This window comes from Bactrocera latifrons, unplaced genomic scaffold (assembly GCF_001853355.1).
Source record: "Bactrocera latifrons isolate USDA-ARS-PBARC rearing strain unplaced genomic scaffold, ASM185335v1 scaffold_93, whole genome shotgun sequence".
Lineage (NCBI taxonomy): Eukaryota > Metazoa > Arthropoda > Insecta > Diptera > Tephritidae > Bactrocera > Bactrocera latifrons.
Window position 1 is genome coordinate 746,888 of NW_017537634.1, and position 144,179 is coordinate 891,066.

General features: G+C 35.9%; 7 protein-coding genes across 23 annotated transcripts; 2 read left to right on the plus strand and 5 right to left on the minus strand.

The window, feature by feature from the left end:
- Positions 1 to 5,711: 5,711 nt before the first annotated feature.
- Positions 5,712 to 23,364, minus strand: LOC108977634 (transcription factor SPT20 homolog). 4 transcript variants are annotated; one of them, XM_018947406.1, is made up of 7 exons: positions 23,147 to 23,364; positions 22,797 to 22,942; positions 22,531 to 22,713; positions 12,374 to 12,542; positions 10,283 to 10,452; positions 7,521 to 8,517; positions 5,712 to 6,833 (listed from the first exon to the last, which is right to left on the minus strand). In XM_018947406.1, the coding sequence occupies exons 4-7, from the start codon at positions 12,513 to 12,515 to the stop codon at positions 5,950 to 5,952; spliced, it is 2,193 nt and encodes a 730-aa protein (XP_018802951.1). In that variant the 5' UTR covers positions 12,516 to 12,542; positions 22,531 to 22,713; positions 22,797 to 22,942; positions 23,147 to 23,364; the 3' UTR covers positions 5,712 to 5,949. The 4 variants fall into 4 exon arrangements, with proteins under 4 accessions (XP_018802951.1, XP_018802950.1, XP_018802948.1 ...); XM_018947405.1 differs by lacking the exons at positions 22,531 to 22,713; positions 22,797 to 22,942; positions 23,147 to 23,364 and adding exons at positions 14,922 to 15,250; positions 16,736 to 16,858; XM_018947403.1 differs by lacking the exons at positions 22,531 to 22,713; positions 22,797 to 22,942; positions 23,147 to 23,364 and adding exons at positions 14,922 to 15,250; positions 16,702 to 16,858.
- A 4,583-nt stretch (positions 23,365 to 27,947) lies between these two features.
- On the minus strand, positions 27,948 to 28,393 carry LOC108977643. The gene has a single exon (XM_018947416.1). It carries the CDS (start codon positions 28,312 to 28,314, stop codon positions 28,033 to 28,035), a length of 282 nt encoding a protein of 93 aa, XP_018802961.1. The 5' UTR covers positions 28,315 to 28,393; the 3' UTR covers positions 27,948 to 28,032.
- Positions 28,394 to 35,967: 7,574 nt separating this feature from the next.
- LOC108977628 (odorant receptor 2a-like) lies at positions 35,968 to 40,126 on the plus strand. Its single transcript, XM_018947395.1, has 3 exons — positions 35,968 to 36,737; positions 36,836 to 37,196; positions 40,076 to 40,126. Exons 1-3 carry the CDS (start codon positions 35,968 to 35,970, stop codon positions 40,124 to 40,126), a joined length of 1,182 nt encoding a protein of 393 aa, XP_018802940.1.
- Positions 40,127 to 41,131: 1,005 nt separating this feature from the next.
- LOC108977650 (DNA-binding protein Ewg) lies at positions 41,132 to 58,170 on the minus strand. 12 transcript variants are annotated; one of them, XM_018947448.1, is made up of 8 exons: positions 57,933 to 58,170; positions 46,514 to 47,517; positions 46,237 to 46,443; positions 45,683 to 45,970; positions 45,239 to 45,370; positions 45,030 to 45,174; positions 44,780 to 44,907; positions 41,132 to 41,680 (listed from the first exon to the last, which is right to left on the minus strand). In XM_018947448.1, exons 2-8 carry the CDS (start codon positions 47,288 to 47,290, stop codon positions 41,483 to 41,485), a joined length of 1,875 nt encoding a protein of 624 aa, XP_018802993.1. In that variant the 5' UTR covers positions 47,291 to 47,517; positions 57,933 to 58,170; the 3' UTR covers positions 41,132 to 41,482. The 12 variants fall into 12 exon arrangements, with proteins under 12 accessions (XP_018802993.1, XP_018802990.1, XP_018802992.1 ...); XM_018947445.1 differs by having other exon boundaries at positions 46,508 to 47,517; XM_018947447.1 differs by lacking the exon at positions 45,683 to 45,970 and having other exon boundaries at positions 41,483 to 41,680.
- Positions 58,171 to 76,587: 18,417 nt separating this feature from the next.
- On the minus strand, positions 76,588 to 79,406 carry LOC108977636 (cell cycle control protein 50A). The gene is made up of 7 exons (XM_018947408.1): positions 79,191 to 79,406; positions 78,733 to 79,001; positions 77,543 to 77,744; positions 77,276 to 77,475; positions 77,083 to 77,218; positions 76,834 to 76,999; positions 76,588 to 76,675 (listed from the first exon to the last, which is right to left on the minus strand). Exons 1-7 carry the CDS (start codon positions 79,243 to 79,245, stop codon positions 76,630 to 76,632), a joined length of 1,074 nt encoding a protein of 357 aa, XP_018802953.1. The 5' UTR covers positions 79,246 to 79,406; the 3' UTR covers positions 76,588 to 76,629.
- Positions 79,407 to 81,380: 1,974 nt separating this feature from the next.
- LOC108977654 (REST corepressor) lies at positions 81,381 to 87,852 on the plus strand. Of its 3 annotated transcripts, XM_018947463.1 has the most exons (11): positions 81,381 to 81,635; positions 81,990 to 82,270; positions 82,345 to 82,392; positions 82,457 to 82,591; positions 82,921 to 83,135; positions 83,216 to 83,383; positions 85,123 to 85,532; positions 85,669 to 85,870; positions 86,522 to 86,686; positions 86,754 to 87,128; positions 87,196 to 87,852. In XM_018947463.1, exons 2-11 carry the CDS (start codon positions 82,087 to 82,089, stop codon positions 87,292 to 87,294), a joined length of 2,001 nt encoding a protein of 666 aa, XP_018803008.1. In that variant the 5' UTR covers positions 81,381 to 81,635; positions 81,990 to 82,086; the 3' UTR covers positions 87,295 to 87,852. The 3 variants fall into 3 exon arrangements, with proteins under 3 accessions (XP_018803008.1, XP_018803009.1, XP_018803010.1); XM_018947464.1 differs by lacking the exons at positions 85,123 to 85,532; positions 85,669 to 85,870; XM_018947465.1 differs by lacking the exons at positions 85,123 to 85,532; positions 85,669 to 85,870; positions 86,522 to 86,686; positions 86,754 to 87,128; positions 87,196 to 87,852 and adding an exon at positions 83,649 to 84,157 and having other exon boundaries at positions 81,382 to 81,635.
- An 11,877-nt stretch (positions 87,853 to 99,729) lies between these two features.
- LOC108977644 (homeobox protein orthopedia) lies at positions 99,730 to 126,062 on the minus strand. Its single transcript, XM_018947417.1, has 6 exons — positions 125,681 to 126,062; positions 118,002 to 118,180; positions 113,179 to 113,286; positions 103,602 to 103,778; positions 103,431 to 103,536; positions 99,730 to 99,974 (listed from the first exon to the last, which is right to left on the minus strand). Exons 1-6 carry the CDS (start codon positions 126,060 to 126,062, stop codon positions 99,868 to 99,870), a joined length of 1,059 nt encoding a protein of 352 aa, XP_018802962.1. The 3' UTR covers positions 99,730 to 99,867.
- Between the last annotated feature and the right edge of the window lie 18,117 nt (positions 126,063 to 144,179).

Here is a 144,179-nt window from a genome sequence, read left to right on the forward strand (position 1 = left end):
GATTTCTGAGTAAATGGATTCCTGTGTTTACGAATCTTGTAATAACAGTATTTATGACCAGTCTTTATTTGAGATTACCTTCATATTTACCATAGGGACAACATGTATTTTTTAAATAATTCTCTAATGCAAAAATTTTTTTACAACTTTACTCAATAAAGCAAAGTTTACATCAACAACGACAGCAACAAATTCTGCAAAGAGAATTAAGTGCTGGAAAAAAGTGAGAGTGAAGCAAAAGTTTTTGCAGTTTGTTCGTTGCCACAGTGAATAAATTTTTGGTGTATTTATTTTGTTTTTCATTCACTGTGTGTAAATACATGAACAATACACGGTGAATAAATATGACCTATGAAAGACAGTATTATTTGATTGAATTTACAAAATGTAGAATAAGGAATCATTATGAACGCACAACTGCTACCGAACACTTTCATACATTCAAATTGGTTCGTGACTTCGTGAGTGATGGCATCGATATCATTGGCCATCACAACCGCGCCGTTAGTTCTGCTTTCTCCAGGTTGGACAAAGAAGCGAAGTAAATGAATGATGGCAAGGCGAAATATCTCCTGTCATAAAACAAACAGTCGTCGCACTCGCGGTTTGGCTCCCACAACACTGTTGACAGTCATAACTTCGAAGTTGTAGATTATTTCGTCTATCGTGGCACCAGCAGCACCAGTTGTCAGCCTCGCCAGTTGTCAGCCTCGGAATTCAATGAAAAATAACTCTTGCTAACAGGTACTACTTCGGACTGAGTAGGCAATTGAGAAGTGAAGTCCTCTCTCGATGAACAAAGACCCAACTATAAAATTAACTCATTATTCTCATACTGTTATATGGTGCAGAGACATAGACGATGACAACATCTGATGAGTCGCTTTGCGCATCGGCAACGGTGAATATCACATTCAATGAAACGATAAGCTTTACGAGTTATATGACGACATAGACATAGTTCGGCGAGTTGAGAGACAGCGACTATAATGGCTAGGTCATTTTGTCCGTATGGATAAGAAAACTGCAGCTTGACGTATGGTCGATAGAGTACGCCCTTGGGGAAAGCGTTGGAAAGACCAGGTGGAGAAAGTCCTGGCTACGCTTGGAATCTCCTATGGAGCCAAACAGCGAAAAGGAAAACGACGGACACGTCGTTGTCAACTCGGCTATAACCTCGTAAGCGGTGTCTATGCCAATGTCAAGAAAGCACGAAGTAATGTTGTCAGAGAATCAATGAATGATAATTACCATCGAATATAGCCTAAAGTTTTTTCGTACTGAATTGAGGAATGGAAGGTATTTAAACCACATATTTGTAAAGTTACGATCTTTCAGATTTACTTCCTCTATTGTTTAGTAGACATTTTATTTTTAAAATTTAAATTAGGCCTGAAGTAGTAAATAAAGCCAATAATGAAAGATACAGAATTGATACGAAAACGAATCTGCCAAACTTGCTTAGTAATTGTAGTCAAGTCTTTTCCCTTCTTTCGCTCACGAAGTCTTCTGATGTACTTATTTACAATACTGTAATGATGCCCTGCCTGAAGATTAGACAAAAAAAACGGAATAAATGTTGTTTTCGGCAAAATCAATTTATTTTTTGCATGGTTTAAAAGCATGTCGAACGAGTGTTTTAGCTCTTTGGCCGGTAAGGCCGCCAGTATGCCAGTGCAAGCCTTTTGAATAGCCTCTACGTCTGCATAACGCTGCATTTTTCGGAAAAGAAAGAAGTCGCACGGTGCGTTTCAGGTGAATACGTGGAGTGGTTAAGGGTTAAACGATGATCACCGTCATTTATGTCCTCACGACCACTTTAAAAACGTTGAAACCACTCGTGCACTCTGCTACGACATAGACAATCATCGCCATAACTTTGTTTCATCAATTGAAACGTTTCGGTAAAAGTTTCACCACTTTTAAAACAAAACTTAATGTTGGCTCTTTGTTCGAAACTCATTTTCGCACCGATAACACAAACATACTGACTCTTAAAACGCAATAACTTCACTTTCAATCTATTAAATTTCATGAAATTGGATTACTTTGGAGCACACCTTGTATTAAGTTTGAGAAAGGTTTTGACGATTGAATGTAGCGCTGGAATAAATGCTTAATATCAAATTGGGACTGTTTTGAAATCGACAATATTATTGCAGGCGAATGAATAAATATTTTTTTTCACACAACCAAAATTTTCGTTATTTTTTAAACACACCTCGTACGCCAAGAAGCATTCCAATGTTTTTTTCAGTTCTCTGCACGAATTATCGCCCCAAAATTAGATTAGAGATATGTCAGAGTGTAGCACACAGCGTTAGTATCAAAAAATTCGGAGAAGGTATTTCCATTTCTTGCTAAGCTAGATGTGTTGCTTAGTGTAAAATTAAAAGCCATAAAAGCTTTGCTCTGCTTTATGTTTTGTTGGGATGTGAAGTTCCCTCCGATATTTTCTTCCATTTTTATCAAAATGGATACAGCCTGATGACCATTTTTAAGCTCATACCTAAGTCAGAAAGTATTGCATTTATTGCTGTCACACTGTTTGTGATTCGCATGCATTAATTTTTCACGGTTTACCGACATTCATAAAATCATCAGAGAGAATGTTGAGCAACTCCAGCCGCTGTCACCTTTCCTTCAATAAACGGCTTTTCATAAACTTGGGAACATCGCCAGGTAACTCGGCTGCTGATGCACACCTACATAAAGCACATTTACATATCGTCACCTGAAATGCAAAATAACGTAACAACATTTTCGGAAATTTTCGGTGGCATGAAACACCAAATAAAATGGAACATGAGTGAAAAAAATTTTAATATTGGTTAAAGCTGGTTTATATCTGAGGGAACCTGAAAATGTTGGACATATGTAATATTATGTATGTAATTTGAAGTAGTGCATCATAATCAATAAGACACACAATTTCGAATTTTTTGGTGATACGTTTTTTTGCATTTCAGTTGACAATATGTAATTATATGTACGTATACATACATATGTACTCATATATATAGTAGACGCATTAAAAAGTTTTAGCAATGGTTAACTTTCGCAAAAAAATATAATAAATATAATTTCTATAAATGTATGTACTTTGTATGTGGTGTGTGGATGGAATTTTCTAAATGCGGTAATTGAAAAAGTTTTTGCAACCTCAAAGGTCGCTCTTAAAGTTGTTGAGTCTATGGATATTAATTGTTGTTTACACTCGCTAAACGCGTTTCATTAGACATGCATGGTGAGTTGTGGGCATCTCGCACAAAGAGGACACATGAAAACATATCGCACCGGAATATTTACATAAATTTATGTCCCCTTAATTTTTAATTCATGTACTGCAATGACGCAAATACTATCCTCACTAAAAAGTGGGAGGGAGAACATTTTTGCCATACACATAATCTGAACTTGTAATTATCGAGATTTATTTATTTTTTATATGGATGTCAAAAAGTTTAACATTGCATAATCTCTCGGTGTAAAAGTCAAAGTCATTTTATAAACTTCGCTAGCTTGCCTATCCATACTCCAAGATAACAATATTTTCATCGTCGAAAAGATGAAATTTTATACACCCTCCAACTATTTGGCCGATTTAAATGAATCGAAATAAAAATCAAAATGTTCAGCCGAATTTATTTCTAGATGTCTATCTTTCGGTTCGTGCAAACGAAAGCTGATGTTCATTGATACTCAGAGGAACCATTAACCGAATATGTTTATAGTTTATGACCAACTAGACAAGCTGCAAAAATTTTGTTGCGATGATCACACTCCTTACTGTGGTTAATAAAATTTTTGTAAAGCGAATAAGAGCGCGTAGGCTCAACTATCAAAGCTAAAAATTCATGGCGCAGTCGGAAAATAGACAAAATCGAATAACAAACAAGTTTTTAAGTGAAATTCTGTAACTCAGCAACGACTTGACCAATTCAGTCAAATTTCATATACCGTCAGATTGTTTCACAGTACAATAGATCAATCAAACTTATTTACAGATTTCGGAATTAAACTTCGCATTGAGACATTCCGCTGTAAAAATTATGGATATCAGTTCGCTTTCCGCACTAGTAGGATCAATATAGTGGCAAATATATTATATATGTAAGAAAATATGTGACCTTGAGGGTAAATAGATCAATAAGTCAAATAATGCGTATTCGATTCCTTTGCAGCATTTTTATACTCCTGCAACAATGTAGTATAGAGTATAACAATTTTGTTCACTACGGTTGTCTGTATCCCCGAAAAATAATCGAGTAGATATAGGGTTACATATGCATATATAAATGTTCGCGATGATGAGACGAGTTGAAGTTCGTGCCTGTCTGTCACTCCGTCTGTCTGTCTGCAACCGATAAGTTGAGTAAAACTAGTATATCTTTATAGAACTTGATACTCCTGTGCCTTGGCAAAAAAGTAGGAACGAGTTCGCATTTGGGCGTAATCGATATACCGCGACGCCCACAAACCAATCAATCGAAGACTTTTATAACTGAACACTAAATGGGGATACAAAACTGCAAATTGATAAAGTGAATTGCAGAAGCAACCGACACCTTGCCCGAAAATAAGTGTGTTCACGCCCGTTAGGCGTAACATTTCTCCTAACTCTTTAAAGCTGTAATATGCAAAATCTTATCTCTGTCGCTTGTCAAGCTCTTCATACTCACATATTTCGGCCTCCCTCTTTTTTCGTCTGCAAATGCATCTCTCCTCCCTCTTCAACTCTCGGTATCTATCCCATCTCGCACGTGTTCTGGTCAATTTTAACGTTGCGAGGTAGGCAGTATGATTTCTCTCACTTCGATACGTCACTCCTCATCGTGACAGCAGTTCTTTTGCCTTTTCCGAAAGTCAAAGGTTTCGCCTGCCGCCGTACTTAAGGAGCTTGAAATGCTGCCCCTCAATTTACTTATACCTAACTTTTACTTATTTCTGATGAGTGCTCTCAGAGAGCAGGAGTGCAAGACGAGTAGAAAATCGTTCGGCTGCCTTTTATGATTGCAGCTTTTCAACGTCGAACATAATTTGTGTTTGTTGACGAGCGTTTTTTTTGTTTGGTGCACAGAGGTGGGTGCTTATCTCAGCTACAACAAGATAGTGGCCCGAATCAATGTTTGGATATCGAAGCATACATACTCTAATACACTGGAGATGTGACTTATGTCTATCACAACACGATCGATCTGTTAGGTGGCTTTTCAATCCGGTGGCAGCCAGGTAGCTTGATTCTATACTAGAATCTAGTACTACCATCCTTTATCGCTCAGCCTCAACCCAGAACAAGAACGATTTGAGCGCAAATCAGCGACCCAGTTGACCAATTTCAACCAAATTTTGTACATAACACTATACAGATGATCTTATAATATGTTATGAAAATGGGTCAATTGGACTTAACCAAGACTTGCTTCCCATAATTTTAAGTTCCATATGATTTCTTCATTGTGGCTCCATATACCCCTAAAATTCCTTTAATTTTATTTGCACTCTTTATTTACATATTAAGTGATATTTTATTGTAGAGGTTGAAAAAAATCCAAAAGTTGTAAGAATCATCCCATAGTTTCGAAAAAGCTTTCAAAAAAAAACTATTTTCAGTGGCGCAAATAAGGTGTATATAATATAAACAATTCATTTTTTTTTTCAGATGAAAATAATTACATATTTACTTTATTTTCGAAATAATATTACTTGTACGACCTCTAAAACACTAAGTCATTTATATATAGTTTATAGAGTTGTGTGAGCAAATAAATAACGGTATGAATGTTATATTGAAAGGATGAGAGGTGAGTGGAAGAAACAAAATTTGAATAGTCCCGTTACGATCGAATTGCGATGGAATAGAAGGCAGCGTCACCGTGGCAACGTAACAAAATTTCTCTGTTCTCGCCCCATTTTTCATGGTCTCAACACCCTAACCTCACTACTGCCTTAAGGGTACTTAACAATGGCATTATTGTCGTCATTACCGCCACTTGTCGCTGTTGAACCTAATTGTTGTTGCTGTTGCTTCCGATCCGGTTCCGGTCGCAAATGTTGTTGCTGTTGTTGCTGTTGATTATCGACATCAGCATTTGCTACATTTTCCAGCAGCTTTTGTGTTACCAAGGGTGAGCCGGGGTTATATAGGTGCGTTCCATAGTGCACACCCGCCGGATGTATAAAGTAGGGTAATCCCCCTCCTGACCAAGGCGCCCCGCCGATGCTCTCGACGGCATCCTGCGGTGCCACATAGACTGCAGGCCGGCCACTGAATGCCGACAATGCTGGTGGTGGATGTTGAAGCGAAGACTGCTGCAACTGAAGAGGTGCTTTTGCAACTAAGAGGCTTTGTGGGTTTAATGCTGCTGCAAACGGGGACGGTCCACTGGGTGGGGGCTGAATGTGGTAGTAGGAAGGTGGAAGAGCAGTCTGTGGCGCGAGCACTGCACTCGGTGATGACAATTTGACTAATGTTGCTGCATGTTGCGCTGGTCCGAGTTGTCCTTGAAAGTAACTGGCATAGGGAGATGATGGTAGTAAATGCTGCTCGGGCTGCTGTGGTTGCACAAAGGTGGGGCCATAGAACAATACCGGTGGTGCTAGGGGCAATGGCGATTGTATCGGCAATGCAGTTGTAAGTTGCGGTGGGGCAGGAGGTGGTGAAGCCGGAGAATTTACTGCGGGAGGTGGAGGTGAGGGCACCTGACTCACTTTTGATTTCGGACCGCCACGAGGCGTCCCTGGATGTGGATGTTGTTGTGGTTGCGAAGGTTTTGATAGCTGCGTGTTGCGCTCCTCGATGGCATGCGGCTGCTGTTGATCCGATGCATGACCTGCAATTTGATAATTAAACAGTTTAAATTTCAGTTCTTTGACTTAAGAAATATATATGTTCATACAAATATAGTCTATGCTGACCATAATACATAGTACACATCTACATACAGAGGTAGTTCTTAATGAAGCATCTTAGTAAAATGAAAGATTTGCTTTGAAGAAACTTTCTTCGGAACATGGAACCCCTCTTCAATATTAATATTACAATTTAGAATTTAGAATTTATGCAACTGTACACAGGTCCGACGTCCGGCGTGAGTAGTAATTTAGATGCGTGCTGATGACGCAGGACATTATAACGTCGGAAATACTTCTGCCAGCTGAAAACGTATCTTTGTTAGAAAACGTTCTTTTCATTAATTTTCAGTTTTTAGTGCTCAAGTCAAAAGCACTTGATAAAAATACCAAACTAAGTCCTCAATCTTATTATGCTACGTAAAATATTGCTATAAAGGAGACAAAGTAAAAACATTTGACTTGATATTTCCGGATTATCTAAGATCAAATCTGGTTAGGTATTTGTGGCCAATGCCAATGCGTAAAAGATTCCCCTTATAATTATGTGCATATGAATGTATAATTAAGTTTACTATCGCGGAATGTCAATGCCGCGCTTCCATCTCTTTCGGATATTATGATAATGACGGAAGGCGAATATTTGAGCGGCAATGCATTTTAATTACCGTAATGTGGCAAGTGATGAGGTTGTTTGACCTGAAGTTGCAGCTGCTGCTGCTGCTGCTGTGGTGCATGGCGAATAAGTTGCGGCTGTACGTACAACAACTGCGAAGCCGGGTACACTGCCGGTCGAGGTCGCGCCAATGCTGAAAGGAGCAAATTCATCGGATAAGGCAATTGTTGTGGCGTCAACGCCGGCGGCGTTTGTACATGTGGACCGGCTGCAGGGTTAGTCGGCGCCGGCGCATGTGACACATAATGAATGGGCTGTTGTGTGCGATAGAGTTCGCGACTTAATGAACTGCCACTACCGCTGCCTCCGCCTCCAACTGGCTGCAAAACAATGAGTGGTGGTAGGGGAGCGCGTGGTGCCGCTAAGGGCACTGGCGCTGACGGCGGTGCTTGTTGTTGGTGCTGGGTCAGGGGCGTTGCTCCATGCTGTGCTGCTAATTGATATTGCAGCTGTCGCACATACGATAACGGAATGGCAATGATGTAATGGATCTGTTGGCGTGAAGGTTGTTGATATTGTTGTTGTTGTTGCTGCTGAGACTGTTGCTGCTGCGGTTGTTTTTCTATAGCAACATATGGCTGTTGTTGTTGTGAATGTTTTTGATTCACTGGTTGTTGTTGTTGAATTTGTTGACTGTGGTGTTCATTTGGTTGTTGATGTTGTGTGTGCGTGTGTTGTTGCCTGTAAGGTTGTGGTGGCTGCTCCTGCTGCAATTGCCGATCCGACGGTATAAAACCTCCTTCGGCATAACTCAGATTCGGCGGTAGTTTGGCCGCCTGGTGGTTATACTGGTGTTTAAGCTGATATTGTTGTTGTTGCTGTTGATGCAGTGACTGCGGTTGTGGTTGCGCTAGGTGTTGCTGATAAGGCCCTCGAAAGGAATGTATAGGTGTGCCATAATGAATGTTGTCATCAACATAATTAGAAAATTTTAGACCATTTGAGGGTCCAGAGACTGGGCGACTGTTTAGAGGCCTGTCATAATATACCTGAAATAAAATTAATTTCAATACAGTAGTACAATAACAAAAAGTAGAAGATTTTACTTTTTTATTGCTCAAGATATCTGAGCAAATATATAGGCTTTTCATGTACAGATTACGAATTTATCAATGACAATATTGGATGCGATCTTGTTTTGAAGATTTTTGATAAATAGCGCTTCTTGGTAATAAAAATTTAGGTTTCCACTCATAATTATGAAAGTTTTAAGATTGAACTAAATTTAAAATATGGAGATTTCTAGAATGACAGACTCACTATAAAATTTACCGTTCTATCCGAAAAAAATACCCAGACATCGGTACACCTCACCAATGTATGCGAATAGAGTTTGAAACATTTATACCAAAGTTATTTTCTTAAAATTCACTCATTGGTTTAATTCGAATTGTTATCGTTGGACGTGGAAAAATATTTTTAGGTGATATTTCTAGAAAATGTCTGAACTTCTAAACTGTTGTGACCTTTGGTAGCCAATTATTCCTACATGGAAGCGTTGCCAAAATTTGACGTTTGGTCTGGCACCTCCCAAATTTAGGTAAACCAAGATCGGTCAATATGTGAGTTGTACTAGTAGTATATTTAAAAAAATCTTGAAAATACCAAGTATACCTGGGTTAAAACACCCCCTTAACCGTTCAAGTTAGTCCAAATTTGAAGTTTAGTAAAACTAAATGGACAAGATATCTTAAAAATTATGTGACTAAGAATGAAATTAGTTTATATCTTGATGAAAACCCCATATCCTTAATATAAAGAATTTCGATACTCTGGTTCACGTTTAACACATTAACTCAATATATTAAATTAGGCCTCTTCGATCGAATTAATATCACATACATATCACTCACTTGAAGATGTCTTTACTATAATTTTATCTGACGCAGGCTAAATTATACAAAATAATAATAAGTATAATGCTTTCGCACCATAATGTAATATAAACGAACTGAAGAAATTCTTGCAAGTTTCGAGAATATAATGTGTGTGGTTACACCCGATCTTAGCTCTTCCTTACTTGTTAAGCATTAGATTAAATTAAGGCTCTTCAAATGCAAAGTTTTACTCCCGATATATTGGTGTTTAATTTCTATACTGAAAGTGAAAGAAAATCAGATGGAATTTAAAGTTGGGCTATTTGGGAAACGGTTGTGATTGTTTTCTGATTTTTTCCAGCGCATTATAGTAATATCTGAATGCCACATTCCAAATATGCTTGAAATTAGTCGCGTTGTTACTGAGATTAAGGATTTAAAGGTTGGACGTTGCCACGCCCAGATATAAACCAGTTTTAAACAATATTAAAATTTTTCTTCACTCATGTTCCATTTTATTTCGTGTTTCATTCATGCCTCTGAAAATTTCCGAAAATGTTGTTACGTTATTTTGCATTTCAGGTGACGATTTGTAGTTACGTCGCTATTCCCGATTTCTTCTGTATTGTATAAATAATGGAATAGTTGTGATTATCACAGTTTTATTCGATATGATAACTCGATGTTGTTCTAAATATTTCTTAATTTCTTTGTTAAACTATAAAATCAATTATATTTAAGTAAAACACTTTTAAAGAGATATTATATATTATGGCCGACGATTTTTCTGCGAAATTTAAAATAAAAATTTCAGGAACAGGTTTTCACTTCTCCTGAACATTTGTCATTTTCTGAGTTGTAACGCTTTTGTAAATAGTGTGCGATATCCATTTTATATATCGTATTAACGAAAAAATATTTCGTGCTATCGACTTACTTGTGGAGCTGCCTCTTCGCCTATATAACGTACGGTTGTTGGTTGAAAACTAATTGGAGAAGGAGCAGGGGATGATTGGAATGGCTGCGGCTGAGAAGGCAATTGTTGATAAGTTCCACTAGTTACGGGTCTGAAAGGAGCAGCTTCTTTGTTTGTGAATGCTGTTGGCCCTGCAAATATTACAAAATTAAAGTATGTATGTGTATTGCTTTTGTACTCTGGAAAGGTGTATTCTTAGGTTAACAACTAAGCTTAATTCAGGATTAACCGAACATTTCATACTCTTGCAAGTTGCCAGTATCAAAGCCAGGGAAATATGTTAAGAAGCATAAGCTTTCTAAGTTATACGGTTACCATTTTAGATACAAAGTTACACTGTTATCAGTAAAACACGTTCTCTCATTTCCTTGGAGATAACTCACATCTCGACCGATATATGCGGAATAATAGGAATAATAATAATTCGTTGTATTGAGTATATGGAAGCAAAAGGAAGGACTGACCAGATTAAACCCATTTCTGACGCAGGGAAGGATTATCTCTAAATTTCAATTATATATCTAACACATTGAGGATATTTGAGGTAAAAAGTCGAGGACTCCAAATATTCGGTACCTAGTGGCTTGAACACGTTTGTTGGGTTTGTGATATATGAAAAGATGGCATGGTTGCAGTCTGAATGTCATGTACCAAATGTGGTTGAAATCAGTATCCTTTTCTGCTAGGGAATATCTGCGTCAAGTTTCTTCAAGACATCTCAGTTTTTGCTTAAGTTACAGCTTACACGGACGGACGAACAGGCAGGTAGTCACTCGGATTTCCCTTCGCCTCATCATCCTGACCATATACTATATAGGGCTAAAAAGATTTGTATATAGTCACATATTGACATACATACACTCAATAATAAATAAATAAACATTATTCCCTTCAAACCTGAACTCTTTCTTAAAATAAAAGAAACTTGGTTACACATTTTTGCTGATCAAGCAAATAGCGATTTGGAATGCATGCAAATATGAGGTACATATGGAGTGCCAGCGAGCACACTACAGTAAATGTAAGAAGCAGTAGAAATACAGAGCCAAGCAAAGAAGCTTGCGTTTTTATTGCACCAAAACTGGCGACGAAGATTCACAAGTCAAGAATTCACAAATGAGTAAACCAAGTTATTAACCAACAAAGCGATCCTTTGTGCCAAATTTCACTTTAATATCTTTATTTATGGCTTAGTTATGACACTTTATAGGTTTTCGGTTTTCGCCATTTTGTGGGCGTGGCAGTGGGCCGATTTTGCCCATCTTCGAACTTAACCTTCTTATGGAGCCAAGAAATACGTGTACCAARTTTCATCATGATATCTCAATTTTTACTCAAGTTACAGCTTGCACGGACAGACGGACAGACGGACGGACGGACAGACAGACATCCCGATTTCAACTCTACTCGTCACCCTGATCACTTTGGTGTATATAACCCTATATCTGACGCTTTAATTTTAGGGCTTACAAACAACCGTTATGTGAACAAACCTATAATACTCTCTTTAGCAACTTTGTTGCGGGAGTATAAAAACAATTCCATAACTGGACCACGTTCAAAACATGAACAAAATAAAATACGAGCAACAATGTAACTGTATTTTATAATCATTACTAGTAAAATAAGAAACTTTGCAGCCTTCAATGTTAGATATTCAATGGAGTAAATTGAATCTAGGGGTGGAGGAGCCACATATTGACATACATACACTCAAGAATAAATAAATAAACATTATTCACTTCAAGAAAGACTTCAATCCTGCACTTGAAACTTCTTGAAATAAAAGAAGCTTGGTTACACATAAAGTAAAGGTCAAGCAGTTGAAATAAAGAGCCAAGCAAAGAAGCTTGAGTTTTTATTGCACCAAAACTATATTCAACCTATTAGAGCGCGATACCACACCCATTTTTACATTATTTATGACTATCTGTCTCGATAACTTTTGGGTTATGCAAACAACCGTTAGGTGAATAAAACTTTTACACCACAAGCAACATGTTGCAAGAGTATAACAACAAGTCAGCCAACTAAAGCTACCACCACACTCACCAACTTGATCTGAAGAGTCGCGTTTTTCTGTTTTGCTCTTTGTTGCAGGTGCTATGCTTGCTGTTACTTTTACTGTGTCGACTGCTGTTTCCACCGCTAGGCTATCACTTATGTTCGCAACATTTTCGGCGAAAACGCTCATAGAGCAAACAAGGAGCAGCAAAGATATCTGCGAAAGAGAAAAGGAAGGGGAATTTACAATTGAGTTATTACATTTAACAACACATGACAATCAATATAGTGTAATATGTGAAATCGGATCATCATTAATCAAATTAGTTGTATATGTGTTCATCCTACTATGGAGCAACAATTCAAGTTGAAACTTTGAGTATCGCAAAGAAAATTTATTCATTGCATTGAAATCTGAAGGACATATCCTCTTCAATCCACTAGTTGATGCAACTGTACTTAAGCCATCTAATGGGAGGCTCAGCAAACAAAGAGGTCAGATAATAAGAATAGATGTGTTAGAAAAGTATTCCTAAATGAGCATACTAGAGAGTGGTCAGTATCATGCAGAGACTCGACCTAATCTCGTTCTAATCCAGTGAGTCATCATAAGTCCTACTAGTGACAGTAATGACGCCGATAGTTTCGATTTCTACTGGACCTTGATCACCCACGTCAACCCAAACGACTAAGTATTCAAGTGCTTCATCGACTTGCATCCAGCGTTATTTAGATTTCTAGTCATTTTGGTTGGCTTAAGCGACATTATCAAACATTTCTTCTCGGCCAAGACTACTTTTTCTTTTCTACCACCAACAAATACCGTGTAGAAAGTTCTCAGAGCAATCGCATGTGGTTGCACTCAAAATAGATGTTTTTTTTTTAATAAACATTGATTCACTTAATGACTGTTGTTGTTATAAAAATTATATGGCTCGTCGGTTCTTCTTATCGGCCTTAAAGATCCATATATTTCGCAAAAAAAGCACACCACAATTTCGTGGCTAATATTTAAAGTTGACATTGATTTTGAAAAATAAAGTTAAAGGTTATGGCTGTCAACTATACAGTGTGACATCCAATACTTGTCTTATACTCGTGTCTGTCTCTTTGACATCGTCTCTTTAGATTTGGTCAGTTCCGATTACATACACTCAACTGTCCCTGCGATGCCAACCTTTGAATGGCCGTTTGCGAAAGTCACTTTCGAAAGCGTGTTTTTCCCAAGGATTATAGTGGATAACACTGCTCTTCTCAGAATTTCTCTTTTTAGTCTTCTAAATCTATCTTAAGGATGGCGAATTTATTATGTTAGATTCAAGACTGAGTACAGCTTTTGTATTGTTACCGTATTTTCAGTCGCTCTCTTTCAGCCTACGCTGCAAAGAAGCTAGTTCTTCAAGTTCTTTAATTAATTTATCTAGAGTTCACATTCATCCCTGCAAAATTATACGGCTGTGTAAGCTGACATTGAGCAGCACCAAAAGCTCTATCAGAATCGGGTAGGATCTCTCCGAGCCGTTCGGTACCAAACGAGGTTTCAGACAAGGCGATTCCTTATCGTGCCACTTTTTCAACCGGCTTCTGGAGTAAATAGTTCGAGCTGCAGAACTAAATAGAGAAGGTACCATCTTCTATAAGAGTGTACAGCTTCCCGCGCCGTTAGTTCTGCTTTCTCCAGAAGCAACACAAACGGGTCTGCAAGACGAAATATCTCCTGTCATCAAACAAATAGTCGTCGCACTCGCGACTTGGCACTCACGTCACTGTTAACAGTCATAACTTTGAAGTTGTAGATAATTTCGTCTATCTTGGAACCAGCGCTAACACCACCAACAATGTCAGCCTAGAAATCCAACGCAGGATAACTCTTGCCAACAGGTGCTACTTCGGACTGAGTAGGCAAGTGAGAAGCAAAGTCCTCTCTCGACAAACAAAAACCGAACTCTATAAGTCACTCATAATTCCTGTCCTGCTATATGGCGCAGAGGCTTGGACGATGTCAACAACGAATGAGTCGACGTTGCGAGTTTTCGACAGAAAAGTTCTGCGAAAGATTTATGGTCCCTTGTGCGTTGGCCACGACGAATATCGCATTCGATGGAACGATGAGCTGTACGAGATCTACGACGACATTGACATAGTTCAGCGAATTAAAAGAGGATGGAAGAGGAAGACCTCCACTCCGTTGGAAGGACCAAGTGGAGAAGGACCTGGCTTCACTTGGAATATCTCATTGGCGCCACGTAGCGAAAAGAAGAAACAACTGGCGCGCGGTTGTTAACTCGGCTATAATCGCGTAAGCGGCGACCAATCAAGAAGAAGAAGAAGAAGAGTTCATATTCATTATGAATTGGTAGTTCTCTCTAAATTTGTTTTTATTGAATTCAACTTTTGCATTTTTTAATTACATAATAACAAGCTTAGACATGGCAGTGCAAGCCGCCATTGCTTTGAAAAAAACACATTGTTTGAGGAAAAGGTGAAAAAATTAAAAGGTCACGCCCATTATTATTTTACATTGATACAGTGACAAATGAGTACAATCTCCAATTATGTTTGATTTTAGTATCAAAAGCAGTTAATAAATATTTACCTGTAAATAATATGTTTTTCCCATGTTTGTTCGTTACACGAAAATGTGTTCTTGTATTTGTATTCTTGTCGCGTTTATTGTTGATTTGGACCGTTATCTCGATATCTCGATTGTTGCAATACGAATATTAAATATTTTGCAGGCTTCACCGTACCTAAAACATTTTTACTCCATCCGCTAATTTGCATTTACACGTGTATTTTGTTGGTTATTCAGTTGTTGTTGTTATTATTGTTTCATTTATTGTAATGTTGTCGAATTCAATTAACTGTACAAAATTAAATTATCGCACGCCCGTTGAAACTTGTTAATTGAACACATGTACATGTCTACACAAAAAGGACGAGGACAAAATACAAAACAGAAAACGAGTGGGAATAACACATGCTAATAAGCAGAAAAAAACCATCGATTATTCGAGTCGAACATTTATTATGTTCGAAGCGTGGGAGTCGCAACAAATCAACTCTAAATATTGCTAGGCCAGTGACAGAGTAAGCTCACAGGATTGTGGCATATATGGTATGTGTATTTATATGTGTGTATGCTTCCAACAATATATACAACTAAATTATTTTGCGATGTGTATATTTGAAAAACTGATTACATATATGTATATGTATGTATCTAGTTATTTATTTGCGTATTTATACATATACAGTAATTGCTTTAAAAACTCTAGAAGCATATCACAACTCTCATATTTTTGCCCTAAGTGATAACATTAACGGTATATAGTTGAACTATTAACCGATTAGCTAATAAATACAATATTTCAAATCTTCTTAAGGACACAAAATAAATTGAGAGATATGATAGAAGAAGCAATTCGAAAAGCTGAAAGAAGGCAATTAAATTAATTACGGCCTCAACTCCCTTTTCGCTTTGCATTAGCCTTTTCCTTTAAAAATACGACGAAGATCAAAGCAGTTTCTTATCTATACAAAAACATAGTTCATATCAATTTTATATCCTAGCTACATGTTGCACAGAATATACTCGTCTTTAAGAGGATATTTTCATTTAGAGTTGCAAAAAGTATTTGAATGAAGCCAAAAGGTACAATAGAGAACTTAGAAGTACCCCGCATAACAAAATTCAGGCGAAGGAAACCCGATATAATAGAAACCACTCATTTTGAAACAAAAGTTGAGTTTTGGTTATAAAATCGTTATATATTGGTTAAAACAAATACTGTCATTGAAAATTGTTTAGTCCGAGCTCTAACTTTTCCAAATAAAAAAAAGCAAACCAGACAAATAATGTTTGCCTCACGCAAGCGTAACAGATTCGAGTTTCTAACCGGCGCTACCCAACATCTTTATCAATGTAAATTGAAAATAGATAAAGGCAAAGAACGTCACCTCGCGAAGGCTGGTAAAGTGAGCGAAAGATGAAGTTGTGAAAGCTTTGAGTGACTTGACGTGACTTGACATTTCAATTGTCGTCAACACCATAAAATAATTTGAACCAAAAAATGTAGTATCCATAATTCCAGGTTATTAGAACACTACAGAAACTATTTTTAACACTGCAATAACCACTATTATTATTTTACTATTCTAACACCTTAATTTGCTTCCTGCCTATGGTTGAAGCATGTAATATATTTGCACAAGTTCAATGTCACTGGCACACAACGGGAAGCAAAAATCGCGATCGCTGCCTTTCAACACGCCACACTGCACAATTCGGCTCATTCATAGCCGGTGGCTGGTACTCATGCCCATATGTATACACCTGCTTGTCGCCCTCTTACAAATATATTTCATGAACTGACTTTGGCAGCTTTTCCGCGTTTACACACGCGATACCTTTTAAACGCCCGCTAATCGTTTTACTTGGCGTTGCGCGTTGCGCGCTGAGGCGTGCGGATTACTAAGCCGTTTTCTGAACAAACTTCAGAGCCACTTATATAGTTGCCGCGTTCGCGTGCCGAGTACTTCGATGAAAGTGAAACTGAGGCCGCCTCTGGTATGGATTTTATACTCACTGCCAAGTGGTTTTGCTGCAGCGCCGGTATGGTCCGCCAGGCAAACTCGTACATACCTAATGGGTGCATGGTGTGCGCTAAATACGACATGCGGCACACGAGCGCTTGGTTCAATCAACTACAACACAGTTTGAGTCGTTTTTTCTTGGGCTTACTTGCACAAATAATGCAGCGATTTGCCGCCTTGTCGCTTCCAAGAAGGAAGTGTGCGAATGACGAATTTTTTAATATATTTGTTTAGTTTTAATTGCACATTTTACTTTACGAACTATGTAAACAAGTAAATATCCCTTATAAACTTCTTAAAAATAGTTTCCAGCGTCTTTATTTTTAATAGACCGAACCACCTAGCGTTCTGGGGCTCCTTGGAGTTCTAACCACAGACAAATTTTTTTCCGACAATTTCTGGGAAGCATACATATAGACCGTTAATAAATCTGTAAGCTTATTAATAAAATCATTGTCAAAATAGCATTTAATAAAAAAATTGGTAACTCAATTATGTACATACATAAATATGTTCTAAATTCATTGATTTAATTTAAATTCTTTGATTCTAACAGTAAAAACGTAAAAATATTGGAAAAGAAATGAATATACAAGTTCTTCATATGAACAGATAAAAAATTAACTTTTGGCTTGACACTCCCACTTTTTGGTGTTATTTCACATCCTTACAATAATAAACAAAGCCAGCCTTCCATCTTCTCTTTCTTAATATTTCAGAAATTTAGAAGTATACTTGCTGTTGTTTACTGCAAGGTTAGTAAAAAACATAAAAAAATGGACTCATTTTCCGCCCTGTAAAAACTGTAAAAACCTTAACGGGTGATAAATTTACAACCAGCATATGGATATAAACTTTTCCTGATAATAGTGCACACTTGTGACAAAAATGCGAAAAATCGGGATTATATACATATATATCTGACGACAATATGTCTTTGAATACAATTGAGTGAATTTCTACTTCTCCTAACCCCTATAAACCTAATATGGTATAAAGATTTCCTTAGCATATTTTTCTGGTACTTAGGAAGATGTAAGTGGTATCTTCTAAATATTTCAAACTTCTGGTGCATATTTAAAATATCTTAGCAAACCAAAGAGAACGTATTGTAGCAATTTATATATGGTACTATAATTTAATGCCGAATATTTACAAAAGGCATGTTGAACGAGTGTTGCCGGTGCAAGCCTTTTGAATGACCTCTACGTCTGCATAACGCTTTCCCTTCATGGGAAATGAATTTTTCCGAAAAGGAAGAAGTCGCATGGTGCCATATCAGGTGAATACGGGGAGTGGTTAAAATGTGAAGGGGGCCGTCGCCCCGGGCGCAACGTCTTGAAGGCGGCGAAACGATCTTCGCTGTTTTTTAATATTCAGAAAAATATTTCAACAAATTTTTTTACAAAATTTATTATAAAAGATAAAGAGTTGTAATAATCTGAATAACAATGAAAAATATTAACTTGAAATGAAGAAATTGAAGCATTTTAATGCGTTACTATTTCGAATCGGAGTATGCTCACCAAATTCAAAAAATCATCAGACTCGCCAAAGGCCGTTTCTTTAAATATCGTAGCTTAAAAGAAAGCCATTCCCTTTTATGCATAAATACCTATTTTCCTAACGAATTATATACATGCACTTTCATAAATAAAGCAAAATGAATATGCCAATTTTTCTATTCTACTATTGACCTTGGCATCGAAGAGTTCTTCGTCCCTACGGTAAGCGAAAGAGCTGATCTGTTACTTTTCGTTGGACATCGCCGTGTCAATTTTCATCGGTCGGAGTAAGCGATACAATCATGCTACATCGTTTACCTTGCTCGCTTACCAATGTCTACCGTATCCCGCTGGAAAAAAATACTTTTATTTCTCCAAATTTTCCAAAATAGTATTTAAAAACTTCAAATTCTTGCAAATAGTGTGAAAAGTGTTCAAAATATAGGGCGAAAATGGGTTCTTTCTATGGCTTTTAATAAGATGTCTTGTAAATATACTTTAAAATTCACTTTTGTTCGAACCACCTCATGAAACTTTTAGGTAGGTAGATAAATGGGGCCGGCAGAACATCCTTAGCTCCGGGCGCCCGAAGTTGTAGCTACGCCACTGAGCGTCGGAGACCCTATAAAGTAAATGATCAATATGTTGAGCAGAGTCGAAATCAAATGCTTGTATGAAATCATATGCCTTGTTCATACAAATAATTTAATGTCGGAAGAAATTGTTCAGATCGGCTTACTATAGCATATAGCTTCCACACAAACCGAACGATCAAGGGCTTGTATTGGAAGCGTTTTCATTTGAAGTGGTATCTTCAGGAAATTTGACATGGATTACTGCTTAAGGTGATAATATAATCTATGAAAAAAATTACTCAGATCGGATTACTTCAGAGTATAGCTTCCATACAAACTGAACACATAGTTAATAAAAAAAACTGCACCTGTGAAGAGTATATTAGCCTCGGTGCAGCCGAAGTTAAGGTTTTTTCTTGTTCTCAATATTATAACAGTTTATTGGATCTGCTTTTTTTAAGCCTAACAATAAGTTATAAAATCTTAAATCTATTTAAGAACTAGACAGGCTCAAGCCAGTGATTGAGCTGTTTTGGTGATACGCTGCTCTTTAATACGCAGGCATATCTCTTCTTTTAAGGCGTCTTTGATCGCAGGAATGTACCAAAGCATTAGTCAAAGGGTTTGGGTGATCTCGGAATTTAGATATGTATTTAATTCTGCTATCTTCTGCTTTTTTCTTTACCATAGGAATACCAAGGTCTTTTGGATATTTTCGTTACGGGGCGTACCCCTCAGTTGAATGTCATGCATCCAAATCGGCACTTACGAGGTGTGTTAAAAAAGTATCGAATTTTGTGTTTTTTCAAAAATTATTTATTTATTCATTAACATCTATTTTGTCCCCTTCAAAGTAATCGCCATGAGATATTATACACTTGTGCCAACGGTTTTTGCAATCTTCGAAGCACTTTAAAAATTCATTTCTTTATCTTCTTCAGCTCCTCGGCAGACGGCATCGAAGTCTTTATTTCGTCAAGAGAAGCGTAACGTCGTCCTTTCATGGGCCTCTTCAGTTTAGGGAACAAGAAAAAGTCACAGGGGGCCACATCTAGGGAATATGGTGGGAGCGGCATCATTAGTGTATTATTTTTGGCCAAAAAGTCGCGCACAAGCAACGATATGTGAGCAGAGGCGTTATCGTGGTGCAAAAGCCAATTTTTGTCACATCTCCGCTTTCTGATAACATTTTGTACCACCGATAAACATTGCTTCGGCCCAAGGTAGCTTCTCCGTATGCCACAGTCAACATTCGGAATGCATCCACGCACTTCATTTTGTTTTTCACACAAAATTTGATACAGGTTCTTTGATCCATTTTTTTGAATAGGTAAAAATCGAAGACGTGAGTACCAACATAACGCCACAAAAAATTCGAAATTCGATCATACGTAACCCGCGAAAATTCAAAATTCGCAATACTTTTTGAACACACCTCGTAAATGTCTAGGCTAAGTTTAGAATTTTTATTTAAAAGCCAAATTAAATTTGCAGCTCTAATCTTCATGCATGTTATTTTACTAGAGATGTGTTTTCTCCACGTGAGCCCTCTATCTAGGTGAATACCAATATATGTTACTTCATTCGCTTAGGGTTCTAAAATATTGTTAATTTTTACTGCCAGGCACATTTTTGGTCTAAACGAAAATGTAACATGATTACACTTCTGTTCATTCAAATTTATAAACATACTGACACTTAAAACGCAATAACTTCACTTCCAATGGATGAAATGTCATGAAATTCTCCCTGGACAATCGACAAAAATATCAGATGGCGTTACCAGGGTGCGCTAAATTCATTAAGTCCTGTTTACTTTGGAACGCACCTTGTATGTCAGTCTTTCTAACGGAACCATGTTGTTGAGCATATCCTAGTAACGGCAATATGCATGATGTAGTGTTTTTCAACCACTTTAAATTTTCATCTGTGTGCGATATTCATTTATGTGCGATATTTTAATGAAATTAAAATCTAATTATGGATATCTTAACCGTAATGTGGTTTATCGCTGATTACGAATGAAATTGGTCTAGACCTCGGCTTAAATCTAAACTCCATAATAAATGATTTTGGTTTCTGGTATACATTTTGCCCATACTGTAAGCCCAATATATTAAATTTGAATAATTTGGTTGAGTTTAAATCACAGATTTGTATGTACAAATCATTTATGTCAATTATATTGATTTTAATATGAGGGTTACCTTTTATATTAAATTTCGACACTAGAAAACAAACGCAAATATTACTCATCAAAAATCACGTTATTTTACTTTTAAATATTCTCGATTAAAACCTATACACTCTTGCATGCGTTCGAACCAATTTTCGACACTTTTGCTGCACTTAATGAGGTATCTCCAAAACATGCGTTCTGAAGGCATCAACCACCGCTGAAGAAGTCGACCTATTAGTTTATCTTTTACGGTATGAAAGGAAGTCATTTGGTGCCAAATGAGGACTATACGGTGGATGATTCATCAAATTGATGTGCTGAGCGCTCAAAAGTGTGGTTGCTTCAGCCGACGAGTGAGAGCTCGCCTCCCTACAGTCGGCTTATACGTATAAGTCTACTATTTATCACATGACACGATGTCATAGACGTGTTTCGAAAAACCGCTGTAGTATTTTTCCAACATTTCTCTCGAAAGCATCAATAGCTTCCGGAACAACAAATGATTTAGTAAAGACCTTCACAAAATCCGTCTTGGAGTGATCTAGGACATCGATCGAATTCACCATACCATCGCTAAATACTGGCCTTTGATGAAACTTTGTACCCAAAAATTTAATTAATTTCTTCGATACGCGTGGCAGCGTAATTCCCTTTTTTGGCCGAGATGAATATTTTAAGATACTGTAAATAACGCAAAGAGTGCTCGTATGTCAAAACATACTGAGTATGTATGTAAATAAATGTCAAAGTTTTAAATAACATTATAAGTTGTCAGATTGCCTAATCACTAAATATAAAAGGCAACCTACATAATTTCGAGATATATGGACACCCAGGAAAATTTCGACTATCAGCACCAAATTTCCAAACTATACTTGGTTGATTTTGGATTCTTAAATAAACCTTCCTCACAATTTTTCGCATACTGGTATTTGCCGTAAGAAGCCTGAGGCTACGTAATCCGCAAAAATTCAAAATTCGCGATACTTTTTCAACACACCTCGTATCTTCCCAACACTATTTTTACTAGTTTTGCCACATTCTATCCTCTTGACACACGCGAATTCCTCACATTTTTTATCAATCAATCGCTTAAATTAAGTTAAGTTATTGTCGGTAGCGATTTCAATTAAAGGTTTCAATCCATTTAGAAGCTCCTACCAAAAACAGATGCATAACGGATATACAATTTTACCGTTGATGGCACCCGATTTCTTTTCTTTTGAATGTATCCGACTACTTTTAAACGTTTTAAAATGGTTTGATGAGAGACTAACACTGATTTTCCGATCCCTTCTTGTCTTCGGCAACTATCTATTGGTGTTTCTAAATCCTTATATACAAACTTACTTGGTCCAAGATGTTATTCGTCTTCTAAGCCAAAATCACTATTCTTAAATCGTGCCAACCACTTTTGGCATGTCGCTAAGTATTTTCCCCACAAACTTCTAGCAAATACCAAGTCGAAAGATTTCCAACGCATATCCGGAATTTTGGAACAATGAAATAATCGCCAACTTCCTTACATCATCTCTTGGAAAGCCGCATAAATTGACCCAATGAAAATTAAAAATAATAATTAACAAATAATGTCACAGCAATACTATATTACCTACCAAATTTGGTTGAAATCGGTGGAGTAAGATCCGAAATAAGGATTACCCCTAAATTGGGGTGGCCGATTTTCCAAAAGAGCTCGCCAAAACACGAAAAGTCCTCCGATAGCACCGAAACTTCATGTATAGTAGTTTTTTTGTTACTACTTTCAAATGTGATACAATTTGTTCGAAATTCAAAATGACGGAAGTGTACTTTTCAAAATTGAGCGACGTGTTTCAATTGGGGCCAAACGTCACGTACCGTAAGATTATTTGAATAAAATATTTTTTTCGGAAATGGAGAAAAAAATCATGTGATTCATGTAAATATTTTTATTTTACAAAATAATATGCAAGTTGTAAGTTACCGTTTTTACAATTTATCAAGTAATATTTAATACCCCAATAGCATGTTAAAAAAGCTTAATCATAATCACTACCAGATGCAGAATCGTCACCAGCAACCAATGAATAAGATCTGTCGTGCTATTTTCTCTGGAAAATTCTCTCGATACCTCTTATGTATGTTCTCTCGATCTCTTATGTACTTATTGCGCGATTCCTGAGCTTGCTCAGAGAATAAAAATCCTCACTTTCAATATTTACACAAATGTAATTTAGAATGAAGAAGAATATAATCAAATTTGAGCGCCTATTATGAGAATCAGATGTAACATTAAAGTTTTCATTGGTTGTTTTAAAGGCACTCTATAATTTTATTTTGCCCCGGATACAGAAAAATCACTCTACGTGCTTAGCGTGATCTGACAACAAGTGTGTTTACAGCAGCTGTTTATGTCGGCTCTCGTGTCGAATATGTTTTGTTGTCTTCAATTAACTCAAAACGGTTTCTCCGGAGCGGTTATTTATGTTACAAGAATAGCCAGAAGTCACATGGAACTAAATCAAGTGAATACGGAATGATATTTGTTGAGTGTTTCACCAAAATATAATAAAAAATTTTATAAAATTTGACAAACACTACTGGCATCAACTGACATAAACAGATGCTGTAAACACACTGGTTGACAGATCGCGCTAATTTTTAGCATCATGATTAAGAACAATTGTACCAACCTAGAAAAAAAAATATCTGTATTCCATATAAGCGGGAGAAGAGAGGGGGAAATGAAGAATTCCCGATACTTTCTTGACTGGGTGTATTATATAGTTATTTAATATACTATGCAAAGTCATTTCCTTTAGAAACTTCCTATATATTTGTTAGAAAGTCCTCAAGATACTCGATGCGACTGATGCTTGCTTTCAGCACGAGCTGTAAGGTCTCCAACGCAACGAAAACTGAAATGCAGTGGTGCCTCGTGGCACGAGATTTAGCGAAATATCAATAAATGATACCCATTTCCATTAATCCCATAACCTTTAACATCGGCAACGGTGAAATACCAACGGAAAAATTTGGCTATACATGCTTTTGTATGACGTATGATAGATTGATATGATGACAAATGATACACATAATATGTTATACATACATTCAATAACACCTTTCATTCGACTGGATATAGAAAAATCTTTTCTTAATCACTGGACAGACAATTTTTTAACTACGCGAAATTGGAGACTCGAGACAATTGACGCGACTATTCGACCGACTCTAACCCTGAATATATATATGAAGACTCATTCAGCTTTCTTGACAGTATACAGCAGTGCCCCCTTGAAGATTTTCAAGCTTTAACTTGATATTTTCAAAAAAAAAATCGGATTTTGGCCAGCTTTTCAGAAAATCGGCTACAATACGGTGCCACATCCATTGTCCAAATTTGACAATAGCTCCCGTAAAGCTCTCTAGAACAACACGGGTATAAAAACCCGCATTTATTTATAGATTTATCGCACTTTTTATAGTTTTTAACAGGGGCAGGGTTATAATCCGAAATAACTCATTTTCACAGGGTTTGATTATTTTAACTGTGAGTGGTTTAGAAAATAGGTGCATTAAAGTTATTAGAGGGCAGGACACAGCTAATTTCACAAAACGTTTTTTGACCCTATATGCCACTTGCTAATCTAATTCGTTCTAGGAAATAACAATATTGTATCATTATTGTGGAGCTTAGTTATAGCACTGTATATGTTTTCGATTAATTGCGTTTTGTAGGCGTGGTAATAGTCAGGTTTCGGCCATGCAATAACAACCGTAATTGGTGATAAGGAACATCTTTTGTAAAGATATCTTAAATTCTACACAAGTTATCACTTCTCCAGAGCTTCAGACAGAGAGGCAGTCCCTCGGAATTTAACTCGTTACTTACTACTAAAATCAAATTGAAAGGTGAGTTTTATACATTTCATCTCCTTCAAAGAAATCATACCACTTGGAAAAATCCTTCTCATCGTCCTCCTCAGAGCCTTCTTCGATTCAGCTTTTATGTCCTCAATTGAGTCAGAAAGGTGTCCATAGTCATGTGAATTTGCTGAATAGCCAGAAGCTGCACGAAAGTAAACCAGGCGAATGCGGTGGTTGCGGCACGACATTAATTGAAGATGTGGCGAAATGATCACGAATAACCAATGCAGTGTGCGATGGTGCACTATCGTACTTCTTTGTTCAATAAATTCAGACATACTAATTTTAGAGCCTCACAGAACGACGCGTATCCATAAATTTTTGACGTGAAATTTAGCATAGATGTCACTAGCAGTACCACCAACTTAAAGAAAAAAAGTAACGATTCGAAAAATACGCGAAGTATAAATTAAAAATTGGCCTTTCAATTTGATCACAGTAGTATGTAGTATGTATAAAAACCTACAAGTATTGTACTCTCTAGCAACATATTGCAAGAGCGTAAAAAGTAAATGTTTTGGAGGTAACCCGATCACACGACCTCTTTGTTCAACATTCAGCGGCGTAATTGTAATTGTCCAACTAGTTGCCGCATATTTGAGAGAAAATATTTACTCTACTGAAAATTTATTAAATCAATATTTCTCTTTTCGTTATACTTTCCGTTTTAGTGTATCTTAATGCCCGTTGTTCTTAGCATATATTACTTTAGGTACAAAGTAGAGCTGGCAGACGACATAACTATTCATGATTCGGAACAACAACTTTCATGTGTAAGTTCTTTTATTTGTCGCATAAATCTTACTTTGAAAGTCGCTGGACACCCCCAAAACGCGCGCACTTCCGTTCAAACCGGCTCCAATCGCTGCTCTACTTTGTAAAGCAAATGTAATTTTTATTGCTTGTTACACAAGTTGCGCAATAGGTTCAATGACGAAGTCAGATAGATGGCCAGTTTCCACACAAAGACCCACTCGTGCATATAACTGTACACGAATATATTATGAGCCGCCAACATGTACGAACCTGCCAGCGACATACTCTATTTTCTTGTTTTTGCCAACTATTTACATGAAATGCGGAATCGGTGTTAGGCAACAAAAACTAAACCATTCCCAGCCACAGACGACTATCGGCGAATCCAATGAAATATTTACTCGAAACTCAAACAAGTCCGACTGAACTCAGATGAACTGAGCTGATTGTCCGTCCCGAGCGATAGTGTAAAGCAACAACAAATACACCAAATTAGTGCGTACGCTGCGCGCCAAGCATACTTACATGCCTCGGTATAGAAGTGGGTCCAGTTCAATTTGGTGCGGGCAATAAAATCAGCATTAATGCCATCGACGCAGTGTGCGACCGGTTTCAAGAGCAAGACACGCGAAATACTCCGGCCTCCTCTCATCTTCTGCCGTTGCTGTTTATCCCTGTAAATAGCGCAATGAGTGGCGCAAAAAATGCAAGCAACAACAACAAAGTAGTTTTGGGGATGAGGAAACTAATTCATTTAAATAGAGCCAAGCAACTTTTTAACGAACTTGCCGCTTCCTCATCTTCCGCACTTGGCTACGTTGACTTCGCCGCCAAAGTTGCAAGTAACTTCAAGCGAGTTTTCGTATACCAATTGACGACTGTGGCCTGTTCGCAGTTCGCTGTTGGCTGCGCGCGAATAGCAACTTGTAAGTAAGTGGCGTGAAAGTGGAAAAGTTTTGGTTACCACTGCAAGCGATTGACTTTGGCTACTACAATTACCTTGCCTCCCGCCAATGTTGCCGACTTGTTGTTGTTTTCTTCCGTACACGAACGCAGCACTATGCGCAAGATATTATAGTTTTGTTCACCAATTGCTTCTTGGACCATCATAAGGGTGTGGACGTAAAGATTCAGTCTGAATTCAGAAATATTGCGGAATACGTGCTTCATACCCGGTTAGGAAGGATGCATTTATTCACATTTCAATTATATATGAGGAACAGGAACAGGAAAATAGAGAACAGTACTCTTTACAACTATAAAAGCTGTGACTATTGTGTCAATTGATATTTTTTGCTTTCGCTTGAAAATCACCGTAAATTTGTGTACCTTGAAGCATCACTATGTTAGACGGTAAAAAACGTCGGCATCGTCTTCATTAAATTTTGATTGATAGTATGATTCCGATAAACATTAGAAATATGACTCCACTGCGTTCTGGATATAATATATGAAACTTAAATTTTAGTGCCACCCGAACTCTAAGCCGCCTTACTTATTTTAATTTGTTTTGGTGACGACGGTTCCTAACTCTGCAGGGGAAGTGGCATTTGGCTGGGAAAAGAGGGGGCTAATTTGAAATAAAGTTCCCAAAAGTGCCCGGAACGATTCGGAAGTGCAAATGCGATTTCCATGTTGAGCCGCGAAACAGCCGAAAGGAACGAGCGCTCAGTTAACACCACGCGCAGTCAATACCAGACAAGCGAACTGAAATATGCATTGCATATGCTGGTGTTTGTATGTGTGTGTTTATGGCGACCTCCTTCTCTCTTAGACTGCAGCTACGAGGATATTCGATAATAACTTCGACTTCGCTTTGTTGCACGCCAAGCGCCATCGATAGTGGTAATTGTAATTGCACTTGTTTAAATAGTTTAATGACACCTAATTTCAGGCGTCTCGAAGGCGCATAAGACGGCGCGCCGTAGACGAATGTACGGACCTGCGCGTGGGTGTGAACGTTTAAGCACAAGGTCGAAACTGCAGTTAAGCGCCTATTTTTGCCTTAGGAAAGCTGATTAGGTGACCGATTGGCGCGTCGTTGTGTTAGTCTACGCTTCTTGAAAACTTGATATGGTAATTGCTTGCATATGAACATATTTGACACTTTGAACTATCAAATATTTATTATAGCACAATTTCAATTAAGTAGAAGCACAAACTGGTACAATAAGTTTTTTGTCTCTAAGAATAACAATGACAGCTCTCATGTCGGCACATTCCCATCCAGTGGTTGAGCTTCTTGCAATATTCCTGGCAGCGTGGGTAATGTGGGTGATATCGCGAAAGTTCCCGGCAGAGGCCTCGGTCCATGGCGATGGCACGTGACTTAACTGAAGCTATTCCTAGGGGCTTATTTGTCGTCACATCGTCGTCGCTCTCCTCAAGACTCCTGGGCAAGCGAGTAAATGCTGAGCTGTAGGCACATAACGCCAGTAAAACCAAAACAATTTTGAAATATTCCATGTTTAGCGCTGTGAAGATAAGCAGCAGTGAACACACGTCTCATTCAGCTTTTCAAATTCGACTGGCGGTTCACTAGATTCGTCAACAACTACTTAGGAATTATCAAAATAATGTGTACACTGGCGAACACTTGGGAGTGCACGAATAAGATGCGGTGATCGTAAGATTACAATTCTAATTTGCTAGCAATAAGAACGCAAAGCGTTTTAAACTCTCTAGTTTCTATTGATATTTTAAGATTATACATCATCACATAATAGCTATGCATTTCTGCGAGTCAAAGTATGTCTACAAAATTATTTTCTTTACTTGCCTAGCATCTTCATCAGATTAAAATTTATCCCGTTAAGTAAAAATAACATGACATAATTCTATGTCTTTGATTAACCAAGCTATATAAAAGAGCTAGACTAAGAAGTGGGTAGTTCTAAAGAATAAAGTGTGGTTTTCTAACAATGGTTTAAGATACACAAAATTGCTATTATCTGATTATTTAGTAAGTCAGAAGAAATGTTAACTAAGCGATAATAAAATGTAAACCACTAAACACTTTCAATATGTCTCAGAGAAGTGTAAACTCTTTTTTGCCCTTTTTTGTGTTTGGATTTAATTATCGCTCCAAGATAATAAAAACAAGAAAAAATTGACTAACATAAAATCAGCTAGATCGTTCTTGTTTTCCTATCATCTGTTAAATAAAAATAAATAATTTGAATTTAAGAATATTAACAAGTGAATAAAAAGTGCGAGCATTTACATATGTTACTCATTAAGCTAAAGGTTGTATCAGACAACCATACTGAGAAATGACTCTGTCATCCAGCAAATGAGGTTACTTACCTTAGTAGTCTTCTTTTTTATGGAATTTTAACATCATCAGTATTGTTTGGCATTTCATCAAGCAAAGACTTACGCCTGAACAACCTTTACAAATTCACGTTATGTGAAGAATGTACTTCGCGCGCTTCGCTTAACTTATGGTCTATATAATAGGCCTACTGAGCCTACTATTAGCAACACCATCACCTACCTCGAGACCCAGCACTTATTATTGGATAATATTCGACCGAATAGACACGTCCAGCACCGAGTGAAGAAAATAAAGCAGCCATAGTTGAGAGTGTCCACGAAGACCGTGGAGAGCAACTCGGACTGACGTATGGAACGACTTGAGGCATTTTACGTCGAGATCTTAAATTAAAAGTGTACAAAAATCAGTTTGTGCAAACTGAAGCCGCTCGATCTTCCCAACCGACATCGAAAAAAAATTCTGTTCAACAAACAAAATTGCCGCATTTGAGACGAAGAGCAACCTAAAGACATTCAAGAGCCGCCATTTCATCCAGAAAATACAATGATTAGCTGTGGTTTGTAACCTGGTGGAGTCATTGGTCCATATTTCTTCAAATATAATGCTGGTGAGAATGTAAGCGTCATCGATTGGCCATCAAGATAATGCGTTTATCATAGCGTTCAACTTTTTCCTATGGGGATTTGTAATGTCTAAACTCTATGCGGACAATCCCGCTTCGATTCAAGCATTGGAGCAAAACATCACGCGTGTTATTCGCCAGTTAGCAGTCCAATGCTCGAACGAGTAATCGAAAATTAGACTCAACGGATAAACCATTTGAAACGTAGCCAACATGAGAAAGAGCAAAAGAATGTTCTTTTAACTGATAATAAATATTCCCCATATTAAGTCTCTGTGTTTTTTTTTTAAAGTAGGATATGGATCAACCTTTATAATTCTTTATTTTGATTGAATACCTTTTTCCATCTTTCGGGCAAGATATTGACTCCACGCTCAAAGAAACTTCCATCCAAAAACCCAGCGACCAAAACAAATAATTGTTCGACGATACCAAGTCTGGAATATATAGTGGATGTGGCAGAACATCACTCAAACTTTTATGAAGTCTCGCATCATCCAATTCGGTTCTCTTCTGTTCGAGGGCACCACTCAAATTGTCCAGTTGATCACACTTTTCGTCGCCAGTAACAATGCTGTTCCAAAACAATTAATAGTTCGAAGGTACCGTTTCACCTGCTTTTGCACACCAATTTTTACATTGGTGTTCGTTCAACGCATGTTCTCCACAAACATCCCATAACTTTCGACTTTTACCCTTTCAATAGTAAAACAGCAAAATTTGGCCAATATGCTGTTTTCACGGCTGTGTAAACGACGTTGAACAACACCAAAAACTCCGTCATAATCGGGAAGGACCATTCGATACCAAAAGAGATTTCGACAAGGCAACTCCCTATCGTGCGACTTCTTCAATCTGCTTCTGAAAAAAAAAAATAACGAATTTGATTGAAATCAGTCCAGCAGGTCCAGAGATATGGGAGTTCACCTAAAAATGAGCAATGCCACGCCCATCTTCTAAGCGATTAGTATTAACAGTTTCAGCAGATTTTAGAAGCTCATGCTAGTTATACCAAACCACCAAACTCAGAGCATTGCCTTCTTACCGAATCAATCAGTTTTTGCTGACGATATTTATTGATGTACCGGAATAATTGTGCAACATTTAACATGCTTTCGACTCAAAGTATAATCGCGATATTCACCGTAGACCACGCGTAAAGGACCATAAATCTTTGGCAGAACTTTTCTCTCGAAAACAGGACGGGAATAATAAGTGACTTATAGAGTTTAGTTTTTGTTCGTCGGGAGAGGAATTTAATTCTCAATTGCCTACTGAGTCCGAAGTAGCGCCTACTGGCAAGAGTTATCCTGCGTTGGATTTCCAGACTAACATTGTTGGTGGTACTTACACTGGACGAAATTATCTATAACTTTAAAGTTATGACTGTCAACAGTGGGCAAGTGGCGAGTGCGACGACTGTTTGTTTGATGACAGGAGATATTTCGTCTTGCCCTCGTTCACTGCCAGACCCATTTCCTTTGCTTCCTTGTCCAGTCTGGAGAAAGCAGAACTAACGGCGCGGATGTTGAGACCAATAATATCAATATAATCTTATAAAAGATTGTACCTGCTCGATTAAGATTTGTAACTCGAATTATTTTCTCCAGCAGCAGATTGAAGAAATCGCACGATAGGGAGTCACCTTGTCTGAAACTTCGTTTAGTATCAAACGGCTCGGAGAGGTCCTTCCCGATCTAATTGTTTCGTCGTGGAGGTTTACCGACCGTAGTGCCAACGATATGTTCTTTGTCCGCCCTGGCGCTAAAGTCGCCAAGTAAGATTTTGATATCTGGCGGGGTAGCTCCACGCGTTCATAGAAGGCATCTTTGGTCACATCGTCCTTTTCTTCCGTCGGGGCGTGGGCGCAATGATGCGGATTGTGACTAGATATTCATCCACCGGGGTGAATGACAATTCCCACCACGAATCCCACACCAAATTTGCGCTCCTTTATATGGCCACTGTAGTAAATGCCACAAGGACCTACTCGCCTCAGTTATTATTCCGTCCATCGCATTTATGGACGGCGGTCCTTCACTCCAACGACATCAACCAGCTGGGCAGTGGAACCTTCCCAATTAAAGGGCGGGATATTCCAGGTGCATGCCCTCAGATCGTAGTCCTTATTTCGTTTGCCAATGTCATCATCATCACTAGGGGGTCTCTCACCCAAGGCCGTGGTTTAGATTTCATTGGTACTGATTCTAAGGTGGCGTATCCCAAACCCAGCGCACAACCCTGTGGAGGGGATGCTTCGCCTTCTCTTTTTAACTTTAAGTCATAAGCTGCTTAAGGCATATGTAAAAGAATCCTTTCTGGCCACTCCCAAGTGAATGGCGATCCTCACTCACGTGAACTTCTACACATGACTTCATCCTCCTTTTAACGTGATTAATTGCGCGAAATTTGTTCTACTATATATCTTCATTTACGACTTAGTTATGGCACTTTATATGTTTTGGATCAGTGGTGATTTATGAATGTGGTGGGAAATCTTCCCTACTTTTTTGCTTGCATGGACAGATGGACAGACAGGAAGTCACCCGGATTTCAATTTGTCTAGTCATCGTGTTCATGGTGCTTGAAAATGAGAAATTAAATAAAAATGGTGACAATTCATTATCATTATCACAATCTTATGGAAAACCTCTTAATGCTAGGTGGTTACATTATTTTTCAAAAGAAGCTATAGATCAAAGTTTGAAAATGAAGCAAAAAATCCTATTTTCGTTGCCAAAAAAGCGCCAAGTGTATTTTTTTTCATTATTTTTTTCTTTCTAATATAACCTACAAACAGAATCCACTTGAAAATTTTATTTACCTAAAAATTTTATTTAAATTCGCTCCAGAACACGGTGCCATGTCTATGTAGTTTAGGTGATTAACACAACCGTGAGGTGGGCAAAATAAATATAATATACTATCTATCAAACATGTTGCAAGAGTATAAAAATTGCTACATTTGGCGCAGGAGCAATATATTATTTACAGATTGAGTCAACTTTTGTATTGTACAATATCTTCAAACGTATTTGGCAAAGAAAAGAATGAACATTTATGCAAAGGAATTTTAAGGGGTGGAAAATTGATTTATATCAAACGTAACTTGACAAACATAGTACGTATTTCTCGTCATCACAATTAACTAGTTATTGAAGCACATATTTTCTCAGCATTCCGGGACGTTATTAATTCGAAAAGCAGTGGAATATTAACTGACTATGACTGGTTCGTATATTTTATTATACATTATTCTTTATCCCTTATTTAAAAGCATTTCTTATAAGTAAATATATGATTATGGAATATACTTAATATATAACGAAACCTCATGTTACGCTATCAGTTTCTTTCACCGAACGGTTGGTTGTAACAGTTGACATCTCTTTCTTTAACATATCAAAACGACAAAAATAAGAAAAAGGAGATGGTTCCTTGAGTAAGATCCAGATATATGTATGTAACACACATATTTATATAATGGCATATTTACATAAATTTTTAACCATATTTTTGGCTGACTTAACAAAAGAAGTTTTGGACCACAACATATCCCTAAAAGGCTTACGTAAAGCTTAAGGGGGTAGAATTTTGAAAAATTCGTTTTTTTTTCATATATTTAAAGTTTAGACCCTTAAGTACATATCTTCCAAAGGATTTTTAAAAATTAAAATTAATTTAAGAGCTACAGTTACTTTAGTGACGCAGTACCTAGGTAGGCTCACTTTTTAAACGCGTTTTTCTCGAAACTACTTTTTTCCACGGTACCGGCATTATCTCAAGTTCTATACGACCGATTTACTTGAAATTTTGTGTGAACCTTCCTTATATAATCCTTTATCCTTTATCTTTATATAATCCTTAATCCTTTGTTTTTAATATTTAAAAAAAAATTCAGGAATTTAAAAAAAAAAGCGCAAAGAATTATTTTTGTTTTCAGGCAATCGCCATTTTTCAAACAAAAATTTTTTCGTGTTCCCTGAAATAGGGACTATAACAGCATCCTTACTGATTAAGAATTTCTTTTGATTTTTTTTTTCAGACCACCAGGAGAGTCAGGATCAATGTCACCAAGATGCGCCATTTTTTTACACCTGTCTCTCCCCTCCTCTAATTATTTGAATTTTTAATATTTTTTCAAAAAATTTTTTCTGTATTCTTAAGATATCAATAAAAAATACCATAACAAAAATGGATACTAAAAATATTTTTGGTTTTTTTTTAAATAAAATAAAAAGACTGCCCAAAATTTGATTTCGAGAGTAGAGTTATCATAACGTACTATTAAATAATCTACGGATTGAAAAAGAGATTGTTGAATTTGTTTCGATAAAAACCCTTCTCGTATTTATCTCTTTTTATTAAAGCCCACTATGTCTTTAATTTGCTTGAGGAACGAATTTATGTTTCCATTCCACTCTAGCGAAACTTGATCTCAAAGAACTGTTCAAATAGGTTATTCTACAATGAATTGCTACAAACTAAAAATATATACGATTTGTTTATTAACAAATTAAAAATAACGTTGGCCATTAATTTTATCATTAACGAAACAGTTAAGCACTCAAAAGGTACATAACATATGTAAGTTAGACTAATTCTCGAATATACATAGTTGGAATGCTTACATTGAACATTAATATTCCTTTTAGGCGTTTGAAATTTACCCTGCCCTACTAAATAAATATTTTATTTTAAACTAGTTCTAAGGAACGTATTTGAAACTTTTAAATTACTCTCATTAAAGACAAAGTAATTTAGCGTTTATAACATCCCTAATATATGTATATCTTTCATGTATTATCCAACATTAAAGCAAGTAAGGAGGTACTATTTCCGAGAAAAATTAAATATACCCTAACCCTATTTTTAATATTAAAGGCAGGCATTCTGTTCAAAAACTTTTTTTTTTACCTTAAAACAATCTTGAAATTTGGTAAACCAGAATTAAATTAGTTTGTATTCATATCGGGATAGTTACTGTGGGTAAAAAATGATATGACTTTAATCATTTAAATTTCCACGAAAACCCATTCGTCGAAATTTATTATTTTTTTTTTTTTCTTGGTTGGTACGACTGTCAGTGTCATCTGTGCCAAATATCATATCAGAATAATCATTAGTGATTAGTATACGTTTGTCTCACTGAAATACATAAGGTGCATTCGACGGTTTTATGATGAACGAAATTATTTAACAAAAAAGTTCCATTAAATTTTGGGTGCGGAATCAAATTTCTGGTGCCGAAATGTTCAGAATGTTGTTCTTCGATGCTCATTTTTTTGTCGCGAGCAATTGTTTTTGATTGGTATAAATTATTTAAAGAGGGTCAAGAACCACGTCTAGGACGGCCATCAGCACCAACTGATGATCCATACGTTAATAGAATAAAGGAATTGATATTTGAGAATAGACGATTAACAGTCACAGATCTTACTGGCATCGTTGGAGTATCGGAAGAATCAGCGAAAACATTTTGAAATAGTAATTTGGGCCTAAGAAAAGTGAAAACAAGTTTGGTTTCAAAATCACCGTACGTACCAAAATGTGATGAAACGTATTATTACTGGCGCTGAGTCTTAAATCCATGCTTATAGCACGAAAACAGATGATCTATCGGGCAAATATTAGCAAAGAAGCAAGAAAGCAAAAAAACAACGCAAAGCAGGTCAAAAATCAAGGCTCCGTATGATTCTGGCTATTCAGGACATTCGAAATTTTGCAAATTCGACCGCCTTGTAGAAACCTTCTTGAGTCAATTGAAACCATTAAACCATGAATCGGTACGCGCATTGAAGGCTACTCCGGAAATGGACTTTAACAACTGTTTCGAGAATTAAATGAGAAAAAACATAGGAACAAGAGTATTGGGGCCAAAGGGGATTACATTGAGGGAACGACATATTTTTGAAGAAAAAATAAAAATTTTAAAATTTTGAACAAAATCTTATAGTCTCATACTTGACTATGATCACTTCACTTTTGTGAAATGAACGCTGGGTATAGAATTGCATTCGAACATAAAAATTACTTTGCAAACAACTATTTTTCTGAATGTTTGGCACCAAATTACAAGGTCACTTCACTTATATATTCGCTTAGGGAATGTAGTCGAACGTAGCGGTGAGTATAAAAAGTTCTGTGCCATTGATGTCAATGTGAGTTGAGACATTGACACCATTGACACCATTGACATCGTTCTTTGAAAACTTTACCAATGACATTGAAAATCAATAGCTGGGATGCTTTCAAGTACCACTGGCGCGTCTGGGACTTGAGCGGCTTTCGTGGGCCGCAGAGACAATCTGTTTGGTATATTCCGTATAAGTTGTACACAATTGCGATAACACTATTGTTTCCGATCTACTACCCTATATGCTTTACGGTGGAAAGTTTCTTAGCAGATAACCTGAACGACTTCTGCGAAGTGATCTATATCGCCATGGCCGACATGACACTTAACATCAAGTTCCTCACACTATTTTGTGTACGTCGGCAATTGTTGGAGCTGAGACCGATACTTAAGCGCCTGGACGCACGTGCGAAAACCGAAGAAGAAATGAATGTTCTACAGGAGGGCATTGATTCAGCCAAGAAATGTTTTCTAATCATTTTACGACTATTTTATAGCGCTTTCGTCACCAGTCAATTAATGGTTATTTTCTCAGCGGAGGCACGTCTCATGTACCCAGCATGGTATCCTTTCGATTATCAGGCATCACGAAGAAAGTTTTGGATTGCGTATGGTTATCAAACCATTGGGTTTTTAGTGCAATGCACACAAGCCTGCTCGGTAGACACTTATCCGCAAGCCTATATGCGTGTCCTTACCGCCCACATTCGGGCGCTATCGCTACGTATCGAACGAATCGGTCGTCAAAATTTCAGCGGCGCTTCTTCAGAGCTTACGTGCTCAAAGGAGGATGAAATGAATCGGAATTATGATGAGCTTGTGTCATGCATCAAGGATCACAAAACGATTATAGAGTTCGTATTTTACTGATATAATTTTTTGAATAAGCTATATCCATATTTGTTGTTGTCATTTGTTGTTGTCATTTGTTTCTGCTTTTTTTCTTTTACAGGTTATTTTCAACCATACAAAAGCCCATCTCTGGCACATCTATGGCTCAGTTTGTTTGTACTGGCGTGGCCCAGTGCACCATAGGGGTTTATATGCTGTATGTGGGCTTTAACATTTCCATTATGTTGAATATGGCGGTCTTCTTCGTGTCAGTCACAATGGAAACTCTAATTCTTTGCTATTATGGCGACCTATTCTGTCAGGAGTGCGAGGAGCTATCAAAGGCCATTTACAATTGCAATTGGACAGTTCAGAGCAGTGAATTTAAAAAGGTATTGTGCTTCTTTCTTTTCCGCTCACAGCGCGTGAACGTCTTAATGGCGGGCAATTGGATACCAGTAAGGCTGCCAACATTTGTAATGGTAAGTTAATAACATATATAGGCCAAAGGTTAAGCTTGATCATACACTTCGACAACATAATGAATCATTCTATAATGGTACTACTTATTTTTGAAAATATTATTTTTTCTTATTTCTTATTGATGTTATTATGAACAATACAAGTTTGAATTTTTTAGTCATCTGTAGTGAATACTTTTTCATACATATGTAGTACTTTTCATTCATAAAAACGTAAAATGACCGTATTAAATAAAACTTAATATATATTATATAAGAAGAGGCTAGCTGATTCAATCAATTTTTTTTCAATTTATGTTGTTATTTCCTCACGGCTTACAACGAGCTAACCGATATATTTAGTTTTCCACCATAATCATAATCCAATGGTTATAGATGACCGATGGTTTTTGTGAGTCCAGGTTTTTCTTCGCTGTTCTAGTGGCTTATACATTTGAAAACTTCTTTTTCAAAAAATTTCATTTTGATTTACCTATAATATTCTTTCGCATAGCAAATAGTCCTAACTAAGATTTTGCCACTAGTAGTGAGTATGGTTATAAAGGGTGATCCATTTTGAGGTTATCCTCTTCTTTAAAGAAAAAACAAAAACTTCAAATTTAATGTCTGCTATCATTTCAATGTCTGCTATCATTCGAAACAACGTTATTTGTCATTTACATTTTGAAAATTACTTCTTTCAAATATTGGTTGCGACTACGTCTCAGATCCATCCAGGGTCCATCCCTTGAGTCCAACTTTCAATGATTCGTTAGAGTATTTCGACTGGTAACTGTCGAATCACACGCGTGATGCTTTTCCCCAAGGCCTGAGTCGAAGCAGGATTTTCCTCATAGACTTTAGACGTTATATATGGTATCTCCTCAGGAAAAAGTCTAATGATGTGATATCACATGATCTTGGTGGCCAATCGACCGACCTAAAACGTCAAATTATCTGCTCACCGAAGTGTTCTCTTAATAAACCTATTTTGGAAGTGACGCCGTCTTGTGGAAACCAAATGTCGCTGAGATCACGATTTTCAATTTCACGTTGCGCCTGCGCAACATTCGATATAGGATCATCAGAATTGAGAATTATTGTTTGGCTTTAATAAATAACAACCGTTGCCGCGTGAGGTCTCAGGCAACCAAATAGTTGCGCAATATGCAGGGTCGTTCAAGATACGTCAAACGGTGTAAAGATTCTTCGTCTGATCGGGAGCTATGGAACTATGTTGTTGCAAGAGGATAGTTGACTGAGGAGGGGCGATGATCCTATTGCCATCGAGTCAGCTAACAACCAGCCCAGGAAAAGTGCAAGTTCGACGAGGTCGGGTACATTAGGATGAGGAGAGTTAGGTGAGTGGTGTTTGCTGGTTTTTGTGAAAGCATCCCAGTAGAAACTGGACCGAAGACATCAATAGGCATCCCGTTATAGTCCGGAGTGTAGTGTTCTGATATGTATGAAGCTTCCTTCGATTGACTTTTATGTTGCCAACAACGTGTCTTTATCTTTTCCCAATGAGCTGTCGGCTTGCGACTTGAGAATTTTATTGGCAGAGAAGTAGCAAGAATGGTCGAAGAGATAGCCGTTTGCTTTTCAGCACATTCCACTATTCCATTGGGGGGGGGGGGGAAGCTCCTATTTCATTCTTCTCAATTTTTTATTTCAATGATTTCCCAGATAGTTCATAGTTCACCTCTTCAACCCTTGAGCATTGTGTGGTTGATTGTGTCAACGGCTTCTGACAAGTTCAACGCTCCGAAGATGATCCTATCACTGAGTGGACTTTGGTTTAGCCTAGGGATTATCTTGGCGTTTATGTATTGTGGTGGTGCTATTCACTTTACGGAAGCCATGCGGGAATAGCAAGAAAACAAGTGACTTCACTACTGTGGAAAGGAAAGTTATAGAAAAGACTACCCTTTGTTGGCAGGTTTCGAAGGTTTCAGTAGAAGGTCTTCCGACTTTCCAGCCATATGTGTATGAAAAGTGGTGAGCGACAGATTTAGGTCCTTCGTTAAGGATGCAGAGTGACTTGCTGGCTAAAATAGTTCGCGCACTTCTTCGTGTCCGAGGAGGCATGGTCATCGAATTGAATTTCAACTCGGTCATCACGTCTCCTCAGATTAGACGAATATAAAAAGTGAGATTCCTTATTCGGGGATCACAGGGATCGAATTGGCGTTAGCGATAAAAGCTGCTTCGGCTGGGATGGTTGCCAGATTATGCTATTTATAAGACCACCACTAGCAATGGTAATATCAGGCGAGCTATTACAAGTGCCCATAATTCTGGTGCGTTGTGGTGGTGGTTCCTGCAGTAAATGTCGCCATCTATAAAACCGTTTTGCTCAGTGTTGTGTAGTATGAAGGCTAAGCCACTCTCACTCGCCATCCTTACGTATAACGTTGAAACTTGCACAACTCAGAAGTTAGGAAGTGAAACCAGCTTGTACAAGAATTGAACTTGACTGTTGGACGTTCCGACATATGGCGGTATGGCCCACGGAACAGACTGCGCGCGGACTCAGGAGTGGGTGAGTGATTCTCTCACGATGTTTGGAGTCATCTGCCTGTTTGAGCTACAAGCCTTAAGATGGCTTAATCCATTGCATGTGTTACACATAACCGTGGTGGATTTTGAACTCAAACTACTAGCACAAATCCAGCAGAAAAATTCTGCCAGCAGTTGATAGCGATAACCGAATTTCAAAATTTCAATCAAAACGGAGTTGAGTTGAAACCTGTAAAAGAGATTTTATATTCATCACAGCGTTGGAAATATTCATCAGTAGCTTTTAGCATATCTTGAATTGTTAAATCACAAGTTTTCATTTAATATTTTCAAAGCACCGTTGGTAATAATCATGTAAATAATTTATATTCTTATTTCAGGTCGTGAAATCTTCTTACTCCATATTCACTCTGCTAAGCAGTTTTAAATAAAGTCTAAAAGGTATACTGGACATCATTTAAAAGTGAAACAACTCGTGGGAGTAATTTGGAGTTTGTATATTTTATTTGAATTATTTTTATAAAAATTATTTCCCTTTATTCACATTATCTGCATAAACTATGCCTCTAACATACTAAGCTTAATGAGTATATAATTTATTGATTCTTTTGGGAGAATATTCAATTAGTTACAGACAGATTAATCGATTCCAAATTACTATAATAAAATGACTAGTTCCATTTCGATATACGCAATGTAATTTTCGACTTAATTATTTACGACTAAATTGCAATAAAGTAAAGAAAGAAACAATTGTTTTAAATTACAATCGATAAATTGTTGACTAGAATGGATTATAGAAATTTGCACAATTTTTAAAACTGTCAAACAAACAGTTTTCCAACACTGATGTAGTTATTTACATATCAAAGCGTATGTAAGTATATGCTATATATTAAATATATTTTATTTTGCGCTTATTACATATGTTTTTGGAGTGTATTAGGAAGTTATTTACAAGAGGCTTAGTAGGAATATCATAAATGTTTCAATTATTCACTATTTAAATAAATATTGCGAAATAAATACATCTAAGTACATTTTTTTAAACGCCTGGGATAATTTTATGTTGAAAAAATTTTTTTTTCAAAACTTTCAATTTGATGTATAGAAGGTAACCCCCAACTGTCTACGCACTTATGTAGGTATATATATAGTTTTATGCGTATTTATGTATGTGTGTTTTGTACATATGTATGTATGTAAAGTATAACACACGGGATTTCTTTGTGCTACTAGTTTTTTAAATATATATAATTACTTTTTTGGTATTATAAATTATGCAAATTAATTATAATAAATATTGAAATCAAAAAACAAACTGAAATAAACAACAGTTCGGGGAAAAAACAAATTTTAATGCATTATTATTAACATAATGAGCATTCCAATAGTATATCTATATAATAATATATTTCTAAAAAAATTGTCACGAAATTGTTTCGAAAACTCTTTTAGCTTATTGGTTTAGCTATAGTGTTTTACAAAATTTAAAGTGAGCAACAACATTTTTTGTGTAAAAAATATTAAAAAACAAACATAAAAAATTAACATAATATGGTGTTGTGTACAAATAGTTTAATACTACCGCTCAGGTACATTTAATTCTCTTATACATATGTGTATACCAAATATAACCAAAAAGAATCGACTCGAAATCATAAAATAACAAAATAAAATGCTTGTAAACATCTACCACAATACAAATAAACGTACGGAGTAAACATATATTTTAACCATTAAAGATGGGCTTCTTATTTTATCAGCACTTTTTGTTGATAAATAACTTATTGCTCCATTATTATTGTGTCCTCAGCCTTGACATTTCCCCCGGTGATTGCCTCCATTGCCTTGCTAAGGAGTGTTGCGTCTTTAAGGCTGACAACTTGCAGCACTTGCGGCTCTGTACCGGGTGCGCCCTGTATCAGCATCTGCTGCATGCCCGGCGAAACAGTTATGGTCTCCAATTGCTCGCCATTTTCCACCTGGAAAAGAAGTCGAAAAGTTTCAATGTAGCATAAAAAAATTATAGTAGAGAATATATACAAAGTTCCCAAATATATAATAAGAAATACATACAATTTCAGATTTGAAATTTGTTGTGAAACTGTAAATGAATAAGAACTGGAATAAACAAAAGATTTAAATAAATAATTCTAACTAGAAATGAAAAAAACTTACTCTGCTCTTGCAACAAAAAAATAAAGAATGAAATAATTGTCATTGTTTACATTTCAAATCAAATATATTTGTATTAACTATATATTTACAAAAATTTAAAAAAATAATAATAATATAGTTACAATAATTACAAACAAGTCGAACTAAAATATGAATTTGTAGATATGTGTATGTGTAAATATTCAACCGAAAGTATTTATAGCTACATTGCAAGTATATCCAAACTCAAAACAAAACAATAATCGCATGTAAAACACATAAGTAAATTAAATAAAATGTCGAACAAATTTGCTATTCTAAAGAAATGTGTCATTATGTGTGCTCGAATCGTACACGGATTGAGAGTCGCACGTGATGGCAACAAAATTAATTTTAATATATACAATTGCACTTATTCTAGGCCGTTTACATTGCAATTAGGCGACAGGCAGGGTTGCGATTTTCGATTTCGAAAATTTCGATTAGGTAAATAAAAATTAAATTAAAAATCTTAATTTTTAATCCCAAGAACTTGGCTTAAAAATTAATTATTTTTAATCCAATTTAGTTTTTAATTTTTAATCCCAAACATATTAAATTAAAAATTGAGGAACTATTTTTTATTTTAAAAATTGGAGTTACACATAATTTTTCTTTTTAAATTAAAAGCTGCAGTGAAAAGGGATAAAACTGGAAAGATTTGCATATTTCTAACTGAAACACTACAATTAAAAGTAATTAAACACAAATAAGACAAAAAGAGGGTTAAACTACGTTGATATTTTATTAAAAATAAGCTTTCCTTTTCAAAAGATATCTAAAATGTTAGAACTCAAAGCACGAAAGCGTGAAAAAGTCAATTCAAAAACTATTTATTCATTTAATTTAATGTTTGGCACAATTTTTTCAATCCGGTATTTAATTTTTATTACGATTTTTGGGATTTTTTTAATTTTTAATTCAATGTATGGGTTTATTTTTTTATTTTCAATGTGGTATTTGATTTTTAAACCGATTTTTGGGATTTTTTATGAAAATGAATTCAAATGGTAAGCTAAACCATGGCGACAAGACATTCGACTCAAATTTCCAGTTATGCACGTCATTTCGAAATGTATAATTTGTAACAATTTTAAAAACAATCTATACTCCGATATCATCATTGACTATTTGAAATTGTTGCCAATCTAATCGGCCTAATATTTCCTAACATATGAGATGCTGTAAAACATTTAAAATATGTTATATTTATGTATATGTACATAAGTATGTAAAATACAACAATAAGCTAAAGATTTCATATTTGGTTTTGTTTCGCATTAGCAAGTGGGCTCATTGACGATCAATTCGTGATTTAAAATTAATATTAGTACATATTTAAGCTAGGAACATTTCCAATTACTTATTTCAATGTGGGTTCGTTACATCAACTTTGGCTATCAATTACAAATCATACGATAAATCTACAAAAAAAAAATCTTAAAATATTATACATGTTTTGCTTTTGTGTATATGCGGTGTATACATTCTATAATAATAGGATAAAGCTAAAAAGTGAAAAAAATCGATAAATATCGATTATGCAAAGTGACTGCATAAATGTAAACAAACAATAAAATAATTAATGTGAATTAAACTATGCAGCAAATTAGAATATAACTAACAAATAAAATTAAACAACAATGGCAAGTATGTTTCACAAACATTTACGAATTAAGGCGCTTCTAGAGTTTTCTTATATGATTCCAAGTAAAGCTTCATTTCCAAAGCGCAACTCTCACTACGTTCAAATCTTTAAAGGCACTTGGTGGTTCACTACACATCCCCCATTTATCATTGGGTATTATTGAGAGAGTTTACAACTCCCCAAACATAAACTTATTTGAATGTGCGATGTGTTTGCGATTTGTTAATTATGTATGTATGTTGACTAGAAACAAAAACACCGTTGTGAGATTGTAAATTGTGGATTACTTTGGCTAAGTTTTAAATCAACGAGATATGTACACATACATAAGCACTTATGTATGTGTATCGAAATATATAATAATAATTTGTATTATGAATTTCTACGCGATCCTTTAGTTTTCTACGTTTTCACTTTTTATAATTTTCCCTGGCAGGCCTACTCCTAACATGTTTATATTTGCCTCTGAGCCTCTACCATCTCCAGCACCACCATCGCCTTCATCATTGACCACATTATCATTGTCGTGCGAACCGTTAGCTTGGCCATCCACATCATCGTCTACAAAACTTATATTACCCTGAAGTAGGGTTTTGGCTGCACACCTCTCCAATTTAACGGGTGGCACTTTGCCAATAGTTTGTTTACGCCGCTTATGTGCACCCCTTTTGCCCGTCGTTCTTGTGGTAGTTGCATTCGCACCACTTGCACCAGCTCCCGTTTCAGCGCCGGTCGAACCGTTAGAACTTGCACTGCTGGTGGCCGTAGGCACTCCGGCGGTGGCCACCATAATTGGTAGCGACAGCGGCACTACCGCAGCAGTATTGGCTAAATTCCCGAACTTATTGTTGTTATTAGTGTTTAATGAGTTGTTATTGTTTATGGTTGCGAAGCTAGCGGTGTTAATGAATATTTTCGCTGTGCCGGGAATGGCTGGCAATTGTTGTTGCCTCTGTTGATGGTGCTGGCTGTGGTCGGAGCGGCTAATTTGACTAGATGTATTATTACTTAAATTACACTGATTAAATATTTGGCAATTCGTAACATTATTATTGGCTAAATTTGTTTGGCTTTGATTCTCTGTCGAAGGCAAGGCTGTACTTGGCGCTGTTGCAATTAGTCGGGCGCCCAGCCCACCTGGTGCTGCTGTTAAGGTATAACATTGAAAATGGTTTCTACTATTGTTGGTATTGTGGCTGTTGCTTCTACTATTACTACTATTGGGACGAGAATCTACCTGCATCGGTGTGATGCACACTGTGCCGTCACCGTTCGTATGGATCTGTTGTATGTTGGCCATCATAGACTGGTACATGGATGCAGAGACCGGTACTGTTATCATGTTGCTCACCGAAACAGGATAACCTGCAAAATATAGCGTTTTAATAATGGTATAGGATGTATTAATATATTGAAGAAAGATTGAAAATTAAGTAAATAGTTTCACAAAAAAATTTAAGTGGTGCACTCTTAGATAAATTTCTTACCCTGTCCATCTTCAGCAGTTATATAAATCTGACCATCTTGGGCCACAGTCGCCTCTGTCAAATCCACAGTCATATTTTCATGACCATTGACATCGCCTAAACTTTGCACAGTCTGTATAGTAGCACCACCCTCGCCCTGATGTAGCTACATAACAAACAATTGCGTCAAAATTTTCGAAAAAAGTTTTAAATTAAAAATTTACACTTACGGTGGCTACACCTTGCACCTGCGCCGTTGTGCCATCGGGTAAAGTGATTATAGGGTTATTCGGATCTACCTGAATCAGAGACACTGTGCCGTCAGCATTTTGTATTGTGGACAACACCGTTTGTGTGGTATACTGAAAATAGGGATGAAAACAAAATATAACTAATTATTTGTGTCTGCTCAAATATATGCAAATTAAAAGCAAATAATAAAAGTAATAAACAAAGCAACGCAAACAAAAATAATTGAAAATCGTAAACATGCTTAGTAAACAGTCAGAAATATACATACAAACAAATCAATTGTTAAATTTTGCAAAAAAAAAAATCAAAAAATATGCACTTGTAAAAATCATATTGAAGAAATCAATCAAATAAGGTGAACATAAGCGCACAACATCAAAAATTGTATTTGCAGAAATTGCTACTTCATTGTTAGTACGAACATCTACATCGCCCAAAGTCAGCGGCTCGATGCAAACCTGCGCGTTTGCAATACTCTGTGCGGCAGCGGCATTGGCCTGTTGCTGTACCTGTGACGCCTGACTAGCCGTTTGTACCGGTGCTGTGCAAATTTCGATCTTAGTCGAGGCTGGAAGCGTTGCGGTGGTTGTTATGTGTTGGTTGTTGGTGCTTTGGATAATTGTAGGCACAGCGTTGCCTTGTGCTTGAGCATTGGCCGTGTGCGTAGAGATAACTGTGCCGGCGCTGTTGATCTTTACGACATTCACTTGCTATGGGAGCATCGATTGATTGTACATTAGTCGGAGTTCAATTTAGTTTTTCATAAAAAGATGAACATTTAGTGTTCGCAGTAGAACAGATTAACTATTGTATATATTTAACTGTAACTAGATTTTAACTTACACCGTATAAATATATATATGTACTTTACATACAAACTACATAATTTTACTATAGTATTTCACATGAATCTCTTTGATATTTTGACCATAATTTGAATTCTTAGTCAAATCAGTAATATAATATCGCCACTTACGTTTGTTGTATTTGTTGAGGCATTAGCAACCGTCTGTATAGTTGTTGATGTTGTCGCGGGTTCGTGCTCATCCATCTCATCGTCCTCCTCGCCTTCCAGCATTTCAATCTTGTCTTCATCGTCAGCAAAAGTTGGCAATAAATCCTCTCTTCCATGGTATTTGTAACAATTGATGACGATTTTCCGCAGAGCATGAGTCCAGCTGATCTGTAGGTAAAAGGCGAGTATTATGATTCATGATGTCTATTTAGTATACGATGGGATGACGCACTCTCACCTTCTGCTTGTCATCTTCGGAGCGCGCGTCCATGCGTACATTTGCCCAAGGCAGCTCTTTGGGCCACCAAGGCGGTCGAGTAGATTCACGTCCCCAACCAGGCTTACCGCGACCAGTCGAGTACTTAAGCATGAGCGGAATGAAAGCGCGCAGCTGAGCCTGTGTCATTTTCTCCACTGGTGTTGGTATGCCATCAATAATCAAGGGTGGTAGCTCAAAAAGTGAGGGATCGTCTTGCGGTGGCGGCGGTGCTTGCTGTGCGAGTGCATTTTCCAACTCATCCATTACAATGTTCTTCAGATTTCGCACCACATCCTCCAACGGTTTGGCACCAAAAACTTTGTAACTGGTATTTGGCTTACCGGGTGTAGCCACCAGCACCACGGCCTGTTTGCCCACCCGTCCAGTAAACTCATAAATTATACCGCGCAGTTTCCGCAGTAGACGATTTTGTTGTCGTTTACGCACCGATGGATTCGTCTCGAACGAGTGTGCGCGTTTTCGTTTTTTCGACGATGCAATCGCCGCTGCAGCAGCCACACCCACCGGACCGGCTGCAGCCAATTGGTTGGCCACATCATCTTGCACCGTTATATGTGCCAGATCGGCGTCATCGTAAATACTATCATCACTGTTTATCAAATCATCGTCGTCGTCATCTGAGGCCATGCTAAGTTGACCATCATCCAACATTTCGATTTTGTATGTTTTGGTCGTCTGTTGGGTAGCGTTGATACTGCCAGTGCTGGTGCCGGTTGAAACGGTGGTCACATTCATTTTATATTTGGTTTCTGTCGATTTCTTACTTAACCAGTTACTGGATTACTTTAAAATTCTTACAGTTATACTTAATTTATAGCTATTTTAATTTACTGGGCTCCTGGCCCTATCTTTGGTTAGGTTTCCACTGTTTCACAGAGCGACTACACGTGGAGTGACATTTGTATGTCATACCCGCAATAAGTGATCGCGGTTTAAATTATTACTTCAAGGACGTACTGGATCTGAAAATAATTGAAAAAGTTAGAATTGTTAGCAATCAGGAGTTCCACAAAATATATTTGCTAACATTTAACATAAACAGAAGGAGCTGTTAGTAAGAGCTACGTTCAGACGAAGTCGAAATTTTTTAAATTATAATTAACCGAAATCATTTTTTTTGCCGTCGAATCATAATAAGCAAAGAGAAATGTTCCTCTTTATACGGCTTAAAATGATATCAGCAGTTGGCTCGTGATTTTGTTTATATTTCGTGTGAAGTAGGTGTGGTCATGGTTCGATTAAGCGAGCTTCAAACTGCGCCAATAGCTAATGTTTCAAATTTCACCCAAAAAAGGGCTGTGACACACTTTGAACTAATTAATTAATAAGGCTAGTATGTCAGTTCCACTATCTTATTCGCATTTCAAAGAGTTTTCGTACTAATATACATACATACATACGTTAAAGCTAATATTTATTTAGTTGCATCGATGTTGTAATCGCAATTACTTGAGATAAATTGTTTCAAAAATTTTTAAGACATTTCATGATTTATGATTAGATTGCGTTGCTAGTTTTGGCATGGACCTATTTGCAATATCTGCATGCCTAGAACCTTATCATTGGATCAATTATGTCCCAAGTCAATTGGTCCTTTCGTTTGGTTATACCCAATTCCGTATTTACAATATTTTAGCATACTTTTCTCCTTCATATCTACTTAAAATTTAATCGGTTGGCAAAATAACACTCAATCAGTCGCTTTCTCCGCCGCTACTGTTCAAATTTCTCTCACGTCGGGTCCCTACTTTATACGTGCAGGTTTCGCTCGTATATATAGTATTTTGCTAGCTGAGCGGCTCGCAAGTTAAAGGCGGCGAAAAATGCGCTGATATCTCATTTATCGTGGCAAATATTTCTGATTACGTTTCAAAATACACCGGACTAGAAACAAGAAGTGCTGCTTGCCGACAAATACATAGATGTTCTTAATACAGTGTGCCACTAAAGTCATGATACAGCAGATGATTTCCCCTTTAAATATAAATTACCCAATTTTATATTATTTTCCAAATAAAAAAATATCATATAACTTTTTCAGAAAAAAAAAACACTTATACTTTCAAATAATTAGTTTCTTATAAATAAGGAAAAACTCAAATAAGTACTAAATTTGATTGTTAATGCGCTTTTATCTCTATGTACTTTGATTTTAGCAACAGTTTTTTACATGGCAAGGACCCGTTCTAACTTGCAGTTAAAATTAGTTTAGTAGTTAGAAAACACTTCAAAACGACCTGCATCCAAAAACTATTTTCACAAAGATCAAAATGCTTGGCTTGTTTAATAAACACCAAGGAAGAGACTTCATGTGTTCAAAAAATACACCCCAATGGCTTGAGTTTGTCAAAAAATATAAAATTATACTGATGAGTTGATGCCCGACTAAAAACAAAAACTTGGTCGGCGAAAATTCCTCCTCGTTGGTGTTGATCCAAGAGAAGAAAAAACAAAGCAAGCAATTTGCTCAAAATTTAAAAAAGAATTTAGCACAATTAGTTTCACCAATGTCCAGACGACTTAACGAACTTATCAAACCGAATACGACTTGAAAACTATTATCCAACGAAAAATTAAAATGATATTTTTAGTTGGTTAATTTAAGGGTTTGAAATTTCCAAAAATCGATTTTTTTTTGTTTTCTTTTTTGGCTTTATTAAGTTCTACAATACCTCTAGAATATAGTCCTAAATTTTAAAGTTGATCTGAGTAATAATTTCGGAGATACAGCCTTGAGAACTTGTGCACTCCAGGCTAGCTGCACTAAGTGCCCCGTCTTTAAACGCGTTTTTCTCGAAACTGTGTTTTTGAAGTCGGTGGACACGATTGATATTGTGTAAACGTTTTTGAAATGATATTATCTAGTTATTGAACGAAGGATTTTTTCTTGTTTCATTACAACTTATTTTTGTGACCAAAAAATGCCGAAAATTTTACCAAAAATGAGATTTTTTGTTCAAATTCCGAGGAAAGGACAATTTTAATATTTTTTTATTTCCTACGTTCAGAAACGAGATTTAGATATGTAATAACAGAATATGCTTAGTTTTTTAATTTTATATGAACCAATAATGAGTTATACTGTCCACGGCGAGAGCACTTGTTTGAGAGACACCCAGGGAAATGCGGTCTCAACGCCGGAATTTTCAACATTTTTGTATCGAAATTTCAGGAGATATTGTGCGAATATATACCTTTGATATAACATATTATATTTTTCAAATATATGATTGCTTGTATTAAAAAAAAAATCGTAAAAACACCTTTTTTTTGTACCTCCGAAATCCACCTAACCCCTTAAGAAAATAAAGAAAAGACATTATAATGACTTTGTGGAATTCAATTTAGTAACTATTTAAGTTTTATTTTTTATATTTCCTTTATATATTTTTGTAACTTTTGTTTATATATTTTTTTTATAATTTTTATTTTATAATATTTTTTTTTAAATAAACTATAAGCATTACAAAGTAGAGATTTATAGCATAATTTCATAAACATTTTTGTTGAGAAAATTATGTGATATATTTTTTTATTTTAAAATTAATAAAAAAAAACCTATTACATATGTATGTATGTATATCATAAAGCACCTGCTATACCCTGACTTAAATGGCACACTGTACATACACAATTACATAAACATACATATGTATGTATATGAGTGTAGGTTCTGTTCCAGCTATGCATAAGCTTTAGGCCTCATATTATATACATGTAAATACATATGTACATATATAATATCCATATATGCAAGGTGTAAGTAATTTCCAGTCGTGTTTCAAATATGTATGTATATAGTATACATAAATGCTTATATACAAATATGTAAATATGTATGTACATTTGTACATTTGTACATACAAACAAGTATCATAGATAAGAGAATGAGGTCAATGCTCAGTGTGAGGAGCTTCATTATATAAACATTTGCGCTTGCGTGGATCGCCCGTAAAAATAACAGCAATAACAACAAATAATACAAAAACATAAACAATTTATAACAAATGCAACACTTTGCACAACATGCGTATGTAAATATATAAATGTACATATGTGGGCATGTAGACTTTCAGAACTTTATAAGCTTTCATGTTCATTAAAATATATACTCGTATGTATGTGCTTTTTACATTCGGATTGTAAATTTATTGAATTCTGTTTTTAGATTCATATTAATATATGTGTACATATGTACTATGTATTTCTTATGCTACAATAACAACGAAAAATATTTGGAACAAAACAAAGCAAAAACCGAATGAAACAAACACTATAAAGTTATATACATACATCCATACGTATATGCTTAAGTATTATATATACATACGCTGAGGTGTATTTTATTTTAGCAACGAACACTGGCAGCCACAAAAATTGCTCGATTTTGTGAGAATTATGAATTTAAAAATAGTGGCATTTCGTTTCACAAATTTATTAAATGTGCTTTTGAACTGCGCACAAAGTCATTTCACTATTGTTTTAACATTTCACACAAATCTTTAACGCAAACGCACTGGCGTGACAACCGAATTTCAAAGACTTCCACACAACGACTAACCACCCCACAGACTGAGCGACGGCGCATACAAGCGCACAAAACTGACTGGAAAAGGTGGAAAAATCAATATTGCCATGCGTCAGCATAGAACTCAGTCGGTCGCGCTCTCACCGCACGGCTGCTGGCTCTGCTGCTGACGACTCCGTACGGTATGAAACGTTTGTAATGTAGCAGCGCTGTCAGCGACTACTTGTATTCTACCACCCACCCCATTTTAGCAACCCTCACGACATAAGGCGATGGCGCATGCACTGCACCCTTAAGGCACTCGTGCGGCTGACCGCTCCGTTCCATCCACTCCCGCTGGGTGTCACATGTGCTTTAAGCTTGCGCGACGCGTTGCTCGGTGGTAGGTGAGAATCACACACACACACATGCACATGTTGGTGTGTATGTGTGCTGCGATTACTAGTGCCTTATGAACGAGGCATGCAGCAATTATTCTCTGGACACGAGCCAAATGCAGATACATACATACATATGTACATACCAGAGAGTAATCAAAATCGGCTTATGCAACTTGCACGGCACACGAAGGTCCGCACTTACATATCAATATACATACATATGTACATATATTGAGGCAGACACATGGCCAGTAGCTACAATATGCACATTGCGCAAAAGCTATGGCAGAAACTCATCCAGCGAATTAATGCGGTCTGCGCCGAATACTGAGCTATTATATTAGAATACTTTCTTACTTGTGATATGTTTCTATATTTCTGTATTTACTGTTTCTTTAATTTACGTCAAGAATTGTTCAGTAGTTTCTATTTTAAGACATCTGAAACGATTTAAATGAAATATTTAGCAGTTGCGAGAACGTTAGTCTCTTTGTTATTGCTGCTTTTGACCAGCACTGCTCATGTGCGCCGCTCCTGGTATTCTTTTTGAAAATTGTAAACAAAAAACATCTCAAACATGCTCCCATACAATACAAACATACGGGGCTTACATACATACATAAATTTTTAAAAGCAGGAAACGAACAGCCGACGGGGCATGTGGAGAGCGTCTCCCACAGCGCCAACGCACTGCCTGACACAGAGCTATTCAAACGGCTAAGTATCTAGCCCACTCGTCGGAAAACAAATTTAAATATGTACATATGTATGTATGTATACCTATGTATATATGTGTGTGTGTGCGTATAGCTGATTTTTATTTAGACGCGTTTTTATGCTTATTTGTAGATTGGTACGTGTGTGTGTATGGATGTGTGCATTTATGAACACCGAAAAAGTAAAGTAACCACGCGCAGACGAAAATGCAATATCTAGAACACTTGCAGCGCAGCGCGGCACAGAGTATTACAGCGCCGGTCGAGTCAGCGTTGGTGCGAGCTCTACGGCGCATGGGTTTCAGGGTGAATGACTCAAAGGCACTCACTTGGCCACGGACACACTCGGCAGAGGCAGAGGCTTGTGTGTTTATTGGTGCGCCGTTTTCCTGCCGCCACCAATTTTTGGCTGACACAGCGCAGCACTGCATGCGTTTGCGTGGCGCGGTTGAGGTTGAAGTTGTTTTCGATATAAAATATCCAATGCACACATATGTCGTGCATTTCACTGCCTTGCGTGTGGAATTTCCAATTGGAAAACTGTACTGGACTGAGAGCGACTTTCTTCCACCAGCTAGCATTCATTGATAAGGGGGTAAACATTCGAGTCTGTGTAGCTACCCTTCAAAACTCATGGATATCACACTTGCATATGCATATATCTACATATATTTGCATACACACATACGTAGATTTGATGAATATATAAAAAATGAAATAAAATATTATATAAATGAAATAAAATATATATAAATATATAAATATTATTGTTGTAGCAAAAAAAAAAATATTCATCAAACATTTTTAAAGAATGCTCAATTTTAGTTGTTTTGATTATATTCTCAGATTTAAATTGCTTCTTTTCGATTATGCCAATTCTTGTCTATAATTTAGAATTTATTTTAAAAGCAAAATAATTTACATGCACGAATGTTAACTTTTCTCTGTTAAAAGCTCAAAAAAGATATAGGGAGCTATACAGTTCTTTCGCTGAGAAGAAACGACTTTATTCCAAACTTTGGCCACTTATTTCACTGCTTTGAAAAATTGCATGTATTTCGTGGTTTAATATATTTTTACCAGTGTACCAAATTTTTTTTCTACAATTTCATCTGAATGGAATGAAAGCCATGAAATCTTCATTGTATATCTCTGCATGTGAATATGTACGTAAGTAAGCTTGTTTGCTTGGAAAGCGCTGTCACAAGGGTAGCTTTCTCTCTCCGTTTCACACTCTGAGTGGAAAATTTTCCACCCTTGCCTAAATCTAACTGGAAATATAAGAACCACAAAAGAACAACATACACTCATACAAAGCTATATACATAGTTAATACTCCAATAACCAAATACTTGATATCAAATAAGAATTTTTTGGATTCACTTTTATATTTATATGTATATATCTGTATGTATGTATATGATAATTTCAGTTTACAAATAGAATTTCTTGTCTAAATTCCAACTAGTGAGGAGGGTCTGAACTTTGTGTAAATTTTTCAGAAAGTTTGCTCAGAAGGAAAATAATTGCATCGTTCAAATTATATTTTTTACTCAAAAGCACGAGGGACCTGAGCAAAGGCTCTTTATAAAATATAGATTCTATTATAAATCATACGAGTATATCCAATAATTCACATCGGTTTATATTTTCATTTTCGACAAAGAAATTTTAACGATATGTCTTAAAGTTAAATTGTACATATTTAGTTATTATAAATTAGTTTTTTTTTTTTTTGTTTTTTTTGTTATAAAAGACTTTTTATAAAATAAAGGCATTTTATGACTTCAAAGCCACAAGTAGGTCGTGCAACTAATTAACAACGCTTGTTTTTTTTTATGGAAAAATATTTTATTGCGGGTTTAAAGTTATTTTTTGGTTGCAAACCCATTACTGTCAATCCCGGCTTGACATCTAAGAGGCTTTGACTCCACTAAACTTTGGCAGGATGTCCTTTGAAATATTATTCTATTATTGTTTAACCTTTTCGTATAATTCCTGGAAATTCCAACTTTTTGGGAACGAACTCTTTTCTTCAAATGTGTCCAAAGATTTTCGATTAAGTTTAAGTGCGGAATGCGTGAAAGCCACTTTAATAGAGGCACCAAGTTTTCCTGAAACCATTGTTTTGTACCATAAGCAGTATGTTTCAAGTCGTTATCTTGCTGGTAAATTCACGTTACGGGCATAATGTCATCAGGATATGGTAACATTACGTTGTCCATGATTGAAAAGTATTTGAACTGGTCCATGCGCCCATTTATTTTACAAATAGGCCCAGCAACTCACCACGATGTGGCACCCCAAGTCATTATGCAGCCGCCACCATGTTTTAAAGTTAGCCTAGTGTATTTGTGGTCAAACTTATTGCATCAAGACATGCGGCCATAAGTTTTTCCATCTGAAAAAATTCCTTTTATCTTTCTTTCATCGAAAACTAATTCATACAAATTATATGCACGACAATTTTACTCACTATTGCATAAAAGACCTCAACTATTTCAGAATAACGAGATTTTTTCAAAAATTCATAGTTCATAGATGATAATTCAAAATAAAATTATATTTTTACCCTTAAAAATTTTACAGAAATCGTCATTTAATTTATAGGGACAAGTCGTTGTTAATTAGTTGCACGCATCTGTATGTGTGTGTACATATTTAATCAATATTATACAATGAAATAATATATACAGAGATCGGATAATAACTGACGGGCTGAGGCGAAGTAAGTCAACTTTTTTATTTTGCAAAAATTTGCTGTTGAAATTTCAAGCTGATTCAAAAAAAATTATTTTTCCTTTCTTCTATGTTCATTCATGTTTTATATGCCAGCTTCTTTTAATGGACTACTATTTATGCTACTACAAAAACAAAAACATCAGAGGACTCACTGAAGCACGTATGAATTTATTTATGCACAATCAGACTAGTGAGCATATGTACATATTATATAAATATGTATTTGTTTGTTTGTACAAATGTACATGGCCTATTTAGAAAGCTTTTCAAGGTCATGAAAATTGATTGTGTCTAAGATACAATTTTATGAATTTCGTTTGCAAGAAATTTTTTGGTGAGATGGTAACTCTTTACTTAATATAAGTATATTTATTTTTCAACTCATCCGTGGGTTGTCGTAATTGTTTATTTTCAATTGGACGCGCGCTTTTCAAAAATCCTATTTTTCGAAATGTTATTTTATTGCTAAGTATTTTTCTAAATTAATATTTAGTCTCTTGGATTGGCACAACTTGTGGTGGTGACCAAAAATGTAAAAAGAATTAAAGTGCTAAAATCGTGATTTTTAATTGATTTAACAAACATGCACACACAACTAACAACTAATAGTTTTAAAATTTAGTCAAATTAAGGCTGCACAATAGGTGTTTTTATATTGAGCTTTCTACCTTAATTTTTTTTTAATCTGCTAAAACAGCAGTTATTTACACATCTCCAATCTAAATTATAAAACTATTTTTGTAAAATTACTTTCCTTGGTAATATTAGCAAAATATTTAAAGGAAATTTATCTACTTAATCGTCAGTTTAATAATAATGAATAAGATTTGAAAAAAAACGAAAACATCATTTGCATCGAAGCTGGAACACCATTAAAAAAAACAACACATTAGATATCCAATTTGATTTTGATCGGTTAGTCTGTATGAAACCTGTATGCTATAATAGTCCGATCGCAATAACTTCTCGAGAGATTGTACCCTTAACTTAAACAATAATCCATGCCAATGTTGTGAAGATATCTTGTTAAATAAAAAAGTTTTACACATTAAGGCATGATTTTGAACGTTTGTTTTGTATGGCAGCTATGTACTATATGCTATTGTGGTCCAACATCTGCGGTGTCGACAAATGAGAAGCTTCTAGGGGGTAAAACGTTTGCGAAATTTCTGATAGGTATCTCTTTTTATAGGATATATGTACATATATTTATACGATTGTATTAAGCTACATAACGTCATGGTTGACGAATTCATATACGTTGAATTTTATAATGCAATGTTTACTCTTTGTATGAACCAAGGAGTTATATTGGTCCGGGAGAATTTCCCTCAGCCTTATTGGACTGTCAGTCATTTTGCTTCAACATGTATGTATATGTGATCGTAGTGGTCCACCACCACTGGTGATTCAACAAATTTACGGTTTATTTTGAATATCGTAAGTTTAATTCTTATAATAGTGTTCGCCAGCATTGGGTCCGACATCATTTCAAAACACATTAATCTTGCAAACGATAGCCTTCGTTTGATATTCTTGTGTCTTGGCCTAATTAAGGGGTTTTCCTTGAATCTACGTCGAACATTTTTATTCAGATACATGAACCTTGCATATACTGCTTTTTTGCTCTACTTTCGCGTTATGTCAAAAAAGGATCCACCTGGCTCCTCCGCCTGTTGTATTCCTCGATTTTTTCCGGACAAATTTTCAATGATCTTATATTTCATAAAATATTGCAAAGCATTTTTATACTTCCCCAAGAAAAAGATAAATATTCCGTAATTACCGCAATAATTTTGTACTTTTGGTAACATTCCCATATAATTTTTCATTCAGATGGAGCTGAGCTTTTATGTCCGCATATTTCTTAGAAAACTTCAAAAAAAAACTTTCTTTAACTTTCTTAATCGTTGCAAGCGAAATAATTTTAATTTTTTCACCAACCAAATTAGTTATTTCTCTGAATATGTTCTTGACTAATTCGACGCAGATAACAGAACCTTTTTCATATAATTCTACAAATTAAAAGCTACTTGCATGATTTTATATTCTGAAACGTTATTTTGCCAGGCACTGCGTTAATTATGTGAGCATAAGTGTACTTATCGTGTATCAGATATACTATTAATTTCCTACAGGGTATTATTACACCAAATAATCGTACATATATTTGATGTAAAATCTGCTCACATTGACACTTGATAAGCACACACAGATGTGTAGAAATATTTATATACATTATTATATATACATTTACTACTAAATTTTTTAATCAAATTTATTTAAATTTTAAAGTAAACTATTACGTTTATCATTGAGCCATTCATTATTACTACGAACATAATTTTTCAAATGCAAATACATATATATCTATATATATTAACCAAGTATGTACATATGTAATTAATTGTGAGTCTTCATTGAGCATGCATGAATTCCGGACATTCGCAGAAGCGCCAAGCGGTGCCGCGCCGGACCAAACATAAAACAGCGCACCTAGAGCAACGCGGATAGCGCTCTATGGCAGTCTTAGAATAACAGTCACAACAATAGCAACGACCACTAAATATACTTAATAATTACGATAATAAATGCTGACACGGTGTAAATTGTTAAAATTTCTGTACAAACAACAACAAACGTGTGCAAAGCCAGCGTCCACTAAGCATAACAAAATTGGAATACACAACAAGTGCATCGGTTATCTAACCAGAAAAATATACTACCGCACCGCGCTGTGTTTGTGCTTTGGACGAAGCCTGTCGAACTGTATGCTCAAGCATCCCCGACAATTCGTGCCCATACAGAATTTTTTCAATCACCAAAAACACAAACGGCAAAATATTCATTACTTCTATTAATCACAAGCAGCAATTTTTAAACATATTAATTTATATACATATACTTAAATGTATATGTATGTGTAGTTTTGCTCCCTTTTTCCGTGGGAGCAGAGCAAACTCAATGGGGAAAATCGAAACGTCTATCACGTCTGCGTGCAATATACGCACCTGCGTGTAATTTTGTTGACAATATTTCGTAGGTTTATTCATCATATTACACTTCAAATCACTGTACTGCACTTCTCTCACATTGTACTCAATATATTGAGTAATTTTGGCACAAATTGCAAATTATTTCTACGTTTTCTACTAGAAAAATCAACATTTCCGAGCAGATGAAAAACTATGTTCAGAAAATTATCCGAAGACTCGACAATACGAACCCCACAAAAATACGCCACAGCGAGATGGGCGATTGGGGCTGTATTACATACAGTGTTGTTGTTGCAATTGTTGTTTGTGTATTTAAGATACTGCAGGGTGGTGGCGGGTGGCAGACAGAATATAGAACGTATATACGAACAGTGTGGCCCAATTTCGGCACACTATTGTCAGAATGAAAACAGAGTTGTGTTCCGAAATGCTAATATAATACATTGTGAGATTATACAAATACTCTATATGCAATACATATTATAGTAATTATTGGTTGATTTAAGTAATATTATTGAATTTTTATTTTGCCGTACGTACAAAATTAAATTATTTATTAATTGCCTTCTTTGTCACCCGGTACTTGACACCCGGTAACGCTACTAACAGGGCGTATTCACTTGTTGTGCTTATAATTTCTTCAAACTACACATATGAATTTACTTCATCGTTACCAATTCTTTTTCAATCTAATTATTTTACTGGCTTAAATGTAGCCATTTTGTGGTACTTTGAAAATGTCTACGAAGTGTTAAATACACAATCATATATATAGTATCGTATCGTCAAAGAAGCAGTACTATCTTATACTCACTATAAAATAAAATCGTGCTGAAAATGATTAGGAATTAAGAGAATGTTATTATACCTAAAAGATTTAGTCGAAAGGGAAATTTCCTACTTACAGGCTTTGCAAAAAATTTATGAAAATAATTGATTTGCTTAATAACTGCTATTTATCAGAAAGGGCAAGAGCAAGTTACTTTCAGAAAGAACAAAGCGACGAACGTAGCAGAAATTAGCAAAAAAATATCAAATGTTTCAAATAATCCACATCAACTCTTGAAAATTTATCAAAAGAATTTCAATTTTTACATTGTAAAACTATTACAATAAACAAAAATCAGAGCAAATGCGTCAAATATTGCCTGTTGAAACATGTGTTTAACAGCTGTTTCTTCATAAGTAGTAACTATTTTATGCTAGCAGAAATTTCACTAGCAGAAACTAACAACTTTATCTCTATTTTTTTACGCTGCTTGACCACACGAATTACTTGACCACACAACTACTTGACGTAGGGTGAAATCAATTCGATAATCAATAATAGTTTCAAGATGGCGTCGTCATGGAATCCACTTTAAATTCTAACGAATTTAATAATATAATGGATTTAGAGAAAAAATACAGAAACTTCAAATTTAATGAGGAATGTTTATAACCATTCGAAACATAATTCTTTGGTATTTATTTTTTGAATATTATCTCTTTCAAATGATGGCCCTGGCTATGTCTCAGATAGTTCATTAATTGAGTCCAATTTTCGATGACTCGTTCGATCATTTCGACAGGTAACTAAAGAATGACACACGTGACGTTTTGCTCCAAGGCCTGAATCGAAACGGGGTTATCCGCATAGACTTTAGATTTAACATATAACCACAGTAAAAGCTGTGACGGTGTGATATCATCGGCCCAAAACGTGAAATTATCTGCTCATCAAATATTCTCTCAATATATCTATTGATAGATGCGAAATGAGGAAAGTGGCCACGTCTTGTAGAAACCAAATGTCGCCGTAATCACGGACTTCAATTTCATGCATCAAATAATGAGTATCATTGACGGTTACATTCTCAATGGCATCATTTACGACGAAATATAGAACGATTATTGCACCAGCCCCAAAACCACACCAAGCCGTTGTTTTACTATGTCATCCAAGACAGCCTTAAATCTCTTCAGGTTGCTATTCATCCCAAATATGGCAATTTCATTTTGTTTCCATATCCATTGAGCCAGAAATGGGCATCATCGCTGAACAAAATTTGGCTCGAAAACCTCGGATCTTCTTGGAACTCTTCAGGAGCTCATAGAGCGAAGCATGTCGCTTGTGAAGGTTGAGCGGCTTTAGTTCTTGCACAAGCATTTTGTACGCTTTCAACTTAAGATCTCGACATGAAATGCGCCAAGTCGTTCCATACGTCAGTCCGAGTTGCTACGAACGGCGCCGAATCGATTCTCTTCGATGTTTATAACCATTTTTATCCAATTACTCTTTTGTTTTAGATATTCTTCCTCTCTTCACTGGCGTAGACACCTCTTAGGCGGTTAAAGCCGAGTTACCAATACCGCGAAAGTTTCTTGAACCTGAACCAACCATGTCTCCTTCTCTTCGCCGAACTATGTATGTCAATGTCGTCGTATGTATATGTAGCTCGTACAGCTCTCCGTTTCATCCAATGCGATATTCGCCGTTGCAAAGAACCATGAATCTTAGGCAGAACCTTTCTCTAGACGTAACGTTGATTCATCAGATGTTGTCATCGTTCAGCAGGACGGAGAATAATGAGTGACTTGTATGACTTGTAGAGTTTGGTTTTTATTCGTCGAGAAAAGAGTTTACTTCTTAATTGCCTACTCAGTTCGAAATTGCACCTTTTGGCAAGAGTTATTCTACATTGGGTTTCGAGGCTGACGTTTTTGTTAGTGTTAATGCTGATTCCACGATAGACGAACTTATCTACTACTTCGAAGTTATAACTGTCAACAGTTACATGAGAGCCAAGTCGCAAGCGTGACGACGGCAATCCATCGGCCGCCGGCACCTTCTTGTTTTTCAGACGAGTAATTGCTATTCGAACTTCTCCATGGTCGGGCAATGAAACGTCTGCTCCATTGTCATGGATTATGAAAACTCGGTTCACCATCTTCTGGTGTTATGCTTTCACTGCCATTCATCAGACTGGAGAAGTGTTCCCTCCATGGTTGCAATATGATCTGGGCAACAGTCACTAAATCACACTAGATTGGTAATCCAAGTGAATGTTAGGATCTCAGAGCATACACACGTCTAAAGCACTGGAGACGTGTCTTCCAAAACCACTGGCCGGTTACGTCTTTAGATTTACTTAAACACATAGTTACTAAAAGAAAAGCACCTATGACGGGTATATTAGCTTCGATGCAGCGGTTGCAGTTAAAGGTTCTTGTTTCAACTATCCTCAGCAGACCCTTAGCTAGCGTGGTAGAGCAGCTGTTACAACCTTTTATCACGAGCCATTGTCTAAAGTGAACGTATTTTTTGGTAAAATAAGAATTTGTGGGCATCGAACTTTCATGCTTTGTAAAGCTTTTAATTTAAGTGTGCTATGCTCAATCCACAAAAAAAGAGACCCCACAATCTGCGGCAACTACCGTGGGCTTAGCCTCCTCAATATCGCATATAAGGTTCTATCGAGCGTATTGTGTGAAAGATTAAAGCCCACCGTCAACAAACTGATTGGACCTTATCAGTGTGGCTTCAGACCTGGAAAATCCACAACCGACCAGATATTCACCATACGCCAAATCTTGGAAAAGACCCGTGAAAGGAGAATCGACACACACCACCCCTTCGTCGATTTCAAAGCTGCTTTCGACAGCATGAAAAGGAGCTGCCCATCCCCGCAAAACTAATACGGCTATGTAAACTGACGTTGAGCAACACCAAAAACTCTGTCAGAATCAGGAAGGACCTCTCCGAGCCGTACCAAACAAGGTTTCAGACTAGGCGACTCCCCTATCGTGCGAGCTTGAATACATATCGAAAAATATTTTTTACATTCCTTGACAAATACAGTCAATCCTGGTTATACATATGCCACAATCAAAGATACAGATTTTTGTGTTGTGTGAGTCGTACTTAAGACAATAATTTCTATGATATTTCAAAAAACAAACCGTGAGATGCAGCAAGATATAATATACATAGGCTGTTAAAAGTGATGAGGGAGGGACTTTAATTTAAGCGGAGTACTACTTAGCCGGGATTGACTGTACACATGAATCAGAGGAATATGAATATTTTCTTTGAAACATTTCTTGAATTGAAAATTGGCAAATAAACTATGTTGTCAATTTTATTCTAATATATTTTAATACTTATTTTTGCGGGGTTGTCACTTTTTCCTTCTCATACATTTCAGAAATATATTCAATTTATGATTTTTAGCTTTTGAAATCGTCGTGAAAAGACGCTTGTAAGCAAGGCATGCTCGGGGAGATGTAATGGCGTCTGCTTTTATGAATGAATGAAATATGCTTTTTGAAAATACGTTTGCGTTCATGAATGAAAATTTTGTTGTTGTGTAATTTAATATAAATTTTGACGTCGGCAATTTGGCTGCCGACTGTTCTTATGTACATATCTGCAGGAAAGGTGCGTATGAAAGTTTTAAATGATAAGAGGTGTGATTTATATAATATTATTGTTGTAATATATTAAGTTTTTTAGGATATTATGATAATATATCATATATGTACATATATATGTAGCAAATATATGCATACATATGAAATTATATTACATTATCAAAGATAAGAAATATTCAAAAAGTAGCTCATTTGCCAATTAACTACAAAAATTGCTTGGAGAATTGCATAAATTAAAAATAATGTTATCAATTGCATGAATTCATAAAAATTCGCAAAATCATATTCATATCAATTGATATGATAGCATGTAAACGTATAAAAATATACGCCAAAAGGCCAAAGGCGTCTGTAAAAGCAATATATATTTCTGAGCATATTTTTCATTGAATTCTCTGTTCACTCATTTCTGTTAAAGTTTCTTCTGTCGAGCCAAAAGTGGTGAAATTCACTAATAGAGAATTCATGGCTCTTGACAGTTCACACGGATCTTCTCTATAAACGTACGTTCTCTGTAAACCACATTTATTTGTCAAAAACTTTTACTTCTGCGTATTTAAATATCGAGGTTATGGAATAATTATGAAAATGAGGAATTCCCCAAGTGGTAATTGCGCCAAAAACAGCAAGCAGTTAAAACGCGAGGTCCATGCAAGATACTGCTGAAAGGTTCACCTTTACACTTAAAAGAAACACCTACGAATTAGAATACTTACTATAGTAAACATATCGAGGAAAGAAATGAAGTCATTAGTACTGCCACCGCTAACGGTCCAATTATCATTAAAATAATTGTCAATTTTGGTGTGAAAAGCAAATATTTACTTACAAACGTTTTTGTTAAAACAAATTTACTAAAAGTCAGAGACAGTATACACTTCCACAGGAGTTTCGGCTAGTTGTGCAATACAAAAATGTCTGTTGCGTTTCATGCTTCCATACAACATCTCTCAACATCAAAGTTGCTAAGGAGAGTATCATAGTTTTGTTCACATAACTGTTGTTTGTAAGTCCTAAAACTAAAAGAGTCAGATATAGGGTTATATAAGTGATCAGGGTAACGAGTARAGTTGAAATCCGGATGTCTGTCTGTCCGTGCAAGCTGTAACTTGAGTAGAAATTTAGATATCATGATGAAACTTAGCACACGTATTTCTTGGCTCCATAAGAAGGTTAAGTTCGAAGATGCGCAAAATCGGCCCACTGCCAAGCCCACAAAATGACGAAAACCGAAAACCTATAAAATGTCATAACTAAACCATAGATAAAGATATTAAAGTGAAATTTGGCATAAAAGATCGCATTAGGGAGGGGCTTGGACGTAATTTTTTGGAAAAGTGGGCATGATCCCGTCCTCTACTAAGTTTTATGTACATATCTCGGAATCTACTATAGCTATGTCGACCAAACTCGTTTCTTTCAGGCATTTCCATATACAGTTCAAAAATGGAAGAAATCGGATAATAACCACGCCCACCTCCCATACAAAGGTTATTTTGAACATCACTAAAAGTGCGTTAACCGACTACCAAAAAACGTCAGAAAAACTAAATTTTACGTAAGAAATGGCAGAAGGAAGCTGCACCCAGGCTTTTTTTTTTTTAATTGAAAATGGGCGTGGCGTCGCCCACTTATGGACCAAAAACCATATCTCAGGAAGTACTCGACCGATTTCAATGAAATTTGGTATACAATATTTTCTTAACACCCTGATGACATGTACGAAATATGGGTGAAATCGGTTCACAACCACGCCTTCTTCCAATATAACGCTATTTTGAATTCCATCCGATGCCTTCTCTGCATAATATATACATGAGGAACCAATGATGATAGCGGAATAAAACGGTATTTGATGCAAGAGTATAAAATGTTCGGTGACACCCGAACTTAGCCCTTCCTTACTTATTTTATGTTTCAGATGTTCAGAAGAGTCAAAATCAACAACGGCACCGGGGGTTATATTTAATATTGTTAACATTTTGTTTTTATTTAACAAAAAAATATTTTTGTACTTTTCATAAGTGTATAAATAAACAGTAAAAATTTTAAATTGATTGCTCTTTTTTTTTAACCTAAAAAAAATAATCCAGAAAAAACCCTTTTCTAGACCACCGCCACCAAGCGTTATCATTCATCCGATGGATCAGAATGCAATAAAAATGAAATAAGAAGCTGCACTACAAAAACAGCCTTCTAGCTTCAATGCTCATTGACTGGAGAAACTAACATTAAAAGCTGCAATAAACCATTTGGAAGGTCCTTGAAGTCGTGCCATTGAAGAAAGCCTAGCTAATTGTTAAAGAATGTTTTAAATTTTGCCGAAAACGATGATGTTCCTGAAAATAGTATGCCGGTATCAGTTTTAAAAGAAACTTGGGAAGCCGAACCTCGCTCATTGATGAGCAACACAATCAATCTTCTTCACAGTTTAAATACTGAGGTTTGTTTTTATTCGCAGAATTTCCCAAAGATATATAAGTTATTGCGAATTTCCGTCTTATTACCAACCATTCGTGGATGGAACGAATATATTGAGGTAGATAATCCAGACGACGATATTGAACTAGAAACTGCGTTTCAGAGACACCGGAGAATATCAAACCAAATGAAATGAAAGCGCTAAAGATGGCTAGTCATGAAGGGGTGGATCAAAACGACGGATTCAGTTATCAGAAAAACAGAAAGTACAAAAAAGATAACAAATTTTTTAAGTAACAGTTTTCTAAAACTTACATTTCATATCATATCCTTTAAGTACAAATTAATATGTATACGAAACAATAATAAAATGTGAATTTAAATGTATAAACATTTATGCATACATATGTACATATATTAACTTATTATTTTTGGGTATTCGAACACTTCGCAAATGTGACTGTCTTGCTTCTAATTTGTTCTCATTTTCGGGTGTGCGCTGTATTATTATTTTGGAGGTTTTTTAGGTTGTCAAAAAGTCTTGCGGTATTTTCGCTAGTTGGTGCTGAGAGCGCGTAGTTCTAGTTTTATTCGTCGCATCGGATCATGTTATACTTTTTTGGAAAGCTCATTTCTTGCGCTAACACGTGTTTGATTGATTGTCATTTCTTTTAAGTCGCTCGTGAGTTATAGCGTCCAAACTTGGAGCAAAATAAAGAGAAAATTCGGCATATTTTACAGTACTACTACGATAAAGGCAAAAATGCATCTCAAGCCGCCAATAAAATTTGTGCAGTTTATGGACCCGATACAGTTCCATTTCCACCGCACAACGATGGTTTCAACGTTTTCGTTCTGGTGTAGAGGTGGTCGAAGATGCGCCACGCTCCGGAAGGCCTGTCGTCGAAAATTGCGATAAAATCGCTGAATTGGTCGAAAGAGACCGGCACAGTAGCAGCCGTAGCATCGGTCAAGAGCTGGGCATGGGTCTTCAAAAAAAAATTTTATGAACAATTGAAAATTCAATAAAAAATACCGCAAGACTTTTTTGACAAAGAATATTTCTTTTTTAAACTCATTCATTTGCACCTTTTAACTTGAAAAAGTATCCTTTTTACATGATACCAAAATTTTTATTTTAAAAAATGTTTTAAAAATTTTTAATTCTGATTTTTGGATTGAAATTAAATTTCCAATTTTTAATTCCGATTTTGCAATTAAAAATAAAATTTTAGATTTTTAACCCCACATTGGAATTATTTCATTCAATATGTTTATTGGCCATGAAGAGTTTGTGGTAGCAAGAAATGTGTTTAGAAATTATATATTTTGCGGGGAAATTGTCCAGATGGAGTATTTTAGAGGCTTTTTTTATAATTTTCGTTCTCACTGAGTAAGTTTTTTGAGCAATTGTTATTGGATTGCCTTTTAAAGCCTGTAGCGCTGGATTTATTTGATCTATCTGTTTTATAAATGGGATGGAATGTAGTTTTAAATTGATCGTTAATGGCTTCAATTCTAAAATAAAAATCTTTCCAATCTAAAAAAAATCAATTAACATATACTCATTTTTAGACGAACACGATAATTTGAATTATAACTGGAAATTTATTATAGAACGTTGAAATCACTATCCCCCACATTAGATCCTTTCCAACTTTGTTTTTTCCCAAACAGGATATATTAAGTTTGCCGCAAAGCTTTCAACACTCCGAAGGAAACGTAGTAAGCCATATAAAATATATATAAATCTTCACATGACGAGCCCTATTTCCCTATTCAGCTTTCGATTTCTTAATTCCTTTCGCCCCGCATAAATCCTCTTACAAAGATTGAAAAATTGCTTCTTCAAGACGAAAAGAGCAAGATAAAAGCTTGTCAAAAAAAATTTTTTTTTTAATTTTTCTATAAGCATAACCGGGATTCTTAAAATACTGTATTCTGACTATACTGAAAGCTTGTTATTATAAATTTTAATTCGGTAGTATTTTTTTCATTAAATTATTTATAATGTCATAGTTTCTTATTGTCAATAATATCCTTAATAACACATTCGTACCACAAGAAGTAAAAAAATTCTGTTTTATACATTTTAAATTCAACTACTAAATAAATAAAATATCACACTTTAGTCCTTCAGTTTTCCCACAAATTTTCAATTTAATTATTATTCTCACTGTAATTGCGACATTAATGCACTTTTTTTATAGAATAATGTTAAGGAATTTATTTATTTTCAGTTGTATTTCAACTACAAGGAAGCCCTTCACAAGGCAGCTAACAAGCGAACTCAGTTAGATTGCCATATGACGGACCGGCTTGTAATTTACTTGCAGTTTTTTAAGCACCTTGAACACTTCCTCTCAACTCCGGCTTAAAAACACGAATGAATATAAGTTGGTCCTTATGTGGTGAGTTTTATAGAAAAAATCCATTTCGAGACGTTTTAGTGATTCAATATGACTGTTACACTTAGATTAAAAACTCTTTGCAGTGTTTGTTGATCAGAAGGTCTATGTACAGAGGAGGCGGCGATTTATCAGCAAAACCACGCCTGCGCACTTTGCCGAAGTCTAGCTGTGTGCGCATTGGCTTATCGGCTAAGTGCTAACCACAAGCGCAGATGCTACGAATTCCCTCGGCGAATGCACACTTACATGTGTATGTATGCGCGAGTATAACTGTGCACACCAAGAAGTATGGATGATAAAATGGAGCTAAATGCTTTAAAACAAAACTTATAGAGATTATTCCAAATGCTTGTTTCCACACATAATACGGTATATGTGTATGTATGTATGTAATTACAAAAACAATAAAGAAAATATACTAATATCTTAAGCCACATGCATTCACATTCCGCACATGTGTATGTATGTATGTATATGCTGTCTCTTATACACATCTAGATGTGTATAAGAGACAGGTATGTATGTATGTAATTACAAAAACAATAAAGAAAATATACTAATATCTTAAGCCACATGCATTCACATTCCGCACATGTGTATGTATGTATGTATATGTGTATGCCCGCCAAAAAACCCTGTTACGCATACAATCTGGAGCTTATCGAGAGAACCCAACGCAGAATTTAATAAAATTATACCTAAAAATACGCACATGCTCGTATATACATATGCATATGTACATATGTCTACAGTACATAATGTGTACGTTTATGCGAATAATCTTGCATTTAAGATTGTTAATTATATTATTCTTTTACAATCCAAGATAATACATTTTGAAAAATTAAAATGTATATTTCTGGAACATCGATTCGGTTTTTAAACTATTGCAACATCTTGCTAAATAGGTTGTTGGTGTCACCTAAAACTAATGGAGTTAAGTATAGAGTTACATATTCCCCAATACAGACAGCTCCCATAACTGGACAATTTTTTATAAAAATCCAATTACTATAACCGGACATGAGTACGTTCCAATGATTGGGCACAACAATATTTTGGTAATATTTCGTACGAATAATCTCTCATAAACCGAAAGAAACTATCCTTTGCTGGTGCCGTCTGCTTCGCGTTGGCTGAAGGCAAACCAATGGTATAATTGTCATTCATTCACTTGTGGCTGACGTTGGCATTTATTAGTTCAATAGAAATATGGTATGGGGCTCGTTTTTGTCACGCCGCCACAGCTTCCGTAAACCAGACTAAAAGACTCCGTCCAGTTAAGAAGAATTTCACTGTAAATAAATGATCAGGATGCCGATAAGAGTTGAATTCCGAGTGACTGTCTGTCTGTTCGTCCGATAACTTGAGTAAGAATTACATGTGTTACTTAAAAAGTGAGGATGAGTTTATAAATAGACCAGGCCCACAAAACGGCCATAACTTAGCACTAATAGAAAGGGGCCCGCAATCGACACAGTAAAATTTGGTAAAATCGGTTGATAACCCTGTCTACTCCCTATATAACGGTTCTCTTGAAAACTACTAAAAGAGAAATAAATTAATAAATAAATACTCCAGAAAAATTAAATTTTATTAAATCTTAGAAGAGACCTTATAAGAGCCGGGTTCAAAAGTGGACGATGAGCGTGGTGCCACCCATACATCGGTGAAAAGACATATATCAGAGCCTACCCGACCACATTCCATGTTTCAGTTCGAAAACAAATTAAATCGGACTGCAGCCACACCTACTCCCATATAACTCAATTGTGAAAGTGTGGAGCACACCGTCAACAAACTGATTGGAATTTATTAGTGTGGCTTTAGACTTGGAAAATCTACAATCAACCAAAGACTCGTGAAATCAAAATAGTCATATGCCACCTCTTCGTCAAATAAAGCCGTCTACGAAAGCACGAAAAGATACCACCTCTATGCCGCTATGTTTGAACTTGGTATCCCCGCAAATCGAATGCGGCTGTGTAAGCTGACGTTGAGCAACATCAAAAGCTCTGTAGGGATCGGGAAGGACCTCTCCCAGTGTTCGATAACAAGCGAGGTTTCAAACAGCGAGACCTTTCTTAACTTTCTTCCGCGATCACGCAAGTCTTCCGGTTATAGTTGTCAATAACTGCATCGGGTTTTGATTTAAATGCAATATCGTAAAGTGAATAGATTTGTGTGTCTCCAGCGTGTAATCAATGTCAGTTCGAATCCTTGACGTAGCGGTAGATTTTTGTTTAAGCTGCAAAGACACTGAAATGAGCTCTCTCTTAAATGAAAAATATAGCTTTTATATGTGTAAAATTTTCAAATAAAGAACTGCGCAATTATAAAACTTTTGAAATGATAAAACAAGAAAGAATTGCATATTACGTTGCAACTCATCGGAGACGAAAGATAAAATAACAAACATTTAAGGAAAAATAATTTATGGGCGATCCGAAGACATTAAAAGAGATATGTGGTCTGAGTATTAAACTTGTTTATCTCGATTTCCGGCAAAACTACGAGTCCTACAGAAAAAAGTTATATGACAATGTTGAAGGTAATGAAAAGCTCTATATCTTTCGTATATTGACTTTTTTGACACAACCTGAAAAAACTCAATAGGGGGACTCTCTTGCTCCTGCAAGATTGCAGATTGCAAAAATACTATGCCGAAATTTACAAGGGCACGAGAGCACCCATTGCAGAATCTAGTGATATATGATCGGCTGATTCGGTCATTTTATTGTGAATGACTATTGTGCATGGCTATTCTGAATTGGCGCACCTTCTGCATTCATTCTTAATAAAAAATGTAACAAATCTTTACAATTTAAATGGACATTATAAATTCTATTTAAAATTTACCTTCCTCAACAAATTTTTTATTTAAGTAAAATGACATATATGATAGATATAAAGTTATAGAGTATATACGGTGCGACGTATTGCATCTCTCTCTCTTTTTATACTCTCGCAACAAAGTTGCTAAAGGGCGTATTATAGTTTTGTTCACATAACGGTTGTTTGTAAGTCCTAAAACTAAAAGAGTCAGATATACTGTTGTATAAGTGATCAGGGTAACGAGTAGAGTTGAAATCCGGATGTCTGTCTGTCCGTCCGTCCGTGCAAGCTGTAATTTGAGTAAAAATTGATATCATGATGAAACTTGGTACACGTATTTCTTGGCCCCATAAGAAGGTTAAGTTCGAAGATGGGCAACATCGGCCCACTGCCACGCCCACAAAATGGCGGAAACCGTAAACTTATAAAGTGTCATAACTAAGCCATAAATAAAGATATTAAAATAAAATTTGGCACAAAGGAACGCATTAGGGAGAGGCATATTTGGACGTAATTTTTTTGGAAAAGTGGGCGTGGCCCCGCCTCCTACTAACTTTTTTGTACATATCTCGAAAACGGAAGAAATCGGATAATAACCACGCCCACCTCCCATACAAAGGTTATGTTGAAAATCACTAAAAGTGCGTTAACCGACTAWCAAAAAACGTCAGAARCACTAAATTTTACGGAAGAAATGTCAGAAGGAAGCTGCATCCAGGTTTTTCTTAAAAATTGAAAATGGGCGTGGCGTCGCCCACTTATGGACCAAAAACCATATCTCAGGAAGTACTCAACCGATTTCAATGAAATACGGTACATAATATTTTCTTAACACCCTGATGACATGTACCAAATAAAATCGGTTCACAACCATGCCTGAAATCTCGATTATCACTTTATMATGCGAGAGTATAAAAGGTTCGGTGACACCCGAACTTAGCCCTTCCTTACTTGTTTATCAATATATTTCTTAAAGAAAGTCGTTGTCATATTGCTTGTTAAGTTAACGCGAATTTGTTTTTAATACAAAAATTTGTTTTTGTTGTTGTTGTTATATTTAATTCAATTCCGTATATACATATACATATATTCGTTTAAATTTTGATATGTTCATATTAAATACGCATTCAATAATTAATTGATTCTCCATTTTAATTAATAACTTAACAAATGCGATTGCTGTTTTGTTTGATCAAACTCTTCCTATGCTTCTTGAATGCCCAAATTGAACTCTTATACAGTCCTACAATGGTGTTTCGCTTTGAGGCTTCTACCGGATTCAAATGAAAAATGCAGGCATGCAACTTTTGAGTGTGACATTGGGTTCCACAAACCAGTTTAGAAACGTGAGTGGTAGCGTTATCCTTTCGAAAAGTGGCGTCTTTATCAATTTTTTCATGCAAAAATTAAACTGGGAACTGAACTGCTCAACTGATTTCATCCAAATTCGGTATTTAACGTTCTCTTCGCATTGCTATTTTCCCATATAACACAATTCCATCTCATTATTTTCTTTCCAATGCACAAGGGAAAAGGCAATTAATATAACGGAATAAAACTTTGTACTAATAATGCCTTTGAACCACCTTATGACCCAAAATTTTTCAAATGCACCAAAGCTGTTTAAGCCCCTTGATACCGAATATGTGGAGCCCGGAGCCTATAGTTGACTTTTTACAGGAAATATCGGTCTATGTGTGAGATATATAATACAAATTTGGAGAAAAACCTTACCTGACAATAGTATTTCTGTGTATCAAATATGGTTTGAATCGGGTCAATATTTCCTTGAGTTCTATAGACCTACGAGTAATACTTCGAGAGAGTGTGTTTTTCTAATAACGGTGCATTATTGTGATTTTCATTTTAAGCCATAACTAGCAAGCTTTATGTACCTGAAGGTATTGTCGCGACTTTAATCCTTGCAAATGACAGGAACATGAAATGTTCGGTTATACCCGAGCTTAGAACTTACTTGTTTTTTAAATATTTATTCTACTTAATTAATTTACTTATAGTTAATAATAATATTTTACAACAATCAATACAACCCTTGTTCCATGTCCGAGCTGACTTACAGTGATTCGAGAAATAACAATCCAAACGATTTTTATAAAATCGCCTTTCTTTGATGGGAAATTTCCGGGAGACTCTTATGAAAACTTGGTTTAAACAAATTTCGAATTTGACGTGACCGTTAACAAAGTATGGATATATTTATATTCCTTTGAAAAAAAAAAAATACAAAGAAGTACTAGATTTAACCCCCAAAACATTACAATTATTCTCGTTAGAAAACGGATATACATAGATATGGTATATGTAACTACATATGTACATATGTAAGCATCTAGATGATAATGTTGATTGCAACTTATGCTGTTATACTATAATTTCAATAAAATCATGAAATAATAATTGTCCAAAATAATATTTTTTGACCTTTTACTTTTAAGAAACAAATTATGAATATGCTAACAATTACACTAGTTTTTACTTATTTATGATCGATTCACCAAAAATAACTGTAATCAGAAATTATTATAAATTATTTCGGCCTATGGAACTTAAGAGCAAGAACGAACCTTTTACCGATAGCCTTTTGGTTTTTCATTCACAAAAAACTATTCGCAATTGATTCTTAGCAGAATGTTTGCCATACAAATAATAAAAGCTTGTAGACCAGTATAGATAATTTTGGAAAACAAAAAATAATATGCTAGCCTATTGACACCCTAACGCAGGATAAAATAAGAAACATTACGGAATAATTATTTACAGGCGATATGAGGTGAGGAAAAGGAAGAGTCCCTCCTCTTACGTGGTCGAATATTTAAGGGTTAAATACGATTAATCAATTTTTTCACAAAATTTGGAGTAAACTTTCCTTTTAATATTCTAAATGCCTTAGCTGCCAAAAATCACTTCCATTTGACAACGGAATATTATATTATTTTTGTAAAATATAAAAAGCTCTAAAGAATGTAAACTTAATATCGCGAAAATTGTATTCAAAGAATTTACTTTCCTTATATTCACTTCAATTTCATGCTAATTTTGGCTAATTGTGTGTCGCCAACCGCATTAAATATTTTTTTTTGTATGATCGAGCAAAATATGCTCCAGATAAAAGAAAAAATACATACAGTATTGATCAAAACTAAAGCAACCCTTTGTCTTTTTTGAAAAAGTTTTTGTTTTCTTAAAACAAGGAAAGCGAAAATAAGCAATTTTGTATCTATTATTAAGTCATAAAGTCATTTATAATAAAATATTATTATTTTCTACTGATTTTAGAAGTTTCCATTAATTCATTACAGTTCATAGTAGTCAAAAATTCCGTACTATATAAAAATAACGCGCCCCCATAAATTGATGCCAACAAATACGTTTTTGTGCTATGCTACGTCTTCCTGCAGGCGTTTAACACATTTCATTTTAAATAAATTAAAAACTAGAAAAAATTTTTACTGAGAGTATTTTATAAGGGGAAAATATTATATGTATATTTGTCTCGATTTTGACCGAACATTCTCTTCTTTTTACAGTAGCCACTTTTGTCACATTTCCAGATTGTTACTATTTTCCTATAAGCCTACAACTGGAGCATATATATTTTCTACTAATTTTATGTTTATACAATAGAAGACCAAAACTATCTAACAGTTTTGCAAAACAGCGTCCAAATGCTTTTGGGAGAGATCCCGTTACAAGTTTGCATATATTTCATGAATATTCATTGGGTATATGAAAAGAAAATATCAACTATTATATGGATTTATTATAAGTGAGTATATAACCTAATATTTTATGCAAAAAGTGCTTATATCCGTTTTCCTTGTTTTGAGAAAATGCTTCAGGTTTCGCCAATACTGTGCGCATAAAAGTAGGCATGTGTGCTCCTATATGTTTGGCTGGTTTACTATCAAGTTTTATATCCATGTTTGTAGATATATGTATATGTATATATTTATGTAATATAGTATGTATTAGATTATCTGAGTTGATTTCTTTGTAAATTACTTAAAACCTTATGGTAGTAATAGATTCCAATAACCGCTTATATAATCGTTTAGTGAATTTACAATAAACAAAAATATTTTAGGTCACGTGCAAATTTTGTATACAAAAGCATAACGAACTATGTACATACATTTACATACATACATAATAAGTACATATACATATGTATTTATATACCAAAATATATGTACATGCATTTGTATATTTCAATATTGTATATAAATACATGTATCAGAGTATCAATATCCTCATATATGTACATACATATGTATGTAAATAATATATATTACCGAACATACATACTTTTATATACATATGCATATATGTACATACTTCTTATTATCTGCATTTCAACCTTGCACAATTTACATACACTTATATGCATTATATAGCACAACTGTTTTTCCCTATGTACTAAGTACTGTTTTTCATGTACATACTATATGAATACTTTTCTGGAGTAGAACGTGCCATGGCATCTTTTAAAATGTGCTTTTAATGTACATATTTACTATTTGTTTGTTTTTAATGTTAGTAAATAAATAATCTGCCATTAACACATATGCACTGCACTAGTATATACTATAAGTAAATGATAAGTATGTACATATTAACTCTGGTTTTGAATCTTTGCGTACCCGTGTACTAATAAATCCATCTAATTATACAAGAATTACCAGAACTTAACTGACCAACATGACTCACAAACGCTGAACACTTGATAATATCACAAATATAATATTTTTGTTTTTGTTGCTTTTAGTTAATATGGTAATTACACAATATCCAAGCTATTGAACTAGTTATTTGTATATATGTTCATATAATATTATTGTTTCAGTCGCTTTGTCATGCTGCATCGAAGGTTTGTTGTCGCTGCTGTTTTACTGCTCTTCACACTCTGTGTGCTCGTAGCCACGGTCCAAATCAAAACACTACATCGCGTAAAATCCACGAGCGTATATTAAAATAACAATACGAGAAATACTCATGCATATATGCCTATATGTTTATATCCACTTATGTATGTATGTATATAAGTAAATGTATATATACCGTGCGTATAAGGTTGTGCTCTGTGAAGGCACCGCCACCCTTTCACAAAATATTTCATCCTGTTTAACGTAGAACTTTGGGGCACATGCATAGCGTGGTGTCTACTGCGTCTGCGCCTGTTTGGGTAGACGTTGTCCTTTTTTCCGCTGCCGTTACTCCACCATTGACGCTCCCCCCTCGTGTCGTGCTCTGAAATTGGGGTACTGGCATTTCTTTTGAAATCGATACTCACAGCACATTCGCTTTGGTATAATGTTTACAGCAAGGCGGCACTCAAATGGATGAGCGCGGAGTGGCGCCACGAAGCCAAAAGGCTGTGCCACAAAGCGTCCTTCAAAATCTGTGGTTAGGAGTGCAAGAGTCGAGGGTCCGATATAACCGTGTTGGTAAGTGACAGTTTGCATGAGCACAGACATATGTATGTATGTATATATACTAATATGGTCGGTCTATATACTACCGCAACTTGAAAAGCATTTCGTGGAAAATATATTCACAAAAATTTTAGTACTCTTGATAGTACCCTTATAGTTTCTAAGGATGTAAGTTAAGCAAATGTACAGCACATATAACTCTTATCAATACCGTTACCAAATTCGGTACTAATGAGCCCGGCTAACTGACCAGGTTATACTTATTTCATGGAGCCAAGTTTCTGAAATTTATTATAAACATGTATATCTAAATATAGTGAATTATACGAAGCTACTTATAAAGCGGAAGAATATGGGGAATATGAATTTCCCAGAAAATTATACAAAGTCTAGGTTGCTATAGACGAAGACAGTAGGGAACATATTACCCATTTAAGGATGGAATAATGGAAACAGTGGCAAGAAGTTGATTTAGTTCTTACATCGACAAAGCGGCAATGTCCCAGAGAGAGAAATCACCATACTATATCTAATATATAAGGTTATGTTATATGTTTTGGGAACATATAAAAGTCTCTTAAATCCAAACTAAATTCGCTATTACCGTTATATAATATAATATATTAGTTTCGATTTAGAAGGCAATGTCGAACAAACCCCTTTCTCCACGAACAAATGCAACGTCTTATCTCTTCTTGATTAGGAAATTTTTATTTTATGCCGTAAACATTAGTGCTTTCCTCCCGCTCTGTCAATTTGCGAAAAGTGGAAATATCTAGTTTAATTCACACCTGTACAACTTTTTTTTAAATCCTTATATTATAATGGACATATTAAAATCAAGATAAATATTATTTCGTTAATTATTTTATTAAAATATTTCAAGCGAGGACTACATTGGTAAACAAAAACAAAATCGTCGTGTAAAGAATAATTTAGGTAAAGAGATTTTGAAAATTCTACATACGTATGTAGTTTGAAAATAAATGAAAGTGAAAAAAATTAATAAATATTAACAAATTTCGCAAACTTGAATGTTCTACAGTTATGCTAATTATAGCTTTAAAGTATTTATATTAACTATGTATTGCATTTTAAAGCCTCAAACTACGTCCATACATCAATATTAATTTGAGATAAGCATTTCAGCGACCTCAGGCCCGCTCAATTGTGCTGCGATTACGAATAGGGTGTGCGCGGATTGACGTTGATCATTTCCGTAGTGCTGAAATGCAGAATATTTAATAAGTTGTTGTGAATAATGCATTTTACTTTATCCAAGAAATTTTTTTGTTTTTTGTTTTTTTTTTTCATGTTAACTAAAGAGACAGGATAAGAGGTCTACATCATCTACATATAGTGGTTTTGTGTATTTATACTAACCTCTTGCTGCATTTGATATGTATGAATAACAATGCTACACCAAGCACTAGACATATGGATCCGACAACAATGTATGCAATACCAAGGAATGGATTTTTGCCGCCAAGTAGAGACGTCGTCGATAAAATCATTTTCTTAGAACCATCAAATGACGTCACAGGGTATTCTAACCACGATAAAAAGAAATTTCTAATAAATATACTATTTTCATATCACATGCACTTAAGCGATTTGGTATTTAGTACATACGATAAACTATTTCAAGTGTATAGGAACCCTTATTCAAACCATTTTGAAAACCTGGTTTTGAATGGTCAACTCGTCGATAAAGTTTACGAAAACTGGGCAAAGCTGCTGTGCGCATCCAAACGATTAAATCTTCATTCTATAAGCAAATGTTTGTAGATATATTATTATTATTATAATAGGAACTGTAACTAACTTGGAATCCATTATTGTCAGGGTTTTTAGGGTCCAGTTGCCAAAGTTCTTTTTGCCAAAACTTTGGCTTACTAAAGTGTTGCAGTGCCAGAGTTAAATTTCCTGGTGGATTCTTAAATTTAATGTTTTTATCGGAGGGCCAGGCAATGCCGGTATTAAGTAGTGGTACATCTTTTCCATCGAATTTCAGTGTTAAGGTATCTAGGTATGCAAAAAAAATTAAATTTTAGCAACTATTAAAAATAAAGACGACATGCCTACTACTAACCGTTGAAAAGCGAATTGGCGATGGCTCCGCACGGCGCAATAGGTATATCTCCACCATTTTCTTCAACATAAGCGAATGGTATGCAATCTGACGATGGGTTTGACGACAAGCGGCCCAATAACTGTTCATCATCCCTAGACTTTACATAACGGCGATGATTCTGATAATAATTACTAAGGCCGTAATACATATAAACATTTCCCTGAAAGTCATTAAATCATGCATTTAGTTAATGACTTTCGGCTTTTAAATAAATCTATAAAATTCAAATTGAAATGGGTCTGATGCTTTGATTTCTTAAAACAAAAAAGATTTTCGATACAACTCCACCGAAAAATTGCGGCCAATGGATTACAATCAGGTTTGATTTCATATTCACTTATGTAGGTATTTTAGGTCATAAACACACTGGTTTCATTAGTACATTTTACTTCATGTCAACATAATTTACTGATATGAGAAATGTATGATATAAAATCAAGCTAAATCGCATCTAAATGTAATTTTGTTGGTAAACCCGGAACAGGTCGAACAGATTCAGACCAAGGTGCACACCGATTCCATTCATATTCAGCGTTAAAGCACATTACGTTTAGGAAAAGTTGTCCACTTAACTTCATTAAAATAATATATCAAACATTTTGATATGGTTATGTGAAAGGATAAAATATAATTAAAAATTTTATTAAAAAAGAAGTAGATGTGGTCTTGTCATTCCTGAAGTATGAGATTTCACCAACTTTTAGTTGCCGTTCTCTTGGCTTTAAAATTAATTCAAGTTTTCAACTTAAACGATATATTTTGTTACTGTCGTTGTTACAATCCGATTTCACCTATTTTCCCACCGAGTTAGGAGTTTTGATTGAGAAGTCAAATGGTGACCCTTACTATCCCGATCCCCTAAACTAAATAACAGTGGAACTTATTTATAGCACATTATAGGATTTTCCATAATAACATTTAAATAAATAAACAGCCTACATGATATCTTCGTCTCGTCATCCTGCTCATATGTATATATATAGCGAGATACCTATCTTGATTGGCATTAAGTGATACAAAAACATTAAGCGTGCAAAATTATTATATTTTGAAGCAACATCCCAACTAATTATAATTGGTACTGTAACTCTTTAGTTTTATTCCTTATTGTAGAAGCATTTATTTGATTCAGAGTATTGGATACTTACTGTAAATTGCTTTGGTAGTTCAAATTGAATTTCACAATTACAGGATCCATTGTAATTAGTAGTCAAATATTCAGCACAGGTCATGTTATATCCAGTCCTTTTACATTTGGTATAGTCGTAAACAAATTCGCTAACTTCATCTGAAAAGTATAGCAATGCCACTCCTACAGGTATGAAGAGAATTCCAATTACGAAAAATGTTGGCAATACAGTGCCAGCCGTTAGCACTGGCTGCCATGCAGGAAGTCGCTGCTGCTTAAAAGCCGAATCTAATGTGGAAGAAAATTTATTTTCATCTGAATAAGCCTTTTAATTCATACTAACCAAATTTTAAATATATACATACATATGTATGTACAGTTGTAGTCATTATTGATCCAAGTAATCAATAGAATTAGTCATTGCTTAGCGCTACAAACCATTCCGATTTCTTATTTCTCATATTCTTAGGGACTTACCTGAAGGTTTCTTAGATTTTTCTTGTACTCCTTGAGTTTCATCTTCTGATGCCATTTCTTCAAAACTTGCAGAAATTCGCAAGACGCTTAAATATGAATTTAACTCGCTCTGTATACGTTTAATCAATAGTTTTAATAATTACTTAATAAAATTCTGGTTTGATATTCATATCACAATAAAAACCCAAACATCTTACGACCACTTTTACAAATGTCAAATAATCACAAAATATTTTTGACATTTGCGAATGTCAGTGAATGAAGACTAATAAAGTTGTGCCTTATGTGTTGAACACAATGCTCGTGACAAACTGCAAACGACATCTATCAAATATTAAAATTCATACGTTCTTATGGACAGACCTATTTTGGCAGCTGCACGATTATACGACTACACGACTGCAGGCCGACAGTTTTCGTTCTCGCTAACTTATATTTGCCAACGACAGTGGGACGACACTAGAGTTGACAGTAGAATGGAAGATAGAGAGATGAGGTAGAGTGGTGATGTAACTAATATGTAAAATGTAAAATTACTCAAAGCTCTAACAAACCTGACGTTATTTTACAAATAAAAGCATAAAACAGCTCTGTTAAATCATTTATAATAACAATTGATAACACTGTGGAGCATTTTTGGGATTATTATCTGAATAAAATCAAATAGAAATTGTAATTCTTAATTTTTCTAAATTTGTTTCATCAAAATCGGACAAGTGGTTCGCGAGCTATGTTAAACTACGTTTTTGCCAAAATGTTACAACTAAGCGAAAAAACATCAAGATAAGGAAAAAATTTAAAAGGTCATAAAAAACAACTGACACATATGAACGCCAAACCCTTTACTATATTGACCTAGTACCATCACCCTGACTTGGAATTTCTCATCCCCCAGATTAGCTGTTGTACTGTGTAATTTAAAACAAATAAATTTACCTATTTACTTATTTTTTGCTTAAAATTTCAATTTGAACAGCAATTTGAATTGCAAGGTATTAGTATGGCCACAACCAAATTGTGTACGTACAAGATGGACAACTGCGTTATTTTGTGTACATGCCGGCCGTTGTTATGTGCTGCCCTCTCACAAACGTTCAAGTAGTAGGATTCACAACGCCGTTTTCAGTTCACTGTCGTGCTGCTGCGGTCTGTCGCGAACATTGTGTTCAACACATTAAGGTTCAATTAGGACCATCCCCATAACAAAAATTAAATGGTAGATTTAATTTAATGGTATAATAATTAAATGGTAACAATGTTGCCCGTAATGTTGTTTCAATCAGCTGTTTTATATGATTATGAACCTTTAATTCTACACTTTTTTCAGTAAAGATGTTATGATAATTAATAGGGAAAACTAGAGTTTTATTGAATATTCGGAAAAATATCGTCAACACCTAATAATATCTTCTGAAATTAATTTTAACTGTTATTTATATTTTACCTATATGTGATACAAACATTGCTTTTACTAACTTTAAATCTATTAATATAATTGTTTATTAATATTTAATTTTTCCAGTTTGAAATCTGCTCCATTTAGTATGGTTTATATGCATATTGTTTACTAAACGAACGGACATATATTTGCATTTGCATTTGCACTGACGATGTACCTGTTCAGGAGCTCTATGCGAAAAATCCTTTCAAGCAAATTTAAAATTTTATACGTTTTAATATAATTTTTTTTATTTTGTAAGGACACACATGTGTTATATATCATTTTTCAGGAATTGTATTAGTGCAAATTCCTTAAATAATTTATGTGAAATTTCTTTCCAATATTTAATACCAATTAAAATTTTATTTCATTTATATAAATTACATAAATTTATACTAATTGTTGAACACCTCTATTCATAATGTCAATTCATAATCTTACTGAACATAGCAAGGAGAGTGATGCCTAGCTGAATGGCAAAACTATATTATACATTGAACACACCCTGGAGAGATATCGTAAATTCAAAATATGTCATTTATGAATTAAATGCAATATTATTTATATATTACAGACTTAAATTCTTATTGGTTTTTATAAACCTTCAATATTTTTATTTGTTTGGTCAAATATTACTTACTAAAGGGAATAGGTTTGCTTAATTAACGGGGTTACGTACACATTTACTGCGGTCGTTTTTAAAAGTGAGCTGTTAATTCAGCAATGCGCTTACAAAGCAGTGGCTGAGAAATTTACCTGCCCATTCATTGTGATTGTGGCAAGAAGCGAGGTTGTTGCAGTTGTTTCTTAGGACGCTCTCGCATTTTAAATAGTTTGACTACTATTGCCGGAGATAGTAGTATCTGAAAGGCTGTAGGATCTAAGATAATATAAGAGTCACGGTAGAACGCATTACAGGTGCTAAAGGAGTATTTAATAAATTGCTAAGCAAACGTACCAAGTCTTAGCGAAATCAACATTGTCACACTAGGGGAATAGAAAAGGTAAATTTTTGAAAACTTTTAAATTGTTGTGTGCTTTATTTGTGTTGAAAAGTGCAGAGAACTGAATTTTTTAAAATATGAAAAAAGAACAGCTCAGCTGGGAAACTGGATGTCGCTTTTGTTTCAGCGCGTTTGGAGAATTTACGGTCTACGGTTGTTTAAAAGTGAGCTGTGAAAGTGGTAAATGACACTGGGCGAAACCACTGAATGGCCTTTTTGTCGCATAGTTTGCATGCTTCTTCTTATTCACTTTCTTTGCTCTGTGCTGAAACGACTTCTCAGTTTATTTCAATTTGCAAATGCAAAGTGTGAAATTTGAAAAATTAAGCCTGTTATCTTATTAATATTTTATAGAACGAAATATCCCATTTAATTGCTTGGGATACGGAAACAATTACACAAAAGCTCAAAACTGGAGAAACAAAATCGTGTGAAGTTGATTCGAGACAAAATGGTCCTGGCTGAAAGAAATTCGGAGCTGGTGCGTAATGGGAGACGATCACGCGGACCAAGTCCAAATGGGCACGGAGTAGGCGTTGCTGGGGGTGGTACAGTGGGGGCAAGTACTAATATTGGGAACAGTGGAGGTGCTGGTGGTACTGGAACTCCGGAAACTAGTTCCGACGATGACAATTGTGAGTTACAAGTTTCTATAAAGTATTTAATCCTCAGAGATTAAATTCAAATCCCTGTTCTTTTTTCCCCACAGCAATTAAGCGAAATGGAAAATCCAAAGCAAAACAGAGTGAATATGAAGGTAAGATAAAAAATATATAGGCGTGGGATTATTTATAATTAAAAATATATAATAATAATTTCAGAGAAAATTCGTGTTGGTCGTGACTACCAGGCAGTATGTCCACCGTTAATACCTGAAAATGACCGTAAACCAGAGGGCTTAAATGATCGAGCGCTTCTGGTATGGTCGCCCACTAGAGAGATACCAGATGCAAAACGTGAGTATGATATTGTTATAAAATAACATGTATATTTTAATATATAGTATTAACTAAATCTAAATGAAAAGATTCAGGTTCAACATTCAAAAACTTTAGTTATGTATGTATTTAATTAATTTATTTTTCGGTGAAATGACATACTTTAATTACAATAATTTGGTACTTTTACTTATTGTTGAAAAATGGTAGTTCTTTTTATGTGGGAAAGTTGTAATGAGTAGTTTTTATTATCGAAAATTCGAATATCTGAAAGTACCATAGTTATATAATATATAAGTAGATAAAGTGTAAGAAAATAAAGTAAAATTTGGTAATGTATATTTCAGTTGAAGAATATATATCAGTAGCTAAAGAAAAATACGGTTATAATGGCGAACAGGCATTGGGTATGCTATTCTGGCACAAACATGATTTGGAACGTGCCGTAATGGATTTAGCTAACTTCACACCTTTTCCCGATGAGTGGACAGTAGAAGACAAAGTGTTATTCGAACAGGCTTTTCAATTTCACGGCAAAAGCTTTCATCGCATTCGTCAAATGGTAATTTTAATATCTGGCCAGCAAATCTATTCTGGAGCGTAATGCTTCAATTATACATGTTCCAAATATATCGATTGCAGTTACCCGACAAATCAATAGCTAGTTTGGTGAAATATTATTACTCGTGGAAGAAGACGCGCCACAGACAAAGCGTTATGGATCGTCAAGAGAAAGCAAAAGCAAGTAAAGAAGGTTCAGAGAACGGTAGTGAGAATGGCAGCAATGAAGAATCTGATACAGATGACAAGGTAATTATTAGTTAAAAATATTCGTATTTAAGGCATGAGTCAGATTCAAATTGAAATTGGTTTCTCTAGTTTTACAGTGGTTTAACAATAAATGCAAATTTTTATATTTAGTAAATAAAAATAAAACAATATATACAAATGTTAGTTGTATTTAGTTAGATATTAAATTTTTATTTCGTTTTAAAATTATGTTTTACACTAACATTTATTTATAACTGTATTTATATAACTACCACAAAGTATCACTGATTTTGTTTTTAAATAGAGGCAATCAATTCATAGTACCACATAAGCAGATTAATTCAGGGAGCTCAAGGCAGCTGATGTTAACATTTTTCCAAATCAAAAAATTCAACTCGTCAACATATTACCTAAATATACTCGTACACAAGTCATAAAAATTATTTATTCATGTTCAAAGCAAATTACGTTTCGACCACCACATTGTATCGAAAAATACATTCAGATATATTATTAGTAGCAATTTTGAAACAGGCATTATGAAGACCAGGTGTATTCCCCACTCAAGTAAATGGTCTAAGCCCTCAACTCATCGCATCCAAAATTTTATGCTAGATTTATCTCGCATAGTACACTTTACTTAATTGTATGTATTTATTGTTAGTTAATTTTAGATTGTAAGACCTTATCCATAATGAAAGACTGTTTATAGAACTTCTACTAACAGTAAATGATAGAATAGTATACATATATACATAGTGCATAAATAATTATCAATAAATCGTTTATTGTCTGCGAGAAGATTAAACAAAATTCATGTGTTTCTTTCATTTTCAAATATTTTCGTTAATATCTTTATAGTACATACGTTTACATTGTATTGCTTGCCTTATAATTTTAATGTATTTTTTTTTTTAAGTTGGACAGCATAACTTTACCGCGAAAGTATGGTTTATAATTAAGAGTTCAAATTAATTCACTAGTTTGCTTATGAATAGATATCCAATGCAGGTTTTGAAATAATTTAACGCTTATCAGGCACGTGAACTACATATCTATGAATGAGTAAGGTTTATTTGAAAGAACTGATTTTGATTCTTGCATACCCAATATTTAACTTAATGTACTATGAGACATACAACTCATTTTTCGTTCGTGCTTAAAATTTGAAGTTAGCAAAAAATTAACTCATTATATTCAAAAATCATATTTAATGCAAGTCTATTCTTTATAATAATATTTATACTTTTGACTGACCATTTTCATTCCCATATTAATCATTATGTATCATTCCATTACATTTTACATTTACTTTTATTGAAACTTGTTTCTTTCGAAAATCTATTTCGCCATTCTTGCATTTTTTTTTTTATTACATGTATCAATAAGATTCGAATGCCCAAAATGTGATAGAGAATTTGTTTCGCTGTGTTTAGATCAGATCTATGCAAATGTATGTATGTATATCGATGCCGCGTCGAGTCCTTGTCTGATTGTTGTTGCTCGTGGCCTGCCATAATTTAGCCATGCCCTTTGTGCTGGCCTTTTGTTTTCGGACACATGCAATAATTTTGTTTGATAACTTCTTTATGACCTTAGTAGCTTTATATTTCTTGCAAATACTAGTTAAATTTAAATTATGCCAAAGTTAACCGGTCGTTCTCTTTATCTCTCTCTCTCTCTCTCTCTCTCTCTCTTTCCTTTATCGCAACACGCACACTCGTGACACACAATACCTACCAACAACATTTCAACAAATTACCTAAAATTGCCTTTAGGATCAAGCATTGGCTACAACTTCCGGGTTTCAAGATCAAATGAAAATAGGCTGTGCCACTTCTGCCGATTTACCGAACAAATTAAATAAATTAAGCGAAAACGGTGGTGTTTCTGGTAGCAGCATTGGCGGTGGCGACGCCGACAGTGAGAACACAGCGGCTTCTGTTTCGTTAAATATGATCGCCCAAGGACGAGACAGTGGTCTAGTTGCCAATATTGGTGCTCTGGCAGTTGGTATCAAACATCAACGCCAACAAACGCCGCCCAATACGGCGAATACCGATTCGTCATGTTCCAATGCAGACTCAGCAGGTTTGAGCGGTTGTTGCACCAATTGTGGAGTTCCATGTAGTGTGCTTAATGCATCGCCACACGGTAAACTATGTTCAAGTTGCCACCACCATTGGAGGTACATATACATATATAAAACAATAACAATTACGCTCTTGAATTTAAAACGTGTTAAATTCCTTCTTTATCATTGTATGTCATCGTTGTTGCGTGCCAAATAAAACAAAAAACCGAAACCCAATGGTGTGCTGTAGACGTACCGGTAATAAGCGTCCCACTTCCGGTCCATATTTTGGTAAGCGGTCGCGCGATCGCAATGCTGAAAGACATAAACGTAAACCACCTCGTGGCATGTACATCAATCACGACGATATTGTGGCGCTGGCCAGAGCCAATGACAATCAAGACGAACTGCTCGCTAACACAGACAGGGAAATCGTTTCGCTATTGAGCCAAGTAAGAAATCGGAATTTGAATACTATTGCTTATAAAACCACATTCTTCATGCATACATTCAAATATATTCACCACTTTTTCGTGTTGCTAATAGTTAAAACCCACGAATTTTTAGTTATGCCACCACTATTATTCTAATCGTAATCTCAAGTAAACCTTGTGTACTACACTAGAGCATAGTATGCTAACTGTTGTTTTTGTAGTAGCAAGAGAACATAGTCCTCGATTACGAGTTTACAGAAGATGCGAGCCCGTTCCAAAACGTAGACCCGACTTTTTTCTTTTATTGTTTTCCAAGCTAACTGATTTTATAGTTGTGAATAGATTTTTGAAGATTGTCAAGCCAAGGAACAAAAAGTCGTATAGCGTCATTTGATAACTATGCGCAACACAATATTAGAAATAATTAAATTTTCAGTTAACGTGTGAATATTTCGTCACATAGGATGCTGCAACTCAAATTCAGGGTGAGCTTTCAGGTCTATAAAACAGGGAGATGTAGGTTCATATATTCAAATTCATTCAGCATAGATCACATGTGGACGCATAGCCAGATTCATCTCATCATTCATCATTCAACTTCACTCATTGGCCGCAATGTGTCTAAGATATGTGTTGCAATCCCTTAATTTTATATTCAATGGCTTTCAGGTTCAGCTAAACAAACAGAATATTTCCGCGCTGAAACGTAAGAATTCAGAGGGAATAGACGATATGCGCCCAGCTGAGAACACGAATCGAATCAATTCAAGATGGTCCAATGATGAGGCTCTGCTCGTCGTACAAGGTGTGCGTAAATATGGCAAAGACTTTCAGGTACTTCCACACTATAATATAATGTGTTGTTACTAAATTGGAATTTACTTAAAAACATCACTTACAGACAATAGCTGAAACTATTGGCACGAAGACTGAAGCTCACGTGCGTACCTTTTTCGTAAGCAATCGTCGGCGTTACAATTTAGACCAAGAACTAAAAAAGTATGAAGCAGAGAAAGAAGAAGCAGCAGCTACTGCCACTGCTTCTGCAACTGCAAGTGAAACAATTAACTCCAACAATAAAAAAGACGAATCAAAGAAAAGAGAGCCGTCTGCGGCAAATGCAACAGCCACTGGCGTTAGTGCCATTTCGTCTGTTATTGCCGATGAATCGGATAACACAACCTCAAGTGAAGCAACCGTAACAAAGTCTACCAAAGACGAATCCAAGCTTAATAATAGCAATGCTAATTTACAGAAGGATAACGTTATAATGGAGGTGAGCTTCAATAATATGCATACTGAAAATTATTTTTAATTTTTTATTTTTCATTATATTTTTCTAGATTGACTTAGATGCTGATCAAAATGATATGCAACCACCAGCCAAGAAATTCGCTCTAAACATCAACGAACAAGATTTCGCCAAGGCCAGTGCAATCTAAATGATAATTCATTTAGACGCACAACATCTTTGGACCCATGGTGGTGAATAATGCTAAATGACACAATGCAGGTGTTTGACACGCCTTAAGTTTTATGCATATACACATGCATACATATTTATTTATATTGAATACTTGACGATCCATCCTAGTATCCTTAACACTTAAATATGGTAGGAGATACTGAAAATTTAGTATCAATAAAAATCTTAACACAACTCTACTATCACAAAAATTAAAGTCAACAAAATTCCTTGACACCAATGTGTATAAGATAAGTATAGCTTTAGTTCACTTGATATGAAAATTAAAACTCGGAACGACAAATTAGTTGAAAGACAAGTGGAATGGAAATATACAGAAAATATAAGGATATCTACCATTTTAATTAAAGAATTACTCTAGAGATGCATTATATGATAGGTAAATGTGCGCTGTATATATATGGGCCTATCAGGTGTTAGCATTGCCAAATTAATCTAAAGTTGTATTAAACAAATATTATATAAAAACTTGGAAGAAAATATAGGCAACGCGCATGTAACACCATGTTTTGAACTATTAGAGAACATAAGGCCAAATAACATTTTCATTACTCTTACTTCATTATTTACATTGCCATATTTTTTTTTTCTTTTTATTTAGTTACTATTTCTCAATTTTTTAGTATTGTGTTTAAAGACTCTTAAAAGTATCTTGTGTGAACTGTTCCCAGCAATTCTACAATTATTTGAGTTTTCTTACAAATCATATATTTCATTTCATAACCTTAGAAAATATTATATATTATTAACGAATGCTTGATTAACATATTCACATCGCAATTATTAATAATATGGTATATAAAGCTGTGTAACTTTCCGTTGGCTTTTTAAATTGCGCTGTGCCGTAATTTCATTTCTTCAAAGAAGTTTTATTGTATTATTCCGAGTGCACTACAAATAAAATGTAAAATATACTTTCTTACTTCTCTGCATACATTTTAAATACCCGGAAAACGTGGTTATTTTTTCTAAGGGAAATTGGAGAGGGCTTTCATTACTAAATAAGACTTGTAGTATAGCAGCAAACGAAACTGAGCTAACTGGCCAGAGCTGACGTTGGTGTTAATACTATTTCCAAGGTATACGAAATTATCTACGGCCTCGGAAGTTATGACTGTCAAGTGCGATTACGACGACTGTTTGTTTGATAACGGGAGAGATTGTTGAGGCCATTGATATAAATATCATCGACGTACGCCATCAGCGGTACACTCTTATAGAATTTCTATTTTTATTTAGCTCTGCAGCTGGTAGTCGAAATAGGAAGAAGTCATACAATAAGGAGTCTCCTTGTCTGAAACTGCGCCTAGTATCGAACGTAGTATTTGCAGATATACCAAGTTCAGATAGTGGCATAGAGGCAGTTCATTTTCGTACTGTCGAAGAAGGCTCTAAAATCGACGAAGATGTGGTGTGTCCATGGACTGATGAAGTACAAGGTTTGTTGACGATGGGCTTCAGCCTTTAAGGTTTTCGTGGTGGGGTATTCTTTTTTGAATTGAACAGAGCTCACTTAGATTTCATATTTTGTAAAGAAGCTGATGGATGCACCTTGTCTGGTAATCCATCGGCACCTGCGAGTAATTGCTGTGCGAACCTCAATAAAGTCGGGGGAAATGGAAGATCTATTCCATCGTCATCGATTGGGGAATCGGGAAATCTTTCAGAAGGAAGTGTTAGGAAGTGTTCCCTCCATAATTTCGGTATGCTCTGAACGTCAGCCACTATTACAAGAATATGCTCCGGTCTTGAACCCTTCTGTTAGTCGCCGCAACTTTTCGTAGACGGAAGTGATCGGCAAAGCGGTTGTAGTTGTTGTTTTAGCGTATACTTGTCCCCATTTGGATGTTGGATGGTAAGGATTCGCTAAGTTGTCGTCGACGTCATCGAAGGAGGCCCAAGAAACGTGTTTCGATGGGGTCCCTTCAGATGAGTGGAGTGGCTGGGGCATGCAAAGAGGTAGGTGGCCATATATTGGATATGTCGAGGTCTATTCTGAATATGGAGAAGTTTAACCTGCTATAGTATCCGGAATGAAGGTGCGCAGGGATCATTCTTGTTTCTCACGGCAACTCGAGATCTTCGTCGGTAATGGGTGGTAGTTTGACTCCGAGTACGCCATTCACTGTACGGGAGTCGGTGAAGGAGTTGATGGCTACACTGTGAATGGCGGTCGGTGCTAGTCGGAAGTTTGTTGCGTTCGAAGTCTGGTCGTTGCGTTGTTTAATGTCGTCGACGTAATTGAGGAATGACGTCTTGATATTCCTACTAGGCGGTTCCGCTCCAAGCAGGTGACTGCAGGGATGATTTCTGTGAAAAAATGAGGATTTTGTTGCGGTGTGTACTTTGGCGACAATCGCCTCGTCGTCGTATGACTATCATATACTATCAAAAGTTACACCTGAGATTTTTGGATTATTGAGAGTCGGAATTTTGACTCCATCGAGTGCAATATTAAGGTCAAGTCTGTACTCCATCCAGTTTATAAATGTGTCGCTGTGGATTTAGTGAGGGAAAGTGTTAACTTCCCTGCTGATGAGCAGCAAGAAAGGTTGGAGAGATAGGTGTTTACCTTTGAACACATGTCATCGAATCCAATAAAGCGCTCGCAGATGATAGTTGCGATTGGATGATCTTAATTAACTACTCTAGTTCACGATTTCCCCCACTTTTGATTAAAAACGCAGTCGGATTTCGTATATTCAATTGACTACAGAGTATTAGTAGTAGACAATTTTGCCTTTAAGAACCCATAAGTAAAAAAGTGAAATGGTCCGATTTGAACAATTTGTTGAGATATTATATGGTCTTGTCTTGTTGAATTACGTGACGATATCTTGTAAATAAAAAAGCTCTCCTTACAATGGCTTCTTAATTTTGTTCGATCAGTTTGTGTGCCAGATATATCCTATAGAGGTGCGATATCAGCTGTTCCGACAAATGGACAGCATCTAGAGGAGAAAAACCCGTGTTCAAAATTTTATATCGTTATTTCAAAAATTGAGGAGCGAACTAATATAAACAAATATAAACAGGCGGACATGCCTGAATCGACTCAGATCGTCAGGTTGATCAGTTATTTAATTTTTTATTTGAACATAAGAGGGTCTTCGCCGTTTCGTTCTGGGTGTTAAAAACTTCATGAGAAACTTAATATACCCTGTTCAGTTCAATAACGCACATTTACAGAGTGCTAAAAAACAAGTTTAAATTGGGGAAGACATTACGACTACCCAGTTTGAATCAATATATATGTATGTACATATATACATATTTAAGGTGTGGAAGGACTTAACACAACACATCCGAAGCTAGAGCAACAGGTGGAAGAGTTGTTATTCTTCAAATATTTTCTGCAAAACTAGCGTTATTTCATTTCACATCCCACACGACATAAACTAGCTTCATAGAAGACGGAGTCAAAATTGAACAATGGGCGTGGCAATGCCCACTTAAACCCCAGCAACGACTGGACTAATTTGACTCAAATTTTGTGGATAATATCATCTCAGCATTGTTATGGTGAATTATGATAATGAGCCATATAGTTTCCAAATATACATACAATAACAATTTTAAATTCTGTCTGATGTCATTATACAAAATATAAATCGAGAATCAATGTAGTTATATACATATAATATGTATAACTCCATGACCTTTAAGGGGCTATACCAGTGTGACGCATGAAAAATGAAGCGATTTTCCTGAATTTTTTTAAGAGAAAGTACGCGACTGAATATTTCAAACGCCTTTGAACGTAATATTGTATATTTTCAGCTATATTTTAAGATTTATTTTTACAAAAATATTGAAAAATAACGGAGTTATGGGCTCTCTTCGGAGGTGCCAAAAAAAGTGCCCATCTGCTGACATGATTCCGGCCGAATGAGTAGCTGAAACAAAAACATTGACCTACGATCTTTGAAAAATATTTAAAAATTAACAAAATTACGTAATTTTGAAAAAAAAAAATCGTTTTGTTAGGTAAAAAAGTTGTCGTTTTTTTAATGCCAAATTGAAAAAAGATCGTAGGTCATTGTACAGCAAATGTAGTCAAAAATACTCAGTTTTAATTTGAAGTCGATCGGTTAAATTCTCGTTGAGTTATGACGCCAGCAATTTTGAAAAATGTCGTTTCGAAAAAACGCGTTTAAAGTTTCACTTATATACATACATATGTTTGCACCTCCGAGCGATCGCTCTTTAGAACGCTGCCATCCAAAAACTATTCAAGATACGACCTCCCCAACTTCACAGGGTATTTATGGAAATATTAGCTATCGAAAAAGCAAATAAAAATTTTTTTTGAAAGCGTCACACTGGTATAAGTCATTAAGTTTTGCTTCATTTAGTTAATGACGTGCCGCCTTTCCGTATTTGCCGCCCGTAGCGAACAAAATTTGTCAAAAGTTGAGCTCGTAGGGGCAACGTAGAAATCAGCTGTTCTATTTTCTTTACATTTCACATTTCATACAACTTTTAAAATGGAATCGGCAGCAGTATGGAAGTGGACAATATTGATGAAATGTTTTTAAGTTCGAATTGTACACATTATATAAAAAGAATAAAAACAAAAAAGGAAGAAAAGATATACAATTCGCCAAAACAATAAAAAAAAACAGAGGATGTTCTGGTTACCAGTTAAAAACCGTTTTGGTAATGAAACAACTTGTTTTGCATACAAGGAAGCCAGGATGCCACCAGGTCTGTATAAATTGCTTCTGAACTATGTATGGAAAAAGCAAAAGCAGCGAATTGGTCCCGAGGAAAGTCTATAGTTGGCATTACTGTAAGTTGATTGATAACTATGCTTTTATTATAATTGTTAGCTATTTGTCACAAGGCGTATCGGTGCAGAGTATTGCGTAGAGTTATAAATTACGGAAGGCAGCAGTACGCGAAACCATATTAGAGAAGTGTGATGCAATCTTTCGGCTACTTTCCCCAGTTTATGTAAGCGAGCCAACATTATCTCAATACAAGGACATCGCTAAAGATTTTTATAATATATGGAACATTCAGAATTGTGGCGGTGGATTGATAGTAAGCACGTTTCTATTAAGAGATGTTCTACAATTATAAAATATAAGCATCATTTTGATGGATATATGTGAGTGATGCGAAATATACGTTAACAGTGGTTAGTATTTGCAGCTATGGAAGTCAAAGTAACGGAGATACTGTCTATAAAATTGTGTAATATTCGAGAATAATGCATTTATATTATTATTTATACACGAATCTTTCAACTTACTCTATTTCATCATGCATTAATACAAAACACTCTGCCTTTGCCACATACTGTGCCATAGTTTGACGTGTCAGCGGAACCCTTTTCATACTTTTTTGAGAACAAGAAAAAAAAAATGTGTTGGCTTGCAAGGAGGTAACATCGTTCACGTCGGTAATTAGTGTCGCGAGGATACTCGTTCTTAACACCTAACGACCATTACGAACTTCGGTGCTTAGAGGTCCTTCAAATACATACGTTTTACTTACGAGAAAGATTTCCTGACTATTTCATCGATGAAGAATCTCTACCATACTGATAAATTTATTAATTAATTTTTTTCAAAATTCAACACATAAATAAAACTAAATTATTCATAACTATTTCAATTGTATTAATTTTAATTATACATATATGTATGTGTTGCACTTCGAATGCAGTTTGCATCATTCGTTGCATAGCCCTTGACTGTTTAAAACATAAAATTGCTGAATGGCTGTATTACCGGGTTTTTAATTTGTTGTTCATTGGATGGCCATCTCTTTTTAAATAAATCGATAGCCTCGATAATTTTTTGGTCAATTTCACTAGTGGATGACTCTCGTTGTCTACCCTTTTGCGCTGCTACAGCTTGATGGTGAAGGCAGTGATACCGTTATAGGTCTCAATGGTGATAATAGCCGTAATGGCGATGGCCCATGTATCGCGTTCGCATGTTCCGATGACAACACTTGTACCGCGTCAACTGGTGACTGCGATTCAGGCTGAACAGCGCCAGCAGGTAGCAAAGGAGTAACCATTGTGCAAATATCATCCAGAGTTATTAATTTTTTGTTTTCCATGATATTATTTCAATGTATAATGTACGGTAGAAGCGGTGTTGAGGTTATATCAGTTGATTCGGGCTGATGAAAATGAGCTATTAGTCACCGGTATGCCGGCTTTCCAAACATCAAAACTAAAATCAAATGATTAAAAATTATCTAATTATTTATAAATAATTGTAATCGACTGTAGTTTTGAGTTAGCTTAAGAATATGTGAAAAAAAATCAAATGAACTTTTTAATTACTACAAAGTATAATTATACTATTGGCAACCCTGTGTTGCAAGAGAGCAGTCATCAATTGCAATGCTTATTCATCTGACTCGTTTCTTCGGAAAAAAATGTAATTTTTGATTCGGTCCACGGTTTCCTTTGACTTCGAAAACTGCAACTACATCATGTACATATATCGCCCGAGTGAACTGAAAATGACGCTGTGAGTCCTTCTACATCAACGTTTGTGAGAAGGCAGCTACATAACAATGGCCTGCATGTACACACGACAACAAGCTGTCCATTGTGCATGTTCACAATTTCGTTGTGGTCATTTTGTTCAAAGTGAAATTTTTTATGCAAAAAATATTATTTGTTTTAAATTATCAATTGTTATTACAAATGATATAATAGAGCTATTTTATGCTTTTAATTTTTCATTTTACATATTAGTGGCATCACCAGTCTATCCCATCTCTCTTCATATATAAAAATATATTGAAGTTAGCGGGAGCGACAACTGTCGGCCTGCAGTCGTGTAGTTGTGCAGCTGTCAAAATAACTGTGTCCATAAGAACGTGTGTATTTTAATATTTGCCAGATGTCGCTTGCAGTCTGTCGCGTTCAATGTGTTCAGCACATCAAACAACATCACAAATGATGCCATTGTACAATTTGACGTTATAGAATACTTTCAATGTCAAGTTTACTTTCACAGCAAACTGTTTTTTTTTTTTGCGAGCATATGCAGAAAAAAAGTAAGTCCCGTTATGTTAATTACTACTTGATTAGTGTACTGGAAAGTGAAGGAATCAAATGGAATTTAAAAAAATTATGTTATATGCAAAGTAGGCGTGGTTTTACTCCCATTTCACCCATTTTTGCGCTGTGATCTAGGAATAGGAAAATGCTACGTACTAAATTTAGTCTAATTTTCACCGCCTCAGGGGTAAAATTTAATGTCTCTAGCGTATTTAGTTATTGATTTATCGCGCTTTTAGTAGTTTTTAACAGTGCCGTTATAATATTTTGGCTTAATGAATTTTGTTGTTGTAGCTATATTATTATTTTTTAGATAGCCACGCCCACTTTTTAAAAATTTTTGCCCGCAGATGCCCCTTGCCACTGTGGTGCCCATTGCCTTATTAAAATTTTATATCTTAATTTAGTTCCTTGTCATGGCACTTTATAAGTTTTCAGTACATGGCGTTTTGAGAGCGTGGCAGTGGTGCGATTATGCCCATCTACGAGTTCGTATTTTTTTGTACCAAAGAAACCTCCTACTAATCTTCATCAAAATATCTCAATTTTTACTCAAGTCACAGCTCGCCTGGACTGACGAACAGACAGGCAGTCAACCAGATTTCAACTTTTCTCGTCATCCTGATCATTTATATATATGTATGTACATAACCTATCTCGATTCGTTTGAGTTGGTACGTACAACCGTTAGGTGAACAATTCTATGATACTCTGTAGCAACAGTTTGCAAGAGTACAAATTTATCAAATTGAAATCAAATAGTATCATTATAAATAATTGATTCAGTTTCATCAGCAATGAAAGCACTTACATACATACATATATATTTTTTGCTAAAATCTCTAAATTATTAAAACAGCTAATCAAACTGACTACGCAATCGTCCCAAAGCATCAATCCGTTGCAAAACATGATGCATTGCAATTGATGTTTTTGAAGTCAGCCGCTCTGGGCGACATTTTGTATAAAAAATAGTACCTAAATAATTTTTATACTCTTGCAACAAGTTTACAGAGTTTACTAGTTTTGTTCGGCTAACGTTTGTTTGTATCACCTAAAACTAATCGAGCTAAATATAGGGGTATATTTATAATGTTATAAAATATATGCATGACGAAACGAGTTGAAATATGAATATCTGTTCGCCCGTCCGTGCATCTGTTCAAGAGATAACTTGGGTAAAAATGTGATATCCGTATGAAACGCGGTACACATGTTCCATGTTCGGAATCGGTTCACTGCCATTCTCAAAAAATGCCATTAGTCGAAAATATATAAAGCGCCATAACTAAACTACAAAATAAAATACAAGGTTGTTATTTAGGACAACGAATTACATTAAGAAGAGGCATAATTGTAGAGTGGTTCCTCTTATGGCCTGTTCTGCTTAATAGTTGCCCTAGAACCCATTGCAGGTGTGTCATGAAATAGGATGTTAGATCCACTAAGAGATCAAAGCATTTCTTCACTAACTTTGACGAAGCCCTAGGACACACCACTGATTTCAAAGTCGCTTGGTTATCCATATATGTATATAAATATATTGCTATATTGCAGTGGCCTGGTAAACGGAAGGTGTATTTGGTATCTACTTCTTCTTTACTGGCGTAGACACCGCTTACGCGATTGAAGCTGGGTTAACAACAGCACACCAGTCGTTTCTTCTTTTCCCTACGTGGCCAAGCGAAGCCAGGTCCTTCTCCACTTGGTCATTTCAACGGAGTAGAGGTCTTGCTCTTCCTCTGTGCTACGTGGAATACTTTCAGAGCTGGAGTGTTTTCGTCCATTCGGACAACATGACCCAGCCGGCGTAGCCGCTGTATTTCAATTCGCTGAACTATCCATACGTCTCATCCAACGCGCAAAGAACCATAAATCTTCAGCAGAACCTTTCTCTCGAAAACTCGCCACGTCGACTCATCAGTTGTTCATATCGTCCAAGCCGCTGCACCATATAGCAGGATGTAAATTATGAGTGACTTATACACTTTTGTTTTTGTTCGTTGAGAGAGGACTTTGCTTCTCAATTGCCTACTCAGTAGCACCTGTTGGCAAGAGTCATCCTGCGTTGGATTTCCAGGCTGACATGGTTTCCGCTTTTTAACTACAACTTCAAAGTTATGACTGTCAACCCTGACGTGAGAGCCAAGTCGCAAGTTCGACGACTGTTTGATGACAGGAGATATTTCATCTTGTCCTCGTTCACTGCCAGACCCATTTGCTTTGCTTCCTTGTCCAGTCTGGAGAAAGCAGAACTAACCGAGCGGGTGTTGAGACCAATGATATCAATCCGATGCCGATGATCATACGCCAGCAGCTGCACAGGTCTGCAGCTCGAATTATTTTCTTCCAGGTTGAAGAAGTCGCACGATAGGGAATCGCCTTGTCTGAAACCTCGTTTGGTACCGAACGGCTCGGAGAGGTCCTTCCCGATCCTGACGGAGCTTTTGGTGTTGCTCAACGTCGGTTTACACAGCTGTATTAGTTTTTCGGGGATACCAAATTCAGACTTCGAGGCATAAGGGAGCTCCTTTTCCTTCTGTCGAAAGCAGCTTTCAAATCAACGAATGTTGAGGAGGCTTATCCTACTGTAGTTGGCGTAGATTGTGGGGTTTCTCTCTTTGTGGATTGGGCAAAGCACACCTAATCGTTGGGCATGCTTTCGTCCGACCATATTTTACAAAGAAGCTGATGCATGCTCCTTATCAGCTCTTCGGATCAGACGGATAATTGCTATTCGAACTTCTTCATGGTCGGGCAATGGAACGTCTGCTCCATCACCGATTGGGGAATCGGATTCGGCCTAATCTGGCGCTGTACTTTCACTGTTATTAAGAATTCTACTGTTACATCCAATATTTTAGTGAGGATGAGATAGAAATTCTAATTGGTGTGAAATCCACCATTGCCTCATATTGTGTTGTATGCCTTTGAGTCACATTCAAATTAAAACGTACACTTAGATGCCTCGCTGTCATGTACTAGCTCGTTAACCAGCTGTAAAGAAGAAAAGGGTCTAGCATTTGTGGCGGGCAAAGTGCAAAGTACGTGAAGAAAAGTATGAATCATCGAATATACATATGTATATACTTATCGCAAGTGCTGAGGGTTTCTAAGGCAGAAAGCGCGCTTTTGCAGTTCTTTGTTTCCTGGCAAGATTTTCCCAAAACGTCTAACACGGCATTCAGTGAGTACAGTTATATTATATATACCTCTATCTTCCAAATTTAGGTTAAATTTTGGTAACAGCTAACTCAAATCGAAACTTTCAAGAGCTTCATCGGAAAACTGCGGAACTCTCCCGCAGTTCTCCTCACCTGATTAATATCAATTTAATAATTGCCATATATGTATGTACATATGTGACTGTAAAGCGAATGTACCTATTATACTCACATTTTTTGAAGAGTGCAGAATAAAACAACAATTAACCACTATTACCATCGCTGTGAGCGATTAGTTCCAATAACAACAGATAATTGATTCAATAAATTCAGTTTTATATTTAATAGTATTTTTTTAGATTTTTTACAACATAGAGTGGGAAAATTGCATTTTATATTTTTTGAATATTCTGGGCTTAAATCATAAAATAGTATTATTCAATTGTAATCAATTAGTTAGTAGTTAGTACTTAATTACTCATTGCTTAGCTACAACTTACAAGTACATATGCATTAGAATCATTACAATAGGGATGCATCAGCCGTTTCGTGTTAGTCAAATTACACATTTGTCATTGGATTTATTTAGCTTTGTTGCAATTAACTGTATTCTTAAGAGTAGACTATCTTTAAAATGAAGAATTTGGCATCAGAAATAATGTTGCAGAAATGCATATATGTGTGAGTATCGCAATTATGCGCACTCGTGTTGATCGTTCGGTCAGCGATAACATTTCACATCGTTTCTAGTTATATGTATGTATGTATTTTCCGGTTATGTACAGGAATCTATCAAATGTGTACTTTTGCAATTATTATTTGGCACTTTCGTGCACTTTTCCTTACAATAAAATGTACACGATTATAAAAGTCTCTTTTGTCAGTAGCTACCATATCTTACAAACATGCAATTACATTATATTTGTGTATTTACTTGTACTATATACATATATGCATGTACATACATACAAACATGAGTGCAAGAACACTTTCCCTTTGCTCAACTTCTTAATGCTACAATTATTTACAATAAAATTTCATTAAGTTTTTATTCAGTTTTCTCTCTAGATATTTATAAAATTGCCATTTAACTTGAACAGTAATTCATTCGCATATGTAACATAATAACTCCCATGCGTTTATGTTACACACGTATGGAAATGTATAATACCTTCATATAGTCAAGATGCGTATCGTTTCATATTCGCCACAAAAATCGTTAATCTCTTAATTTTTTTTAGTTCACACAGTTTAGAAACACATACATTTTACATCTTTAGGCTTTATAAAGGCAAGATATTGTAAAATTTTCAGACAATTTTGTGACCACTTGGCTCAGTATTGTTGATAAAGACGAAGATGCTTGGAAATGCGCCAAAATTCCATCCCAATAACTTAGTTATCAAAGATGGGCCACGATGTGGAGATCCAATTGTATAAAATATCGATAAAATAATGAAAGTTGTCGAATACAAACTTCGCGTACGCACTGTTTAGATTGCCCCGGAGCTAGACATTGCACGAAAGATCGCTTTAAACAGTCTAAATGAGACTGACTAAAAAGGAGGCTCCATATATGTGTGCCAATGAAATCTGTTGTGTGAAGTGCATCACAACTGACAACATCAAGCAAAACATCGCTGATCGCGGTGACCCTGTTCAAAATACCAAAAACGAATCATTCGTAGTAATCTAAATTAAATAATTAAATTATTACAAAAAAATGGATTTCCCTTTCATTAATAAATCTTGGATATAATAGATCTTAAACAAAAAAATTAGAGCCATTGTAAAGAAATGAGTTTTTGACAAAAAGAAAATCATACATACATCACGTACATAAAAAATATATGAAATAACCAAGCACCAGAGTCATTGGACTCCTAATCTTAAATCGATCGAAAGACTATACTAAAGAGTGCAGATTAAATCCAAAAAAACTTGGACAATATTTATCATATTTAGAATATATGTAGAAATCCCTTTTAAGGTTCTATGATTTCGATACGCACCTTAGCTTTATGCTTAGGTATATACATTCACAATTAATCATAATATACACTTTATTTTGTTTTAGGACTTACAAATTATTTTTTCACTTTCCATTTGATCATGCTATTTGTGATATTGCGATTTGTTTTAAAAAACGTTTAACAAATTTGCACCTAACATGGGTGACACTGTCCATATTCTACCTACATACATTAGTAACTCATCCCTTGACGGCGTTCCTTTAAAATACAAATACTGAATAACCCAGAGAAGCAGGATCTAGATTTTCTCCCTATAGCTCCATATTTGTATTTTAAAAGAAGTCGTCAAAAGTCTTCGATTATGTTTGATATTGCAGCATTGGCGCGGATAAGTTAGGATGGTGCGAACTATTCATGCGTAAGGCTGATAAGCTTTTGTTGTACCATTCATCCTCCGGTGACATACCTTGAAATATAATAATAATGCATTTATGTACAAGTTAGTAAAATGTTGATGCGTTTATGAGGTTAAAGTTTTTCTATTCTAGTGTTTCGGATTGTAAACTCTGATATCTAACGTCAATAACGTCTTCAATACTAATGACAGCGAATATCAATATGTCCAATTAATGCTACGCAAAGAACATACTTCTATACGTATAGGATAAGAATAAAAGACCTATTATAAAGTTAGGTGCCGCCGCTGCAGGCAAGAAGGGAATGTGAAAACAGTTTTTCACTTGCTATACGAATGTCCAGCTTTATTAAAAGTCCGACACAAAGTTCTTGGAACCCATCAGACACCAAAACTCGAATAGTTGTCCACAAAACGCATAACGAACATAAGTAGTTTCATTGAGAGCACCAAATATCAAAATGGCGCATCCAGCTCTATTTGAGCCCCTGGTGGCTTCACTTCTACCTGCCTATGTAAGTACATAATTCCAGAAGTGCTTTATACAACAACATTCGGGAGTAGAAAATCAGTGATCCACGTATCATAAAACTGCATAATATGAAGATTCTTGTGTAGCAATGAATCAAAGATACAAAATATCACTTCCTACTCGAAGCATGAAGCAGTTATGAGACTTACGTTTCGAATTTATCATAATTATTTATTACTTTTATAGTTAATATACTCTGATGTTTTGTGGAGCAGTTTCTAAACGAAAAATTCACTTGCCAATCCTACAGAACTGTTCTATTGTGTAACAATACTAACTTGAACTAGGGCTGGAAGTTTCATCCGAATAATTCAATTATCCGGTAAATTGAAGTATCCACGGATTTAAACAAAGAATCCGTATATTAGATTATCTTAATATTTTTTTGGAACAATATACGGCACCTAGGTAAGGGAGAAAGAATACAGGTTTCGGTTTCTTACAACACACAAAAGCATAAAAAAAATTTCAAACCTTAGCACTGTTAAACCTAAAATCTTAATAAGGGGTAGGTGTATACAGACCATTCTCAATACAGTCAAGAATTGGCATCGCAAGCAAGTCTGGGGTTGAACTTGGAGAAAACGGAAATGGACAAAACTCCTCTATGGAGGTTCCCTTCGATAAATGCGACACAACTCTCTTTCAAGGACCAAGTACTGTAGGATAGTCTTGAAAAGCAAACTGCTGTGAAAGCACAACGTGGAAGAAAGAGTGAGAAAAGCTAGAATGCTTTATATGCATGTTGGCAAATGCTCCGCACAATCTGAGGGATTTCTCATGCACTGGTCCTACACAGCTATTGTAAGACGAGTTCTGCTCTACCGTGCAGTAGTACGGTGGACAGACGTGCGGAAATCTACCTACCCGAAGCCAATGGAAAGGGTTTACAGAACGCTGCACTGTGTATAACGGGAGCTTTAAGAACAATTCCAACGGCGACTCTTGAACTGGTACTAATCCTGATACCTATAGACCACTTCGCAGAAAAATCGGCGGGACGACTACTGGCTGCAGGAGAATTTACTTATAGAACCTTTGGGCATAGCTCGGTGGGTAATGACGGCTTGGTAAACACCGACTACATGATCCCACTTTTGAACTGGGAACGAAGGTTCAAAGTAAATATAGAATAAGACGACCTTTTAATTTTCCGAACCACTGCATTATATTTCAAGCTAAGGTCTTTAACATTGCAAAAGCATCAGAGCTGGCAGTAACCTCGTATCGCATATCGGCCAGAAGTGGCGTGAGAACCAGAGCAGCAGTGGAAAGTGTGGCCAAAAGCAAGCAACTTCACTTCTACTGTGTCCCAGGACTCAAAGGCATCGAGGACAATGAAATAGTGGACGAGATTACCAAGAATGGTGTAAGGGTAACTTCTGAAAACGTAATCAACCAGAAAGTTCGCATGAGTTTCCCAATATGCATTGTCTATACGATAAAATGGACTTTCTGGTTGCAAAACTGCAAGTCATGTGTAAAACGGTACATCGGAAGTACACGAAATTCCTATTGAAAGTCAATAGAAGATCGAACTACTAACTCTGTCACGTGGTGACACACGCCCGCAGATTGGGGCTGACAGACTGTGACTGTGCAATTTGTAGACTAATATCTTTAGTTTTATCAAATTATTCGATTTAACGCGTTCATATTTGAACAGTATCTAATAAGACATACGAGGTGTGTTCAAAAAGTATCGCGAATTTTGTGCTTTTTCAAAAATTATTTACTTATTCATGAATATCTATTTTGTCCCCTTCAAAGTAATCCCCATGACATATTATACACTTGTGCCAACGGGTTTTCCAATCTTCGAAGCACGTCAAAAAATAATTTTTTTTTATCTTCTTCAGCTCCTCCTTCGATGCCGTCTTTATTTCGTCAAGAGAAGAGTAACGTCGTCCTTTCATTTAGGGAACAAGAAAAAGGCACAGGGGTCCAGATCTAGGGAATACGGCGGCTGCGGCATCATTAGTGTGTTGTTTTTGGCCAAAAATTCGCGCACAAGCAACGATGTGTGAGCAGGGGCGTTATCGTGGTGCAAAAGCCAATTTTTGTCACATCTTCTCGGCCTTCTGAGAACATTTTACACCACCGATAAACGTTGCTTCGGTGCAGGCCACAGTCAACATTCGGAATGAATCGAAGACGATCCAAAACACGTGCAAGCAAAGCAGCTGTCAACAATGAACATTCAAAATGGCCGAGCTTTTCGGCATAAGTGAGAGACATGAGTACCAACATAACGCCACAAAAAATTCGGCATTCGAATATACGTAACCCGCGAAAATTCAAAATTCGCAATACTTTTTGACCACACCTCGTACATATGTGCTTGTATATGTATTTTCACATTTATATGTATGTACTCGTATACATACTCGTTTATAAGTAGGAATGCAATAATGTGAGCATAATGACTATCACTTATATGCCAAACGGAATAATCAAATTTAATGAAGTAAGCAATTGCCTCATTTCCCTTTATATTAGGAGCCGAAACGCCAAATAATTGATTTTGTCTAAGGTTTTCGTCGTCCTACCAAGAATATATGTAGTCTTGCATGTACTTTCAAGATGCTTTCGGTGAATTACCAATGTGCCTTGCCAAGGAGGAACTTCAATTTAAGAAACGGAAATGTGACCAATGCGAATGAGACTTTCTGCATATGTGATGAATTGAAGAAAATAAATGCATAATTTCCTGCATATTTTTGAATGTGTCGATATATGTTTATGCATGCTACTTTGAACATAAGACGTTTTCTTGACTTATCCGTTCAAGCAGAACATCTTATAATCTTCGTATATTCGATATGTGTGAAAGTACATATGTATGTACAAATAAACATGTGAATATTTATGCAAATACATAATTGTATAAAACTCCTAACTTTAATTATCTTCAGCAAAGAGCCATTACACACACATACACATAAAATAGCACTATTTAACATAATTAGACATACCCATTGAATCTTGCCGCACCCCCACGGAACCCATATTGCTGCCATGCGTCATTGTGAAAGGTTGTGTCATACCAGGATATGAGGAAGCGCCCATTTGAAATAAGTCCTGGAAAAGAGAGTGGTAAGTATTTTTCTGCAAAATTGTTAAAAGTGATGAGTTTTAAATCATACCTGTGGATATCGATTTATCGAATTATGATGTGGATAGGGTTGGTAACCACGTGATACACCATATCCTTGAATATTCCTCATCATGCCATTGCAAGAGGGGATCACAGATGGAGCTAAAGCTTTCTGCAGCTGTTTTTCCTGTTTTCGGTACTTTGCGCGTCGATTTTGAAACCAAACCTTCGGAATAGGAACACATTTTTTTATAAAATCTCTTATTGGTTTAGAATTAAAAATCTTATATACATTTCATTTACAATGAAATACTCATTTCAATGAAATGTATGCTGATTCATATAATTATCAAGATATTATAATCGAATGTTCGAATTTATTTTTCAAAACTTTAATAAAAATATTAATTTACAAGTTTTGAAACAGTTTGTAGAGTTAAAATGGCTTGGATATCCAATTTTGTTTTTCGTAAATCTACCTAGTCGTGCCAGAACTTTAATACGTGACTATGAGAAGCACAACAGAGCGGTTTAAGGTTAAATTTACACGACAATACATTTTAATTTCGTTGGCACTCTTATAAAATAGGCCAGTTAAGATTTTAGATGAGAGATCAATCGACAGAAATTACAACTTCGATATAACAGAAATAGACGTTCTGGCTTTGTCTGTTGCAAAAATAAACAGTAAAACGTCCATTTTTTAATAAATCTTCTGCTCTTTCAGGTTATGCGAAGCAATGGTGAGTGCTAGTAGTCACCTCCGATTACCTGATCGATTTGGAATAGATAGCACTTCATGTTTATAAAGAATTACGCTCGCCGTTTGACCGTTATTAAAACAATATTTTCTATGGATTTAAGCCCCTTCCACTGTATTCGTAAATGTTGAGTTAGGGTTTCAAAGCTCTCGGCATTGCACAGCGAGAGATCTCCTCCTGAGTTAGAAGTTCTATTCAATTATCTAATGTTTTATGCGACATCGACAGCTTTGTAGGTCAATGAAACCAAACATTTAGTTCAAACCGTGAAATTAAATTTGTGTTCATTTAATTTTAAAAACATCCGCCGACTGAACGTTCAATTTGTACCGAAATAATTACGGTGAATTATATGGGTATTCCTTATCTTTGGTTTTTACATAAATATTTCAGTTAGAACGCTTTAAAGTCAGTTGACAAATGATAGCATCGGCAACCAGTGAATTAAATATGTGGAAAAACGTAGAGAGAAGAAAGTGAAAAAATAATACGAAAATTGTATTTTCCTATACAAATGTATATAAGTATGTAAGCATGTATGTGAGTGTTTGCTGGATGTACATAGATATGTATTACATTGACTGTATATTTGTTTTAATACAAATACGCAAGTGTGTATGTGTGTGTGTGCGCCATCAAATGGATCCTTAATTGAGTTACTCCGCCCACCATTCGTTCAGTTACAAACACATTTTCATCTACGCAAAGGCAAGCAAGAAACAAGCAACCAACCAACGAACCCACTCGACTGCTAGCCCGCCGGCGAACGAACCACCTGCAACCACCTACACATTCATTCATGCACAGGCGCATAACCATCGTCACCATCACCATCATCAACATCGCCATCACCGCCATCACCGCCACCACCATCAACTGTTTCCGAACATTGCAACGTTAAATCCGCCATTCCTGAAAGCAAAAAGCAGCCAAGCGAACACAAATATACCCTTAGTACACAGACGAACAGACAACTAGCAAATGGATGGAATGGATGGAACGGATCCCAATTTCAACCCAAGGGGATGAGGCAAATCGGCAGCAGTAAATGTTGAAATGAATTTCGAGCAAACGTACAGACAAACATACGAAATGTGTACAGGATTACCCTGCAGATAGTTGTAAGTATAGTATTGTAAGGCCAAAATATTTTCAAATTATATCTTTAAAATCTTCAGTCTTATTAAATATATGTTGAAGTTGTGTTTCAGATCGGAACAACTTTCTAAATTAAATATTAATATGTAATGAAATATTTTCAGGTTAACTATTTATTGGATTTCGGACACGACGGTTAGTTTTTTTTTTTACACAAAAGCACCCTTCCAGATGATTTTATAACCTCTTTCTTGCAGTTTTATACATGATGTCGCTAACTTAAATCGGCGTTCGAACTTGCTTACTTTAAATTTAAGAAAAACAAAGCCGGGTGCTAGGGCTCAGAATATTGAGGGCATAATGTAATATAATATGATAGCAAGTCATGAGTTCAAGCCTCACGCACAATTCGGACTGACGTATGGAAGGACTTGGTGCATTTTACGTCGTTCAGCGTGTGCAAGAACTGAAGCCACTCAACTTACTCAAGCGACATCGATTAGCTCTATGGGCTATTGAAAAGTTCCAAAGTGATTAGACGTTTCGAACCAAATTTTGTTCAGCGATGACGCCCTTTTCTGGCTCAATTTATGCATTTGGGCCGAAGAACAACCTGAAGTGATTCAATAGCTGCTATTTCATACAGAAAATAGAACGGTTTGATGTGGCCGGTGGAATCATTGGTCCATATTTCTTCAAAAATGATGCCGGTAAGAACGTAACCGTCAATGGCAACTGTTATCGTGGCATGATAACCGACTAAATTTTAAGCTCGTGATCTCGACGACATTTGTTTCGACAAGACGGCGTCACTTCCCACACATGGCATCAATCAATGGATTTATTGAGAGAACACTTTGCTGAGTAGATAATTTCACGTTTTAGGGCGGTCCATTGGCCACCAAGAAAGATGTGATAACCCACCGTTAGACTTTTTCCTGTGGGGATGTGTAAAGTCTAAAGTCTATGCGGAAAATCACGCTTCGATGCAGATCTTGAAGCAAAAGTTATCAGTTGAAATGCTCGAACAAGTCATCGAAAATTGGACTCAGCGGATGGTCCATCTGAGTCGTAGCCTGGGCCAACATTTGAAAGAGATAATTTGCAAGAAGTGAAGGGCAAAGAATGTGCTTTCGAATGATAATAAACTATCATTTCTAAAATATGGATTTATTTACTATAAATTTGTACTATTTTAACAGTTCTAAACTTTTCCCTACAATTATAACTGAACATACCTTAAAAATGCATTATTTCATAGACCGTTTCAAGACCGCTAAGCATTCGCTGCAAGACTTAGACATTGCCGCATCTTATTGCCTTATTTTATTTCTACTTGTCGTCAATGCTCCAGAAATACGACGAACACACAGAGTCATAATATAGACACAACACTAAGCTACCCCATTTTGTAATAAATTATTTTTTTCCAAAGCTACCATCAACTTACATATATACAATGTACGTACATATGAACATGTATGTATGTATGTTCAAATTTCACTAAATCCAAAAAAAAAATATATACGATATAAAAAAAGAACAAAAATAATTTCGTCCTTCCATTTTGCTTGGCTTTCATCTTAAGACATTTCTACGTCTCCTCCATTAAAATTGCTATTGCCATCATAGTCTTTGATGCTACCTCCATTAATATGGGTATATCTGTGTATTTACGAGTGCATATGTATGTGGCACAATGAACGGCGTCGTCAACTTGTGCTGCAGGATTTGCTCCCTTCTTTATACACACTGCGCGACGTTTCGGAATTTTTCGTTTATTTTCTGTTTGCTTCCCTTTTCCATTCGCCTTCCTTCATATTATATTCAATTTCAAATTTAACATTTCGCTATATTTTTTATTCAAGCCTTGTTTATTTTGTATTTGGTCGTGTGATGAAATTTCAAAGCGATATAACCGCGTAGCAAGATGATAAATGGGTGAGGTAAGAAGGCTGGGATTAACATTGGTCATTATGGTATGATTACTAGGGGTTTTATTAAAGTTAGAATATGAATTTAAAAACTCTCATAATATCGGTTTGTCTTTTGTAACAAAGCATGTTGTTATTACCATATCTATAAGTACAAGGTGTGTTCCAAAGTAAACAGGACTTTAAAAAAAACAGAACAAATGGTTTTTTTGGCAAAATCAATTTATTTTATTCAAAATAGTCTCCTTCTGCTTCAATACAGATTTTTGCACATTCCAAAAGCATGTCGGTATGGTCGCCAGTATGCCGGTGCAATCCTTTTAAATGCCTCTACGTCTGCATAACGCTTTCCTTTCATGGGCAAATGCATTTCTCCGAAAAGGAAGAAGTCGCAAGGTGCCATGTCAGTTGAATGCGAGGAGTGGTTATTAGTTTAAATGTGATTTTTGGTCAAATAAACCTCTTTAATGATGTCCTTCGAATGTTGGATTCTGATAAATTTTTGGTCGTCACTCAATTTATGCAGAACAAGCCATACACACACCTTTCGTAAGCCCAAATATTTGGTCAAAATGCGATAAATCGATGTTTTGGATTTGTTCAATTCCATTTTCATGAATTTCAATGGTGAAATCATGGATTTTGAACGGGCTTCATGTTGATCGTCATTTATGTCCTCACGACCACCTTTAAAAACGTTCAAACCACTCGTACACTCTGCTACGGGATAGGCAATCATTGCCATAAACTTGTTTCATCAAGTGAAACATTTTGCTAAAAGTTTTACCAAATTTAAAACAAAATTTAATGTTGGCTCTTTGTTCGAAGCTCATTTTCGCACCGATAAAACAAACATACTGACGTTCGATGAAATGCATGAAATTATCACTGGACAATCGATAAAAACATCAGATTCTAACGTGCCAGTCGACATATAGATTTAAAAAGTCCTGTTTACTTTGGAAAGCAACTTGTAGATACTCGTATATAATAATTATTATTTCATATTATTTCATATTATTTCTTCTTAGTTTTTTATTTTATTTACGAATTACATATTACGAACATATATGAAAAACAAGAACACACCGATAAAATATTTGATTTATTGAAGTGTCGAGCTGTGTACTTCTACTCGAGATTATTCTATAAAAAGTATCTCAACAAAATAAAGTGTGCTGTAAAGGGTATACATCTATTCTTCCATGACAATTTTTTCTAACAGTAATCGAGATACACGTATTGATTACTTCATGCAGAAACATATTAGATGTCTTTTTCTAAGGATAATTCTTTCATAAAATGTCGCTATAGGTTGTACGTTATATTAATATATAAGTAAACATAAATGATCATGAGAATCAGACAAGTTGTATTCCGGATGCCTGTTTGTCCGACCATCCGTCAGTGTAAGCGATGCCCTACGTAAAAATTTAAATATCTTGTTGAACTTTGCTACCCATGTTATTTTACAACTTAAAAAGGATAGTTTACAGGTTTACAGAAGAGTGGAATTGGACTTTTGTCGCGCCCACAAATTGTGTTTAATAGAAAACATATAAAGTGCTATAACTTAGTTCAAAGTCAAATAGAAACTTTTATTTGGTAAAGGGACATTTTAGAAACATAATATATAAATATTTCTGGTTGTCCTTATACCGTATATTCCAGTGAATATGTGATATATGTTAAAGAAATAAAAGAGCGTCTCTCTATTAACAGTATGTCCACTTGCCTAAACTGGATTAAAGCGGGTCTATACTAACACAATATACAAGTTTAAAATTTTCGATTGATAAAATATCTTAGGTGGATAAGGTGTCATAGAAAAGTTTAATAAACATATAATATCATGGTTATATAAGCAAAAGTAGTGTATATGAAAGAACGATTGCAAATCGAAAATATTTTCGTTTCATGCATTCAGAGCGATTTCATTTGATTTTCGCTCCTATAATGTCGGTCTACAGATGCATTTCGAATTCTCTCTGGAATTTGAACCAAAATTACCATATCTCATCAACTCTGAAGGCTGCAATGATTTAATAAAAGTCTTACAACTACAAAAAATAAATACTTATTGACAACGCGGTTAAAACAATGAAAATTCCTGAATTCCATTGTTCGAATATCTCAAAGAAAACTACATAATGGACTATGCTTGTGTCATAACATGAAATATTTATATTTATTTGAATAAATCGACATTCCTTGCCATATAACTAATTGACGCGATATCTCAAAAAAGGTATAAAAGCAACAACAAATCACGGTATAAAGCTTTGCCATCTTCTGAAAGTACCATATATGCCAGTGTTTGAGCAAATTGAGCATACATTGTTCGGTTACAGTAAACCCCTTTCCTCATTTGTTTGCTTCTAGATATTGCGAATATTGACCAAAATATCTTAATGTATTGAGTAGTGCCCTCAATGGATATATTGGGTTCACAATTTTTTCCTAACAAATATTGAAAGCAACGATGTCTGAAAATGCTCAAAAGAATAGAAGTCTTAGGTATCTAATGTTCAGTTGTACGAGAAAACCTTACGTGTTATATTTGTATTTTATTTTATTTTACATCAATAAAATAAAGGAAATGGTTTGAGAATCGACGGTTATCAGAGATCTTACTGGCATCGTTGGATTATCGGAAGGATCAGTGAAAATAATTTTATCAGATCATTTGAGCCTAAGAAAAGTGAATGCACGATTGCTTCCAAAATCACTCAAGTTTTTCGGAAAACAGCATGGCGTTACCGTCTGTGAAACAATGCTTTCCGACTACCGTGATGTTATGAAACATATTATTACTGGCGATGAGTCTTGGATCTATACTTACGACCTGGAAACATACCACCAATCGGTGACGGTTTTCTTCAGTTATCGCGGAGTGGAGCTCTCCGAATTCTTTCAAACCGTCCAAACTATCAACCAGAAATACTATTTGGGTATTATGCGTTGTCTGCGCGAAGCTATTCATAAAAACAGGTCGGAATTATGGGCTGATAACTCTTTGCTCATAGTAGTACTTTAAATGTTGAATTAATTGTTGTATTTAAGTGATGAATTGTTGATAAGACACTTCTTCAAAACTATTTTTACATATATCTTCCAATTTAGATGACGATTGTGATTGCTTAGCTTTCATTGTGTTTCATGTAATCTTAATATATAAAAATTACGTATCACGTTGTTTGTCCGCAGTGGACTCCTAAACTTTTTTACCTAAACCGATTTTAACAAAATTTAACTCACTGTGTTCAGTTCGAACCAAATTAGAAGATAGGATGGTAAAAAATGCATAAATAAAAAATACAGTGGAAGCTGGACGCTTTATCAAGCGGACATCTGCATTAGCTATGCACATTGGCCTGTCCCAGAATTTGTTGATGTTTATTAAGTACAATATATTAATTGGACAGAAAGGCTGGTAACCAGTTTTCGCCTTTATTCGTAAATACAATTTTTCCTGTATTGAATAGTTATTAGTGGCCGCATCCACCAGTTCAAGACAAAATCTAAGAAGGGTAGGCGATAAAGCGATCTATGTCCCGAGGGCCACTCCACATCATATATATTCATACGCTACTTAATCGCAGTGGCCTTTAGAACAATTGAGATTTGTTTAAAGTTTGGGCCCAAATTATTGTTCTATTATTTTAAATGTATTTTATTTGGTTCACCGTGTTAATATTTCAAAAGTGTTAGATATAAATATTATATATGTATATATGTATGTATGTACGCAGGTATTAAGTTAATTTTTCTTTCTAAATAAATACAGTTATGAATTTGTAAGCTGACGTTGAGCAGCACCAAAAGCTCCATCAGAATAGGGAAGGATCTCTCCGAGCCGTTCGATACCAAACGAGGTTTTAGACAAAACGATTCCTTATCGTGCGACTTTTTCAACCTGCTTCTAGAGAAAATAGTTCGAGCTGCAGAACTAAATAGGGAACGTACCATCTTCTATAAGACTGTACAGCTGCTGGCGTATGCCGATGATATTGATATCATTGGCCTCAACAGCCGCGCCGTTAGTTCTGCTTTCTCCAGACTGGACAAGGAATCAAACCAAATGGGACAAGACAAATATGTTCTATCATCAAACAAACAGTCGTCGCACTCGCGACTAGGCTCTCACGTCACTGTTGACAGTCATAACTTTGAAGTCGTAGATAATTTCGTCTATGTTGGAACCAGCGTAAACACCACCAACAATGTCAGCCTAGAAATCCAACGCAGGATAACTCTTGCCAACAGGTGCTACTTCGGACTGAGTAGGCAATTAAGAAGCAAAGTCCTCTCTCGACAAACAAAAACCAAACTCTATAAGTCACTCATAACTCCCGTCCTGCTATATGGCGCAGAGGCTTGGACAATGTCAACAACGGATGAGTCGACGTTGCGAGTTTTCGAGAGAAAAGTTCTGCGAAAGATTTATGGTCCTTTGCGCGTTGGCCACGGCGAATTTCGCATTCGAAGGAACGATGAGCTGTACGAGATATACGACGACATTGACATGGTTCAGCGAATTAAAAGACAGCGGCTACGCTGGCTAGGTCATGTTTTCCGGATGGACGAAAACACTCCATCTCTGAAAGTATTCGACGCAGTATCCGCCTGGGGAAGCAGAGGAAGAGCAAGACCTCTACTCCGTTGAAAGGACCGAGTGGAGAAGGACCTGGCTACGCTTGGCCACGTAGCGAAAAGAAGAAACGACTGGCGCGCGGTCGTTAACTCGGCTACAATGGCGTAAGCGGGGACTACGCCAATTAAGAAGAAGAAGAATTTGTAAGCAATTGTCAAAATGCGGAAAACAAATATGTATCTAATTTAAATGAAATGCATGTAAAAATATATGTATATATTTATGTGTTCTTTATATTTGCAAGTGCATATGGGTAATCGCAGATTAAAAGTGTGATAAGGTTTTAAAAGCGCATTAGCAAGTCATCAAATGACAAATGTGATGCGATGTCATCAGCTTTCAACTCTTACCAAATAGCGCCACCAACAACACTAAACACTCTAAAGGTTTGAACCATTAACCACCGTCTTATTAGCGAGCGTAAACCATATTTTATTGCAAATGTTCAAATATTTTCGATTGCGGCCGTACTATTACAAATTGAGCAGCAACCCCAGCAATTTGACGAACGCTGCCCGCTTTCCCGCCTACCCCTGGGCGGGCCGCTATTTGAGTCGGCACAGAGTCTACATCTGGTCTAAAATATTCACGAGCAAGCTAAAATAACGCAACATACTTTGAGGCGTACCGACGACAAGTGTTACAGTAATATAAGCAAGGGTGCACCACCCATCGACTTTACTTGCCGTACAAGTATTTCGCCCTAACGAGGGTTGGCGTCATTATAAAACTATAAATTAATTATAACTGCGGGGCACAAAGGGAACTACGTGTGTAAATCCATCACGAACCATGTGCATACATATGCGAGTAAAATTAGATGTACATACAATGTAAGCGGGTTTTGATAGACTTCTAAGCCGATGAATCGGATGTCAACAGTTCGAATTGTTTTGTATTGAAATAAAATAATGAGTGCACTTTACAGCGACACTGCGGCCAAATGCTATACGCGTTGCAGGCATTGAATCGGAATAATCGCCGACTAATCGCTAATCATGATTAGCACGGACAGCGAAGTGATACATACGTGTACATTCGGGTACAAAGAGATATCTGATCGAGTGACAATGGAGTTTGTGTTTTTAGCATGTTTTTTATGATTATGATTAGTTGCGCAATTGTGGTGAGTCTAATTGTTTATTGTGCGATCATTATCTCAACTGTGGGCTAACTTACTTGTATTCGTGCTTCATTCAGCTTCGTCGTTCGTGCCAGTTCCTCTCTACAGTAAATGTCCGGGTAATGTGATTTTGCAAATGCTGCCTCCAGCTCAGCTAGTTGCTCCTGAAATAAATGACAAAAATATTTGTAGGTTATATGCATACATAAGTTTTAAAATTTTTTAACTCAAAAGTTTAATACTAACGAGAAGAAAATGGAGCATGGATTTCGAAAATATATTTATAACTTAACTTATTTAACATATGTTTCTTACATCGCATACTGAAAAAATTAAGTTCTTGGATTGATAAAATTGGCACCAATATAACGTACAAGTACATATCGTCACCTGAAATGCAAAATAACGTAACAACATTTTCGAAAATTTACAGTGCCGTTAATGAAACACGAAATAAAATAGAGCATGAGTGAAACAAAATATTTATATTGGTTAAAGCTGGTTTATATCTGAGGGAACCTGAAAATGTTGGACATATGTAATATTATGTATGTAATTTGAAGTAGTGAATCGTAATCAATAAGATACTCAATATTGAATTTTTTGATGATACGTTATTTTGCATTTCAGATGAGGATATACTCTATATAGCTTATAAATACATTGACCGACATACTCGGCATAAAATTTGTTAGAAAACCGAATATCATTATGGTCTTTTTTTTATACTCTCGCAACAAAGTTGCTAAAGAGAGTATTATTGTTTTGTTCACATAACGGTTGTTTGTAAGTCCTAAAACTAAAAGAGTCAGATATAGGGTTATATAAGTGATCAGGGTAACGAGTAGAGTTGAAATCCGTCTGTCCGTCCGTCCGTGCAAGCTGTAAATTGAGTAAAAATTGAGATATCATGATGAAACTTGGTACTCGTATTTCTTAGCTCCATAAGAAGGTTAAGTTCGAAGATGGACAAAATCGGCCCACTGCGATTTCCAAATTCGGTGTATAATACTTTCTTAACACCCTGATGACATGTACCAAATATGGGTGAAATCGGTTCACAACCACGCCTGAAATCTCGATTATCACTTTATCATGCGAGAGTATAAAATGTTCGGTGACACCCGAACTTAGCCCTTCCTTACTTGCCTTAAGGTCTTGACAAAACCTACAAAGCGGTGCCATACATTATTAGTTTGGATATTGTGCTCAACAGTTATAGACGAGTAAACATAGAGCTCACTAACGTCAAAATTCGCGCTATTTTAAAGTTTTCCTTCATTAAAGGCAAATCCGCTAGAGAAACGTTCCGTGAAATTAATGTGTTTTAGGAGATGGTACTCTATTACTTGGAACTACGGAGGAATGGTTTCGACACCATGGATAAGTCAGACGGCGAAAGACCTGTGGCGACGAATACCGATCAAATCATGAAAAACTCCGTGTTAGACCGGCATGTGGCATCTCCTGACATCGCCCAGAAGATGGATGTTAGTGACCAAACTATTTTAAACCATCTGCCGAAGGCTGGATGGAAGGTTTTATTGCATCCACTATATAGAACGGACATAGCGCTAAGTGATTACCACCTGTTCATGTCCATGGCAAACGCCCTTGTTAGTGCATAGGTGAACTCAAAAGAGGATGGTGAATAGTGGCTGTCTGAGTTCTTCGTAAATAAGGAGAGGCTTCCACGCGGGGGGTTTTATGATGTTTCCGTCTAGATGGAAACATATTATCGAACGAAACGGCGCATATTTGAACGAAATCCGATCACAGTAACACTTTTTATAAAGCATTGAATAAAGAGCAAAAAAGCGGAAGGGAGATATTTGATGGGAGTTAAGGTAGTATCGACCCCACTTTACCCATTAAATATTATCATGCCACATACTAGAAAAAACGGATGAGTTTCATTAAGGTACCATATCGCAAATGCAATCGCCAATGATATGGAGTAAAGTCAGTTCTGTAATTTTCATAGAGATAACTCAAATATTGGCCGATATCTCCACCATAAAGTCACCTGGGAGTTCGAAAATCTTTATATTAGGTATATGGGGGCTCAAAGAAGAATTTACCCATTCAACCCATTTTTTATATACAGAAACACTATTGTCAGGAAAGGTTTCTCTCCGAATTTCAATTCTATATCCCATAGATCGATCGATATTTTGAGTCAAAAGTCAACTAATGATACTGGGGTCCTAGGGGATTGAACAGTCCTGGTTGGGTTTATGAAATTTTTGGTTTTAAGGTAATATACTTATTATTACACTTATGTGAACTGGAAAGTGACAGAATTAAGTGAATAAAATTGTGCTGTAGGCGTGGTTGCAGTCTGATTTCTCCCATTTTTGCACTGTAACATAAGAATATAAGAAGAATGTCACGTACCAAATTTAGCTGCCATAAAACCCTCCCATACCATCTCGGTGGCAAAATTTAATGTCTCTGGGGTTTTTAGTTATTTATTTATATTAACTCCTTATATAGGGAGTTAGCAGGGTTATCACCCGAGCTCATCCATTTTCACACTTTGGTAGGAATTCGTAGAGTATTTGGGTTAGGCGAATTTAGCTTTAGTGGTTTAGGAGATATATATATTGAACTTATTGGAGCGATTTTTCAACAAATCGTTTGTATGATTGTTAATACAAAGATGAGAGAGCGAAAAAGTTAGTTAATACCTAAAATTAACTAGTGATGAGCAGAGTATAAGTGCAGTTTTGGTACCCAATTACATTAAGACAAGAAAGTTTTTTCGAATACCCATAAATATACTATGATCAATTCCATTACAATACATTTCACATATCGACCGACATATGATTCAAGGAACAAAGTCAACCAGAAGAAAAGATAAATCATTTTATATATTGAAGCTTGAGAAATTAAGTCTAACAGCTTTGCAATTTGAATACTGTCATACAAAATAGTTCCTGACTCTGTTTTATTTCGATTTATTTCTTAAGGGAATTAAATACTAACTTAATATATACATTTTATTGTTTTCAATACCTGTAAAGCCTATTCTAGGGAGGATATTAAAACCGAAATACTAGAAAAATACACCCTTCTGTTTAAAGTCTATGTTAAAGGAAACAAAAATTGTTAGAAAAACACATCACTGGTTTTTATGCAACCACTTTTACATATATATATATCGCCTACTTGCTCAGCAAAAATCGATTTAAATTTAGCATTTGAACGGAAGTTCATTCAACAATAAAAACTACCGATATTGTCTATGCTCATATTCAAAATGTAACTGTATGATGTAAATGTATAATTTCTGTCTATATTTGTTCAGTATCCATATGTATTTATAACGGGTTATTGGTTGTGGGTCGTTTCAAGCTGTATAATTATTGTTTGACATTTCATCATGAAAAGTCTTACGCCTGAACAACCTTTAACAATTGAACTTTATACTATTCGCAACAGAATCACCCATCTTGAGATCCAAAGACCACGTCTGGCACGCAGTGAATGAAATATAGCAACCGTAGTTGAGTGTACCCCACACAAGACCGTGGAGAGTCGATTCGGCGCCATTCACAACAACTCGGGCTGACGTATGGAATGACTTGTCGCATTTTACCTCGATAATGAAATTTGTTTCAACAAGACTGCGCGACTTCCCACACATCACACTAATCAATCAATTTATTGAGCGAATACTTCCGTGAGCAGATAATTTCACGTTTTGGGCCAGTCAATTGGCCACCAAAACCGTAAGATATTACACCGTTAGACTTTTTCATGTGGGGCTATGTAAACAACAATTGTTGTGATTTACGTGAGTACCTGCCGACGACGGCCTTGCCTAATTTTGGTTCCAATTGATTCAGGTGGATAGAGACACCTTAACCGCCTTGGTCGGGTACGAGACCGATCTAAAACCTCTACCGTACTTTTGGGTCCGGCACCCGGCCGCAATGCGAGTTCACATTGGATTGAATTTTTCAAACCTGCCTACCTTTAGCCAAACCCAATGAGCAGTTAGGAGTAAACTCCAAGGGAAAACTGCTCCCTGTGGTACCAGGTTAAAGTCTCAGGTAAGACCTTGTAGCTTTTACTACTACCAGTTGAGTTGAGCCCCCAGAACTAAAATGACTGGTGACATTTGTCGCTTGAACCACAAATGCCTTTATACCAGGAATAAATATAAAGCCTATAATAATCATTTCAAACTGAGTAGTATAGAACTATTTCTGACAGGCATGCCACTGGTAAATTCTAACCCTTACCCGCAGAAGGGTATGTAAAGTCTAAAGTCTCTGCGTATAATCTCGTTTCGATTCAGGCCGTGGAACAAAACGAAATGCTCGAACGGGTCATCTGAGAAGTAGCCACGGCCAACGTTTGAAAGAGGTAAACTTCAAAATATATGTAAGTACCAAAGAATATTCTTTCGAATGACATAAACATTCCCCACTAAATATGAAGTTTTTCAGTTTTTCTTTAAAAGAGGAGCAACCTTGAAATAGATCACCCTATACAAATATCTTAAAGCTTAATTTGAATGTGCATTTTAATTGTTCAAGCAATTATTTCAAGTTTTACGTCGTACAATAAGTTTATGAATGTCGTTATAACATTTTAGTGAAGCAAATGTTTCTCTAAAATAGTCCAGAATTAGAAATGTATGTATACTAATTACATTCTATACATTTGTAACGAGATTTTCAATATATTAAATAAACGGGACTTGATTGCTTGCACCAACAGACGAAATTGGTTCCTAATGTAATATAGTACGAGTACATCTGCACCCATATGTTTGTATTGATATGGTAGACGTACACATAAATGTCATGTACACTAGAGTAGTATTAAGATTAGAGTTGATTTGAACAAGATTTATGTAACTGACCTGTGTAAACGTCGTCCGATGTCTTCGTCTCGCCGGAGTCGGGCAGGATGCTGTGGTCGGTGTATGGCCGGCATGTTGACTTAACGAAGATAAACCATTTCCGGGCGACGTGACACCGCCGGAAACAGACGAGAGTCCCGTATTAGGTTCGGGCTTGAGCTTCTTAAATGCACCTTCCGCTGCAAAATTCAATTTAGTCCAAAGTAAACTATTTAATAAGTATGTATTTACATTTACTCGTCGTTTGTATATAAATTATATTAATATATTGTTTGTGTATGAGGTTAAATTAACTAGAATAGAGATAACTATGCCAACAGCTGTTGATTTCTTAAATATGTGACATTTATGTATAATTTGAGGCAAACCAACATACAATGGCATGTACCCAGCTACTCACACATGCATATACGAATGTTCACTCTCCTTGGCATACACATTTTTAAGTCAATCTCTCTCATGCACTCTTGTACAGTACATTCAGTCAAAGATGGCGGATTTAAGGCGGCATAAAATACCGGCAAATTATTATTCAAAAAACGTTTAAGCGCCGCCAAGCACTGACCCTAAAATTATGAATAATTAGACTAACCAAACTGCGGCCACAACACAAGCAGAAAGTCAAGGAATTCGCACACAAACAAGAGTGGGCGAAAAGGCAGGAAAGTGTGGGCGGGTTGGTGACGTTCCAAAGATCAACAACAATAACACTTATATATAGGTAGAATAATATTCCCGCAGTGGTGAAGATGAAGCAGAAAACGTAAAATGTAAAGCACAGGTGCGTCTAACGGCAACTCAGCGGCCTAACGGTCATATGAATATGCAACCTTGGGATAATTTATGGAAATTTTATATTAATCGAGGTGAAATTTCATCAAGTTAAAACTCATCCTGAGTAATTTGCGTATTTACATGAATGTCGGACTGTCCGCTTTTACCAAGCAGGTAAAGAGCGACAAATCCGACAATCACTTAATTCGGAGTCCATGTAAAATACCGTTTGACGCAATGAGTAGTAGCTATGACATTAGCGGCATTAGCGCAAAACTAATTTTGAAACTAATAGTAAAGTCAGGATACAACTGTAATGAAGTGGTAATAACAACCCATAATTTTCACCCCTTTTGTATTATATATTTGAAAAAAGTTGAATGGAACGAAACATTAAATAATCTCACAAATACATTCGCGGTTTTTACTCTAGCCTTCGTGCGCAAAATTTCAATTGATTTCATCAATTTAACAGCTCGGCGACTGAAACTCGAATTATTTCATTATGTTTTTGATCAAAAAAAAATATTATCATATTTTTTATGTGTAACCTAACGAAATCTTAAATAGACGATAATAATAAACATTTCTTAAATACGAAGAATCAATATCTACTCAGCAGTTACATACAAAAAAAGTTTTAACAAATTTTTTTAACGGCTTACTTTAACATCATCTTCATGATGACGAAACAGAAAAGGCGAAGCAATGAGCACCAGTTGTAAAGAGAATAAGGACACAACATATTTTGAATTAACAATTTCGTTCAGACGATTTGGTGTCTGTTTCCAATTATCACCTCATAACTCCAAAACTGGTAACGCAACTAGAATTTATTGTGCATCTTTTTGAATGTGTCGCGTCAAAAATAAAACTAAGAGATGGTGTAAAGATATAAATGTTATGATCTGTGTTTTTGCTGTAAACACAAGGTGCCTTTCAGAACATAATAACTCTGACAATTTTATTAACAGGTAATGTCATACTGCTAAGAGCAAAAAATAGTAAAATTTTTTCATCATTTTAAAACTCTTAATCTTCACAAAATAATCCCACTTGACCACAATACACTTTTGCATATGTTTTTTCCTATCCTCGAAACAGTTTATAAAATCAATTTCCGGAATAGCCCTCAATCCGCGTAGCGATTCACGTTTAATGCCTTCAATTGACACAAAACAGTTTCCCCAGAGCGGTCGTTTGAGTTGGCTGAGTAGGCAGAAGTCACACGGAGCCAAATCAGGTGAATACAGTGGTTGCGGCACCATATTGGTTGCAATTTTATTAAAGAACTCGCGAAGAATCAATTCGGTATGCGACGGTGCATTATCGTCGTGCGAAAACCAAGAGTTGTCGGCCCATAATCCGGCTCTTTATACGGATAGCTTCGCGCAATGGACGTATAACACTCGTATTCCTTGTTGACAGTTTTGCAGTGCAAAAGAAAAGTATGGTTTTCACTGATTCTTCCGATATTCCAACGATTCCATTAAGATCTCTGACTGTCAATCGTCTTTTATTTTATTGACATGTTGGTTATCAGTTAATGTTAATGGCCATCCTGGTCGTGGTACCATTTGTACCAATCAACACATGGGCTCACGACAAATAATTATCAGCAATTTAAGCGTTTTACAACATTCTGAACGTTTCGGCACCAGCAATTTGACTCTGATTTTTAACTTTTTTGTTGAATAATTGCACTCATCGTAAACATCGCCGAATGCACTTTATGTACCAAAATGCATCGAAACCAAAAGGGTACCTTAAAAGCTTGGCTTGCAAAGGATATATTATTCCACATTCAAACAAACAAACAAACAATAAGTTCCATTAACTACCATTAAGTACCAAACGTCAGAATTTAAAAATCAGTCTTTGCATATTTGACATATGTAGATTCGGTGCTGAAAACATATGTTCGGATCTTAGGTAGGAGTATGTTACTAGATCTAGATTTATATTACCCAAAATGTACTTGATATAAGTAGGCTTTTGTTAGAACATCCCACACTTCACTATGTTAAAATAAAAAATAAGCTCATTTTATTTTGTTAAATTAATTTTTGTTGGAAATTCAATACCAAGGCCAATAAGGACAATATCAGGCCAATGGACAACACACGACTTTTCTTGCAAACAGGATGTGAATAAATTTTAATAACAACGAGTAAGGCCGAACAAAAATGAGCAGTTAAAGTTCTGAAAAAAGTTTTTGATTCTTATTTAAATATGTACCAGATAGAAGAATACATTTATAGGTGGAACCTTTGAATTTTTGCTTCTTACAAACTTATTCTTTATAAAATTCAATTTATTGTAGGAGGCATGTCTATAAGGTGTACGGCCACTGTATAATTTTCAATAAATTTTTTGATTTTTTTGCTTAAACTATGATTTAATTTAATTTAAAATATTTCAAACGACTTTAAATATATATAACTAGTAAGTATAAGTATCTAAAGAAATTTCGTTTTATTCAAAACTTTTTAATGGCCAATTTATCACAAAATTATTAAATTAAATTTTCATTTTTTCTGTCAGGCATTTACAATAATTTTTGAAGGAATCAATATTTTCAAATTTACCTATGTTCTTCTGTTTGATGTGTTTAAGGGGTTATGTGGGTTTCAGAGGTACAAAAAAAGGTAATTTTACGATTTTTTTTTTAACACAAGCAATCATATATTTGAAAAATATAATATGTTATATCAAAGGTATATATTCGTACAGTATATCCTGAAATTTCGATACAAAGATGTTGAAAATTCCGCCGTTGAGACCGCATTTCCCAGGGTGTCTCTCAAAAAAGTGCTCTCGCCGTGGACAGCATAACTCATTATTGGTTCATATAAAATTAAAAAACTAAGCATATTCTGTTGGTACATATCTAAATCTCGTTTTTGAAAGTAGGAAATAAAAAAATATTAAAATTGTCCTTTCCTCGAACTTTGAACAAAAAATCTCATTTTTGGTAAAATTTTCGGCATTTTTTGGTCACAAAAATAAGTTGTAATGAAACAAGAAAAAATAATTCTTTCAATAATTAGATAATATTATTTCAAAACCGTGTACACAGTACGAACTAAATCGGCCCATAACTTTTCGAGAAATCGTGTCCACCAACTTCAAAAACACGGTTTCGAGAAAAACGCGTTTAAAGACAGGGCACTTAGCGCAGCTAGCCTKGAGTGCACAAGTTCTCAAGGCTGTATCTCCGAAATTATTACACAGATCAACTTTAAAATTTAGGACTATATTCTAGAGGTATTGTAGAATTTAATAAAGCAAACAAAAAAAATCGATTTTTGGAAACTTTCAAACCCACCTAACCCTTTAACAACTTTTCTTGCGCAAGGACGACAATTGTGGATGCTAAATGTTTCGCTGCGGCGTGTTTAAAAAACCCATCAAAGAGGCATCGCGCGATTTGTTAATCTACAAAATTAACCAATAACAATAATTTTTCATCAGCTTGAGGTTAAAACTTGATAAATTAGTTATGTGAAGAAAAAAATTACGAAAAAAATTAATGAATCTGCACATGATGTTATTCCCGCTACAGTGGCCATGCATCTAAACATATTGTTCTCATTTTCACATTTTCTTTTATTCATCATTTGTCAAAAATTATTTGGACATGCTGCCTACTAGAGCATAGTCTGATTTTGTTAACTTGTTGTTTTTTTTTTTTGTTTCATTAAAATATTTTATGAATATCATTTTTGTCTTGTATATGTTATGTTACATTTAAAAATGTTTATTATAACAGTAGCTTCAAGCAAATTTGACTAGAAACTTCTCATGTTAATTTTTTCTAGCTTAGCGACACAACAATCTTTCGGCTGTTTCAGTGGCTAGCCTAACTAGCATCTATCTATACACATTTATATAAAAACAGTAATGTTTTTAACAAGTAAGAAAGAGTAGGTTCGGGTGTAACCGAACATTTCATACTTCTGCAACTTTCCAGGATTAAACCTCGGAAAATACCTTCAGGTCTAAAAGGCTTGTTAGTGGCGGGGTCTAGGGTAAATAGGGATAAGGTCGATTTTAGGTACAAAGATACACTGTTATTAGAGAAATACGCTCTCTCAATTCCATTTAAATAACCTGCACATTAGACGATTTATGTAGTATAAAGTCAACTGGATGTTCGAAAATCTTTATATGTTATTACGTACATACATATATGGGGGCTAAGTAAAGTATTGATGCGATTTAACCTAATTTTATACAATGGTTTATTATTATCAAAGAAGTGTTTTCCCGAATTTCAATAACATATCTCACAGATAGGCCAATACTTTCGGTAAAAAGTCAGCCATACATCCTGGAGTTAACATATGCGAAATTTGGCCTCGAATTTGGCATACCTCAGAGGCACTATTTGTGCCAATATATTCACTGATGCTTGATTTGCGTACTGGAGAGGTAAAAATCCTATGGAAATTATAATTGTGCTATATGAGAAGGAGAAGTGGTTGTGGTCCGATTGCGCCAATTTTCACAACTTAAAGATAATGTATGTACCGAATTTGGTCGCAATTGGTGAAGTAAGTCTGGATATGTGTTATTTCACCTAAATATGGGCGGTGCCACGCCCAAAGTCTAATCTTATTATTTTGCGTATAAAATCAGAAATTACCACGCACAATATAACAGTTATTTGAAAAATTACAAAATCATTTTACATATCGTTGCGAAGGAGATTTTTAGTGAATTAAAAGAGCGATAAAGATAAATTTCCAAAAGAGCAATAACTCACTGCAAAAATTCTGCGCAACGATGTTTAAACTGATTTCGTCAATTAGTTGATGATACATTTTTGCTTTGTTCACATAAAATCTAAAATTCCTAAAATTGTCCTTTCAAATGCCGGGCAAAGGTTATCTTGTGAAATGGTCCAAGTATTGTAACTAGTGATTTAAGCAGAGATACTTTTTCAATTGCCTCTTTTGTTAGATCACGCGAGAATCGTGTCAAGCTGTCATGTTATTTTTGTTCAGTTTTGTTTGGCATTTCTTTGTGGGCAGACTTACGCCTGAACAACATTTACATAGCCAGCACGCAGTAAAGAAAATATAACAGCCAGTTCGAAGAACATCCGACGTTTTCGAGTAAAGTTTTGTTCAACGATGAGGCCCATTTCTGGCTCAATGGATATGTAAACAAGCAAAATTGCCGCATTTGGGTGGAAGCGCAATCAAGAACGCCAAAAATGGTTTGTTCTGGTTTGTGGGCCGGTGGAATCATCGGTCTATTTGATGCCTGAAATTGAAGCTCGTCTGATTTCGGCGGCATTTGTTTTCCACAAGACGGCGATTTTCTCACACATCGCTAGAATTTATCCAGAGAACACTACGGTGAGCAGATAATTGCACGTTTAGGGAAGGTCAATTGGCCACCAAGGCCGTGTGATATCACACCGTTAGACTTTATTCTGTGGGGATAAGTAAAGTCTAAGGTATATGCGGATAAACCCGCTTGAATTCAGACCTTCGAGCAAAACATCATACTTGTCATTCGCCAATTACCAATTGAGTGCTCGAGCGAGTCATCCAAAATTTGACTCAACGGATGAACCGTCTGAGACGTAACCGCGACCACATTTGAAAGAGATAATCCTCAAAAAATAAATGCGAAAGAATGTTCTTTCGAATGATAATAAACATTCCCCATTAAATTTGAACTTTTTGTAATTTTTTTTAGTGAGGAACCTCGAAATAGATCACCATTTATTATATTTTTCCAAAAGTCCTTGACATTTGACTCTGCAAAGTTCATAATTTTCAAAGGTGTTTATTTACACTCGCGAATTTTAACTGCTTCAAATCAAAAGGCTATCGCTATTATGATGAACCTGCTATTTTTCATTTAAAAAAACAGTCTATTCCTCCTTTTTAATTAAGTACTTAATTCAGTTGAAGAAAACGGCTATAACTAATTCAAATTAAAGCTCTGCTTCTTTTTCATTATAATTATTTCGTCGCTTTAAACACTATATTTTAAGTTCTTATTCACATTTATAAGTATAATATTATTGAAATTTATTAGGCACGTTTAATAATATTTATAAAGTCGTCCAGTTTAATCTAACTTAAAAGATAGGATAATTTATATCTGACTTATGTTAAAAGTTAAAACAATTCCTAAATAAAATATACATTTCTATACGTACACCAAATATTTGTGCCAAATTTTTTTAAAAATATAGCAAAATCTAAAATTATTTTTTTAGGAACGATCTCCCAACGGCAGTCGAAATCCGAATGTAACATGGACATTATACGTTTATTTTATATCACTTAATAAAAAAGTTGATTTGTAATATTTAGCAAACACAAAAACATCTATATGTCCCCATCTAAATTATTTAAACTCGATCACTGTTCAATTGACTATCCAATTTTATATGGATGTTTGTGTACTTTTATGATCCTTTGTTTTTTCTGTATAAATAAATATTGAGGCATAAAATTTCGTCGAGTAAGTAGTTCAATTGTCGCATTTGAGAAGATAATTGCGGTACTTAGCTTAACAGTCACCCGAAATGCGTGATAATCTCCGGCACGTGTGCACAGTTACAACAACACACTCAGCGGCTGACAGCGCAAACAAACAAACGCATTGTGGTAAACATGCAAACACATACATACATACGTACAGAGATTCGCAGGAGTTATTGGCTTCTGCTCGATCCGGGGATTTAGATAAATCCACTACAAAGAGAGGAGAATGGGCGAACGCTGCTACAAGCGAACATCGAAATGTGCAACAAATTGAAAGAAAGGATTAAAGTGACCACTCGCAGGCTCTACAAATCTTTTCACATTCACACATGTTCCTTTGTCAGTCATTCATGCATTTTTCTGAGAGCAAGCTCCATGCAATACAACAATTACCGGATATCGAATGGTCAGAGAGTCGCGTTGGTGGGGTGTGCGCGGGTGTGTGATGGTGCGAAGACGTGTCCATGCCAGGTGTGGGCAAGCCGGAGTACAATGAGCTAAAGTCTTCGGGTGTACTACTGCATTTGCGTTGGTGATTAAGCGAGCCCTTGTCGATGGATGTGAGTGGGGAACGAGTATCTTGCATCGATGAAGTTAGGCCGAGTAAGCGGTTTTCATGCGAGGAAGTAATGCCCATTAACCGATTATCTTGAAACGACATGAATTTCGTGTCTTGAGATACCCCAGCATGTTGCATATTCGCCGCATGGTCATCTAGTAATCCTTGTTGCAAGCCCAACAAACCGCCAACCAAATTCGGACGCAGTTCATCCATTGAAAGTTTGCTTTGGCCGCAAGTACCAGCAGTGAAATTGAGTTGCCGACTAAATATAGCCGGAAATATATTAAACTGTTGGGAGTCTGCACTGGATTGTGGACTCAGTCCCAGGCTGGGTGGAACGATGTGAGGTATGGAAGAAGCCGTTGAAACAGATGTGGCCACCGACGAAATCGGATGGACGTTATTACCGCCCGAACCGGGTCCGTTGCCAATGACCAACGACGATACGGAATTCGAGCCGACGGCACTGCTGCCACTACCAGAGGTGGCGCTGCCGTTACTGGTCGCACAACCGACGGAAGTTGGTGTATGTAACTGTTGGGCTTGTGCCTGCGCCGATTGTTGTTGCTGCTGATGTGAAGGCTGTTGTTGTGCGGTCGGTGCTACTGAAACTGATTGCTGCTGCTGCTGTCCTATGGGCGGTAAACCGCTATGCGACAAGCCGACGGCGTGAGCTTGGACGGCTGCGTGCGTTACGGCAGAAGTACCTCCGTGATGTGGATGCAAGAGCGAATGATGCGGTGGTAAATGGGCAGACGGATTACTAGTAGACAAATGAGGCTGATGTACGTGATGCGCCTGAAGGGAATTCGAGATGGTATTGCCGACGACGCCACCACCGGACACAGGGCCGCCGGCACAACTGTGTTGTTTGAAATCCAACTTGTGGCCGGTGTAAAATCGCGTATCAATATACGTCTTGAAGAAATCAATTATACCACTCAGCGAAAAACGGTATGAACACGAGGAAGCGGTATATCTATGAGCACACCCTCACAACAATACACAAAATGTTGGTAATCAGTTTAATCCTTTGAAGTACCAATCCAATAGAGCTTTCGATTCACACGCGTACAAATCAGTTTGATTAAAATTCACAAACACAGGATAAAATATTAGCCATTTGCAACATATCACTTTAACATAGACGTCACTTCACGAATTCGACGCACTTCACGAATTTTGCGGTTGAATCAATTAATTAATTTCAAAATCAATTACAATTATTAAGGTATCTGGGTAGATATCTATAAGTGTGTGTACGCATATATTAGATTTGTTTGCTGCTTTTTATTTGGTCCGCCGATTGACCGACGCGTAACCGACACTGGCGTCTCGATGTCTATACTGAGTAGGTAAACGACTGGTGAATAGTTGAAATAATCACTAACCCCAATACATGGAGGCACATACACATACATACGTAGTCACTATTCCAGCTGCAAACTGTTTTCCTGGCCACGGCACCGCCAGACTACAGTACTCAGAAGACCGATTATAGTACTGGCTGGTTAAGTGTGTAGCGTTACGAACCGCCTGTCGACGGGTGAACTTTGTCCAGCGTTTCTTTTACACGCCCGTCATGCCGAAAGAGAGAGAAAGAGCGAATGTTGGGCCCGATAAACTTTTTAATCGCGTCAATTTAATGCCAAAATCTCTTCATATATGTAGATATGTAAATGGCGCCCGACCACCATACAACGCGAGTGTTTAACTAACTGTTCACTGTACGTCGTGTTGATAGCTGATGCAGACCAGACCAATTTCTAATGTTTACAAATAATGAAAATTCGATTTCCTCTTCTTGAGAGGGGGTAATAACAATAATGTAATTTCGGATGCGTTTAACTCTATCGCAATCTACTGCCCTGTGCCGCACCACAGCCAGAAAATGTATGCAAATGTGTCCTTCGAATTATTCACTCTGCTGCTAACTGTTTCATCTATATGAGTTACCGTGCTGTCGCGAAGAGTACGACCTCAATGTCTCGGTTCGGTGGTACGCGCGTATTCGCGGCCGATCAAACTTAAAATGATATACGATTCCAGGCAGCACACAAAATTATAACGAAATTAAGGATCATGTGCTTGCTGTCCGCTTCGAAGGCTTCGTAGTTCTTTACACGCCGTCCCGTGGTGGTGGGTGGCAGCTCATCAACGCCGACGTCGGTGTAAAATCTCTGAACTACTTGAGCTTGTGTCGCTCTTGTTGGTGCTTTCGTCCCCGCCGTTAACAGAACGGCGTTGGTGGTAGTAATGGTGGCGCTTGGTTTGGTGCATATACGTAAATATGTACTTATAATGTAAATAAATATGTGCGTACATATCCATTTGAACGAGTTCATCTGTTTTATGGTAGTTTTTGCAAGACCACGAATCGTTAGCCATACTAATAATAATGTGGAAAATAATGAAACATCATTGCTCTGAACGAATATGTCATCGCACACCAACCATAATATACATACATACATGCGTATAAGTGAAATGGTTGCGAAACAGGGAAAGCAACAGCTTTTGTCGCTGCTCTGTTCGCCTTGTCAGTGCGAATCCCGTCGTGCACTCATCCCTTCTGTTTACGAGCGTCTCTCGACGACGTCTACTCGCGTCAGCTCCTCATTACGCCGCACATCATAGTATTGTCTCTTTTTAACTGGTTTAACTTCGTTAGAGGTAAGTTTTTGCTTTTTTGTCGGTCTCTCAAATAGCTTACAATAATAACAATTCATGGCTGGTTGTTGGACCCTTCGACCCAATGAGAAATGACTGCTCTTAGGTTGAGTCACTGTCGCTGCTGCTAATGATGTGCGTCCACTATTTTCTGTGTCTGATGTATGTTCCAACATTGTTGCGTTATTTTACTGAAAAATGAAACAACATTGTCACCAGTGCTTCCAGTTCGGTATCTGTATAGTATGCGTAAACCAGGAGCCACAGGAAGACGAATACTTTAAAATCGCTACAGCGCTAGCAACATGACCACAAAGACAGACAAGCCTTCGAGTTCATTGGTGTCCGGATCATTCGATGGTAAAAAGCATAATCACAATGCGTCTGACACACTTCCCTCGAGTTTATGCTACAAATAAACTTTTCACTGCCCTGACACCATAGCCTAGGCGACAGTACATACTTATGTATGTACATATATGTATATTTGAGGCATATTTTTGTATGTACATATGTTTACTTTCACAGTTTGGTAGTTTCGCTGAAGAAATTTCGCACTTTATTGGCAAGGTGTCGTCGAACGTCGATTTGCGCGCCAACTTTGCAAAATTAAATTGCATATATGCCACATCTACAAACGTACATACATACATACATATGTATCTATTTACATACTCTTGCAGAAATATATGTATTTGTAGTAAAAGCGGAAACAATATACGAATCACTGCAGCAAAAGAGCAAAAGGTATTGTACGTATGCCTTGCTAAATTGTAATTATTAGCAGTGTATATGATTTTGAAAAGGAATTGACGAAATATGGGTATGCTACATACTAAGAAGTGTATTTCGTCACCTAAAATGCAAAACCACAAAAAAATCGAAATTCAGTTTTTTCATTGTTTGCGATTCACTAAATAATATTATAAGTATGTATGAGTCCAATGTCTTTAGATTTATGAAAAATTATGTTACTTTATTTTGTATTTTAGATGACAAAATTGTAAACATGTGCCTGCAAATGTATACGTACAAATGTTTATATGTATGTACAAATGTCACATTTTTAAATAATGTGAAATTGTAATTTGTTATTTCATAGTATTTCCACTCAAAAAAAATTTCAAAAAACGACTTCAAAAATAGTTAATAAGGATTTAAAAAGTTACATTAGAAAAAGTTTTATCACAGAGTTTTGCATTTTTAAAAGTTATTGCATATTTAGTGCCACGCCCAGTAGAATTTAATGAATATATACAAAATATATATAAAGATAAAAACATATGTAGATACATATGTAGGTAAGTCCCTCATTTGTTGTCTGACAAACATGAAAATTTTCTACTGTGTCTAGGAGTTGGCGGAACTTGATTTTTGATATTTTGAAATAAATGAATAAAAATAAATTTGTTGTGCAAATAATATTTTTTATCAACAAAAATACCGCTGTTACCAAAATTAAGCTTTTCTATTCCCCATGCCCTGTAACCATTTTAACTTTGCTTCTAAATTCTTTCCAGGATATTAGTAATCGATAGCAGCTTTTTTAAGTAATAGGAACCGTAATTAATTATATCATATTCGTAATTTTTTCCAGTGTATCCATTACAAACCGCATAAATGTATATATTTGTATGTATGTGTATATGCACATGCAAGTTTTATAAAAATCGATATACACACATATGTTTTCCTATGGCGTGTAGATTTTATAAGTTATGTGCAAGAGTGTCTAATGTCCAAAAGTACATAGATTATATGTGGATTGACCTTACAAATATAATATCTGTACCATTTTCACGATTTTATCTACGGCACAGTTTTAAGGACACTGTACTCGTTACGTGCATGTGATGCATTTCTCTTCGTACTGTACATGCAGCAATTTATTTGTTGGGCAACTCTATTTATCTCTCTCTCTCTCTTTATTTGTCTTTTTCACTCCTTTAGATAATGTTTGCGGGAAACTTCAACCAATCAAAATGTGTTTCACACACAAACGCAAACAAAGGTACCAAAAAAACTTGACTGCGCAATGAATTAGTCCTCGTTAAAACCAGCATCAATGCCAACAACAACTACTGTACGAGTAAGTGAATTCTGTTTCAAAGCGGCTGCAGATGATGAAGCTGCCTTCAATACGTCCATATATACTTGTATCCGTATGAATATATGTATGTATAAGAACGGTGATATGGGAAGACTTGAATTTGGAACCGTGTGGCGTATAAAAATCAAAAAAACTTAAATCTTGTACCATTGCAACAACAGTAGTGAATTTAGATACAATACGAAGAGTAAATGGTGCGGGTGTTGACCGCACTAAGAATTGCCTTCAAAGATATAAACATACATGCATATGTACATGTCACATTTTTGCTATTTCAGTATTCTCCGACACACAAATGAGGTCTTCATTCGTCAGTTTGAGCCTTGAGTTTCTTTTGTTTAAATTTTATAGATTTTTAGTGCGCTAGATAACGTATTTTAGGTATTCCTCGAGTGAAAGCCGTTTGGTGGTCAGCAGATAACGAGGTTGCAAATTCGTGAGCGTTTATATCCTAACTATACAAATAAAAATTAATATTTGAAATGATCGGTAACACACACATTATCTACCCACGCACATACATATGTATATGTACACAAATATGTATGTGCATAAAGGCCAAAAATTTACATACATATGTAAATGTATATAACGTATAAGTATGTATATATAGCATATGTATTTACGTTCATATATTCATGTCAGTATGTAAAAGCACATCTGCGCAGAACGAAATTGTAATAAATCCATCTAATAGGGTAAAAAAATTACAAAATCGAAATTTCACAGATGCAACGATGGAAAATAGTCACTTTTATTTATACTTGTACATAAATACGCACTTATTTTGGCATACACATTTAATGAAAGGAATTGAAGTGAATTTATCACAGGACAAACTATTTATGTTACAATTTCGAATATCTTTACGGGAAGAATATACATATAAATTATTTTAGTAAAAATGAAAGCCCAATTAAAGAAAAATAAATAATTATATTTATAATGATCAAGAATATTTATTTGGAGGATGAAGTCATGTGTAGAAGATCAGGCAAGTGAGGAAAGTTCTCTGATCGCCATTCACTTGGAAGTGGCCAGAAACGATTCTTTTACAAGTGACTCAAGCAGCTCACGACTTCCGGTCTTTGAGCAAGTATCCTCTGGGTAGCCTAAGAATATCCGTTTGAAGGTGAGCTAAAGTGAGAAGGCGAAGTACCCCTACATAGGGTTGTGCGCTGGGACGTTTGGGACCCTCCACGTAAAAAAACCACCTCCAATGAAAGGAAGCAACAAGCCTCGGATGAGTGACCCCCCTTTTGAAGACGACCATTTCAAACGAATTAAGGAAACCGAAACCATTGGTTTTCGGAAAGTGCAAAAGAACAGCTGGTACGACGGGGAGTGCCGTGTCGCAGCGGAGAGAAACAGGCTGCCTACCTCGCAACGTTACGATCGACCACAACACGTGAGGGATGGGATAGATACCGAGAGTTGAAGAGGGAAGCGAGATGCATTTGCAGACAGAAAAAGAAAGAGACCGAAATGAGTGAGTACGAAGAGCTTGATAAGCTGGCCAATTGCTCGAAAATCCTACGAAAAAATGCGGCGGCTTACAGAAAGCTGATCTAGTGACCGATGCCCCGAGCATACTTAAATTATGGAGGGAACACTTCTCCAGCCTGCTGAATGGCAATGAACGCACAACGCCAGGAGAAGGCGAACCCGATTCCCCAATCCATGACGATGGAGCAGACGTTCCATTGCCCGACCAGGAAGAAGTTCGAATAGCAATTACCCGCCTGCAGAACAACAAAGCGGCGGGGGCCGATGGATTGCCGGCCGCGCTATTCAAACACGGCGGCGAAGAACTGATAAGGAGCATCAGCTTCTTTGTAAAATATGGTCGGACGAATGCATGCCCAACGATTGGAATTTAAGTGTGCTATGCCCAATCCACAAAAAAGGAGACCCCACAATCTGCGCCAACTACCGTGGGATAAGCCTCCTCAACATTCCATATAAGGTTCTATCGAGCGTATTGTGTGAAAGATTAAAGCCCACCGTCAACAAACTGATTGGACCTTATCAGTATGGCTTTAGACCTGGCAAGGTCATCGATTTCAAAGCTGCTTTCGACAGCACGAAAAGGAGCTGCCTTTATGCCGCGATGTCTGAATTTGGTATCCCTGCAAAACTTATACGGCTGTGTAAGCTGGCGTTGACCAGCACCAAAAGCGCCGTCAGAATCGGGAAGGACCTCTCCGAGCCGTTCGATACCAAACGAGGTTTCAGACAAGGCGATTCCTTATCGTGCGACGTTTTCAACCTGCTTCTATAGAAAATAGTTCGAGCTGCAGAACTAAATAGAGTAGGTACCATCTTCTATAAGAGTGTACAGCTGCTGGCGTATGCCGATGATATTGATATCATTGGTCTCAACACCTGCGCCGTTAGTTCTGCTTTCTCCAGACTGAACAAGGAAGTAAACCAAATGGGACTGGTAGTGAACGAGAGCAAGACGAAATATCTCCTGTCATCAAACAAACAGTCGTCGCACTCGCGACTAGGCTCTCACGTCACTGTTGACAGTCATAACTTTCAAGTCGTAGATAATTTCGTCTATATTGGAACCAGCGTAAACACCACCAACAATGTCGGCCTGGAAATCCAATGCAGGATAACTCTTGCCAACAAGTGCTACTTCGCACTGAGTAGGCAATTGAGAAACAAAGTCCTCTCTCGACGAGCAAAAACCTAAACTCTATAAGTCACTCATAATTCCCGTCCTGCTATATGGTGCAGAGGCTTGGCCGATGTGAACAACTGATGAGTCGACATTGCGGGACTATAAGTATAGGGATAAGTATAGACCCGATTTTATCTAACACACAGGCAAATTATTAAAAATTACTGTCCAAATTTCAACACTATATCTCAAAGATTGGCCGATATTTTTGATAAAAACTCAGACAAGATGAGCCAAATACACTATAGGCGTAAAGTCATATTACGAAACTTCATTGAATAGAAAAATTTCACCAAACAAAACGATGTGGGCCAGGTTTTTATTGTTATCATCCGGACGCACAGTATGAGGAGGTCCAAAAAGACTTTTTCTCAGAAAGTTTAGTGTGTGAGATATTTACATACATTGCAATTATTAGAGGGCGAATTCATCCCCAATTTTTAAATAGTTAGTAACAGCACATGATTCCATTCTCTGTTCCAAAATTCATAGAGAATATGAAAATATCCTCTTATTGGTTTTTGCATGACATATTCGTCCATCCATCCCTTGGATCATACATTAATGAAATGGTTTCTTAAGCATGGTGTGATTTTGGCTTAGAAATATATAAAATATATCCACACGACCGCACACAAATCCTAATATTGTTGGCGTGGTACCTACATAGCTCCGGTTTAGAAACCATCCTTTTTTCGAAAACTTTCGAAGTCATTCCCTTGATCTTAAGCAGAAGGCAACAATATTATGAAACCATTTCTCACTGAATATTTATTTCTTAGTCACTGGAATAAAAAGCTCTTCCACAGTTTTCTGGGCTCTGTAAGCCGCGTACGCAGAAACAAATATCAGGGGGTTTACTGTTTTAATTTAATATCATATTAAAAAGGGATGAGAAAGATATAAATATTTAGAGCTTCCAACGTATATTTTTTATGGAGAAAATTTTTCGCAAGTCTTCGAAGTCCTCGCTTGTCTCATTCTGCAAGTAGGTTTTCAGCCTGCGAAGTGTCGAAAACGAACTTTCATTGGGCGCTGCTGATACCGGTAGAGTTGCAGCGATCTTCAGGTGTCGATGCACAGTTGAGTAGAATTTTTTGACACAAATATTTAGAAATAAATCTTTTTAGATCTTCTTCATCTAGTATGCTCGACCAAAATATGAAAGTCAAATTTTTTTAATTCTGCAGTAATATTTAATAATTTAAGAATGTTTCGGACGAAAATTAACCAATTTTTCAAATCAAACGTATATTATTGCATACGGTAAAGCCACAATGAATACGCATTTTTGATTTCTTTGAAAACATCATTTTACATAAATTATGTGAGTTTTGTCATCTTTTATTTCATTCACTTTCAAAATAAAATAAAAAAGTGGTGGATGAGTTCCCGATTTTATTTAATGGGGTTAAGAGTACAGAAATGTGATTTTTCCATGTCTTTTTGCCAGAAAAGTAAAAACCTTTACGAACAGTGGAAGACAAATACCCTTTCTTCATTGTAATTTAAGCTTCAAACTCTTCAGTAACTAGCCACTGTTTTTCGAAATTACCACATTATGTTTCTCTAGTGTTGAATCCAAGTGTGAAATTTTTGTTGGAAGAAGAATTTTAAATAAAACATTTCGATGCTGAAGAATTCTATCATCCAATTCTTCTAAATAGTGAACTCAAAAAGTAATCACTATGGATCGGGGATAATATTATGGTGGAGATCCTTCATAGTGGTCACGATTTTTTTTGCCTTAATATAAGTCGTCCCAAAATCCCTTTGTGTACGCCACTGAGAATGATCGTTGTCTTACTCTCAAGTGCTTCCAGCCGTTATCAGTAAGTATAAGTAACTGATTCGAACTACAAGTATTTATTTATCCTCTTGAGACCGTGGATACATACATATGTGTACCTTTAATTTACTGACGTCGCAATGTTTTGAGTGCTGTTAGTGTTTGAGTTTGTCGCGTAATTTTTATTCTCTTGCAACATGTTGCTACAGTGCGAAATTCATTTATTACATTAACGTTAGGCTCGATTAACGATCAGCTGTTATACATTGTAAATATTTGCTGTTCGTAAGAATCTGGCAAAATGGAAAACAATAGCAATTGGAATCGCTTTTTCTTGGATATATTAATAATACTCAACTATTACAAAGAGTTACGGTTATGCACTGGCTTTATTGTAAAAATTAAAAAACGAAAATATTTCATATTACAACATTTGCGAAGACAGCAGCTGCTTCTTCATCAGTTGATTGCTATTTTATCAATAAACACAACCAAATTTACAGCGCGGACAATAACCCGCAGAATTGCATTCCAGTTTCAACTCGATTTGTGTTCGATTAAGAATTAATGCAGTAAATTAAGATTTTTATTTTGTATGGTAAATCGATCTACATTACCGCTATAATCAACCAAAGGCCGATTGATTGATCAATTAATTCCTGTGCGAAAAGGCTATAGTGGTTGTGTGTATCACTTACAACTAATCGAAATAGATCGGTCTGTCCATAAAAATTAAGATTAGTTCATGAAGTTTAGTAGACATGTTCCTTGGCGCCACAAAAACAAGTTTGGCATTGTAGATATTTTGTATTGTATATACATCGGTCAATATATGAATTATCTCAATAAAAATAAGATAATGTGAATGAACTAATAACAATGTAATCCTTGTGCCTAAATTTGATAATATCGGGTAAAAACTTGATCTAGCCGCTATATAAATAATAATATTATATAATTTTTGTGAGATACCTTAATGAAACCCAGAGAGTATTTAATTAGTATGTGACATCTTAATAATATGTGGTGTTGGCTAAAATAGGTAAAATCGATTGAGGATGATTTAATATAATTTTCACTTTGATTGTAATCCACTCACGACTTTTCAGAACAATGAAGTTGACCCCTTTCGCTAAGTTTTTCAATACAGCCAACACTTGTAGGTATTTAATCGGCTGTGATGCTTGCAAGTGGCCAGATTATAAAATGTTTTGTTTCACCCGAACATAGTCCTTCCTTATTTGTCATTCCATACATTAATAACTTAAATTAATAACAAAAAAAAAATAAAATAAATATTGTCTCCTATTTATACCCATACACCACAAAATACTATTATCATATTTGGTTCATGTTCAAATCTCAAGAGGATAACCTACACGTCAGTCATTATTATATTACAAAAATATTATTTATGTATCATTGCAAAGCAATTATTCATCGAAATTTAAAACCATGAGCATTTGGAGCAGCTCCCTGCTTTTACTGTGGGTGAGTGTTTAATATAAAGGAGTGTTTCAAAGTAAAGAGGACTTTTTGAATCTAGCGCCCCCTGGTGACGCCATCTATATGTCGACTGGTGCGTCAGAATCTGCTATCTTTATCGATTGTCCAGTGAGAATTTCATGACATTTCATCGATCGTCAGTATGTTTGTGTTATCGGTGCGAAAATGAGCTTCCAACAAAGAGCCAACATTAAATTTTCTTTTTCATTTGGTAAAACTTTTACCAAAATGTTTCAATTGACGAAACAAGTTTATGGCGATGATTGCCTATCTCTAGCAGAGTGTACGAGTGGTTTGAACGTTTTTAAAGGTGGTCGTGAGGACATAATTGAGGATCAACATTTGGGGAAATTAAAATTCTTGATCACGGGATATTCCATCGAAACTGTGCGTGAATTCCTCAAAAACCAGCCGAAATCATTGAAATTCATGGAAATGGAATTGCACATCTCCAAAACATGGATTTACCGCTTTGTTTGACTGAACATTTGTGCTTACGAAAGGTGTATACACTATTTGTTCCGCACAAATTGATTGACGATCAAGAATTGCTCAGAATCCAACATTCGAAGGACCATTATTTGACCAAAAATCACATTTTAACTCTTAACCACTCGACGTATTCACCTGATATGGCACCGTGCGACTTCTTCCTTTTCTGAAAAATGCATTTGCTCATGAAAGGAAAACCCTTATGCAGACGTAGAGGCCATTCAACATGCTTCCACCGGCTTAGAGGCGGCCATAGAGGCCAATGAGCTAAAACACTGGTTCGTTTGCACCGTACAAAAAGCTGTATTGAAGCAGAAGGAGACTATTTTGAATAAAATAAATTGATTTTGCCGAAAAACCATTTGTTCTGTTTTTTTTTTAAGTCCTGTTTACTTTGGAACACACCTTGCATGTACATATATGCGTAACTCATATTTATTTCAAACACTAAAATGGCCGTTTTCTCAAAGGCTGGTTAGCCACCATTTATTAGTTAATTTTTGGTTAACTTAACCAAGACTCCTTCTTTCGGCAAAGTTAACCAGACTTAACTAATAGATGGTGCTAACCTGACATTGAGAAAAAGCCCTAAGTACTTTAATACTAATATTCCGCTTCGCTAGATAGCACACTGGACATCACGACATTAATGAAACGAATTTAAGTAAAGAGCATTTCTTTTTTCGATTTCTTATTTTGCTTTTTACAGACAATTTTCGACAACTGTACGCCAACCGACGCGCACACATACAAACCTGCTGTGAGTCTTTGAGCAAAAGGGCATAGAGTGAGGGGCCATAGTAAGCAAAAGGACCTAATGAAAACCCATTACTGCGCTTAATGCGTTTTGCAAAGTAGTTTCAGCTTTAGCGAATAACCATCGAAAAGGAATCCTCGTACATGGATTTACTTTTGCCAAGCTTACAGCTATGAGCAGCAAACCTTTTAAAAATAAAATTTCAGTATGTGTTTATGTCTGTATGTATGTAGCTGCATACGGGGTATTATATATTTAAGAAACCCAATTATTAATGTTTAATTTACAGCAAACTTTGTGTAAAAAACTGTCACACAAGGGTGGGGAAAGTTGCAGTGCGATAAGCTAGTACGTCATAGAAGGCCATGATGCTAACAAACTTATTGACGTTTTGGGAAAAGCGATCGCTATTTTTTCAAAAATGTATTTAATGGAATTTATCATTACTGCTGATTAACATCACAATTAGAGTATGACACATTCCAACTCATCCATAATATAAGCAATCTAATACAATCTAAAGTTGTTATTAAGACAAACTTTTGAAGGGGTTAGGGCAATCTAGCGTCCGCAAACCGGACTAATTTGGCAATATATAACATAATATTATTTCGACATTAAGATAATATAAAATTGAGGCTAATTAGTCAACGACCGAAGCCACATTTTAAAAAAGGGCCTCGAAGAACAGTGCTTCTAAGAAATTGTGTTAGCTGACGGATCTTCACCTATATTTCCTGAAGGTTTAATTTTTTTTATCGAATATAGGGTTTTGTTAATCTCACAATTTTTCTTCCCGGAAGCACAAACTACCCAGACAGTTCGTTGCCATAATAACGAGTTCAAAAATGTAAGGGAAAATAGCAGCGGGCTTCACTTCTAATTTGTCGTGTGCATTTGATAAGAGAAATTGAAGGACCTACAAGTCTGAAGGCAAGTTCTAGCATTTGTTTTAAGGTAAAAATTGGCTCTACTTAGCAAAAACTGTGTCGCAGATCCTTCGTATTAGAAATACTCTAACTGCATTACTAACCAAACTCATATACTAATAATTATGTCTAATTTTTCATATTTTTTAGTACAAAAAATCATTCGATAAAGCTTTGGCATATACTCTTCTGATAGCAGCCGCCAAAAATCTTGATCTTTTCTTTTTAGAAATGGAAATTTTATTAGATTATATTCGCAATCATATGCAGATATTCTCGGATAATTTAGATAATTATGATCAGAAACACAAAGTATCAAAAAATTATGAAAAAAGTTGTCAAAGTTGATAGGATTGTTCTATTATGGCAGATTACTGCTGATTCTTAAAAGGATATTGTTAATTAGAAAATTATAAAGAAAACGCTCATAAAACACTTTTAATAAAGATATAACATTTGATTTCGACATTTATCTCTCCTTTTACTTTGATGCGTCTTAATTTTCCAAAGCTAAATTGATATTATAAATAAGTTATTTTGTTTTATGTTTTCTTATATTCGTAATGTAAAATGAAAATAGAGATTTAACAAGTAAGGAAGGGCTAAGTTCGGGTGTCACGGAACATTTTATACTCTCGCATGATAAAGTGATAATCGAGATTTCAGGCGTGGTTGTGAACCGATTTCACCCACATTTAGTACATGTCATCAGGGTGTTAAGAAAATATTATGTACCAAATTTCATTGAAATCGGTTGAGTACTTCCGGAGATATGGTTTTTGGTCCATAAGTGGGCGACGCCACGCCCATTTTCAATTTTTAAGAAAAAGCCTGAATGCAGCTTCCTTCTGACATTTCTTCCGTAAAATTTAGTGTTTCTAACGTTTTTTGATAGTCGGTTAACGCACTTTTAGTGATTTTCAACATAACCTTTGTATGGGAGGTGGGCGTGGTTATTGTCCGACTTCTTCCATTTTTGAACTGTACATGTAAATGCCTAAAAGAAACGACTCTATACAGTTTGGTTGACATAGCTATAGTAGTTTTAGAGATACGTATAAAAAAGTAAGTAGGGGGCGGGGCCACGCCCACTTTTCCAAAAAAATTACGTCCAAATATGCCCCTCCCTAATGCGATCCTTTGTGCCAAATTTCATTTTATTATCTTTATTTATGGCTTAGTTATGACACTTTATAAGTTTTCGGTTTCCGCCATTTTGTGGGCGTGGCAGTGGGCCGATTTTGCCATCTTCGAACTTAACCTGCTTATGGAGCCAAGAAATACGAGTACCAAGTTTCATCATGATATCTCAATTTTTACTCAAGTTACAGCTTGCACGGACGGACGGACAGACGGACAGACGGACGGTCGGACAGACAGACATCCGGATTTCAACTCTACTCGTCACTCTACTCGTCACCCTGATTATTTTGGTATATATAACCCTATATCTGACTCTTTTAGTTTTAGGACTTACAAACAACCGTTATGTGAACAAAACTATAATACTCTCTTTAGCAACATTGTTGCGAGAGTATAATAATACGACATAAATTCGGTTCAAAAAGTTTCAAAGTTTACAATTGAAATCTATAGAAAATAGAAATTATATACAGTAAACGCTCTTTATTTTGAACCAATTTATTGCAAATGTGATTCTACTTTCTGGAAGCTTTTAATTTGTATATGTCTGTATAACCAAAAAACTAATTAATTAACTTTAAAAAAACTAGAATTAAATTATTTTTATTTAATTTTATTAAAAATCAAGTTTTTGCTTGGAAATTTTTTTTTTATTTGGGAAGAGAGTTATAGCTTCGATACAACCAAAACTAACGATTCAAGTTCAGGTCAAGTTTATTTTACATATTTTAGGCACAAAATTAGAATTATGAAAAAACATGTTTTGTAATTTTCATTGAGATGGTTCAAATATTAGCCTGGAAATTCTAAAATCTTTGTATTAGGTGCATATGTATAATATATGGGGGCTCAGAAGGTATTGACCCAATTACACAGTTTTGACAAATAGATGATATTGTTAGGAAAGGATTCTCTCTGAATTCCAATTGTATATCGTATATATTGTCCGATATTTCGGTCAAAAGTCAACTATAGATACCGGGATACACATATTCGGTTTGCAGAGGGTTTTGGTCATTAGTTTCCATACTTTAAAGGAATTATTAGCGCAAAATTATTCCGTTATAATAATTGCTTCTTGATTTGTTCGCTGGAAGGGGAAAAATGCGATGGAATTGAAAATTGTGCTATATGGGAAGTAGGCGTGGTTGAAGACTGATTTCGCCCATTTGCAGACTGTATCCTAGGAATATGAGCAAAACACCACACAACAAATTTAGTCGAAATCCGAGATATGTGATTTCAGCAAAATATCATTGTCAAATTTTCAAATCGGCTCTCATAAAGCCTCCTTATAACATCTCTGTGGTACAATTTAATGCCTCCGGCGTATTTAGTTATTGATCTATTGCGCTTTTAGTAGTTTTTACCAATAACTTTATATGGGGAGTGAACGGGTTATCCATTGATTTCATCCATTTTTACTCTGTCGATAGAAATTCTTATAATATTTGCCCTAGACAAATTTGGTTGTGGTAGCTTTAGTGGATTAAGAGATATGTACATTAAACTTATTGGAGGGCGTGGATACTCCCACTTTTCCAAAAGTTTTTGCTCACAGGTGCCCCTTGCTACTGCGATCCCCTATGCCAAATTGCAGTTTTTATATTAAGTAGAGGACCCGTCCACGCTTCACTGCGGCTGATGCATAGATAATACTACTACTACCATCTAAATGATTTCCATTAGTTGGATTATAACTATTAGTTAATGAGATCCAGCATTTTTGTGAAGCAACTTGTGTTAGTTTGTAAGCAATGGATCATAAAGCATTTCGTGTGTTAATAAATCATTGCTTTTAGGGATGAAATACTGTTCAATCAGGGCTAAAGGAAATTCACCGTTTAAAATATATTTTCTAAGCTGGAAACAGGCGAAATGAGTACCGAGGACAATGCCCTAAAGAGGCAAGAGCTCTGTGCAAAGTAGATGCCTCGCAAGTTCGTAATCCTACAAAAAACGAACGAATAACTGATTCTGAGAAATGTTTGAGTGCTCCTTAAACGGAATTAAACCGAATTTTTTCGTCGGTGTGTGACAATAGGGACAGTCATTCTAGTGGACTGCACATGATGAACCGGCCCTCAGGCGTGGAAAGACGAAAAAGTCGGCTGGAAAGGTTATGACATCAGTCTTTTGGATTGCACATGATATAATACATACTGAACTACTGATTACTGAGACAGTTTCAATCTATTTCACTGCGTATTTGGTTGCAGTTCTTTTCTACCTAGCAACTGTATTATTTTTGAGGAAGAATCCGTTTAAAACTGTACGCATATATTCAAATGATTCCTACAAACATGAACTTTTAACAAATGCCTATGATTTGATATATAATTTTTGTATTTATTAATAGTATTGGATTCTAACATAAAAAGATTAAATCCTATCCTATGTCCTACCCTGGTTCTGAACTACATCTCGACCAATTTTCAGCCAAATCGATTTAGGCGTTCTTGAGTAATAACACGGATTTATATATAGATTTAGTGCTTTGAGACACTTTATAGGTTTTCGGTTAATGGCGTTTTATGGACCTGGCAGCGGTCCGATTCGTACTTTTTTTACTAAGGAGCTTTATACTACTATACTCTGTAGGAACTCTGTAGGTTGCAAGAGTATAAAAATCATCGAAAAAGTTGTAAAACATAATCGTTTATTATTATCGGAGCACCACCGTATGTACTCATATACAAACCTAAGACAAAATACGCATATTATTTGCTCCCTTTAAATGTGGCAAAGCTATTAAAAGTCCATTCAGCACACTAATTTGTGTATCATTTCAATTTGCGCGGAAACATCCACATTCACACCGCAACATGTAATGCTCATAAAAGCGTGTTGGCCCTTTCGACCACAGTCTGCCATGGCTTCCGCCTGATGCAAAAATACACGTTATGTAAGCATGTTACAGTTATGCGGATGCGCATGCACACATACACTCCTGCGTTGAGCTTGTTCATACACATGTATGTATGTCTATAACCAGCCACAAAAGCGCATCATAACAACGCAGCCATTACGGTCCATCTACTGTCAGAGCATTAGAGACAGCAAACCAAACAAAAAAAGTTCTCGTATAACATAAAAAGAAAAGCGAAAATGAAAATTAATATGCGCCATTTTTTTAGAATTACGAAGAAGCCCTTGAACACACACATAGGCACGTATGTGTATTGTTACCGTTATGAGTCTCAACAGTTTACATTCTACATTTTCTTTGCGACGCGTAAATGAGGGCAACGCAGCGGAAAAGTATCCAAGAAATGTGAAAAAAAATCTCATTGATGTGGCTTTTTAACTTTTCATTATTTACCGCTAAAAGCTTCTTTTAAAAATGTCACAAAGAAAAAGCACGACAGTGAACAAGCAAGAAAGCATTACAACGAGCACATAGAACATTATATATGTAAATATATGATTGCATATCACAGCATATTATAAAAGAGGATGTACATATTACATACATGTACATATACATATATATACACGTAAAAAAATATGCGAATACATATGTACATACACTGAGTGCTGATAGACCATTCTATGGTCGTAATAATTTTCCACCTGTGCTCTCTATTGCCGCTCAGGCAAGTGTTACCGAACACCGAAATTTGTCTATTCCAAAGCGTTCTCTAGAATTTGTACTGCCTCAAAGTTTGAGCAAGGATTTGGGCTTGCACTCATGTAAAATTGTTCTCACTCAACAACTGAAGCCATTGGACCAGCCTAAGCGTCGTGAATTGGCTGATTTTGAAAACGATAACGATTTTTTTTTTTAAATCATCTTTTCGCATGAGGCTCACTTTCATCTGAATGGTGCGGGAACTTAAAATTACAGTTTGGTGTGGTTTTTGGTTTGGTGGAATCATCTTCTTCTTTATTGGCGTAGACACCACTTACGCGATTATAGCCGAGTTAACAACAGCGCGCCAGTTGTTTCTTCTTTTCGCTACGTAGCGCCAATTAGATATTCCAAGTGATGCCAGGTCCTTCTCCCTTGGTCCTTCCAACGGAGTGGAGGTCTTCCTCTTTCTCTGCTTCCCCCGGCGGGTACTGCGTCGAATACTTTCAGAGCTGGAGTGTTTTCGTCCATTCGGACAACATAACCTAGCCAGCGTAGCCGCTGTCTTTTAATTCGCTGAACTATGTCAATGTCGTCGTCCATCGAATGCGATATTCGCCGTGGCCAATGCGCAAAGGACCATAAATCTTTCGCAGAATTTTTCTCTCATCAGT

Excerpts from the sequence above, each read along its gene's own strand:
- LOC108977634 (XM_018947405.1), bottom strand. The coding sequence starts at position 14,945 with ATGGGAAAAACATATTATTTACAG. Across the intron at positions 12,543-14,921 it reads GAAAAACATATTATTTACAG|ATATCTTTGCTGCTCCTTGT; the intron begins GTAAATATTTAT and ends TCTCTTTCGCAG. Across the intron at positions 8,518-10,282 it reads GCGAAGAGGCAGCTCCACAA|GTATATTATGACAGGCCTCT; the intron begins GTAAGTCGATAG and ends ATTTTATTTCAG.
- LOC108977643 (XM_018947416.1), bottom strand. The coding sequence starts at position 28,314 with ATGGAATATTTCAAAATTGTTTTGGTTTTACTGGCGTTATGTGCCTAC.
- LOC108977628 (XM_018947395.1), top strand. The coding sequence starts at position 35,968 with ATGACATTGAAAATCAATAGCTGGGATGCTTTCAAGTACCACTGGCGC. Across the intron at positions 36,738-36,835 it reads GATCACAAAACGATTATAGA|GTTATTTTCAACCATACAAA; the intron begins GTTCGTATTTTA and ends TTTCTTTTACAG. Across the intron at positions 37,197-40,075 it reads GGCTGCCAACATTTGTAATG|GTCGTGAAATCTTCTTACTC; the intron begins GTAAGTTAATAA and ends TTCTTATTTCAG.
- LOC108977650 (XM_018947436.1), bottom strand. The coding sequence starts at position 47,290 with ATGAATGTGACCACCGTTTCAACCGGCACCAGCACTGGCAGTATCAAC. Across the intron at positions 46,444-46,507 it reads ATGACAAGCAGAAGGTGAGA|ATCAGCTGGACTCATGCTCT; the intron begins GTGCGTCATCCC and ends TTTTACCTACAG. Across the intron at positions 45,371-45,682 it reads TGACTTTGGGCGATGTAGAT|TATACCACACAAACGGTGTT; the intron begins GTTCGTACTAAC and ends CCCTATTTTCAG.
- LOC108977636 (XM_018947408.1), bottom strand. The coding sequence starts at position 79,245 with ATGGCATCAGAAGATGAAACTCAAGGAGTACAAGAAAAATCTAAGAAA. Across the intron at positions 77,745-78,732 it reads AACTACCAAAGCAATTTACA|GGAAATGTTTATATGTATTA; the intron begins GTAAGTATCCAA and ends AATGACTTTCAG. Across the intron at positions 76,676-76,833 it reads CATATCAAATGCAGCAAGAG|CACTACGGAAATGATCAACG; the intron begins GTTAGTATAAAT and ends TCTGCATTTCAG.
- LOC108977654 (XM_018947463.1), top strand. The coding sequence starts at position 82,087 with ATGGTCCTGGCTGAAAGAAATTCGGAGCTGGTGCGTAATGGGAGACGA. Across the intron at positions 82,592-82,920 it reads AGAGATACCAGATGCAAAAC|TTGAAGAATATATATCAGTA; the intron begins GTGAGTATGATA and ends TGTATATTTCAG. Across the intron at positions 83,136-83,215 it reads TTCATCGCATTCGTCAAATG|TTACCCGACAAATCAATAGC; the intron begins GTAATTTTAATA and ends TATCGATTGCAG.
- LOC108977644 (XM_018947417.1), bottom strand. The coding sequence starts at position 126,062 with ATGGATGAACTGCGTCCGAATTTGGTTGGCGGTTTGTTGGGCTTGCAA. Across the intron at positions 113,287-118,001 it reads ATCGGACGACGTTTACACAG|GAGCAACTAGCTGAGCTGGA; the intron begins GTCAGTTACATA and ends CATTTATTTCAG. Across the intron at positions 99,975-103,430 it reads GGTGCGGCAAGATTCAATGG|GTATGTCACCGGAGGATGAA; the intron begins GTATGTCTAATT and ends TTATATTTCAAG.